This window comes from Corvus kubaryi, unplaced genomic scaffold, assembly GCF_017639235.1.
Source record: "Corvus kubaryi isolate FWS band 111438036 unplaced genomic scaffold, C.kubaryi_AGA036_p1.0 66, whole genome shotgun sequence".
Classification (NCBI taxonomy): domain Eukaryota; kingdom Metazoa; phylum Chordata; class Aves; order Passeriformes; family Corvidae; genus Corvus; species Corvus kubaryi.
Genome location: NW_024582054.1, coordinates 26,203,425 through 26,347,603, shown reverse-complemented (window position 1 = coordinate 26,347,603; position 144,179 = coordinate 26,203,425). Strand labels below are relative to the sequence as shown.

The following is a 144,179-nucleotide window of genomic DNA, read 5'->3' as shown; positions in this document are numbered from 1 at the left end:
CTTTTTTCCTGGCAGATCTTCTGGTGGCAGTTCTTCCCCAGGAGGACCTATCACTCTGCCAGCACTTGCCCTGGGGCTGCCTTTTGTCTCCTTTTGCTGACAGTTCTGAATTCTTGTTTTGCATCTCTTCCCTTCAAGCTTGAAACTGTCTTTTTCCCTTAGTGTAGCTATCGGCTTCACTCTTCTTTTTGTCTTGTGTGTTTCAAGCTCTGCATCGTTAGTTTTCCATTTTGCCTAATCTACAGCAGCTCTTTATTGCTACAGTAAAAACTAAAATCACATTGATATAAAAACAGAGATAACTCCAGTAGAACAAAACTTTGCCATGTTCCACTTTCAATCACTTGCATTTCCCAATTCCTCCTCTTTCTAATGCTGGAAGCTATGGTAAAATACAGCTACACTTACAGAAGACTGGAACTGACTCTGTCCTGTGGATTTTCCCTATTCTGTAACTGGTGTACCTTGATACCCACTGTCACAAATAATCATGATGCCTCCTCAAAGAGCTGAATTTATTACCTAGTCTTCGGGAGCACTTACAGTACTTTATGTGCATGACTTTTTGGTAGCCCTCTGTCCCCCTGGGAGCAGACAGTAGCTCAAAGAATAAGCCAGGCAGCCTGCTCTGGGCTCTCTCCTCTGCTGTCTCTTCCCTCAGGTGTCATGAGGGACACCTGTGGCTGTAGCAGAAGCAGGCTGTTTCCAGGTTTTTTTGAATCCTTTGACACTTCATAATTACAGGCCTAGATGTACCTAGGATATATGCCAGATTCTCACTTGTGAGAATATAGTAGGAAACACAGGACAGATGACAGTATTGTGCCCCTCCCTGCCTTCCCAAGCCTACTGGTAGAAACAGGGTAGCTGGGACAAACCAAGCAAAATCTCTGTGAAAAGATCAGGCCCGTAAGCTGTGGGTCAGATGCCTCGATATAATACATTAACTCACTCCACAGTTCTTGTCGCCTGTCTCATGTGAAGTGGCATATGAATTTTTTCTGTGTGAAATGCTCTGTAGATGAGATCTAGAGACCTCTGTCCTTTGCTGGTGCAGCACAAAGTGGTACAAAATGGTGCAAATGGTAAGAAAGCATGCAATGCTAGTTTGCTCCTTATTTGAACTTGAACTCTGGGCAGTAGATGTATATGCCTCTTTCATCATGCAGCATTTCACTCCTTGTTCCTGGTTTCTATTTTATTTATGTTTTATTTATGTCTATATCTTGTGTTTAATAGTTTAACCCTTTCTGGTTTTTTAATCCATTTAGTTTTACTTTGTCTTTGCAGTATTCTTGCATATGTGGATCAAATTAAACACCTATTAGCACTACCCTGTAATTTTTATTCCTCCTTTATTAATACTGTTTCTCTTCTGTGACTGGGTTAGTTGGTGCTTAACACCAGCAAGGCTGCCCAACTCATTTTCCTTGAAATGTGGACTCAGTTCCTGCCCTTTATGAATGTAATAGGCTAAAAAGAGGAAATAAAAGCACTTTGGAGAGTCTCACACAATATCTAGGTGTGTTCACTCCTTCAGCATAGTGAGCTATTGCAATATTTGACTGCCAGTTTCAGTGTGATTAATTAATTCACTGAGTGTAGACTGTGTTAATCAGCTGTTATGACTGACTCATACACACATTTCACTGTGAATTTTCTCTTTTGTACTTAGTGTGTTCATTTGCATGCCATGTTTCCTGCAAGGATAGTGCACCTCAGGTCTGCCCTATACCCCCTGAACAAGCCAAAAGGCCTCTTGGAGTAGATGTGCAAAGAGGAATAGGAACAGCCTATAAAGGTTATGTCAAGGTAACAGTCTTTTGTTCTTGGACAAGAGAAGAATACTTAATTTCACTTAGAGCTCTACAGCATGGAACCTCTAAGTATGTTTAAACACATCTCCTAAATAGTGCTAAAGCCTTAAGGCTTTGTGTGCCATCTATGTAACTTACTTAACCTTCGTTGCTTTAGATGTGGGAGAAACACTCGGTTTTACTGCAAGAGCTGCAGGTTAGTAGATTAGTAGCTACAATGTTGATAAGCAGCAGGGAAAAAAGCAAAAATGGTTTAAGAAATAATTTCTGTCATTGTTTGTGTAAGCATAATGTAAAAGGTAAACTGTCCTACCATTTTGGCATTGGTGGAATATCCAAGCCTAATATCTTTATACAAGTCTTAATACACTTTTACAGCTGTAACAAGGAATGGTTGAACTTAAAAGAGGAAAAATGATTTCTTGCTTACTTGATATTTTTCATCCTATTTTGAAGGACAAGTAGAATGTGTTCTAATTCCGTTGATCTAAGTATAAGCTTTTCTAAATGTCCTGCTTTCTGTGTCTCCTACATATGCTTACATGTATTAAGCAATCAATTATTTACCCACAGGTCCCAAAGCCTACAGGTGTTAAGAAAGGGTGGCAGAGGGCTTATGCAGTTGTCTGTGACTGTAAACTGTTCTTATATGATGTGCCTGAAGGAAAATCCACCCAGCCTGGAGTTGTGGCAAGTCAAGTGTTGGATCTCAGGTTTGTATTGTTATGACAGAGTAGAAATCCTCTCTACATTTTTTCTCAACAGGAGTATTTCTTTCTAGTACACAAGAAACTATAAGATTTTGAGAGCTCTGGTCTAAGAATATTTGTATATTCTGTACATAAACTGCAGCTAAGTTTAGGCTGATCAAGTTGGCTCAACAAGAAACTACTTTTGTGACTTTATAGTCAGTCACACTGCAATCACCAGTATTTACAGCATTAGCATGCTTCTTCCTGCAATTCCAAATGCATGTAAAAAGCAAGTGTATTTTGGTAGATTGCTTTTCCCATGCACTCTGACCCCAACATTGAGTCACAGATCATCCCATAGCCAGTAAGTTCAGGAATGATAGAAAAATTGAAGTAGTCTGCAGAAAAGCACCAACTCATTTACACTGCAAATGGCTCTGACCCTGCCTTCTCACAGGAGTTATTACTTCATGGGGAACCATCTGAACCAGTGAACACTGTCTGCCAAAGATCTGAGACTTAGGTTGATCAGAGTAACCAAGGAGGTTTTTGTATTTCAATTTATGGAAATACCAAGAAAGTGTAATACCTTTTAATGTTACAGCACCTTTGTACCTGTGTTGAATATAAAGTTTGCACCTTGATTTATATTTTTTCCAGACAGTAGTACCGTGGGGTTGCACCAGTACTGCTGTGCTGTTCTCACACTCACTGGGATCTGTCAGTGTCAGCTCTCTGACATGCTGGCAGCAGGAGCAGGAACATGGAAGTACTGCAAATAGCAGCATTCACATTAGTGCATTGCTTGAAGCAACTCAGCCAGATCCTAATAAACCAACTGTCCCATGCTTTATCTGCTTATTGTAGCTGCCTCTTTGAGGCTGTCATCTGAGGATTCTTAGATGTTTTTAATAGATGCTAACCACCACAGCTATGAATTCTAGCATGGACAAGTTTCAGACATTAGTGTCATCTTTGCACCAAAATTGGCAATTATGGTGATCAACTTGGTCAAATTCAGTTTAAAAAGGCTAGTGTAGACAAGCCCTCTGGGGTGGAGCACTCTGAAATGCAAAAGTTGTTCTGATGTCTGTTTATTTTACTGTAATAGAGAATAAAATCTAGCTGTTTTGAAAACACTTATTTGAAACCCACAAACTATAATTATGTTGCCAAGAGCTTTTTATGTGATTTTTCTTTTTTTCCAAAGGCCCCTCTCTTGCTACACATTGAGGTATGAATTATTAATTTCTAATGTGTCTGCTGGGCTGGAAGAGCAATATTCTTGCTTCTAATTGTAGAATAGGTGTGGTTGGGACACCAAAACTACAGAAAGCCACCCTGCTTAACTTCAGGTGGACTGACTTACACGTACCAGATGCTGTAGAGACATAAGTGAGGCTTGTGAGTTGTTTGGGTCAAGGATAGTTAGAGCATAACAAAGCAGCTGTGGCCTCTGTGCGGTGTTAGGAGATTGCAGCCTATTGAAACAGTGGTGATACCCATTAGATTTTGCTGAATAATCCTAGTGTGTGCTTGTATGTGATGCTCTTGTTTCTTTTCTCACTAGAGATGAAGATTTTTGTGTGAGCTCTGTCCTAGCATCGGATGTAATACATGCAACTCGTAAAGACATCCCTTGTATATTCAGGGTATGGCTACCAACTGACTCTTGTAGATAATATCAGTTAAATACCAGTGTTTTGTTTTGATAAATGGCATGTACTATCCATATCTAATGTTGATTAAGTTATGTAGAAGTGTAAGAATTTACAAGGGCTGCTGAGATACGTAGAAGAACAATATGGTGCTCCTCTTATAAGTGAACTGTAAAGAAAAAAGTTCTCCTTCTTTAGCTGCCGCTTCGTATATGAAGTTTGGCTTTTTTTTATTTTCTTGACTATAATTCAGTGTATTTTTTATATCTTTTTCCATTGCTATTACCAGATTCTGTTTTTTCTTGCCTAGCTTTGGGCTTTTGCATTAGGAACCAATGCTGTAACAGAATATTCTGAGACTGATCTAGTTTGCCATATATTGTCTTGTATACAAGAAATACATTTCAAACTTTAGTTTCCTTAATTTCATATTTAAGTATAGTAGGAAAAAATAAAATAAGAGAAAATAATTAGCTGAGTTATCCCCTTCAGTGTATGTTCTATTTGAATACTGTATTTTGTTTTTAACAACAGGAACTTAATTCTTATGTTTTATGTGAATCATATGAAATCTGGAATTCTAAAATGTAGAAAGAAATACATTAGTAGCCAGTATCTATATTCCCTTACATTTGAATACAGAGACTCACTGTTTTCAGCATCTATGATCTTCATCCATTTAGAATCAAGTCAGTCAAACATGGAAAACAAAGACCTGTCAGTCAATTGCAGTCCCTATCATTTGGTCCTTCAGGATTGTACTTGGCAATTGTCTTTGCTACTTGACTGCCTCTGTGTCTCTGCTTTTCTGCTTTTTTATAAAAATATTTTCTGCAGTGAATTTTCATACTTTGGTTTACTATTACCTTTACCTTAAGTTTCCTCTTGTTTCTGTTTTGGTTTTGGGGTTTTTTAATTCCCATCTGCCTGCTCTCTTCTTAAATTAGCAAACATAGAATACTGTAGGAAAGGACTTCTGAGGAGAGAAAATATGCTGTGCAGAATGATGGTTCATTCATTTAAGAACAAGGCATCCATACAGTTTAGCCTGCCTGACTTGCTGCTCTAGTTTCTGCCTGCAGGTTTTAACTGAAAGGGTATCTAAATAATAATAACCATTTTTGTCAAATATCCCTGTGTAAAAATACTTGTCTGGATAGACATGATCAAATATGTCCATGGTTTGATCAGATTATCCCCTGCTAAAGAGATGTGATGAATTAACTGGAAGCTTGATGGGCGAATATATCCATTTAGGTATGGGACCAGAGAAGCTGCTGCATTACACCTCTTTTCTCAGTTCTGTGTCCTCCTTCAAAAGCAGGAATTTGTAAAACTGGAAACCACTAATACCTGATGAGAGAGTCTCTTTTCTCAGTTTCATTTAGTTCTATATTTGCATCTTGCTGACACAGTCGCATAGAGTAGCTTGTACACAACAGTTAAAACTGTTAATTCACATCATCTGAGTAAAAATGTGGTCCTTCTTTTGTGTGTGTCATTGCACATAACACATGATGATACTCGTGGCCTGCAAAAGACAGATTTTCATTTTTTCTGGATCTTCCAGCAGCAGAAAACAATACCAGAATGCTGCCAAACACTGAAATGTTCCCACCTCTGACCCCCCATGAATTCAAGAAGAGTAAGAATTTCTCTCAGATTCAAACATTTCTCCTTGGTAACCAGTTTTTAAAGCTGGATGTTAGGCCATGCTGACATTCAGACACTGCAGTCTCAAGTGCTGCCATCGACACACATTTTTAATAATAGTGTAAGAGAGTTGTCTGTGTGCTAAGCTGAGTGCTTCCACAGCTTAGCAGTTCGAGTTAAGAAGCCTTGAGTTTCATAGCAAATAATGGATTTTTGTATGATGAATAATGCTATTTATATTATGACCAATTGCTCACTTTTTTTTCTTCATTTGACTATATGTAAGCTGCCACCTTCAGAAGACTGAGGAGTAATACATGGTGGTACTTCAAAGGGAAAACCATTGCTGGAATCTGTTTTGGTGTTGTTTTCTAAGTGTATTATCCATTATGCCTCCATCTGTCTTTAAAATATTAATGCTTTATTACAGTTTAGATAGGAGCAAAGCTTTACGCAGAGTAGTAAGAACTATGAGCAATTGCAACTACTCAGTTCTTTCCCTACCTCCCTTCACCTTCATCTTACTTCTGAACTTCTGTCTTTTACATCCTGTTCTTTCCAGTTTACTTTCAGATACATTTTATCTTCAAGATGAGAGTTACTCTTACTCACTCTGCCAGGAGGTGTGTGTGTGTGTTGCATTACCACAACATCCATCCTTATGATGAGTTTCTTATCAAGGCATGTAGGCCGAAGGTCTGATACTCCATGTTACTGCCTTCAGATTTGCGCTTTTATACCTCTTGTTGCTTTTTAATGTTTAACTGTTGTTATTCAGAGTCTGTGGTGAGAGATGACCCTGGCTGTTGGCCTGTTTGTCTGTGGCTGAAAGTGTAGTTCCCATGATCCCACAAACCCTTCAATCTCTTCATAGAGTACAAAAAACCAAATATTATGAATTACTGAGGCCATTCTTCAGGCAACAGAAGTTCCTGGATAGTTTTTCTCTTTAGAACACATGCTGCTTTGAGATCTGTGGGATGATTTAGCTGAAAATTAAGTGAAGCCACAGTGATTTTCTTTTAACATGGGGACATGGGAGAATGCAGTACTTCAGTTTCAAATATTGCTTTCCTCCAGAGCTTTGAATGCAGATATGATGTGGTCTTCCCCTGAACAAATATTTGGAAATTTAGGTAACAAAATCAAAATCTACAAGAACTGATGATAGCAGTGCCTTTGGGTTTAAATGCATCTGGTTTGCAAAGTATGTGTGTCACTTTCAGTAAGTTATGGGTGGGTGGGAGGGATCAGGACAAACTATGGTATGCCACTGAAATTCCGGTTCAGAGCAGGAAGGAGCCTTTTACTGCCATGTATTGATTATTGTAGCATTCCTTGCCCATATTTTAGGATTCAGAATATTAAAGCAAGACTAAATACTTGTAAACCAAACCACTGTGGCTTGTGCAGTGGTTGTTTTTTGGTTGTTTTTTTGAAGCACCATGGCTGTGTTGGCTGTGTTGTGCATACCCCTCAGGTATATCATTCCATTGTCATAAGAAAGTCTACTTTATTTTCACAGTTCTGTGTGATAAAAAAGGGCTTTTATTACTTTAACTAATTTCACTGTCTCTGTCTGTTTAAAGGTGACAGCTTCTCTCTTAGGTTTGCCTTCAAAGTCTTGTTCTCTACTGATCCTGACAGAAAATGAGAATGAAAAGAGAAAGTGGGTTGGAATCCTAGAAGGGTTGCAGTCTATCCTGCACAAAAACAGGCTGAGGAACCAGGTTGTGCATATTCCACAAGAAGCCTATGACAGCACACTGCCTCTTATTAAAACAAGTTTAGCTGCTGCTATTGTAGGTATGTTTGTTTTAACTTTTGTAAGTGTTAAGGTGTGAAGGTTGTTGGAACTTTTAGATGGGCTTCTATAATGACAGCACTGACGCCTTGAAATAAATTCCTCAGCTGAATTCCTTCATAGGAATTTAATAATGGACAAAAAGTGCTAATCTTGCATTGATATTCAGGTTTCTTCATCCACTTGGAGTAAATAATACTGCTGAGTTGTTCAGCAGGTTGTTCTAGCAATATGGTATATAGCATGCTTTTGACAGGCTGTGTGAGCTTAAGCAAAATTGATTTGCTGGTGAAAATCAGTTTATGCAGAAATTTTTTCAGCTGTTCAAAGCAAACAGCCTGTTTTAAAGATCAGACTAATTGTATCTGAATTAATGGCCTTTTTTTCCCCTCTTGGTTTAGATCGAGATAGAATAGCAATTGGTTCAGAAGAAGGGCTGTATGTGATAGAGGTGACCCGCGACGGTAAGTTAGGCCGTAATGCATGCAGCAATTACATACAGAATTATGAGCTCCATAACTTTTACTGCTGCTGTAATATAGGTTGCACATGTATAGTAAGTATTAAGCACTCAGTTAATTGATGAGAAAGAAAAGTGAATGTGAGATATAAGCACTAATTTGGTCATTATCGTTACATTCAGTTGACTGGCAGAAATTAAAGGGATGAGGTACTGGGCATATTCTGACACATTCTCACTTTAGCTGTATTCCCACAGCAGGTAGCAAAATGCTTCAGCACACAGAGCATGCACAGCACACACAGTTTGTAGACTTTCTTTTAAAGCCTCCATGTCTCGTTGTCTGTTCGTTCCAGAAATTTGGCAACCACTCTACATTCTCTTTCAAACTGATGATGTCCAAAGCAAGTGATTGGTTGCTCCTTCCCATTATCTAATTCCTTGACTCTGTGCTTCCTCCTATACCTGCTTTTTCCTTCCTGTTCTTAATGTACTTTGCCCTCTGCCTAGGGAAAATGGGATCAGTATAGTCTGTTATTCCTGCAGTCTTACTCTGTCCATTCCAGAAATTCACACAGAGCCTACTTCGGGCACCACAGGAAAGCATATGCTGTGTAGTCACTGGGCAGCACAGGCATATCCCTCTACTGTTGAGTTATTAGGCATCACAGGGAATAGGGGAAGCATTTTCCTCTTTATTTGGATATACTGAGGACAAACACAAATAACAATGGGAGATTTGCCTTGGTATGGTAGGGAAAGCATGGAGGCCAGAAGGACATGAGCATGGGGATCAGTCAGGGTCAATCCATACAAAATGCAGTTTTAAACATGGAAAAGCAGAGAACAAGTCTGGTTCACCAATGGACAATCTTCTTTCCACCATTCCTTTGCCCTTGTCTCCTGGGTCAGAGATTCCTGAGTGCTAGTCTTGTCAGTGATTTCCTTGATTCCTTCTTCTGTGTAATTTAGTTTGTGGCTATTTGAAAGTTGGATTTTACTCATGCTAAAGCTTGCATTTCAGTGTAAAATAAAGCAGTGAATATAGGCTTTTAAAGACTTAACTTTCAAAATTAAATAACATCAGGGATATGGTTTTGGGTCAAAAGAAAAATGTTATTGCTTCTTCTTGTTTAGAATAAGACATTGCCCAGTTCCAGGAGAAATTGCTTTATACATGGATACAGCAGATACTTGAAATTCTTTTTAGCAGTAATGAATGCCATTCCTTTGAGTTAACTTCCAGTCGTCACGATTCTTTGGTTAGTTAGATATAAGCATAACTTGAGGTGCAAATAATTCCAGGGATTCCAGTACCGTTTCTTGCATAAAAGAAAGTTGTAAATTTAATTTGAAAGGTCATTTCATAAAGGAACAATTATCTGCATCACCATGTCATATGTAAATGTGAAAATTAATTATCAATTCTGGTTTTAAGTTGACATGTTTAGCAGGAGTTTTCTATGGCCAGTTCTGTGTGTTAATAGCATTTTTATAAATCATAATCTGTTTTTCATTTTATGGCAGTTGTAATTTTTAGTGTTAATTAACTACCAGCTGTTTGTAGCAAAGGTCTTTGGTTAGAGTATTGCTTAATTCTTGACAAATAAGCTGGAGTTGGAGCTAGGAAGAAAACCATTTCTCTGTGGCAAAGCTGGTTATTTCATATAACATTTCTTAAGACATTTCATCTATTTATGCAAGTGGGGGGATACCACAACAGCACTTTGTGATTTAAACAGCTAAAGTCTTATTACCAAGTTTACAGAATTTGTTTACTTGGCTACATTACTCAACTGTTACTGAAAAAAGGCAGAGAATTTCAAATTACTAATTATCTTTTTTTTTTTTAACCTACGATTCACAAATATTTTTAATGCATTCAGCTAGCAGAAAAATTAAAGTTACAATTTCATTTAATTGCTTTATGCTTATTAACTTCCCTAGTTTAGAATTGCTCTTCTGTTTCTACCCCACAAAATACTCACTGCTTTCTTGAAAATTCTTGTGTAGACAAGATCACCAGAGAGCACACATTGCACCTAACCCCCTGCCCTTAGCTGCCTCTAGAGCCCTGCTTTAAAAAAAAATGCATCAAACAGCAAAACTCCCCATGGGTAGCCTGACTAGTCCTTGCTCTGAGAAGGGTTTTCCTGGTGCCTGTCCTAAACCTCTCTTCCTGCAGTCTAAGCCCATTCCTTCATATCCTTTCCCCATCACACACAGCATTTTTTTGCCTTTCCATATATGTGTTTTACACCCTCTTAACTGGACTGCTTTTGTGTCTGGCTGAGAGATCTGCCAGCAGTACAGCATTTTGTATCCTCACTTATCAGGATTAAATACTTCATATTTCTTGTCTTTATATTCTGCTAATTTGGTCTTCCTCCAAAATTCACTGAAGATGCTGATGTTTTCCTGAAGGTGGGACCCATTTCTGAAGATGCAGCATCTTGCACTGTACAGATAAAATTATATAAAAAAAATTTCTCCATTTATCCTGCATGTTAAGCAACACAAAAAACTTTGTTTTCCCACAAAGCGTTGTTGAGATATTTTTTATGAATAGAGAGGGTTACAGGAATGCTTTGTTTCACTGTTTGCTCTGAGAATTAATAACAGAGAATCAAACGTGTAATAAGTGCTCTTCCTCACCTGGTACACGTCTGTGTTTAGATTAATTTTCAGGCATGACTGTGTAGCACTGCCGTGTTTCCAGGCCTGGTGGCTCTCCTGTTTAACTCACAGCAGTTCTTGTTTCCTTTGCAGTGATAGTCCGAGCTGCTGACTGCAAGAAGGTGTACCAGATAGAGCTTGCTCCCAAAGAGAAAATCATCATCCTCATCTGTGGTCGGAACCATCACGTCCACCTTTACCCATGGGCCTCTCTGGATGGGTCAGAAGGGAACTTTGACATTAAGCTTGCAGAAACTAAAGGCTGCCAATTGATTACAACTGGAACACTAAAGAAGAGTTCTTCTACTTGTTTGTTTGTGGCTGTCAAACGACAGGTTTTTTGCTATGAAATTCACAGAACTAAACCTTTCCACAAAAAATTCAGTGAAATTCAGGCTCCAGGAATTGTACAGTGGATGACAGTGTTGAAGGACAAGCTCTGTGTTGGCTACCAGTCTGGGTTCTCTCTGTTGACCATCCAGGGAGATGGACAGTCTATAAACCTGGTAAATCCTAATGACCCCTCGCTTATCTTCCTCTCACAGCAGTCTTTTGATGCCCTTTGTGCTGTGGAGCTCAGTAATGAGGAATACCTGCTTTGCTTCAGCCATATGGGAGTTTACGTCGATTCGCAAGGTCGAAGGTCACGCATGCAGGAATTAATGTGGCCTGCAACTCCTGTTGCCTGTAGTATGTATATGTTTTTCTGTTGCCATATCCCTGTTGCTGCTTTACTTGTCTAAAAATACTCAGCATTGTATTCAATTTTGCTTCGGTTTGTCTTTGAATATCGAGTGTAAGTTTTGATGAGTTAACAGACACATGTTCTTCCTGGTGGTAGTTGCGGACTTGGAGATCCTGGATGCTGCAAGAAATGCTCTGTCTTATTACAGGACACAGAAGAATAAAGAGTGGAATGCAAAATAATTTCTACAGAGAGTAGTCCTGGATGCAGGACAGTGCAAGGACTAGCTGTCTGTGAAATTCTATAAAGATTTTTGATCACTTAGAGAATATAAATGTCCAGTTGCCTGTAGGGTGTCTTCTGTGTTCTGTACTCAAAGTACAGTAGAAAGTTGAAGAAGAAATGTAACTGCAAGTCTAAAGGTTCATAAAGATAATAAGAGAGAAAAATTTTGGCAGAAATGGTAGCATTTTTTCTCCTTTTGGTTTTAATTTTAGGGGGCAATATCCAAAAAGAGTATAAATGGAGGGTAGTATTTGAACCATTCTCCTTGTTTCAGGAGCATTGGTTATCAGCTTGGTAGAACAGAGGTACATGCAGAGCGTTTTTCAGTATTCAGTAGTCAAAGGCAGTTGGTGATAAATCTGGTATTCGAAGCTCAAATAGCAATTAAAATTTTTTGAATGATTGAAGGCAAGAAATAGCTTTTTGTTTAAGTAATACAGCAAGGAGTTAAGTGCATGTTGGTTTGATCAGGCCAGGCACTAATAGGAATTTGTTTAATTTTATTTGACTTGAACTGAAATTGTTTGCTTACTTTACTCTGACCTAGTTCTGTACATAAGTCTGAAGCAAAGTCCCAAGGAAACAATGTAGTGGCAAATTTACTTTAAAACACCATTAGGTAAAACTAATGTTTCCTTTTCCTTAATCAGCTTTACAGTTTTTTGCATTTCAGCAAACTAGACTTGCTAGTTAATGGTTTTGTCTGTTATTATTAGAAGTGTTCTTACTGTAAAGTATTTTATAACATTTTTGTATGTGCAATCCTGAGTGGTGCTGGCCTCGGGCTGTTTTTGTAGAAGAAGCAACATTTTCTGCTGCCAAAGGAAACTGAATTACTTCCCTTTTCATTAGACTTGTCCTCCCTCCTCAGTCCTAGTGTCTGTAACTAGTGATGGTGGCTTTTTTTAACTATCCCATCAGGAGGCTGTAAAATTACAGAATGGTTTGGGTTGGAAGGGATCTTAAGGATCACCTACTTCCAACTCTCCTGCCGTGGGCAGGGACACCTTCTACTAAACCAATTTTCTCGAAGCTCCATCCAACCTGACCTTGAACATTAGCATGGATGGAGCAGCTTCTTCCAGAGCTTCTGTGAACAACTTGTTCCAGTGCCTCACCACCCTCACAATAAAGAATTTCTTCCTAATACCTAGACTAAACCCAGTCTCAATTTAAAGCCATTTCTCCTTGTCCTATCACTCTGTGCCCTTGTAAAAACTCCCTCTCCAGCTCCCTTGTAGCCTCTTTAGGTACTGTGAGGTGCTGTAAGGTCTCCCCAGAGTCTTCTCCAGGCTGAGAACAACTCTCTCAGCCAGTCTTCGTAGGAGAGACCAAGAAAGTGGAAGTGATTCTGCTGTGCTAAAGTACCATGTTGTAGAGAGGTTTTGGGATAAAACAGAGAATTTGTGTCTGGGGCATTCAGTGCCCTTGCCCTGGGAGAAGGCAGGGTGAGCACTAGCACAGCTCTGTTAGCCCAGGTGGCCTGTTGGGGTTGGCCCTACACCAGCTTAGTTCTGGTGTCCTGTGCTGAGCCAGTGTGGGTGTGCTAGGGCTGCTTGGCTCCCGTGCAGCCTGGTGGAAAGCCTCGGAGCCAGCTGGTCTCGAGGCTGTAGCGTGGGCAGGCCCAGTGCAGGCACTGACACGGCTCTCGGGGAGCCACTTGAGATCTGGTCAAGCTCATCAGCTCTGACTGCCAAGCACCAGCCTTGGCTACAGATGGTGTTTCTGCCTGATGCTCAGTTCTCCCTCTTGATTTGAACATCCAAGCCAACTAAGACCACATGTAATAATGCTTGACCATAAATCGCTTTTGTGTTACATTTTTATGATAGCTGTCCAAGGCATTCTTAGAATGAATTTAAAAAATAGCACCACAACTGTACTTTAGTTCTTCTAAGAAGATTCTGTGATGTGTTTAGTGCCCTACTGGGTTATTTTCATTTTGTTTATTGAAGCATCTTCTCTCTATTAAATCCCTTAAGTTTCTAGTAACTGCTTTTTACATCAGGAGACAGTCTTTACATGAGCGGAAGCACATTGATACAAAGCTCTACAGATCTCTGCTTTTCGTTTGACCTAAAATAAACTTGTCTGCTGATGCCTTTTATGCTTTTAAAAAAAAAGTTGAAAAGAGAAAATGAGTTATAGGCTTTAAGCGTTGTGACATTTTTCTGTCAGCTTGATGAAAGCAACCCATACATGAATATCTAAAGCTAGAAAATTGTAAGCAAAAGAGGAAGGAAATTGAGAGCAGATCTGCATCATGAGGTCATGACCCAGCTCACAGATGGTGGCTCTCTCATCTCCTCTGCACACAGCAGATGTATAGTTGGTTTGCTGCTTCTGAAATGAAGTAATCCATAGCAAAGCTAGCTGCTCAGTTCCTACCACCTAGCAAATTTGTATGCATCTGAAAACTTCAGATGCCATTTTGCAATTTAATGAAATGGCAGTGTGAAGTTTTAAAAAACATTGAGAGGGTCAAAATTAAATCTTTCCATGATGCTGGTAGTTGTCATTAGCAAATCTATTCTCACCAAAAAAAAATCTGTTTTAAACTGGGGCTTTGAAAATGTTTTTTAAAATGTATCTTGCATGTAGTGGAAAACTTGTAACTACTGAAATCTGCTCAAATATTTGTCAGTTCTGGACTACTGAAATGACATTAGGGTTTTCTGTTTGTTTTCAATCAACACAGGTTGCAATTCTTCATATGTAACAGTGTATAGCGAGTATGGTGTTGATGTGTTTGATGTTAACACTATGGAATGGGTCCAGACTATTGGCCTGCGAAGGGTAAGTAATTTTCTTTGACTATTGAACTTAATTGGGTTACTGTCAAATGAGTTGTTTCTTCACAGTGTATGCTAGACTTGAGGTAATTCTCTGTCTCCTTCCTCAAAACAGATCAGACCATTAAACATGGATGGCACACTGAACCTCCTTAACTGTGAGCCTCCAAGGCTAATATATTTCAAGAACAAGTTTGCAGGTGAGTTCTGAGTAAGGGGGTAAGTCAGAAACTCATTCTGACTCAGTAATTTTCACCATGTTACCTTCGCACTAGATGAAATTGGCATTGGATGTGTCTGGGTCAGTGTGTACCTCTGTATGTGAAACTGCTTTGTGCTGTTACAGCAGGAGCTGGCCTCAGTGTACCAGAAACGTCTGACAACAGCAAGAAGCAAATGCTTCGAACCAGGAGCAAAAGAAGATTCGTATTTAAGGTTCCTGAGGAAGAGCGGTTACAACAAAGGCGGTAAGAATTTATTTGTGGTACATAACTGAATATACATGATGACATGCAGAGACTGGGAATGCTAATAGTAAAAATCACTCTGTTTTTTTTAGGGAGATGCTTAGAGACCCTGAGCTAAGGTCAAAGATGATTTCTAACCCAACGAATTTCAACCACGTGGCTCATATGGGACCAGGAGATGGAATGCAGGTCCTCATGGACCTCCCACTGGTAAAATACATTTATAAGGGAGGGATATATATGTGCATTTGTTCTTGCTCACAAAAGCTGAAGATGAGCTGGATGGGCTCAAGTATTACCTCTGTACCGAATTCTTCTTTAAATCCTTTTGAGAAAGGTGAACCTTCCTGCTGTGCAATGCTTCTAAATCCTGTGCAAGGAAATACTGTTAGCTGACTTACGAATGAGACACTGAAAGACAGTTATCACTGCCAGGAGCTTGTTAGTAGTTTTGTAAATAATCAGTCTCTCCTCCTTCCGTTTTCTTGTTTGTCTTCTTAAAATAACAGAATGAATTTCCTTTCCCCTCATCCTCTCAACATTCTGCTCTTGATATCACCTCCAACAGGCTTTGAGCACGTCTATCCCATGAGCCCTATCTCTGCTGAAATCTCTCTTCAGAGTGACCATTCCTCACTGCAAGGCTCCCCTCTGCTTTCTTCCTCTTCCTGTCCCTCCTCCGCTTCCCTAGCAAGGGTAGGAGTAGCTACAAACTGTTAGGAACTGGAATATGGTATGCTTGTGGCACTTCACCAATTTTAGAGCAATAACAAGGGGAAAAAAACTGATGCTGGAGGTAACTAAAATGCATGCTATTTGCAGTGCTTTACAGCATTAATTTTATTTTGTATTTAACCAATACAGCACTTTGTGAGCTATTGTAATGTTAAATCCACAAGAGGAAGATGTGAAGGTACACTTTTTATGTTCTGTATGTACCCTCCGTTTTCGAGCTGTTAGTCAGGCTTTCTCTTGTCTTTCTCAGATAGTCCAGATGTGGGTCAGGCATTTGTCATTTTAGCAGGAGGAGGAAGGAAAGCAGAGCTGCTAAGTACAGTCCCTGCCCCTTCATAGAGGGATTGCTGGCTGACAGGTTCCAGTGGCTGCTATGGGGCTTAGTTCTTTCTCTGTCTTTCTCAGGGTTTGTGTCTGTTACTGAAAATATGTGGATGTGGTCAAGTAAGTTCAGTTTTTCTACCAACACGGGGTTGTAATAGCTTCAAAAGCACAATAAAGTTTTCATGAGTAACAACTTCTCGTTGGATAGCTTTTGTTGCTGGCTAACAAGGTGTTTCATTTCAACTGCAGAGTGTCCTACCTCCTGCACAGGATGAAAAAACCTGTCCATCTTCAGCTAACCTGTCACGGCAGCAGCAGCAGCAGAGAAACAAAACCTACATCTCATGGCCCTCGTCAAGTAAGACTGGGAGCAAGCTGGTCACTTCTGAGCTGTAATCTGTGGTGTCAGCAAGAGGTGTAAAGTGCCTTTTGTCCTTTACTCTCTGCAGGTGGCAGTGATGTGGGAGCAGCCATGCCTTCCCGAAGTATGTCCGACCCTGACCAGGAGTTTGACAAAGAGGTAAAACAGCTTCTGTTAAATGGAGACTGAAGATATCCTGTTGACGTAGATTGTTCTCTTCTTCCAATAAATTACATTCCCAAGGAAATACTTCATAAAGACATTTATGGAGATGTTTTCTTTCCACAAGTGTTTTTCCCAGCCTGTAATTTATATTTGCAAGTTAGATATGCCAGCACAAAAGCAAAGCTGTGAAAAGATCTTCTTACGGTGATATTTTAAGAACTATTATGTCTTCAATTAAGCTTTATAGGCAACAGAAATTTGACTAATTGATGAAATGTCCTCAAAGCTCCTAAAAATGTTCTCTGGGATATTAGCATAGAATAGCAAAGTAATATGACTAGTTAAGTAATTTTCAGTGCTGCCTTAAGGAAGACTTTTTGTCATATAACTTGAGAAGGAATCATATCTATAATACATAGAACTGCTTTTAGCGAGAATAAGAGTATGTGCCAGTAGTCACCAAACTTAAAATGTCCTGGCTCTACAAAACTGGTGTTCCTGGATCTAAATAGAGAAGACAGAGGATTGTTGTTTCCATGATTTATCATATGTATTCTTCCCAAGCTTTGCTGAAGCACTGTCTGTGCAAGTAAAGTGTTAGGAATTATTCTTGGGAAGCAAGTGCCTGATAAAGATCTCTTTTAGTGCTTTTTGGTACCCAACTGTGGGCCCATATAATGCTCTGAGTTTTGAAGCATGTTTTCGTGAAGCCAGACTTTTGCAGGATGCCTTAGCACACGCCAAGTCCAGAGTTCTGATCACACCTGTGGTCTGACTTCTTTTGTCACCTTCAGTTAGCCATTAAAAGCACATGAAAGTGGGGATCTCTAAACACAGGTATTTTTGAAACAGTCTTGGTTTTCAAAGGTGGTTATGATGGACTATGTTAGTTATTCTGCACACCCTTCCCAAACTCCACTATATTCCATGCTGTAATGGTAACTGTTGTTTGTAGGCACAAGTAGTGATAGATTCTGAAGGGGTTTTTTACCATCTTTTCTCTTTTTGGTAGCTCTTAAAATTTCTTACGACTTCTTAAATTTAAAAAATAGTAGTTTGTAACTGGAAAGAGGCTCTAATAACACCTTTTGGCTTTATACTATTTCCCCCATGCCTTTTGGCTTTATGAACTGGATCATGTCAGGATAATCTTGCTATAGATTATCTTATTACTGTTCAAGCAATGCAAAATCTTTTGAACAGCATTCTTTAAGGATGCTACCTTTCAATCTATTTGCTAAGTATATATTTCCCTTTCTTGAAAATAACTTGCTGCAATGGTACCAGGTTTTTTTGTGCAGTATTTCATTAGCTGTGAATGTGTGCAGTGCTCAGAGTTGTAACACACCAAAATAGTGGGAAGCTTGCCAGCCATCCTGTTGAAGTGAGACCAGCCTGTGAAGGCAAATACCCAACAACTAATATAACACTGGGGAAATAACTGTGGATAGTCTTCATTAGATATTAACGTAGGAGGTACCCACTAAGCATATTCTGTTTCCAGATCTCCAGCCTGAATCTTGGCAGCCTTCACTCATTTGTCAGACACTTCACAGGCTTGTTGCTGTTTTGTAAACAGTTCATACACGTGTTTCTTTCCTCCTCACCAAACTGAAGATGATTTGACCATGGTTTTTAAATGTTTACATGGGCAGATAAACCTACTCCTGGGCTATAAAAATTGCCTAAAAATTGCAGGCTGGTAAATTCTGAACAACAGTGAACAGACAGATGCATTCCATCAGGAAAGCTTTGCAATGGCTAAAAGAGAGGAGCCAGAGATGTAGCAATTTCCACATACTTTACCATAATTCCTGTTGCATCAGAAGGTCACCTTTGGGACTGCACTAGAGACTGTTCATGGTAATGGAAGTAGTTGCTTGAATGTTCAACTGTGGAATTAATCTAATGCACACTGCTTCGTAGGTGTTGCTCACCCTCATTTTTAAGTGCATTTGAAAGCTTTTGAGTGTAAAGAATTCACTTCAAGTAAACATAATTTTTTTCATGTTTCTCGTTAACAGCCTGATTCAGACTCCACCAAACACTCTACTCCATCTAACAGCTCAAATCCAAGTGGTCCCCCAAGTCCCAACTCTCCTCATAGGAATCAGCTTACGCTAGATGGACTGGACCAGTCGACCTGTGACGCATAATGCCACCACTCTCACCGTTCCAGCTCCGGTCATCCACTACTCCATGGTGTTCAACAGCAGGGCAAAGCTGTCTCAGATGCTAGTGCCAAGACTGACACAGACTCTCTAGTGTTGTACAAGAATAATTATATATCCAGATTGTAGATACAAACTATGGAAATGAAGAAAATTCTTAACTAATAGCGATTGAGCTTTTTATGCAGAATTGTTCACTGCTCAGTTACAGTTGATTCCCTTCTGCACAGCTGTGACACAGTTTTATTGCATAGGAGCATTTAAGGCCACCAGTAAATAGTCTTATTCTTATGGTGAAAGAGAAATAGAGAGAGTTACTGATAATGTTGCTACAGTATCAGGAATATTATTTTTCTATAGAATGATGTAATGTCTGATTAGCAGGATATCCTTTTAGACAGAATTTGGACTTCTAAATAGGAAATGTGAGCAGGTCTAGTTACATCCTCAGATGAATACACTCTTCCCTTTTTCCCGTAACTGTTTTTTTCCTAAATCTTAAGGAGAATGGTAGGAAGCTGTAGGTTGTTTCCAACATCAATAGAATCACCAGGAAGTCAAAGACAAGTTGGTTATAGTTTTGTGGCCTTTTAATTCATTTAGCCATTACATATACAGCTGCATAACTGTCTTTCTATCTTTCTACCAACTTTTTAGTCTTGTACATAGGACTACTGCCAGTTACCTCTTTACCCATTCCCTGCTTTTTAGTCCTCATCAATCAGTCGTTAGTCAGGGCTTTAAAAATACTGGTAATTACGGCTGTGAAAAAAATTTTACTCCTAGTTCCTGCCTTTCTCCTCCTGAGAAGTTGTTTCTCCTGGGTTTTTGGTGTAAGGACACACTACGCTGTTCAGCTAGCAAGCCTTCTCGTGGACACATTGCCCTCGGAGTCTGCTTGACTACGGGACTGTATCGCACTAAAACATCAGTCTGTTCATTGGTTACCAAAGTGGAACGTGAAGGATGTGTAACTGGGGGTGCTGCTTTTCTCATTAATTGTATCCTCACCTGCATGAAGACCCCATGATTATTAATCAAGTATTGATCATGTAGAAAAATGCACAACACACTCCTGTATATTTTGCGATGGCCCACGTGCGGTGATGTTTTGCTTGTATATTTAATCTCATGCTTCCATGTATTATACATTTAGTACTCAAAGATTTGTGACCATGTTTCATTAAAAGCTTGTAATTAATTCAGTGGCTGGCATATCCAGTTTGTCATTGTCACACTAGTGTGCCTTCTGTGCCAATTTTATGACAGTTGGATGTCACTTATTTAAAATTCAGTTTAAATGGGCTAATGATATACCAATGGCTAATGTTCTTTTCTGAAACACTGTATAGGACGTGCACTTATCTTTAGTTTAAACTGAGTGTTCTAGTCAACATTTAATCCTGTTATGTTAAGTGTTCGACAGTACTTGCTCTTTTTCTCAGATTCTTGATAAAGGGGCTCAGTTAGAGCTGGACACTACTGCTTTGGGGGTTTTCTGGTTTTTACTTTTTTAATGTAAGTCTAAGTCTTTGTAATTATTGAATTGTGAGAACATTTTTGAACAATTTACATGTCAATAAAGCAGAAGAGGGAGGTTTTAAAGTTTACAGTCGTCTGTCTTGACATCTGAAAACAATCTACCACTGACACTTGCTTCAGTCACATGGTAAATTCACTTTGTTCACATGGACATTTTACATAAACTGAAGATATTTTGGAGCTCTGTAGCAAACCACTCCAAGAAAGGTGAATGAGTGTTCAGAAGCAATGGAAGTGCTTTTGGTGGAATACAGCGCTGAAATTTTGTGCCCTCAGTTTTAGAGTTGTCATTGCATTGATTTGCTGGCCCTATTAATTCCTTTTAAAATGATTTATATGACTCATTCCTTATGGCCAAAGCATAGTAAGGAGGCTGCAGGATCTATTTATGCATCATAAGTATCATAAAACAATAAATACATTTCACTTGTTGTCAAAGCAGTACTCCCAAAGAAAGGCTTAGGAACGTTTCAAAGATTGGTGTGTGAACGGTGCAGCCTTTCATATACGGGATTTTTTTAAAGATCTCCTCATGCTCTGGTATGTGAGCACCATAAAGCCCACTGTAGCTAGACAGTGCCAACATCTCCTCTAGGGTGTCCTAGGTAAGCATCCCTCATCCCTTATGGAGTGCCAAGTGTTCCTGAATTGTTTCTTGGTTTATCTTGCCTTTCACAGGAAAGGCCGAGGTGGGTGTTTTGGACCCCTGCTGTTCCTTGCCTGGCCCAACCTACCTGAGCAGGCTGGGCTGGGTTGGCTTGGGAAAGTGCACCCACACTCTGCCCTCGGGATGGGGTGATAGCTGACAGGAGGTTTGAGGGCTGTGTGCCGGAAGCCTTCTCACAAGTATTCATGCTAATCAGCCTTTGACTTTTAAAAAATATTTCTTCTGCTCTTGAGCTGATTTTTCTCTGCACACTGAGGACTTGGGATGACAACAAAGTCTTTAATTATGGGGGTATTAAATCATAGCACTCAGCAGTGCCAGGGCTTGGTTATAATTTAAGCAGGAGAACGTTTCTAGAAAAATAAATTAATTGCTCATATGAATACATTATTCTTTTTTTTCCCTGCCTACGTCTGGGCAAGCAGAATTCCTTCCCAAGTCCTCCACCACAGCCCTTTGCAGACCATTTTGGCCCTTATGGATTTTGATTCTGGTTACCTAAAGAGACCTCTTGAGCCCTCAGGAAAATTTTCATAAATGCAAAAATTCAGGATGTGAAATGATGCTCTGACAATGCACTTTCTTATCCCTGGAGGCTACCAGTCTAGGATCAAAAGTGAGGAATTGAGCTATGCAAGGAATGAGGGTAATTTGGTCTCTGCCCATTTCTCTGCTCATTCCATTTTCACAGAGGCATGACATCAGGTCCTGAAGCTGGAGTGGTGGGTGTACCACTCACTGGAACAACTGGTCACTTCTAGCACGTATCTTTGCCCCAAAAACTGAGTATTTTGGAATACATCATGGTGTCACTTGCCACCCAAGATGTAAACTCATCTGCCACCATCTCTCTCTACAGAACAGGTGTGCTGAGAATAAACAGCTTCCTAAATAGGTGCAATCTGCTGGAGAGGGGGTGCATTAAAAGCTCGCTTTATCTTTGCAGGAAGTGCTTAACATAGCTAAGGCACAAGGAGGGGACTTCAATGTGGAAATGCTGGAGGTGCAGGCACCCTTGTTCTGCACAGCGCCAGATTGGCATCCCTGGGAGAAAGCAGATGTGTAAAAACCTTGAAAGCTGGCACTGGTAGCCTAAAGCACTGAGAAGCAGGAAAGTGTTTGAGGGAAGAGATGACTGTGGGAGTTGAACTGCACCTTGAGGTGCAGTTAAGTGAAGTATTAGTCAAAGGAAGGTGGCATGTCATGACCAAAAACCTTGTCTTGCTGAGTTTAGCTTATTTTGAAAGAAAAAGGACACATGGTGTTCTTGCATGCCAGGCTACTGGAGCATCTTGTGTTCCAGTTTGCACCATCTGCTCTGGATGAAGCTGCTCTGGTAGGCAGAAGGGAGGAGGACAATCCAAAAAGCAGTGTTCACCTGCCCAGCCCTTGCCATCCACTGCTGTGGCAGCAGCTCTGACCGGCCTTCTCCTGCCTGTTTGCACGCCTGTAAATGTGGCTCCCCTCTCCCCTTCTCCTTAACATCCCTCCTTGGCAGCCTTGGGGCTCCTGGCAGCTCATGGAGCAAGAGCTGTGGCCACTACCACCCTCACCCAGTGGAGGGCAGCCCCTTCCTACAGAGTGAGAGCTGCTCTCGTGGCCTGGGCTCGCTGCTGGCAGGGCAGCGCGTGGGGCTGGAGGGGCTCTGCTTGAGGGGAGGGGGTACCATGGGCACAGTACCGTGTCAGGAAGGCAGGATGGGAGGCACAGTGCCAGCGCCATCTCACTGCTTGCAAAATGTCCTAAACGTTTTTGGGGACGGGGGTGATGACGAGACCAGGCATCAACTGCAGGCCTGGTGTGGGATGCCCAGGAAAGCCGAAAGTTGGCAAGAGCATGTCCCAGCGGTGCCTGATACTTGGGCCAGCGTTGCCGGCAGGGTTAGCTGAGGACAGGAGCAGAAGACAGCAGGACGTGCTCAGCCAGCGGGAGCTGCAGTGCTGTGCTCCAGCCAGAGGAGGAACATGGACTCAGGAATCAGCCCCTTCCCTGTCCTTGCAGCAAATATTTTCCCTGCTCCCCAATAAGCTGCAGCGCTTTTTTGTCATCTGACTGCACAGGTTCATGCAGGTTTATTGGTGCTTTCGCATAGTTAAAACCCTCAGATCTTTTTCAGCCTTGCCTCCTTTGCTGTTTCTTATGCAGCCCCTGCTCTGCGGTCCCGTGAGGACGAGCAGTGCAAAGCCCTGCATGCTGATGGACACAGCCAGAGCTCAGCTGCCACCCCGCAGTGCCTTGGCCAGCTCCTGCACTCCGGTGAGACCAGCCTCTGCCAAACGCCCTCCCACCGCTGCTACCTCCTGCTAAAAGAGATATAAAAAACTAAATTCATTGAGCCAAGTCTGTCTTTAGGCTTGGGGATATTTTGAGGACTCTGCCAGTCTGAATCTGGGTTTGCACAACTTCTGTGAGCAGCTGACTCATGCAAAGGGAAGGCACTGTGCTACGAGTTGTGTCCATTAATAGTGTGCAGGTTGCTTTTCCCATTGAGACCCTGGGAAGCAATGACTCCTGAGATCTTGCCATTAACACTAATGCATTTTGAATTAGTCTGTCGCAGTGGGGAACCCCTGACTCTCAGGACCAGAAGCAAAACAAAGCCTTCAGGTGCCCAGACGTGCTGCGCACAGCCTCGGTGACATGAACCACCCACCCAATGTGCTGCTTACCAAAGATGCCTGTGAATTAAATTCCTTGTTTAGGCAGGATCCCAGGAGACACCCATGTACCAACCCCCTTTGCGCTGCCCTGCCTGCACCGTGGGCTGTCTGCGTGCGTCGGTGTGCAGCAATCACGGATACAATCATGGATACCGCTGTTTTTCCAGCAGCTGTTGGTCCCCAGCATTGCAAACTGACTCTGGTGCTTCAATTTTTTTCTGCAGAGCTCCCCCCTCCCTGCGGCGCGTTCTGTACGAGCGAGCGGACGTGGCTCCTGAAGGAAAAGTACAGACTGTGCTCTGCCCGTGCACTGACAAAAATTGATCTCTGCTTTAATTAAAGCCTCTATTGTAAGTGACCTCGAGCTGCTAATGCATTTTAAAACTGAAGCTTTGCCAACAGCAAATCCATACACGCCAACACACAGGGGTGACCAGGTGGAGATTCCTGCCACAGAGTGGTCTGCCTCCCTCTGTGCTAGTGATGTGTCCCAGGATGGTGTCCCATTCCACAAGCACACACCTGCCCATGGCTCACCCTCAAACCCCTGTGTGTCCAGGCAGGACACTGAGCTGATGTCCACAGCTGCTTGCAGGGGAAGGACATCATCCTGACACCATATTGTGCAATGGTCCCTGTTGTAAATGATTTGTCTTTTCTCTCCCTTACTCCATGGCCATGGGATGCTCTTACCTCTCCCCTGCTGCACACATTGTGGGGATGCAGCCATCGAGACCCCTCCCAATCCTCACATCACAATCCACACTCCCAATGAGCAAGGTCCAAAAATAGCCAGGGAGGGAAGAAATTCACGCTGAGGTGAGGGACCAGGGGCTTCCTGGGGGACACCCTTGAGCCCCTTCCTTGTGTGGGCAGTGCTGGTGTGATGGGCTGCCTGGTGCAGCAGCCTCCAGCGTGCAGCACTGCATCAGCCCCAGAAAGATAACTCCTGTGTGTGTGTGTGTATTTGAGGGCTTGTGGGCTGGAGGAGACTCAGTCACCTGCAATGAACTGATGTGAAAGGGGAAAAGAACACAAAAAGGCCCTCACAGGCAGAAAGTAGGGATGTAGCTGGTGAAGCATGCGAGTGCTCTCACAGGCACCATGGTAACACCATGGCTGCTGAGCTGCACTGAGCCCTGTCCAGCCTCGTGGGGTCAGCAGGAGGGCTTGAGGTGGGGGCTCTCCCTTGGGCTCACGTCACAGGAGTGACTGTGTGTTGTGTGGCGAGTTTTTGAGTCCTGCCCCTGGGACACTGCTCCCCACAGTGATGCACTGGTTGTAGGACCACGGGATGGTGGGGATTGGGTATTCCCAACCTGCCCATGTCAGCTGCTGCAGGCTGATGGCTTCCTCTGCTTTTTGACCTGGCTGGTGACCATTTCACCCAGCAACAAGTGCCTGACAGATGCAGCAGAAACTCCTGCCCAGGCAAGTTGCTTTTCATCTCAGTACTGGCGGAGGAGCGTCCTCAGGAGAGGTATGCATGACAAAATCCCAAGGGTGTGTGTGTCCTGAGCACAGGACGACTTCTGGCTCTCCCCCTCTTGCAAATTCACCACAGCAACCAGGAGCTCAAAGAGGCCTTGCTCCCTGCCTGCCTCATGCTTTTGTCCTGCCTGTTTCCAGAGGTATCTCCAAGGGCAGGGCTGGTCCCACCACCACATGCTGCCTGTTACCTTTGTCAGGGCTCTGATGCACCTAATTATCAACTCCCAGGCATTTGAGAAGGGATTATGTCTTCCAGAGACTACAACAAAATATTATAAACTTAAAATAGCTGCTTCCTTATGGAATACGCCAACAGACCCTACTGAACACCCAGTAGAGTGTAAATTTGCATCCATTTGCATACATATCCATAATTTCAGCCTCACACATCAGCCCTGCTCCATAATGATGCACTGCATGACATTGTGGGCAGATGAGGGTCTTTGACACAGGCCAGGCATAACGAGGCCCCTGAGTGCCACTGTCCCAACCCTCATCAGAGATGGGCCAGTGTGATTGTCCCCAGCCCTCAGCTCCTGCCTGCATCCCTCCCCAGGGACCCTGGCATCAAACTGCTTTCCCCTTGTACCATGAGAAGACTTTCTCACCTCAAGGAGGAACAGAATAAATCCCCTAAAGGGTCCGAGAGGGTTTCTTACCTACCAGCCCAAGCACAGAAGGAAGGAACAAGCTCCAGAAGCTTCCCAGAGGAATTGTTTGCTCAGGACTGCACCTCACCAGCACCCAGTGGATGGGAGTGAGAGGAGGAATGGGAACCCTGAGCAGAGATCCCCAGCACTGAGCACACTGCTGGAAAGCAAAACAACCTTCCAGCTAATGGGTCCAGGACCTGAAGGCCCTGGGTCATATTCTGAAATGTGTCTGAGCACTTAATTTCTGTCATGCATCCAGGGATGCTTCCTTCAACCCGCTGTGTGCCCTGGGCACAGTGCTGGCTAAAGGGTGCTGAGCTAGACCCCAGCTTCTCTGGATACCACCTGAGACCCAAATCTCAATGTTAAACTATCTAAAAAGAACTGACACCTAAAAAAGACAGTTTAAAATCCAGAAGTAACACCAGGGAGGGCATGTCCATGTGACTGAGTACCAACAGTGAAGGTTTGCTACGGTTTCCTTCACTGCATGGACACTTTTATTCAGGTGGGATCTGCTTCTGGCTTAAATCCCACCAGGAGTGATGCAAGGGACTGTGAGGGGCTGTGAGGGCTGGAGAGGCGGTGGTTTCCCCAAGGGAGTGGTGTCTGGCCCCAGTATGAGCCCACACCATCAGGTCTCTGTCTCGCTTGCATCATACAGAGGGTTGAGGTAGAAGACCTGGAGATCTTTAGGTGTTTCCTCTCCAAGGTCAGCCCCTGGAGGCTCCTGCAACAGCAAAGAGAAAAAACAACTTATGGGGAAGAGAAGCAAAGCCCTTGGCACAACCCACCCAGTGCTGAGTCCCTGCAGCAGTTGAGAGGCTGGTGACTTGAGGGAGAACGGGAATGTCCCACAGACCCCTCCCAGCCTGGGGAAAGCAGGACTCCTGTCAGGGTAACCCCAACAGGCTCTCAAGAATGTCATGGCTGGAGCCCCAGCAGCTCCTGCCCACACCCCTGAGCATCCCGGTGTCCCTGGCAGGGCTGACTCACCACGTTGAACATGGGGTTGTTGAAGCCTTTGTCACTGGCTGGTGCGGGGGACACCGGCTCCTCCATTCTGTCCCAGGACCGGGACAGGCGCAGGGCAGGCAACCTGGGGAAGAGCTGGGCATCACCTTCCACATCCCTCCCATCCCTGCAGCTCCCCCAGCTGAAACCCTGCATCTTTAAGAGGCAGATGGGAAAATACAGGGGCAAAGTGTCAGGCTGTCATTGAAATGGGATGATTGTACCCTTTCCCAGGGAAAAGCTGCTGTATCCAGCAGAAATCATTAAGGCTGGAGATCTGGGACCTGCACTCTGGAGGGAGGAGTTTGCAGAGGCAGACAGCTCAAGCACAGGCTTCACTTTGGAGCAATCACTCCTTCCCTGTGGCCTAAAGTGAATTGCCACAGAGCTGACACCTGTTCCCACTGCAATCCCAACGAGCACTAATTACTTTTATCACGTTACCATTTTTTCACCTTAATCACCATCACTACTTGTACTATTCTCTTCATTACTTTTGTCCTAAGGTTCCCAGTCATGGAGCATCCTCCCCTGCACTGGCCATCTGGTGCAGGTGGGCTCAGCAGCAGGTCCACGCACATCACCTCAGGAGCTCTGAGGGAAGCTCTGCCAGGCCCCTTTCGGAGGAAATTAGGGGACCTGCAGCAGCAGTGGGTTGGCCAGGGACAGACCCTGGGCTCGTGTTCAGCTCTGTCTCCTGTAGCTACACCAAATTCCCTTCTGCTGCTGACAGAGCTGGTTTCAAAGGCCTGTCCAGCATCCAAAGAAGAGTCAGTGAAAGATAAATCATCAAGCAGCAATTATGGGTCTGGGAGTTTTATTTAGAAATTAGATGAAGGCATGGGTTTACTGCTAGGAAATACCATGTCAGCACGTGTCAAGCAGCAGGGCAACTGTCCCTGGCCAGGGCCACTACTGCACAGTGACAAAATCCCAGTGGAAGAAGTGGGAGGGAACAACCAACCTGACTCGTGAGCCTCTGACACGGCAGCCCCAGCACGGGGGAGCTCAGCACCCCCTGGCAGACACAGGCGCACTTTGCACATGCAAATTTAAGCAATTCCTGGCCCCTGATTATAAAATGTGTGAGGTCAACCCCACTTGCCCACAGCTGGGTGAGAAACAACTCGCAGTGCCTCAGCAGGCAGCCAGTAAATACTGCAAAACCCTCCATGTGAAGGTGGGTGCCCCAAGCACCTGCTGTGGGTACTGCTGAGGTGCCCTAGTCACTGCCAGGCCCCATCTCCAAGCTTTCCTTTAAAGAAAAAAGGTGATGGAGAAGGGGTATTTCTGACTAGCTCCCAGCTGTGGTGCAGCCAGGTGTACCCTCCAGCTCTCCCCTGGGACCTGCACTCCATGTTCCATGCTGTGTGAACAACTAATGCACCAGGAGCTGCACTTGCTTTTGGATGCTCTCTCTCCCTTTACTGGTTATAAAGCTGTGGGACAAGTGTTCTGCATTATTTTGATGCATTTCTTTTTAGCAGCTGGCAGTTTCAGCCCTCCACTCCCCAGCAGGGCTGCAAACTAATGGTGCCAAGGAACCCACGCCACCAGGCACCATGACTGGGCTGTGCAGAGCTCCAGCCGAGCTGCAGCAGCTCTGCTCCTACCAGAGCACACTGCACCCTGCCAAGAGGCAACTCCTCCTGGTCACAGAGGAGAATGAACCAGCAGTCCAAGAGTACAGAAGTGCCTTTCAGCCACCTTACCTCCAATAAACCATGAGGAGCAAGGACAAGTTTTAAACTGACAGAGGGCAGTTAGATATTGGGAAGAAATTCTTTACTGTGAGGGTGGTGAGGCACTGGCACAGGTTGCCCAGAGAAGTTGTGGATGCTCCATCCCTGGAAGTGTTCAAGACCAGGCTGGTTGGGGCTTTGAGCAACCTGGTCTAGTGGAAGGTGTTGCTGGCTATGGCAGGGGGTTGGAACTAGATGATCTTTGAGGTCCTTCCAACCCAAACCATGTTGTGGCTCTATGAACAGTAATGCTGGGGGTAGCAGGCTGCCAGGCTCTGTGGGAGCTCTGGGCAGCACGGTGTGCCAGGCTGGAAGGACAGCCTGGGCTGGCAGCTGCTCCCAAGCAGAGACAGCCTGAGTATTTGCTGCTGGCAGAAGCCCCATCCCTACCTCAGATTTCCCCTTCTGTAGAGAAAGAGGATCCCTCCAAGGAACAGGAGACTGAAGAGTAGCCCCATGACTGTCCCCGCTGTGATCCTGCTCACTGGGTGGCTCCCCACCTGCCCGCTGGCAGTGCTGCCAGTGGCCACTTCCATTTTGCCACTTGAAATGCCAAGAGCTTCACCTGGGAAGAAATATGGATGAGGATTGTACAGGGCAACACATCTCCACACCCATGGCAGAGGGAGCCTTCAGCTGGGTCTGGCCCTGCTTGCCTGGGGATCACCTTTCCCTGAGAATGGCGATGGCATACACAGGTGGATGGACTCAATGGGGACAAGCCCGTGTGGGTCTGGTATCCACAATGACCACCAGGTCCCCTGGCTGTGACCTGTGTGCCCATCAGCATCTGTCAGCTTCCACTGTCTGCCTCCACAAGCAGCATTCTGGCTGCAGAGCAGCTCTGCAGAGAGGGACCTGGGGGTCCTGGCAGGCACCAAGCCGGTCATGGTCAGACATGGCATGGGAAGAACACCAGTATCCCAGGCTGCATGAGAACTGCCAGCAGCTCAAGGGAGGTGACCCTTCCACTCTGCTCTGCTCTGCCCTGGTGAGCCACAGCTGGAGCACTGAGCCAGGCTCGTCAGCAGTGCCCAGTGACAGGGCAAGAAGCAACAAGCAGATACTGAATATGCTAAATTCCACTTAAATACCGATATTTATCTAAGTATTTATATTTTAAAAACTGGTTTACTGCAAAGATGATCAGTTGTGGAGACAGGCTGCTGAGAGACATTGTGGAATCTCCATCCTTAGAGACATTCAAACCCCACTGGACATGTGGGCTGGTGGCAGGGAATACGAAGCTCTGGCCAGTGGTGGGTCTGGGTGCACCTGCAGGGGACCTGCTGTGGAGAACAGGGGCGTTACCATGCTGTGCTATGTTCTCCATGATGTCTGCTGCCAGCTGCTCCGCAGCGGTGCCCGCCTGCACTCCTGCTCTGTCATCGATCAGCACGATTTGGATCAGAGGAGTGGAGCTTCGGGACAGGATGCCCAGGAAGGTCTGTGCTTTGTGCACCTTGGATATGGCCATCTGCACACCAGCGTACTTGGGCTTCCCAAAACACAAGGAGACACGTAAAGCCCATGAGAGGGTAGGCACAGATTAGTCACCTCTCCAGACAGCCACGATGGGGCAGCTGCAAGGCCCACCTGAATCTCCATGTGAGCCCCATCGCAGAGCTGCCATCCCTGTCCCTGCAGTGCCACTGCATTTCCCAAAGGAGAGGCTTGTACATCCCCTCTCTCCCTCTCTCCCAAGCTGTGACCAGTACCCAGCACACAGTGAGCCCCCACAGAGGAAAGCATGCTGAGAAAACAATTTCATGTATAACACCCATTAAAAGCTGTATTAAGACGTGTGGCTGTAAGGAGGGCAGGCAGACAGCTTTCAGCTCAGGATCAATAGAGCAATACTCCAGTATCAAACCTCCCAGCACAACACAGAGCACACCTCCTCCCCTGGCAGCCCCTGGCAAGGAGGAGGGATGTCACGTTGTCTCTGACAAGCAGCAGCATGAAGTGATGCTTTGTAGAGCATCTGAGAGCTGACCAGTGCCAGTCACTCACCCAGTCCTTGCCTACTGGGGAACGGCAAAGCAGCTCAGCATTGCCCAGAGGCCAGGGGATGCCCTGCTGCAGGTTTGCATGATCCCAGCTGCGTGCACTGAGCTCCCATGTTACCTAGACCTGACCTCCTGTGTTTTCTGGAGCAGGGTTTGCAGCAAGCCCCCCTGCATCCCTCCCCACTGCATGTCGGCAGCTGTTCCTGCCCTGAGCTGAGCGGGATGGTGGGGCTGTGGTGGGGAGCAAGGGACCCAGCACCCACAGCAAGCTGGCACATCCAAGAGGTCACACGGGGAGGGTGGGCCCTGCAAGGTGGTGGGGAGTGAGCTGCACCCCTGGCATCGCTGGGGCTGCATGCCAACCACAGACACTCCCACACGCATCATGTCACTGGCAGATGTGGCCAGTGGCTTGTGGTTTCATTAGCCCCTTCCGATCTGACAGGCTGATGTACCTGGCTCAGCAACTCTTGTACCAATCTGTCCTGGTACTTCTGCAGGTCAAAATCAGGAGTGAAATCCAGGTTAATGGTGGCCCCTGCAGCCGGAAAACAGACAGACATCAAACTGTCACCAAGTGTGGACAGAGAGCTGTCTCGGCAGCACAGCTCTGACTGCCATGAAAGGCGCTGAGGACTCTCCAGTACCCCTGTGCAACCTCTCCCTCCCTTGTTGGTCTTTTTGTCAGCTGGGTTTGATGAAAGGCATTTGGCTTCCAAGAGAAGCTTTGCCTGGAAAGCTTTCTCCCAGTTATCCCTCTGGGAAGCTCTACATGTTCCTGGTTTTGGGGCCACGAGGTTGTAGTTCAGCAGCGCTACCCTGGCTTTGGGGGGAAGGCTGAGAGGAGGGAACACCTCTGCTCCCCGTGCTGCTGCACTGCAGTCATGGAGACAAATATTTTCCTTGGAAAAAATACAAGTAAGAATTAGCTGAAAATTTAAATTGTCCTAACGACTGTGAGGGACTATGCTTCCAGGAGCATGTTGGAGAAACATGGTGCCATTTTATTGAATTTGGTATGATATACCAAATATCAGATACCAAGTATCCAGGTACAGATGTGCATGAAAAATTGCCCCAACAACCTTTCATGCAGATTAATGGAGCAGCACCCATTGCAGAGGGAACGCTGCCAATCTGCACGTTTTTATTTTAAGTGAAATGAAACAAGCTGGCTGTTGAGAAGCTGACATTACAGTGGAAAAGGCTGCATTTCCTCTGAGTGTTTTCTGTTGCATAAACTCAGCAGAGCCCTATTAGCTTGACGAGCTGTGACATCCTGACAGGATAAACCAGAGGCAGGGACAAAGGGCTGCGACTCAGAACAGGCTCCCAAAAACCAGGATGATGCTTCAGAGGGATGTGCTGGGAAGGTGGCACAATGGGATCTGCACACGGGACCCCTTGGGAGCAGTGATACAGCAAAACTTCAGCTTACAACCAGCAGCAAGCATCCCCTGCACCCAACTTTCCCCCACGGAGCCAGGGGAAGCAGAGTGGGGCAGCTGGCGTGGCAGGCAGGAGGAATAGGGCCATGTCCCCCACTCACCACAGACCCCACAGCAGTGGCCAAGGGGCTGCAAAGGGCTCTGGCACGCTGGCTCTGGGCACTGCCTCCCTGATGCCCTGAGCAGGGCTGCGCAGATGCAGGGGCCATCCTAAAGGAGAGCAGGGCAGCGTCAGTCCCTCACCCCGTAACCTGCACTGGAGCCCCCAAAATGGGAAAGGGAAGACTCACCAGGGTGTTCCCGCAGGCACAGCCGGACTTATCAGGACAGCCAGTGCCTGTCACCTGGAGAGTGCCATTGCCATGAAACTGCAGCGGGGCGGAGGGGCCCCCCAGGTACCCAGCCCAGGATGCTGGGGTGTTCAGCTCCTGTGTAAGGAAGAGCAGCAAAGCGGGTGAGTGTCCCAGGACAGGTCCCAGTGCTGTCCCCAGGCACCCAGCCGTGCTGCTGGGACACCTGATGTCACATCTGATGGACATCACTGAACAGCCTCGCTGCAAGCAGTGATGCAGCAGGAAAACCCTGCCAATACACCCATTCCAGCTTTTCCCCTGGACCAACAGAAAAACTCTCTCTAAAACCAAAAACAATGGCAGTGAGATGGCTGGGCCTTTTCTTCTTTTGCTTTCCATCTTTCTGCTGGCCCAGAGAATTCAAGGTACCAGCTTTTCACTACCGGGAGGAAGGGGGCTGGATCTGAGCTGTTTTCCTCCTATCTGGGAAGCATCTCCATGTGCTTGGCACTAGCAAAGGCTGAGCTGGACTGACCAGCCTCATCCTGCCAAGCCACCAGTGATTCCCTCACCCACTCTCTTCCACAGGAAGCATCTCCATGCTCTGGCACAACGGGCAGATTTCTCAGGCCCTGGGGTGAAAATAGTCATCACACAGCACAGAGTAGGCTGGCCTCAAAGGGATAAAGAAGCTCACGAGGTCAGTTCTTAGGAAACATGCTATGATCCTAAAAAGCACCTTCTTCCTTCCTTCACCTTCTCATCGCTCAGCAGCAGCCTGAGGGACAGCCAGCAGTGGTCCCTGGGGGGGATGACGAGCCGTGGGGTGGTCCCCAAGCATCAGCAGGATCAGCATCACTCTGAGCACCCAACAGCATCCACCTCTGCATCCCTGGGGCTACGTGTGCCTGGAGTGAATTCTGCTGGGGTGCTGCCTTGCTCAGACTCACCAGCACCCGCCTGGACACCGACTGAGTCTATTACTCAAAAAGCAGCTACCTAATGCCTGGCCCTGAAATGGCAGATCCCAGCCAGCACAGCAGTAGAAATAATAAATAACTTATGAAACGCCTGCTGCATCTCCCACTCCTGGAAGGAACCTGTGTTTACTGCTGCAGTGCCTGTGATCTTCTGCTCCCCCGACCAGGAGGGATGGGGCTCGTGGGGAGCCTGATTCCCAGGCTGAGGCACAGCAGGCTGCCAGCGCTTCTATAATTATCCCTCCGATCAATTAAAGAGCAGTGCTGAAGCAAAGCTGGGAGATGATCACTGGGCCACAGGCCATGTTAAGGTCGGGGGCAGGAGGGAGGTGTCCCCAGAGGGTCCCTGAGCAGCACAGCTGCAGACACGTGCCTGGGAAGGGAGAGGCCCCTGGGAGCCAGAGAAGATGCCATTTGCTGGTGGTTTGACCCGTGCACATTGGCCCTTTCTTTAAACATGAATAGCGAGACAGCCTGTGCTCCCACACTGCAGGGAGGGAGGCGATAACAAACTGGTCGATGCAAAAAGGCCATGGAGGCCACCCACAGCAACAGCAACAGCAGCAGCAGCAGCCCATGAAGCTGCAGCCCCACAGGTGTGCCACATCTCCCTGCACAGCGCTGCTCCTCCATCTCCAGCTGGTCCTTCCTCGCCTCACCTACTTTGGGGCTGTGGAGAGAAGGTGCCGAGCCAGTTTCTCATCCTCCCCACGTTACCTGGCCCATGACAGAGATGCTGCGGAGGTGAATCACTGGCTGCGATGAGTCGATGTTTACCCGGAAGGAGGTTTCGGGCTGGAAGACAACATCATCATAGCGGCACGGGACGCGCTCCTCATCCACAGAAAAGATGGGCCCACTTGGCTTGGGCTCCCCATTGGGAAGAACATCCTGCCACAGTGTGGGGTCGAACCACGTGTGGTGCTCGGCATCGGCAAACCTCACTGTTCCACCTGGAAAAGCGATAGGAAAGGCTTAGCATGACCCAAACCCAAACTCAAAGTCCCAGCAGATGCATCTGGGTTGGTAAAACCAGGCACTGTCTGGCCTGAAGTGAAGGATCTCACCCTGTGGTCAGGGAGCCAAGGGCTGGCCCTGGCATCACCCTCATGGGCAGCCACTGCAGGCATTTCCCAGAGCTTGGCAAAGTTTCCCAGCACTCAGAGCTGGGGTCTCAGCCCAAACCCCACATCTGCCTGCTGCTTCCAGGCCCAGATCCCACAGGACAGTTTTTTCCCCCTTTTTTAAAGCTCACCCTTCTTGCTAAGGAGGAAAACATCTGCCCGAATGCTGAGTAACAGCTAAACCTGATAGAAATGGGTATGATAATTCATGTCCCAGTTTCCCAGCAGCCTGGAAGGTCTGCAGAAACGTGACCAGCCCTATTCCCTGCAGCAGGTAACCCCAAAGTCAGTGCTCCATTTAACTATCAATTATTTAGCCATTAACCACTTCCCTGCTGGTTAGTCTCATCATGCAGCGCCCTGATTCCTCCTCCCCCTTCCCAGCAGCTGAACCTTTACCAATTCAGCCAGCGTGAGGGTGCTTAGTGACTGAATTATTCGCATGCATTTTGAAATCGTGCTTTAAAGAAGTCCATTTGTGGAAGTTGTCCCAGAAACGCTGCTGATTTCAGGGGAGCAGGGCGTGGTCAGCAGGAAAAGCCCAGTGCAAAGCACAGATGCCTGAGCTTCCCGGCGGGGGGGGGCTAACAGCCCCAAAGTAAAAAAATGATAGGAATGAAGGATTTCAGAGTGGCTCCAGACAGTCTTAAGCTACAATCCTTCCTCTGGGAAGACTGATTTGGACTTTTCCTCCCTTTTTTTCTCTTTTTCTTTTCCAGTCAGAGTGCAGGCACAGGCACTCTGCTTGGACTCTTCCTTCCCTGCAGAGGAACTAAAAAGTTACGTGCCACTGAAAGCATGGAGTAGCTCTTAAGCACCCAAAATACACCTCCCTAGAAAACAGCTTTCAGATAATAGCAGGCACCAATGACACAAACCTGCTGTCTCAGCCATGGGCTGGAGGCTGGGAGGGGAGGGGAGGATGCATGTGTGAGGAGGGGAGGATGCATGTGTGAGGCCAAAGGCCAGCTTGCTGCGATGGCCATGGCTTGGCTCACCAGTGTGTAACTCCTAACTGGTTTTCTTTAGAAACACCATGGCAGAGACAGTAAGGGCTTTGATGTGGCTAAATGCTTAATAGGCAGGGGAAAATACAAACAATATTTGCCTCTCTGCTACAACTTCAAAGGCTTCCCTACCGTAATTACTTTTTTAGAAGACAGGTGATCTAGCAGGAAAAAAAGATCTGATGTGAGAGAGGCCATCAAAGGAAAGGTAAGTACTGAAGAGGAGTGATTCACTTTGCTCTGAGCTGGGACCTTTGTAGAGGTGTTTGGGCTGAATTTGCATGATTCATCACGGGCTGATGGGGTGCCTGGTTTCGGCACAAAATACCTGAGTCACAGCCTGGATCCCAGCTGCCATCGAAAGCTGTGAATCCTGCACCAGCTGCCAGCACGAGTTCTCCGTTCAGGGGCAGGTACTAGACGAAGGGATGCAGAGTGTTACTGCGCGGTCCTGCTGCCAGCCACCCAGGCTTGTAACCAAGGAACACTGCTAATCATTAGGCTGCCTATTACCCTCACAGTCTCCAAGGCACTTCACAGTTATCAGGAGCTACCCTTGCCATGCCCCATGTAAATGGAAAAGTATCAGCTCCCGGTTTTACGGACGGGGAGGCTGCAAGGGGGAGGGGCAGTTTGATGTTATCTTCCATAACACAGAAGAGCATTCAGAAAAGCAAGAAAAGGAAAAAGCAAAATAAGCTCTTTTGACAGCTCTTCCTCCTCTTGCACACACTCCCAGCAGCTCAGTAATGGATTTATACATTGGAACACCATGAAAAACCCAACCTTACTCTTCAAGTGCCAGAGTGCAACCCCTCACTTAATGGGTTCCCACCTCCAGGGGCTGTGCTTGCCCCATAAAACGTAACTCAGGGACCCAAGCTATGCTTGGTGCAGTGTCAAGTAGGGAATCTGCACTCAGCACAAGCTAAGGGAAACACACAGTGGCATTTGGAGAAGCTTGCTATAGCCACACCCTCTTCTTGTTGGGTAGGACATCACCAGCAGGTAGTCACAGTCATGGTACTGACCTGGCTTCAGCCTGGCCATGGACAAACCTCAGCAGGCACAGCTCTGCCACGGGAACCTTTTCAGCAAGAAACTGTGGCCACCTGGGTCACGAGCCACCACTGCCAGCACTGGGACAGGCCCTGGTGAACGATCAACTCAGGCAAATCATTCACAGCACACAGGCTGTTCAGCCCAGCCCGTTTTATTTTACATTTAGAAATTGCAGAGGGAAAGTCATGGTTTCTCCCAATATTTTCAAGTCAGTGATGCTCAAGGCTCCCTTCTCTAATTCAGTCTATCCAGTGTTTTAGCACCACTCCCCAGACAGCAGCTGGGAGCCCTCCAGGACTGCATTATGCTGACTTACTGGGTCCTGTGCTCAGGCAGAAAACGTTAAATAGGATTTTACGGTTTCATCTACTTAATTGGTCTTTAAATATGTATGTAGGTTAGAGAAAGCAAGACTTATAACTGACTGCTGCAGGTGGCTGTGATAGCTCTCTGTCCTTGGCCAGTCTTGCCTGAGGATGCTCAGTCCCACTTGGGCCACCATGGGGTAGGCAGACCAGGCAAAAAGCTCATCACCCCTGAACTGTAGGCACCTGTTAAGAAGTTTAGTATCTTGGTGGTGCAGTGCTTTGAAGGCCATAGCCCAGGTGCTCCTCTTGGTTCAGGAACCATGAGAAGCCAGGATAGAGAGCAGAGGGTGGTTGCCACCAAGAAGAGTCCCACAGTGCTCCTCTGCACCATCTGCTTTGGACCCAGCAACGCCATACATTGGGCTGGACAAGAGGGGATGACACTAGGAATAGCTGAGGTTGGGGCAACATGTGCCCCAGGGGTGTGGTGTCTCCCCCCAGCCAGCAAGGAGCCTTTGCCTATGGACACTGCTCCATCAGACCATAGCCTGTGTCCTGCTGTCAGGTTCTCTGCATTTCTATTACTTTTGAGTAAAGGAAATTTGTTCAATACTGAAGCACTGAAAAAAGCTGAAAGGTCTGCCAGGATACAAATGGCATCATGTCCTTTAGCTGCAGATGTAAAAGCCATGTCTGTTTTGGCCTGCATTCAGCTGGGTGAGGGCAATGCTACCAGCTTCAGCCACAGAATGCTGTACTTCACTTCAAGTGGCCTGGCTTGTTTTCCTGTGAGCTCATGCGGGAGCAGGCAATGGGACATTCTGGAGCAGTCAGCTGTCACCCATACTCAGGCCAGTGCCAGAAGCACTGCCAGCCAAGTCTCTTCTCCCAGACTGCCTGGGCCATGGCAGTCTGAAGTCCCTGGGCACTGCCTCTTGCCCAGTTTTCAGGCTGGCCCCCTGCACCACGGCGGGGCCAGGCAGGAAGGGTGGCCAGCCGGCTGCTGGGCCCCATCTGAGCTGCCCAGCGTGGGGCTTTGGATGGGACGCAGCAGATCCTTCCACCAGCACAGGGTACCAGCTCTGGGCACTCAGACCCAAAGCTACAGGGATCTTTGGGTGGAAGAAAGAAAATCAGCCAGCAGCTGCTGCTGAGGGGGATGGTTACACAGCAGGATCATGACTGGTCTCCACTTGCTTTCCCAGGCTGCTGAAGTTGACGTTTGTGAGTGTTGTGGCTGGATCAAGACCACTGGGTTGGGAAGTCCCTGCTCTCATCCCTGCCTGCCTGCCAGCTCCCTCTCCTGTTGTTACCACTTTGACTACAGCCGTGGGTCAGAGCTTCCCAAACACCCTGTGGTAACCATGCAGGACACAAGAAGATTTTGTGTCCAAGGGGATTGTTCATTCAGATCTTCACAAACTAAGTAGGAGGGAAGGAAAACACACTGAGGATTCCCATGACAGGGCTGAGTTCAGTGTGGTAAGAGAGGAGATGAGGTATAACAGGATAGCTCGTTCAGTTAGGGATGCACATATGGATGCATGACTCTGATTCCAGGACGAGGTGGTGCATCGTGCATGTGCTTGGGAGGGCAAGCACGTCTGGATGGGCCAGCAGCACCAGTTCTGCTCAAGGGGAGAGCTGGGGGAAATGCCTCATGCCAAATCTGCCTCATGCCAAATCTGCCCCATGCCTGCAGTGCCTGTGCTCTGGAGACACTGGCCTCTGAGCTCTCTGGACAAGATGGAGCTTCTCCAGCCGCCGCAGGAGATCCCCTTCCACTCTTGAGGCCAAAACCCCAGGCTGGCTGGACTTCCCAAGCCCAGAGGAAGCTGCTCATGTGAGTGTCAGAGTGGCAGGGAAATGAGAGTGAGCACACACAGTGTCCCTTCACACCCTGGGACTGCCCAGACACTGCAAGCACTTGCCCTGGAATTAAGATGGCAACACAACACGATGGAAGACAGGGGATAGAGTCACCCCATCTTCACAAACATGAAGCTCAGGAAGAGCTCTGTACTTCTGCTTCATCACAGGAATTTCTGGGGCTGGCCCCTGCAGCTATGGCTCCTTGCCCACTGAGGCAACTGTGCTGCACATCCACCACCAGCCCTGCCTGAGCTTCTCACCACTGGGCAGCATTCCAGGAGTGTCTCCATTGTCCAGTGGATCTTTGTAAATAATTTGCCCTTTCTTTTTTCCTAACATAAGTTAGGCATCTCAGCTCACTGCAGAGGACAAATGGAGACTCTGGCTGGGCAGTGGTTTTCTACCTTTGGGAGTTTAGTGTAGAAATTGCATACAGGTTGGGCCACTTTCCAAGTACATTTTGAACTGAGCAATGACAGGTACCAATGGACCAGAGCCAAAAAGCTGGCAGTTTCATCTGCTTTCCCTTCCTCCTGCCAACCTGTACTCCAGGGCCATTAATACAGCAAGTGCTTAGAGTCCCATTAGTCATTTCCCATCCCTGATACTAGTAAATCACTTATCTCCTCTGTTATCATTATCAAGTGTAATGACAACTGAAACACAGTCATCATTCTTCTTATCAAAGTCAAAAAAAAAAGGATGAAAGACCCCATGTAGCCCTTGGCCCAGCCCCAGCACTGCACCACTGAGAAGGAATCCACTGCCCCAACAAATAAGTGGAAACAAAGCTAACCTCCAAAATGTAAAAGAAAGAAATAGCAAAGTCCTGAGAGATGGTTTTTCAATCAGATGGCCTTAATCACCCTCTGGCACATCCTGGCTCTGCTTGAGTCACAAGCATTGGGCTGAGATGACTGACAGGAGCACTGTGACTGGCATGTCACCATCATCAGCACAGGAAAAATGCAGCACTTGTGCTTTGAACCTCAGTGAACAACACTTGTGACTGCAGCCGGGTCTTTCCCCAGCCTTGCTTTTATTTGCAGCATCTATGCATTTAAATTCCTTGCCTGGATGAGATGGTGCCACCATCCCCCATCATTCAACACTAACACTGCCTGGGCACACTGGGCTCCACAGTGCTGCATCCACAGCTGCACCAGCAGGCAGGTCAGCAGCCATCGGCCCCCAGGTACATCCCCTTGCCCAGCACCCAGCCCAGGAGCAGCTCCGGGGCTGGTGCTGCTGGCCCTCCATTGAAAAAAACTGTGATAGGATGCGAGTGGGCTATTGCTCCAACACAGATTGCTGTAACCCACCACAGGCAATAATGCTCAAGGGAAATGATCTCCATATCACCTTTCTCAGTCCTGCTTTGTTGGGTCAGTGGCAGCCCATGGGCAGCAGCAGGCAGCCACGGCAGCAGGCGGGCGACCCCAGCCCATGCTGCCCACAGGTGCGAACAGCAGAGATTTCCCCAGTGCCTGCTGAGGCTGGGGGTCTCAGCGCAGCTGGTGGTGGAGCCTGGGTGGTATCCAGCTGTTGGGTGACACCCCAGAAAGGCACAGGGCCAGGTTCACCCACAGGTGAATCCCTCTGACAACTCCAGAGCATTGCCAGGGGCTTGCTTGCAGCAGCACTTCTTGGGTTCATTACTGGGGGTTCATTTATTCACTTTCTGGCCCAGATGAAGCTTCCACCTGCACCCTCAGGACAGTGTCCTTTGCCCTAGCCACACATGCCACCTCATACCCCCAGTTTGCTGCCAAAGCCAGCCTGCCCCCACCACAGCTCTCGATCTCACAGCAGCTGGTCCAGGTTCCCAGGAAGGCAGGAGGACCTCCTGCCACCCCAAGACCTCCGTGTGAGCCGAGGAGGGCCACCTGCTGCTGGAGCAGCACCTTGCTGCCGGAGCAGCACCTTGCTGCCCAAACATCTCCCTCCAGGCACGTGGTCCTATGAGGAATGGGGCTTTAGCTTCCCAAGGAAGGCAGGCAAGAAATGCAGCCTGTATCCCCATGAAGCCTATGCTCACGAAGGCTGGTGCAGCACACCCGGGGCACAGAAGCTGGGGCTGCTCTGCATGGGACCCACCAGCGACAGCGGGGGATGCCCACAGCCCTGATCTGATCCCAGCAATAGCTCGCCCCTCTGCTTCTGACCCACAGAAGGCAGGAGCACAGGCACAGGAGTGGTGTGCCAGGGGATATCATCATTTCAGTGTCATCTCCTGCAAGCTAACAAGGTGCTTGGCTGCTCCCCCTGCCCGCATCCCTGCCTCCCCTCCTGCCCAGAAGCAGCAGCCCAGCCGCGCGTTCATTAATGCCAGAGCCAGCTCCCCTGCTGTGTCTGCTTACCACATTTTAAGCTGTTTCAGTGTACGGGCTCCCCACAGCACCTGCCCAACCTGGTCTTGCCCCCACATCCCCTGGCATAGGAGTGACCTGACACATCAGGTTCCCAACACATCACAGTCCTGCCCATCCCTACAGAGAAGCCACAGCTCCTGGCCATCTCACACAGCCCCTGCCAAACCACGCCACAGGGTCCAGAGAAAGCCATGGGAGGATAAAAACAAACAACAGACACAAAAAGCCCATTAACTGGATTGCAGATCCCCAGCATACACTTCTAGTTGCAGTGCCAAACAGGTCCCAGTGTACAGAAATCAGGTGTCACAGGGACATGGGAAGCCCTTTGGGTAGCTGAAGACATTGAGCTATGGCTGCAGAAGACACAGAGAGGATTAAAGCCATTTGCCAAATCTATTTCAGATTAGCTAAGATCCTTTTCCTGAACTTTCCTCTACAGACAAGATCAGAGAAAGCTAGGAAGAGGCTCGAGGTGCAGGCAGGGGGGCCATGCCCGGCAGCGAAGGGATGGCAGACGATCCATGGAGCAGCTTCCCAACCAGACGGGCTCCAGCATCCGCTACAGCCCAGGATGCTGGCAAGCTGCTCTGCTCATTGCAGACTTTAGTAACTCCTCCTGCTGGAAACCAGCCTGAAATGAGGAAATAGACTCGGCGAGATGAGTGTAAATGGCTGTTTTACCACACTCCTTTCCTAGCACACACCTTCAGTGTGAATACTGACACAGAAAAGACTGCAGGATTCCGGATTGGAATTATGTGCTGGCACACACTCCCCTCAAATTTTTTACCTTCATCTCAGGTGAAGGAAAAATAATCCCTTTTCTGGTTGTCTCATTATCCCGCTGTCTGGGAAGCAGTGGGGGAGGGAGCACCGGTGCCTGGGACTAGCGCGAACTGTGGCAATTCATTAGAGCCGGTGCCCCTGGAGAGCAATTGGCATTTCAAGATCAATCTCTGCCAGGAACCGAGCGGGAGCATCCTGCAGCAAAGCCGAGTACATTCTGCTCTCGCAATTAGGCAGCTAAAAATATAAGGCTGGGGGAGGTGTCCCTGGTCAGACCCCAGTGCCCTGCACACTCCGAACCCTTGCCCAGCCTTGCAGCCCCTCATGGGGCAGGCAGAGAAGGGGTACGAACAGCTGCCACCCCACAGCAGAGCTCAGGGATGGGGCACAGCTGGAAAAGAGATGTCAGGGCTGCTGAGCAACCCCAGCCAGTGTCCTGACCCTGGGGTGGAGCAAGGCTGCTCTGCCCATGTGAATAAAACCCACTCCCGCCACCCCAAAAATAGAAGCAGCAGCATCCATCCCTGGCCTGCACGTCAGTGCTGGCCAGCTCAGGCACAAACTGCACAAGGGCTGGTGTTACTGGGGCAAACACCAGGCTCACTGCTGCAGCCATGCCCTGGCCTGGCTCCCTTTGGAAGCACAGCCATAGCCAGAGGGTCCAATCCCTCATAGGAATCTTTCTCCCCCACCAGGAGACAAGCAAAGCCAAAGTCTGCCTTACCCTGGAGCACCCATGCCAGGCATCATCACCTCCATTTCCATCCTTTCTGCACATTTAGTCTCAGGCACCTCCAAAAGCTGGCTAAATACTGATCTGCATCTTTAGGCAGCTAAATACCATAGAAAATCCAGCCTAATCACAACGGTTGTGCATCAAAGCCATTTATGCTTAAGCTGGATTTGGATTTAGTGTGTGACTGAATTAGGGATCCATTTGAAATTTCAAATAACTGCTGAGCTGGGCACTCAGTGGGTGAGCTCTGAGCAGGGAGGCAGGTTCTGTGCCCCAACAGCCTCCTCCCAAGAAGGCATTTCCCAGCACTTGGCTGGTGCCAGCGTAGTATTGATGGGAAGGGGAGCTGGAGAGCTGACCACACAGAAGTGAGCTTTCAGAAAAATGTCTAGGAGAGGAGCGATAGTGACACATGAGGACCACCCAACGCTCCACTCAGCTGGGGAGTTGGGATGGGAGATCTCATGCTGTCCCTCCACCACCAGCACCAAGCATCCTCCCCTACACTTGCCACAGCAGGCACTGTTCTCATGAAAGTCAATGAGAGCCCAATCCCTCCTCAGCTGTGAATTTCCTTCTAGGCTACTATAGCAAACAACATCTCCTTTTTTTTTTTTTTTGGCCAAAGGCTGTATAGCATCTCCATGGTGACTCTAAAGCTTAATGTATTCTTGCTGATTTAAGTGATTAATGCTCCAGTGCGCGTGGCTGGCAGCCGAACAGGTGCAGCCCAGCCTCTCTGCAAAATGCCTCATGACCAATTCATTTTCTAACCAGCTGGTTGCCAAATTTCATGCCATTTGCATGAGTGGCAGCCCAGCTCAGGTGGTGGGTTTCATTTCTTTTTCATCCTTAACCTTGGCAGTCCCTGTATCACCTGGTGACAGCAGAGCAAGGCAGTGAACAGGAGGGAAGTGCCTGAGCTGAAATTAAAAAGAAATATTAACCACCTCACTAAGAGACATGCTGGGACAGTTCACAGGGAATTGCCGGGGCAGCGATGCTCAGAAGGAAGGTGTGAGCTGCAGTGCAGGTTACAGGCAGGGGTGGCTGCTCACCTGCAGTGCAATTCAGTGCAAGAGCAGAATGGTGCCCTCAGCCCATGCCATGCTTCCTCCCCTCATGGATCCCCCCAGCAGTCCTCCCCACCTGCACAGCAGCGGGACTATAAAATTCACTGTAACCCTGAAGCCTGTGCAGCTGCCTGCCATCAGTGGGGGCCCAGAGAAACCCCAGGACAGCACAGGGGCCCCAGGGGCTCCTGCCAGCGCTCTGGACCCGTCGACTGGGACAAGCCATGGGTCACTCGGGCACCCTGACCCATCCCTGAGTCACGATGAGAGCCATCAACCCCAGCAGTGGGCAGGGCCGTGGATGCTGTTTTGTGTTGTGCAAAGGTTGTGTTGATCTCCCTCTCCTCAGGCTGCTCAGCTCTGCTCTCCAGCTTGGCTGCGGGAGGCTCAGCCGTAATGACTGACGCTGCTCTGCAATTATGCACTTTGCAGGCCTCTAATGAAAGTACTTTAGAAATATTATACATTCATCTGTAAGTAAAATAAAATCTGCTGGAGTGGTATTTTGCTCTTTTCTTCTCTGGGTAAATTCCACATCATTTATTACATTATATTTGTACATATTTCCCCAGTACATTCTTTCCTTCAAAAATTCATATTTAAAATGCCATATAAATAAAGTATCTTCTCCAAATATTTGTAGAGGGATTAAATGTGGCACATGGCGTTATTAAAGCATCAAAACTATTAGTGGCATAGACAGCCTGAACAAATTACACCACATAAATTTCAAGGGCTTCTTCAAATTTAGTGGCCAATAAAAGAGCAAAGCTGCCCTAAAACCGAGAGAGGAAACTTGTATGCAAGCTCATCAGGTCTAGAAGAGGAGGGTTTCCAAACAGGATCCAGCCCCTCTCTTCTTGTCCCAGCACTAGGAGAGGGCTCACTGGTGACCCATCCTCCACTGGCATGTTGGGGCATGCTTTTCCATTTAATTCCTCCCTGTTAAATTTTACCCTCCAAGCCATGGAGATTGAGATGCCATGTTTTCATGGCTGCCTGTCAGCCTGCTCTGGGGCAGAGTTCCTCATGTGGGGCAAAATCAGGTTGCTCAGAAACCCCTCTGAGTTGAGACCCCCCCAGTCTTATATCACTCAACACACACACTTCAGCAGGGTGTCATGCCCATCTTGCCACAGCCAGGCTGATAATGCCACAGAAAAATATAAAACCCAATGGCACTTGAAAGAAAATTTCTTAAGCAACATTTTGGGATTTGCCAGAACAGTTTGTTTTCATTTCAAGATATTTTGATGTCAGCTTCACTTAGCCTCTGCCCAGGGCTAGTGCCTGCTCTGTGTCAGCAATGCTGTGGGTTGGTGCTCCTCAGCCAACTACTGCCCAGTTTTCCATCACATGGAGGGAGTTTTATCCCTCCCTTGAGGAGGAAAAATCAATTTATTTCAAATGAAATTGGGTTTTGTTGTACTCTCTCTCATCTCCCCTAATTAAGAAAAGAAAAGAAAAAAAAAAAGCCCAGAGATGGCCTTTTTGGTTCCATGGTACAGAGAAACCCAGACTGCCATAGGACTCCCATCCCCTGCCCCAGATGAGGCATCCTTGGTCTGGCTGGACCATGGAAAAAAGTGTCGAAGTCCATGGAATGACTTTAAACTGACAGAGGACAGGTTTAGACTAGATATTAGCAAGAAATTCTTTACTGTGAGGGTGGTGAGGCACTGGCACAGGTTGCCCAGAGAAGCAGTGAATGCCCCATCCCTGGAAGTGTTCAGGGCCAGGCTGGATGGGACTTTGAGCAACCTGGTCTAGTGGAAGGTGCCTCCGTCCATGGCAGGGGGTTGGGACTGATGACCTTTAAGGTCCTTTCCAAGCCAAACCATGTTATGATTCTGTGGAGATGGGGACAGGGAAATGTGCCACCAGGCAGAGCCGCAGGGCTGGCCCTGCCCTCACCCACCCTCTGACAGCCCTGCACACCATGCACACCACGCCTTACCATGTCCGTCAGCGCGTGGGGAGACCTGACGAAGACTGAGACAACCTGTAAGAAAAGCAAGAATAGAGTGTGCTCTGCACTGTCAGGTAAAGGGGCTTTTCCAATGCCTGACAGCATTTTGCAAAAACAAAAATAAAAATAAATCAGAAGTGTCTATACCTTGTCCTTCTCAAAGTGAACCACGTCGCTGGCACAGGGGACTCTGTCTTTATCCCAGTTGGAGGCGGTTTCGAAATTGGTGTTGGGAATCCACTGCTTGTACACAGCAGCAGTGGCAGCTGGGAGGGAACAGAAGAACCAGTTTAACCCAGTCCATGGGAGGCACCAGGAGCCTGCTCTGGGATGTGCTTCAGGATGGCTTGGCCTTTTTATGCCAGATTTTTCACCCAAGAGCAGCTCCTGAGTTTTCCCAGCTGAGCAGTCACAGCCCTTCTCTACACAGGGGATTTTTTTTGGCTGGGTGATGGTTTTTACCCACCAAGACAGGAAGAGAAGCAAGGGACAAACACCTGGCAGGCAGAGAGAAGGCAGGAAAGTGTCCTGCAGGCAAAGGGCGAGAACAACATACACCTGGTAGTTAAGCAATCCTTGCAAGGGGTTTTGTTGTCACTCACTAATTCAACAAATAGAGATTCCTCAGCCTTTGGTTTCCAGAAGGTACAGAGTGGGCATGCAGAGCTGGGATACCACAAAGACAGGGCAAGAGAAGAAAAGGCATTTGCTATGGGACATGTAGCACAAAATACAGGCTAGTTTCATGTGTTTGGAGCTGGAGGGGGGGATTCAACGGTGTATTTCAGCCTGAGGCATAAACAGGTTGGGTTGGAGGGTTCTTCCCCTTGGGGTTTGCTGGGACAGTGGCAGTCCTGTCCTTGGGGCCCCACAGGGATGAACCTGATGGCCAGGGACAGGACAAGGGAGAGGGGGTTTTCACTCTGACCTCCGTGATTGCACAAGCACAGCAGAGCAGCCTCCCGACCTGTCATTGCCCAGGCTTGGCTGGGGGATGCACATTCAGCTGAAGATGAATGACTTTCCAGCAGCCTGAATTAAATGGCTTCAGGCAAGTAAGTATGAGACAGAGAAGAGAAAATGACCAAAAAACCCCCCGACTTTCGCCGTTATTATGGATCATCTCTTCTGTAAGAGAAAGACCCACAAAATTACAAAATATGTAGAAAATCCATGGTGGAAGGGACTGGGGCACTGGAGGGGGCGTGGAGAGGGAACGCCGGCCCAGCCTGGGGCAGGAGGGGGGTTCTGAATGACTCCAGCTGACAGAGGAAGGTGCACTACAGAATGCCTTGGCCCGGCTACTCCAGGTGATGGGGAGGGATGTAGCTGCAGAGGCTCTATCAGTACACAAGGATCGCCTTGGGGTGTAATTGGCGCTGTCTTACTCTGCCAGGGGCTCTGCTCAGACCACGGGCTGTAGTAGCCATCTCCACATGAACAGGAAACGATGTATTTTTAACCGGAATAAAAGTCCTGGAGCCCAGCTACAGAGCGCAGAGGGGCTCCCCTACCTCATGCCGGGCTGCGGGTGCCTGACTGAAGGAGTCCTCAGGCAGAACAAACACACCCGTGCCGTGTCCTCTTTAAAACCCTCCGAGAGGGAGAAAGACGCTGCCAGTGGTGAGAACGGGAGCCAGGTAGGTGCTCGCAGTGTTTTGGGCACAAACACCTTGCTAGCTCAGAGCAGAGAAGAGCTTAGGAAGGGAAAAAGCCCCCAGATAGTAATGGCAAGTTGTTCTGTCCTTGCTGCGGTTCCCTCGCGTCCCTCCCACCTCGGGCAGCTGGGGAATGGAGAGGTCAGAGCTCCAGCCAAAAGGCTCGGACAGCCCCATCACACAAAGCCTCACGTCCCGCAGGTCAAGCGAGCTCGCACCCGGGCACACCCTGGAGACGGCTCCGCATCCCACCCGGCCGGAGGTTACTCCTTTTGCCCCGTGCAGCAGCGCCGTGCATTCCTGCACCCTCCCCAGCCCTGGAAATACCAGTGTGCTATTTAATCGGCCCTGTCTCCCGGGAAGCGCAGTCCTTGAACATCAAAGCTACATGCATATTCAACAGGGAGCGTGTCCTGCAGCGCAGCGCTGCTGACTTCAAATGAGAGGCACAGCAGGCTCCGCACGGCTGTCCCAGCCTCAGCCCCCTGCTCCCCTGCTGCCTTCCCTCGTTTGCCTTACAGGTACGCTGTGAGTGACAGAGCCTGCAGTTCTGCTCCGAACCAGGGCTGCCAGGAGCATATCCGAAATGCGGAGGTCGCCCAGCGGTCACCCGTGCTCGCCACAGCGGCCGGGCCCTGGCGTACTCACCAAGGAGCTGCAAGATTCCCAGGAGGAAGAGCAGGCGCTTCATTTCGCAGCCGGCTGCCATCCCTCGGCTCCGCGCTCCCTGCCCAGCTGGACCTTGCACCTTCCCGGGGCACGTGATGGGCTCAGCCCGGAGGAGGCTGGGGGGAGCAGGGAGATAACCAGTGTGGGAGGCAGGTTTCCCCAGCACGAACCTCAGCCTTGGTCTGTTCCAGAAGCTGGTTCGCGCTCAGCCCCTTTCCCAATCTCCCTGTTTCCTTGACATCCATGGGGAGCCTGAGAGCCACTGAGGATGTAGTTGGGGAGGCAGGAGTGAGGGTCCCCCCAGCTTCGCTCACCAAACCTCGCCACCCCCACTCCCCCCACCCATCCAGGTCCAGCTGAAGGGTGTCAGGGTGAACACGCTGTGTGCACACCCCACGCCGCTCTCCCCTGCTGAACAGCGGCTACCTCATAATTACTAATGATGGCCTCCATGTATTTTCAATTAGCTCGCTTGGAAGGGAGCAGCTCCCAGCCACGACTCATAATTGTACTTTGGCCACCAGCTGATTTGATCATTACCCGGCAGTGCCAGCACAGCCCCACGCTGCTCCTGTGGAGGCTGCACGGGGCTGCTGGCAGCGGCACCAGTGCATGGGGATGCAGCAGGAGGGGGGACTGCACCATCCCCGTCGCCTGTCACAGCATGGAGCAGTGCTGCGTGCCGGTCCAGGCCCATGTCTTTACCAGAGGTGTGTTAGGAGGAGAAAAGGATGTGGGAGAGCAATGACATCCTGGCAAGGGGACAGCAGAAGGATTATGGCAGAGGCTCGTGCCATGGAGAGAGCTGTGGGGCTCAGTTGCCCTTCAGCTGACACTGATAGCAGCAGGGCAAGGGTAGAAGATTGGTGAATGCAGGGGTTTACTAGAGGCCAGGAAGAGACTGGAGAAGTTCTTGGAAGGGTCATCCAATGGGAGGGTCACAGATCACAAGAAGCTCTAACCTGACACCAGCAAGGATTTAGGAGTGCAGGAGTGGGAAGCAAACTATCCCTGTCCCACCATTTGTGCTTTCCCTGCTTCCTAGCTTCCAAGTTGGCAGACAGACTGGGGTGCCGGGAGAGAAAGCTCCTGAGCTGCAGCTCTAAGCCTGGGCATCAGCCAAAACACAGTCAGCACTTTCTGCCCAGGGAGCTCGATGCTGAGAGATGTCCTCGAGGTGAAAGGCTCCTGCACTCTAATTACCACTCACAAATCTCTCCCAGGGGACTCAGGGTGAATGCTGGCTGCAGTGAGATGTCCTGTCATTATTAGAGGGGGGAAAAATTATAAATCATGGATACTCAGCAGTCAGAGCTTGGAGAAAGGACTGCAGTGTGCAGAGGGCACACTTTCTTGTCTGTAGCCTCAGCATCCTGCAGCACAGCCAGAACGGGAGAAACCACTCACAGGACCTTGTGCAGAGAGCAGTGCCACAGCTCCTGAAACCCAGTGTGCCGGGATGTGCTCCACACCCTTAGTTTTACTTTTTGTACCCTGCAGCTGCTGCTTCTCAGCGCTGCTTGTCCCACCAAAGCTGATACTTGATTTTTAAATGAGCTGGGATTCATCTGGCAAGTAGGCAGAGGTCAAAAATCCCCTGTGAAACCCTGCTCAAGGATGGACAGTCCCTGCTCCAGCATTAGGGTGGGGCAGCATAGGATAGGGCAATGACAGAAGTTCTAGCAAAACTTATTACTGGGGCCAGGTGCTCACTGTGGCACTGCTGAATAACCTGGCCCTTGCTGCGGGTCTCTCCCCATGGCTGGAGCACACTCCTCTCCATCCCAGATTTTGTTGTTGCTACTGTCCCAAGATGCTGCTGTGCCTCAGGACCAGACAGGCACAACAGAAAGCTGCATAGGAGCAAGGTTTGAATCATGTGGTCACAGGGAGAGTGAAGCAAAGTGGAAAGGAAGGAGAAATCAGTCCCCAGAAATTAAAGCAGCAGCCCTAATGCACAGACAGCACATTTTACTCCTTGCTGCCCATCCGTCCTTCTGCTCCCCCATGCTGGCTGCCCACAATGCCCCTGAGGTGGGGTGAGCACATCACCGCCACAGAGGGGAAACAGCACTCAGTGGATGCTTGACCTTCCCAGCATTGAGTTATAAATGGGCATCAAAGCCAAAATCACTGTTCACCTTAGCCAGCCAGCAGAGCCACCTCCTAAAGCCCTTCAGGGATATCCAGCACCTCTCTGTTGTGCAACTGCATCTCTCCTCACCACTTAAAAGTTGTATCCTGCAACACAAGGGACTTCCCAGTATGAGTACTCAGCCCCAGCACTTTGGGAAAGGGAGCCCACGGCTGAGCACAAAGCAGTGATGGTGTGGGCACCAGGCCCCAAGGTGGATGACTGCCCCCCACATGCACACACTTCCTGCAGCCCTCCAAACAGCCAAGCAGCAATGGCACCATCTCTAGAAAGTCATTAAGGGCATGGAAGAATTATTCGGTGGTAACTGTGTTACACGCCATGGCCTCAAACAGAGAGAGGGGAGAAGGCAGAGATGTGCCAAAAACTGGCTGCAAACCCCCAGCGCTGAAATACCCCCTGTGGGGGCTGGGCTGTACCCAGGCAGACAATGTTTGCCAGTCTCCGTGGCACAGTGCAGCATTGCCGAAGGTTTGAACCTAAAGCTAAGCTTAAATAAATGAGGAGAAATGTCCTGGCAGGCGACAGCCCCTCTAGCTGTTACATCTCATGGCTGCCCTTAAAGCAAGCAGCCCCTGGCATCAACTAGAGAAAATCCGCACATGGGATTTCCTTTAATATAAAAGAAATACAGTCTTGGGTGCAACAACCCCATCTATACTGCCAGAACCAATCTCTGGTGGCAGAGGAGCTGTGTGTGCCACCAGGAGAGGCACAGTCTCATTTCAGGGCTGGTCAGGAGCTGAAGCTGAATATCCAGTCAATCTGTGGAGTTAAACCCTCTTTGGAGCTCCATGCCAATTCAGCAAGAGGAACTCACCCAGTGCTTACAGGCCTCCAGCAGCCACACAGTCACCTTACCCTCAGGGCAGCAAGGCAGGAGAAGTCACCAGAGGGGATCCCTTTTGATCTCAGAGCTACCTGGAAGCCACACTCCAACTCACTTCTAATCTTGTAGTGTGAAGCAGGGGAACAAAAGCTTCTTGTTAGGGGTGGCTGCAAGGAGCAGCTACGGAGTGAGATCTGTGCGGATGCAGGGATGTGAGCAACCAGGTTTGCTTCTCAGCTCCGAGCCCATGCCAAGCTGCACAATGGAATCAGCCCACTCCATCCAGCCCTGTGCATGGCTGGGATTTCTTTTTATCCTTGGAAAACGGAGTGTCTTTAACCAGCCACCACTACCTACCCCAGGGACACCTGCTAAAGGGGCCACAGCTGGGGACAGGCTCACGCCTCCCCTGTGTTCCTGCGGGCTGATGGCACAGAATACGCCAAGACAGATGCCATTTCTACCAGCCAGGTAGAAATACCTGGTAGAAATCCAAATAATCTCCTCTGCAAAGCTACTGTGTTGGCACAAAGCAGCCATTGAGTGTCCACAGCAGTGTCTGCAGACAGCTCCTGCCTCCACTCACACAGCCACGCTGCCGAAACACAGCTGCAACCAAACCAGCTGTGCCCAAACATTGCTTAACCCAAGGTGCAGCCTGCGGGGTGGAAGTCAGTCCCTGAGGTCTCTTCTGTGTTTGCTAGCCCAGCCAGTGGGAATTCAGTTCCTGGCTTGGGCCATTCCCCATTCTTGTGAGCCTACAGAACACAGCAGAGCATGCGCTGAGGTCCAGCGTTCACTGCCAAACACCAGCCTGAAGGAGCCGAAGAGATCTGAGTGGGCTCAGCCTCCCCAGGTGCCTCATTTGTCAAGGGGGGTAGGGGAGACACTCGGGTTTTCACCTGTTTTGGTTAAACAACAAGCCAGACACATTACTCAACAGGAACAGCCTCCAGGGCTCAAACCAGGCGTGCAGGAAGGAACCACACAACTGACTCACAAAATAACTGGCTTTGGGAAAGGCTGGGGGAAATCACCTCTTTCATCACTTCTTTTGATCACTGGATATTTCCCTATTCCTCAAACAATTCCAGGACTTGGTCACATCAAAGCAAACAAAAAGCAGGATACACAGGACTAAGCATTTTCAAAACCTCTGACTTCTTATCAGACAGCAAGCAAACCCAAGGCTTGAAACTCTGGAAAACTTCCCAAAAACTTAAGAAAAAGCCCCGCAGTTCTTCCAAGAGATGGCCCTAGCAGCAGGTCCAGGCTCTGGCAGTGTTCACATCAGCCAGCACCCTCTGTAGCCCAGGAGCTCCTCACCCTGTTCTCCCCAGCTATTTGGTGCTCCCAGAGCTGGCACTCTGCTCCTGTCATCCTAAGTACTGGATGGCCCACTGGGGGAAAGCACCCCACGAAGCTGACAGTCACCCTCTGGGACCTGGCATGAAGGAGAAACCTTTATAATAAAGCCTCACTGGAGCCAGGAAGGGCATCATGTGTCATTTCTATTATAATTCTGTGCTGGGGGAGGAGGAGCAGGGAGGCAAGGAGAGAATTAGTGAATTAGAATTTGCCTTCATGTTTAAAGGAATTTGTTTCCTCTCTGTCTATCCTGCTGCTCTGTAATGACAGGAGTGTCACATCTGAGCAGCACTAAGCTCCCCAGTTTGGGAGGAGGAGTCTCCAAGAAGACTCTGCTGGAAGGTAACCCACTTCATTAAGGAAGCTCACCACCCCTTCACACTCCACAGCAGATAGGAAGAGCTTCAGGCAATGCAGCCTCAAGTGCCAACGCTGGGAGTGCAAGTGGAAAGTGATGAGCAGAACAGCGCAGGCTGGAGCATCCAGTTACATCCAGTGACTGCTTCCAGCAGCAAAGGTAACAACCACCTCAGCACATTCTGCAAGAGATGAGGATGGCACTTCTTAGCCACCCTCCCCTCACACCATGGCCACCTGCCTGCATTTGCCATTTCTCTGGCATCCCCATTTTATCAGAAGGCACTCAGCTGCCTGTTCCAAACACTGGTATGGGCTGGCCAGGTCGTTCTCACATTCCAGTGCCAGCAACGCCGCCGCGGCTTTTGCCCAGACACTGCAGTCTCGTGTCTGAGCACAGGCAGGGCAGTCCTGCATTGCTAAACCCCGTACTACCCCTGCAGTGATGGGAAAGAAGGGAAATTGCAATTTCAGTAAGAAAGGGGTGAGAGACCATAGGGAAGAAACAACAGCGTGGTGCTCAGTAGAAGTGGCATGCTTCATACAACACCCCAGGGGATCAGGGTTTTCAGCCCTAGGGTGAATCTGAAACGTGGTGGAAATATTATTGTTCCACTTGTTCCAGAACTGTTGTTGTTACAGACTGCATCATGTTCCGTGACTTCAAGCACACACCTGACACGCAGTTCTGAGTTGAGAAGAGTCTCTAATGACACCAGAGAAGAAACAGTAACAAACTTACCTCTTTAGACATTTAAGCTCTGTTACAACTCTCCCGTACCTCTCTGGGAAAGCAGTGTACCACAAATGCATGAAAAGCCATTTCATTTATTTCTACTCTGTGTTTGCATGAGGGCTCTCAACTCTGATGTTAGGATGAACACCATCACCTGGTTTATTCCAGCACAGTTAGCACATGGAAAATAGGACTCTGACAGAAGTTATGGCAAGTTACCTGTGCAATAACACAGTAAAGCTTTATCCGGTGCCTGAGCACAAAACACTGAACAGCCAACATGCAGTGGGCTCACAGAGGAGAAAAGATGGACCCTGGCCATCTGCAAGTCAACAGCGGTCATTCAAATTCAACACACCAGTTTTTTTTAAAAAATATTATTTCCTACTTATTTATTTTTCCTTTAATAACACAGTTTAGCATTTCAGAGTTCAGCATTCTACACTCTTACACACTGTCCTTGTTTATTAGCATTTAAACACAAAAAGACATAGCAAGACCTCCAAACACAAATAAATACAAAAACACAATATACAGTAAACTGAAATACAACATATAATAATGCTATTGGGAAATTAAGACATGTTGCTAATTCCTTTTTTTATTATTATTTTAACAACATGGTTATTGCTGAGCAATAAATTATACATTTTAAAATTGTTTTTCCCCCTAAAAGAAAAGGACGAGAACCACTGGTTACCAGATCACTTGCACTGTATCCTTACAGCTATTGATAATTAAGACAGGCAGAATATACACAATCAAATGAGGCTGGCCTTCTTTGGTCTTTGTTTTTGATCATAAAACTGAACACAAGTGTACCGTTCACTGAAGAGTATGAGATTAAAGAAATGGATACACAAGTTCCAAACACATTAATTTGTACATTATTCTCAATCACTGATGTCTTTTCCATAGATAGTTCTCACAGAATTTCTTGGAAACAAATGTCAGCTTTAGTTTTCCCAATTATTATGTTGTTCCATGCATCTTAAAGGTTATCCTACTTGTCTAAGAGAAATGGACCTACATTTAGCCCATCATCTCCTAATGGGGTATTTTTCACAGCTCCCTAGTCACACCACTAATTCATTGGAGTTTTATACCTTGTAGAAAAAATCCTGAACTTCCCCATTTTTTTTCTATAAAACCTAAAAAAAAAAGAAGTATTAACCAAACAACAGCTATAAGAAAAACAAAATAGGTGGATTACACAATGCATCAGCAACGATGGAAGCTTGTACCTTCCCATTCCACAAGTACAGATTACACAACTCTCTGCCAGTGATGCAGGTCATAGTTGGAAGATGTGTCCTTTCAGGTGCGAGCTATATTCAAATACAAAGCTCGGAACACTATGCAAGAAAATGACCTTTACGAATGATAATGCTGGTTTATCTCAGTAACCCTTAGACAGAGTCAAATTTTATCACTACGCATCGCACTGCCAGCAATGGAGCGTGTGAACACCGGCATTGCTAAGAAGTTAAAAAGTCCTTGCAGAACTGGCAACCAAATTAAAAGCTTAGTTCCAAAGGACCAAGAACACGAACACCACATAGAGACAACAAACCCTTCCCTAAACGGGTAGGTTAGTAAGCCACAGAGTTGGGATCCAGATTTGAATTCCGCATCAAGTCTGGGATGTTTGAATCCAGGGTTTTGGTTCAGGTGCTTCTCTGTGAAATTCAGAACTTATTTGAACCCTAAGGAACTAATCCTAACTTGGAGGGAAAATATGAAAAAACACAGCCTAGTATCTACACTGACATCATGAAATGGAAGACAGAAGCTGCAGTCTTGACTATATATTAGAAGAGAAACAGGAATAGTCAGATCCCTTAAGCGTTGTATAACTCTACTCTTCTAAATCTTAAGAGGATGTCCCTGAATCAGCAGTCCAAAGTTTTCCACAACCTTCTATCTGGTGCTTTCTGCAAAGGCCTGGATTAAGAGGCAAGAAAGAAGAATTAAGCCCTCAGATTTTGGTTTACAGAAAAAGGGAGAAAGCCCCACGAGAAAGAAATGGTCAGTCACACTGACTGGTAGAACAAAGAGGAACCCACTTCACTGTACAAGGGTATTCTCCCTCCTCAGTTAAGAGGAGCATCAAACGAGACTGGTTTTGTTGGATGATTCTGAACAAACAGAGCAGGACACACATTTGCTGCTGTTACTCACACTGACATGCTGTGCTTCACTCCACAGGTCTGGGCCACCATGCGTGTACAACCCCAAATCATGACAGCTTGTATGTTTAATTCTAGCCCTTACTGTCCTGATGTGGGTCTTCAGGGTATGTCAACTTATTTTCCAGTTCCTTTAAGGGACAAATGTATTAAAAGAGTAAAACCTTGTGATTGAGAAGTAACACTAGGGAACTGGAACCTCTCATTCAGTCCCAGCTCCAGGAGATTCCTTTTGTGACTCTGGGCAAATCACATCTCATCCTTGATTTCCTTTTCCCAAGAACGACAAATAGCACTTGCTATACACTGTACACAGTATTAAAAACTATTCTCAGATTAAACTGCTGAACCAATCCTTTTTGTTGCAGTAGCTCTGACTTCAAGGTCAACCAGAATATCAAGGTATTGACTGAACAGGACAGGAATTCCAGGGAAGAGGTCCAGATGCTTTTAATCATCTCTTGTTCCCAAATTAAAGGAAATAATTTGCAATTAAGAAGTTGCCCATCACTATAGTTGTTTAATATACAGGAATTATTGAAGCATGAGGAAGAACGTGTGTCCTAAATTACAATTCAAACTCTTCAGAAAAGCTAAACGAAGTGTTTGCTACATACAGGTCTTCAAACCTGAAAGATATGAAACCAAAAATTGCCCTTAGCAGCAGCAAGTTGTATTTGCACCAACTGATCAAGTGTAACTTGGAGGAAAGGGTTTTGTTTCATCACTTCTACATAAAGAAAAGACTTTGCATATTTATGTGCATGCATGTCTGTGTGTTTATGTATGTACCTACACACATACAAGTAATTTACAGAGCAAAATCTATGAGATTAGGTATGCAACCCAAGAATTTCCCCCCTCACCTATTTGTATATTTGCATAGTTAAATCATATCAAAGGCATCAGTACTGCAGTCACGTTTTTCACTCTTCTGCAGTGCAGGCAACTTTTCTTGTCACTCCCTACATGCTTCTCTATCTTGGACCAAACAGCACCAGTGTTTTAAAAACTAAACAAAGTATCAGCAGATACCCTGCACTGTTGGTGAAATGCCTATCCCAGGTGATGAAATACAGATACAAATAGGTGGTAGCTTTTAAATTCCATCTCAGCAAGCCATAATCGTGGCAAGCGGAGGAAACAGAAGCAATACAATCACAACCTAACATTCATGGGTTCAACACTTAAATCCCAGCTAACACAAATCTCTATTACCTTTGCATTTGAGAAAGTCACCAGGGACAGAAACAGGCACATATCTTCATCTTTCCTTTTCCAAGTAGAAAACACCACGAGAAACGGAAATAAACTGCATTTCTTTTTTTCTTTTTCCGTATTTTTAAAAAAGCTAGCGTGTTTTTTCCATCAAAAGTTTGCCACCCACCATTCCCTTTTCCTATTGCACATTCTCTTTGTGAAGAACAACATTTACAGTACAAGGCTGAAATCAACATTGCATATTGTAAATCAGCAGTTGAAGGTGTACCGTGTAGACAGTAAGTGAAACAAGACCCCAATTAATTAGCTCAGAGAATAAATGCAGACATGGTCATGCATCATAATCGCAGGGTGGTCTTTAAACACCCAAACAGCTTCATCCTGTTTAGGATTCAAGACTTTCTAGGTAACAGGTGCACTCACTCTGTGCTGTAGAGTGTACACAAAGGGCAACATCCAGATTGTCACACACTGGAATCTCCCTAGAGGAAGCTGGAAACGGAAGAGGTTTGTACATAACTTGGAGTGTCACCATGAAGAAAGAATACCAGCAAGAGACTTCAGCTGTGTGCTGCTAAGAATTACTAAGCAGAGGACAATATGGTTCTGTTGAACAAACTCTGTTCAAAGTAATGCAAATACTCTGGGACCCCCTTGCAATAATGGCACCCCCCAGGCATTTGCCGGGATTCAAGAGTATACCTGAGGGCAGGGTGTTGTCCCATGAATCACTTTAAACAGACAGTCCCTAGAAAACTTTGGATATCTCAGTCAGGAACAAAGAGAAAAAGGATAAAGGGCATTTCAGCGATGAGAGAAACAGTTAAATAACTTAAAAGTGTTGAGTAAAGCACCAGGTATCTTTTCCTTTCAACTCAGAGAATATACAGTGGCCTTGTTTTCACAAAATGCTACATACTCCTTGCTGGAAAGCAGAGGAAACCGATTTCTATGTACACAGTAAGAACTCTACAGAGATGGCCCGTGAGTTCTGCGGAGAAAGGGGTGTTACAGTCAAGGCTTCAGGTATTCCACAGCAGGCGGTGTCTACATTTGTGTAGCAAGATCCTGGATTTCACAGTACGCAGGGTTGGCAAACTGGAAATTCTCTGGCAGCTTCATGTAGTTTTAAAAAATAAGTGCAGTAGGCCTCCGTTTTATTAACTGTGATAAAAAGCACATATGCAAAAATATTTTTATATCGATAGCACATTACTGCATTATAAAAGCTGCCCAAGTGAAGCTGAAGATTCTGGCAGCTGGTGCTTTTGGCACTTGGGAGATGTGGAAAGCAGCATAGAGATCTGTGAAATACAACAGTGACTGATGTTTCTGCTACAGTGATCGGCATTTAGACAGTTAGCAGTGTTCATATTTAAACTTCTCTGTGAAGTTTCTGAGTCAATATCCCACCAAGACGAGATATTCAGAGATCTCTTAAAGCTACTAGTTTAGGCTGTGTGCAGACTCAGGAAGACTTCCCTATTGGTTTACACATTTGCATGTTTCAAAGTCCTCTTTCAATCACCAAGGCTGGAAATGCTTTTTTTCCTCCTCTTTTAAAGAGCTTGGATTTAGAAGCGCAATTCTGTCACAGAAGTTGGAAACTGTAGTCACAAATCTGCAGAATATGCTGGGCCCTGCTTATACTAGAAATCTCCTCCAAGTCCCAGATTGAAACAGGATATAAACTGTTTTGAGATGGCCAAACGGTTTCATTTAATTTTACAAGACATGCATTAGCAATGGGAGGAGAGTCCTTTGGACATTTCCACTTGGGAATCCTGTTTTCAGTAAAATTCTGTGATGCACAAACACAAAAGCTCAGCTGCCTACATTCACAATTATTAAAATGACAAGTTGAGCGAACCTTCGCCCTAAAGCGTAAGTGATGGGTTTACTTATGCAGCCTGCATAAAACTGCAAGTGCCATACAATTATATCTAGAGATATAGATGCAGGTATATCTATAGATATTTTCTCTTGTGCAGAACATCCTCCTTCCGTGCTAGAAATTGAATGCTAGCACATGCCTCCATATTTGAGCTTGCACCTGTTGACAGCCACGTACCATAGAGGGAGTACAGTACCCGGACAATGGAAGGCAGGAAAAGGAAGACAAGTTGCTGCTGGCGGTCGGGACGGTCAGCAGCAGGCAGTATTCTAGCAGGTGCCTGGAAAACCCATGAAGACCACTTAGCATGCATTGTATAACCATAAATACTTCTTGCAGGCACTGTGTGTGAAGGCACAGCCAAAAAAGACAACGGCAAAGACAAGCTGAAATACAAAGGCATGAATTCAACTGCACCTTAGACAAAAATTTTGACTATGCCTCAAAAAAGCAGAAAACTGATACAGCCTGACATTAAAGGCTGAGATGCAATAGTTTTTTCAAGCCCACGAAGGCTGAAAACACAGTGGTGCAAGTCTGCTCTGCTTAAGCAGGACTTTAGAGAGCACCACAGTCAGGCTGTGTCTCTGGACTTGCTTGTCACAGGCTATTAAATAGAAGCAGATGAAAACAGCAGGTTGCAATCAGCATGTTTCAGGGCTAGCAAATGCTTTCCACTACAGTTCACGCTGTTACAAGAAAGAAGCCCATGCATTCCCCATTAGGATGTTTGTCTGCTATGAGAAGCTGCCACGAGCATCCATATTCACAGCCCCAGAGTTCTCAGATGGATTTGTTTCAAGTGATGCCACCTTACAGCCACAGGCATTAGAGGAAAAATGTCATCTGCCTTCACAGTGGCCATGGAGACTGTCTAGTTCAAGCTCCACAGGAGCACTGAGCATAACGTTTTGGCACCTCAGTAGGATGGATTCCACCATGGCAAAGTCATAGAAGCTGCAAGAAGCCAAAGGAATGGGCTTTGGCTTCTGTTTTGTACATTGCAAGGTACCTAAGGGCTCTGAAGACAAGGCTAAACATTATGCCTGAAGTCCAATTAAACTACCATTTCAGATATCAGAATTAATCTGAATAAAAGCTATGGTTTATAAGCAGCACAGCACATCTAAGGCACATGTATGCATGCAAGCCACCATCACTGTATTAAGACATTGCTGGTTTGTCTTGAAGCAATGGCTGCTAGTACAGAACAAACATAGAGGCTTTTTTCAGCACTAAACCTCCTCCCCAATACTGAAAATACTATATACTGCTGACAGCATAATGTGCAACATATATAGCTTGATTGGAAAGCATGGGGCAGAACTTTAAAAAATGTACAGGATTCCGTTTAGAACTCCAAAGTTCAACAAATGCCCTATTTTAGGGTGAAAACAATTATAAATCTGATAATGATGCACAGCATCCATGAGTGATTTTTCCTTAATTTTGAAATAGTGTCATTAACTACGACATATATTGTAGGTTTACATTTCTAAAGAGAAATAACAGAATTGAATAGTTTTTTTTTCCTATCACAAGTGATAACCAGTGTTTGGTATCTTCTATTTTTTCTTCCAAGAAATATCAGTCTATCAACAGTTTTAAAATAAAATGTTTTCTGTAACAATAGAACTTTAAATAAAAATATGATTTTGATTCAGATACTTTTGAGAAGACATGGATACTTTTCCAAGATCTTCTGACAAAGTAATTATTAAAACAGAGACCAGATGAGGCCTTAAAAAGACAATATACTATATTTCAGACAAGATTGCACCTCAGTTTTTCAAAGAATATCATAATTGCAACATGACTTCATCTTCTTCTAACATGCTGACAATTTCCAGCTAGCCCACGTGTGAAGGGTTTTTTTTGTATTCTAGCTTAAAAGAAATAAAAGTCAGTAATTGATTCAGCACATACTGTATGTCTTTTCACCTCCAATTGACTAGATCATTAATAAGTTAAAAAAAATCCTCTCTGACCATAATCACTACCCCAGCGAGGGATAAGTGATTCTTCAGAGCTCAAGTGTTGCTAGTTCTATTAAAAAATATACCATGGTATGATTTCTTAATGTGTTGCTACTTTCGCAATTGGACCCTATGCAGTTATGCCTTCAAACTCTTCCATCTGTTCCACAAGGTGGTTCTGTGAGCTTTAGGACCTCTGATTGAAGACAAACTGATATAAAACCCCCAAACGGAGTTGCCTTCTGTTTAATCCGCCTCCCCCAGTGTATGTCAGGGGTCTGGTAGATCCGATGTATCCACTATGACTTTAATAAAAATAGTATCATCTTTAATATACGTTCCATTCTCTAGAACAGTTTGAGCCACAAAGACTGGGCAGCCAGATGCAATGTTCATTTCTCCAGTTGGCTTCTTGAAACTGCTGCTGTTTGGATCTGGCTTGAAAGCATCTCCCAAGTGGCGTCGAGACGGTCCCTGATCCATGAGCATGAGAGTCACTTTCTGTTTGAAGGGCCAAGGAAGCAAAGCATCGTATTCTCCACGCATTATGACAAAAAACAGAGACAAGTGCGTCCCCTTTCCCATGCCATCTCCGTTCAGGTAAACTCTAGCACACATCTTGTAGCCAAAGTATCCAGTATAAAAGGGTTGGCTGTACAAGGACAGAGTCTTCCCCATGACTGCTTCTTGCTTCCGACGTTTATAATCTCGGATTTTCCAAATTAACACTCCGTTGTAACTCGCAGTTTCTAGAACCTGGAAGCGGAGGTCCATGTCAGCCAGCCGAATGTCGTGAACGCTCAGCATCTGATCGTGCCTGCTCAGCTGGGTCTCCAGCAGGCCTGTCAGGAAACAGAAAGGATGGGGGTGAGAAATGTGCTGTTTACTAAAGACTACTTAAAAAAAAAAAAAAAAAAAAATAATAATAATAAAAAAAAAATCAATCGCCAGTGCTGCTGTTGTGTATGAAAACACTTTCCTCCTTGAGAACCAAAGTGCAATTGGCCACTGATGAAGCAGTGTCTACAGGCTCTAATTTGCTGGCTGGTATCTAGGTTAGCTGGGATTTTTACAAACATGGGTGTTAACTGTACATGCAGTAAAAGTCAAATATTCAAATCACCTAACAGATTTTTCCTGGTCACTAAACAATGTAACTACAGAGGCTTCCATTTTTTGAAAGGAGACTTGGCAGCATTATGTGCAGGTTGCTATTTAGCAGGGAAGACCTTGGAAGCAGTCATACAACGTATGTAATCCCTCTGAAATTCAGAGGCACCACTGATGACTCAAAACATTCTTTTTAGACACTACTTGTCTCAGAAGCACAGTGCTGTTACAGTGTCTAAAGTTCATTGTAAAAGAACAGAAACTGAAGCTTAGATCTGTATTATATGGTCATTTATTTATTTTGGAGGGAGGGCTGTGTTTTCTGTGTCCCCTTTCCCTTTCATGTTACTATTTGGTTTTGCACACTGGCAAAATTGGCGAACATACAATACTGAGAAGCAGATGAATTCATAAGGCAGGTTTATCTTATATAGATCTATTTCAATGTTAAATTCTTTGTCACAATCATTTGAACACTTGCATACGATCTACACTATGTTGCTGAATTCCAGTCTATTCAAAAGCACAATAACCTTATTCTTAAGCAGATCTCAGTTTTCTTAGGATCCAATACCCCTGTGTAACAGAATCAGGATGGGTGGTTTCAGGTGGATAACCATACTGATCTACTCACAGGGGAGAAGAGTAGTGAAAGATGTCAATACACCAAGACTATATTTAAAGAAGCTGCTGAAAGCTATTAGCTATCAAAGATCAATTGAGAAACTGCTTATAATGAACTAACAATGCAGTCAAGACAAGAGTCAATAAAATAAAATAGAAGACAAAAATCAAGCCTAAGAAACAGCATGGAAGCAACGCCACACCATCAACAAACGAAATACACAATCTCCTATTCAAAAATCAGAAGAATCAGCATTATTGATGTTTCCATATAGAAGCCCCAATGGGAATGCCACTCAAGGGACACTGTTTTCCTCTCAACAGCATCTCAGCCCATTGTGCTTACACTCACTTGTATTCCGAGCTCCTTGTCCTGCAGTTTTATCAACACTTTCCAGCTCAGTCACTCTGTTCTGGAGGGATTCCACGCTGCTCTTCATGCTGTCAGCCTCCTCCCAGTTCTGTCGGAAGGGACGGATTTCTTTGTCCAGTTCTTTGAGTTTCTCTGCTTGACTGTCTATCACTCGCTTTATAAAATAATAGCATATGAGTTAACATAACACAAAGACATTAATTTATGCAAATTAAACAAAGATTATACGTTGGTAATAAGACTGAATTCCAATATAAACAAGTTTTGCTCATGTCATGTATTTTAATAACACAAACCTTGAAAATTTAAAGGATTAGCCCAGGTATTTATGAAACACAAAATATTTAATGCTGCATAGGTAGAACACCATCAGAATTAGCAACAGACTTATTTTTAAAAAGGAACTTGTTAGTGTGCTCTTGTCTAAAGTAGTTTGATTTTTGGGTTTTTTTAAACCTTTCAATGTAGGAACATTTTTCTGAATGTCTCTATATTGGTATTACAGGCTGATACTTCCTGGGTTTCATGTGAGAGTACTTAAGCAACGAAGTATGGGCACAGCTTACTGTGGTGTGGATTAAGGGGCTGCCCATGTGCACAAGTTTATATTGGTTTACAGCAAAATAACTTATCCCTCCAGGAAAACATCATTACTCTTGCACACACAGAACATGAGTACGCACACATGCAAGCTCCCAGCTCATATAAATCAGTCATCAAACCCTAAGTTATTATGTGCCCATAACTATATCAGAAGCCCTCAAGAACGTAAGCAGAACTACCACCTCTGTCCCCTTAAGTACCTTTAAAACTCCTACTCTCACTTCCTAAACTGAATAACCCATGCATTTTGAAGGTACTTGCTGTTGAGTCTTTTTAAGAAAACAAAGGAAAAAACAGCCCAGGTGGTTTTGGAAAGGCATGAAATATAACACTCAAGAAAGAAATACACAGAAAGGCCAGTATTCTCTGAAAGAGGGACATTAAAAGCACTTGAGAACAGTAAAAATATAAAGAATGTATTTCCCAGTCTACTTCAAATCTGATGCAAGAAATACACAGCACTTCACATTATCAGGCTAATTTGGACTAGCAGGAATTTTAGCCAGAACCCCATAATCAGTTGTGAAGTTCAAATGATAACAAAAATATCTGAGATAAGAAACTACTTTTGCTACCACCTACAGTTAAATTCCAAATCCAACTTTATAGTTTATCATCATATAGAGCCAACATATGTAAAAATTATTTTTCATTTCTTCACAAAAATAAAGTGGCGGTTGAGTACAAAACAAGAAAATAAATTTATTTTGCATTTACCTTCTGGTTAGCCATGTGGATTCAGTGTTCCCCACTGATGGGGAAAACCCTTCTACCTCATGCAACCTCCATTTCCCCTTTTAGCCATTTGCTTTTAATCAGGTGGTTTCAGTTATACTGAAAGTCTGTAACCATTAACTGAAGGCTGTCAATTTGATGAGCCAGCTAGCAAAATCAGGTTCTAGGAATCTTTATTTTTTGTCTCAAAACCACTGAGCAATCTAACATATTTCAGGATTAACTATTTATTTCTATATTAATGTTTTAAAACAAGTTATGTATCTCTCACTTCCAGAATAAGGGCTTTGTGAAAGAAGTCACGAATTTCCTGAATCATAAATACAAGGGGGATGGGCCCAGTAAATGTATGAAGCAGCTTGCCTGGACTTACTAAACATCACCTACCAACAGTCACACCCTCCCACTTGGACTGATGGTAATCAGACAATAAAGCCGGGAAGGGCTGTCAGCCATATATAAAAGTAAACACACCACACAGTGGCCTGGATGCATGTTGTGAGAGCAGAACCAAAAGATTAGGCCAGTAGTTCACAGCTAACATGCAAAAATAAACTCAAAATATGCCCACGTCTGATATTTTTCCTTTACTCATACCAAACATGAACTCTCCAAGGCAAGAATAGTAACATGGCTGGGGGTCTGCCCAGTGCCTCACAGCTTGCATCTCTTTGGACTAACACAGCATCAAATAAAATAAATGATCACATTTTTACATGAACTGGGGAAGTGCTAAACATGCAGAAGAATTGTAAGCTATTATTTTGGGAGAAGTTTACCCAAAGTTGTTATCAGGGACCAACTTCTCTCCATCAACCTGTGCAACATTCTACCTTTGTACATGCAAAACCAATTCTGGTTTAGCTGCTTCTGCTTCACACCGGCAAATGTATAGCATTTTTACCTCCTGTACCTTGACATGAGAATTCAAGGGATACAAAATAATCAGAAATAAGAGTTCTATTTAATTTTTAAAAAGCAGTGGGATCTCTATCTTTTTACCCTACAGGGAGTCAACCTCCTCCTGCTGGGAGGTCCTGATGTACTAAATCTGAATTTAATGCAGCAGTGGAGATTTTCAGTCTAATTATTCCATTAGAAAGCACACAGATGTGTCACACTGTACTCATAAATTTTCAAGTAGATATAAATTTTCTACATGCACTTTTTATTCTAGTAACTGACCTCTCCAGCTCATTAATCTCGAGTTATGTGCTTGGCAAACCATTGTGGGCTCCTTTTGATGTTGGTTTTCATATAGGGCTTTGTTTGACATTTCTAACAACTTCCAGAATTTTAGCACTATACTTGCTAAAAGAATTTCAGAAAATGTCATGAGGAATTGAAGAGTTGTAATGGACCTTTCCATTGCAACTGATAGGGCAAAACTGGAAAGCTAAAAAAACCAGACTAGATAAGGTACTACTTGACTTGGAAAAGAAATCATGTGTCCTTCTCCTCTGAAGGAAGGTATTACTCATCAAATCACTTTATGTTCATGAGGCTACTGTTTCTTTTGTCCCTCAGCACCTCACGTCCCCACTTCGATTACAGCAGGCTTACTCATAAGCTTCCATTTCCATATGAAAGGCTGGATACTGCATGCGAAAGTTTCTCTCCACGTGACAGCAGCCAAAAAAAGTATCACACACCCTTAGTAAAAACACTTTCCCCGGAGACCAGTATATAGAAAACTCATCTGAAAACAAAGCATCTCTAGGCTGAGGTTCCTGCCAGTGCCCAGACTCCCTTCATGCATTTACACTGGTTGCGTCAGACACCTCACAGTGCAGATGATGCTCAATGATGCTGCTGCTGCTCCCCAGACAAAAAAGGTCACCTGACAGCCAACACTGGAACTGTACTAGACATCAGTAGCATTAGTAGGTCTTGGGGGACTAAGCAAATACCCCTTGCCCAGACCTGAACTGGTTAGTGCAGTATCTGTAGCTCCCATGTAACCATGCCTGCTCAACACAACCCAGGAAAAGAATGGCTCACAAAACGTAACTAATTTGCTCCACTCCTGGTGGGCAACAGAACAGGCTAATCATGTTGTCCAGGAAAAAACAAATTGAGGTGTGTTTCCAGGATACCCTTAACAATCAGACTGAACCAGGAAATTCCACTGAGTGGAAGGAATCAGGTTGAAATAGCTTTGAAATACAGTTTGGCTTAAAATAACCAAATTGAAATAGCTGGCGAGAGGAAGTAAAGAGCAGGAGAGGGAAAAAAAAAAGGAAAAAAAAGAGAAAAAAAACCAGAGCAAAACATTTTCTCCAGTACTTATTACCACCACAAAGCCACCTGTTGGAATCTGCTGCTTTGTAGTGGTTTGAGGTTTTTTTTTCCTAAACCAACTATGCGAAAATTGATTTTGCTAACACTTACAGCTCAAGGAAATCAAAGATATGGCCATTTGTCATTTAAGACAATAATGAAAAACTCTGCTCTATGTTTTTTCCATTTCCACTCTCATTGCTGGCCATAGAGCCAGCATGTGTAGAAACTCCAGGCTTACAAATTAACTTACCTCCTGGTAGATTCAATCAGCGATACCAGTACATAGAAGGATTAGCTCCCCAGTGTCAGAACACAATACTGCAAGCAGGCAGCCATATCCCAGACTATCATCAGACAAGCAACAATGACTAAGGCAGGCTAAGCTGGTCACTACATGGGCAGGTCATGGAATTACTGCTATAAGGAAAAAAGTTGCAGCTGCCAAACTTGAAGGTTTCCTTATAAACCATCATCAAGGATCTCCAGGCTCTGAGCTCCTGAATGTGCCACCCTCTGAATTTTAGCCACACTCTGGTTTGGATACTTTTATCTTTCTTGAGTATCAACATTTGCAGTTTATATATGAAGTGAACAGAAAGTGAAAAAGATAATTTTATTTACGTTCCGTTAAGGTGGATGCTACAACAGGTATCTGATATTCTAGCAGCAGACATACTACATTAATGTGTAAATGATACCTCCACAATTGCTTCCTAAATATCTCCTGAGGTTTCCCTAATTGTAGTTAGTAACATGCAAGCTAATACAAATTCCCAGCACCCACGTTCCAAATCAGCTCTGAATACAGAGCAAGGAATTTCAGCCTGGGCTAACCACCATGCCAGAGCATCCAGAGGATTTCTAGTTTGATGCTGCCTTGTGGCCAGATCATTCGAAATAGAGAACATGAAACTCAGACCTATGAGCAAAGGAATAACTAGATACATTTTCCTCAGAAGGACAAGAGAAATGTGGATTTTTAAAAAGTATTCAAATGCATTATGCTATGTTTGAATTAAATCCACACCAGACTGATCTCACTCAGGATTCGTACTTTTTTTTAAATACCAGCAAGTAGAAAAGAAATATACATAATAGTTGAAAATTTTAAGGTGCTAATCTTACCCTTCAGTGTGACAGTACTGCCTTAAGTATTTTTTTAAGTAAAAAAAATTATGATTATTCTCCATATAAGATATCTATTTTGTTTTCAATCTTTTCCCTTTTTAAACAGTTTTTTGTTTGTTTTAATATAGGCTAGGCAATTGCCGCGTTTTAGTAAAGTATCTTACCCCCTTAAACACAACAAACCAGAAAAAAAAAAAAATCAGCAGGGCTCTCTAATAATGTAAAATCTCTCCCCCCCTTTTCAATTAGACCACCTCACTTCACAAGTGTAAAGGCACAGAACAGAAGCTACTACCATTTCTGCTTTAATGGGGAGATTCTAAATTTCTTACCTGTAAATGAAGTATTTTAGATTCATTATTCCGCAGCATTTCCTTCTGTCTTTCAATTTCTATTTCAAAGCTACAAATCTGATTATGTAAAGTTTGTATACTCTTGTTCTTTTCCAAACTTTCATTCTGGAGCAAGGCCACCTGGAAAAAATTCTACAATTACTCCTGCCAAAGTTTATCAAAATACCTATAACTTTGTTAGTTTTAAACTATCTTAAACACATGAAAGGGATAAGATCCTAATAAAATCTCTCTCCATGTCTTGCAAATAAATAAATAAAAAAACCCCAACCTTCTGACAACTACTTTAGCACTTCCAATGTATGGCATTGGTACAACTTTGGCTTAAGAAAGTGCAGTGGGACACAAAACCAGCAAAGAACTTGTGCCTAAATGTAACATTTTCTTTATTCACTTGTTGTTTAATGACTTGATTTCCTGGTTTCCACCAACTGACTTGGGAGTTGCTTGGAGTTTGGAACAAACAACCTAATTCACTCTAGATTGGTGTTAAGAACTTGAGCCCTGCACAGAAGGGACACCAGAGACAAGCAGAGCTGGTTGGATCAGGGAACACTAATCTTCTTCACCTACTCCATTACAGATCTATCCTGATCTATAGCAAATTTAAGGAAAAACATCTGCATGGGATTGACTTGACTTAAAAGAATGTGATGGTGATGAAAACTCTTGAAAATGAGTGAATACAGAAGGAATCCATGCATTTGAAGGACAATCCAATGGTGCCTACTGGTAGAAAAGACCAAAGAGCTACAGGCTGTGAATTATATTATCTCTCCGTGCTGACATTTTATGAATTTATTCATTTAGTGACTCATTCTGTTTTTAAAACATGAGCCTTGTTAAAAGAATATCATATTATATATCTCCTTTGGGATGAAAGTAATACAGTAAATATTTTCTGTCACACTTCTTAGTGCTTGTTCATTAATGCGGTTTGGAGAAGGGGGCTGCTTGGTGGTGGTGCATTGCTTTTTTGACAAATCTAGTTATCCCCCCAGGCAAGATTATTCAGCAGCAAAAATGCAGAAAACACACACTTGGCACAAAATGATGTTTGGACTTGCCCTGACTATTCCACAGATAGATCTTTATACAGATATGAAGCAGCACCATTTCAGGCCCAGAAGAATCTTGGTAAAGGTTTCACATCAAGACCAATTACTTAGATGTTTCATGTTGTCAAAAAACCCCTACTCCCTGGCCTCTGTTACAGGTGCTAGTTTGAGGTTAAGCCATCTTCACCTCTGATGTGGCTGCCACTGCAGAATTCCATCCCCCTAACTCCCCTCTAATCAGACACCATCACCAAATCCCTTATGTGTCACTGCATTCCTAGCAGAATCTAGCCTGTTTGAAAAGGTAATTAATCTCAAACCTCTGAACCAGCCTAAACTAGACAAAGGACTGTCAAAGTCCACAGGCATTCAGCAAATTCATTAGACAGGGGCCCAAAAACACAGAGATGCCATAATATATGTGTGGGTATCTACTTTTCAGTATAGTACAGTACATGTGCATATACACACATAGGTTGGTTCTGCACTTTATACATAGAAATACTGGCAAAAGAAGCTCAACAGAAATGAGACAAAGCTAAGTTTGTCAGAGCAGAGAGAGAAGCAATACTGAGGCTGAAGGAATGCATGCCTAGGTACTAGAAAAAATTTTCAAGAACAAGCTTACATTTAAACCAGTACCTCTGCCTCCCAGATATTTAAGATCTGCTGGGTAGACACTTCATTTTTTTGCATCCTCCATTTCCTTAATGAATCAGAGTTCTTTAGTTAATTGTGATCTTTACATTCCCCTTTTCTCACTGTCTCCTCCCCAGGCCTCCCAATCACAAGGCAGTTACGCTCTGGGTCACTAAGCATTACATTTCCATTTTTGTACAAGTTATAAAATGTGGGCCTGTCTTGTACCAAGATTTTCCACACAGTTTTACAGAATACAAGAAAAGTAAAATCATGTCCTGCAGTCCCTAATCATACAGAACTGTCATTGCTAAGTCAGCAATTGTAGTTTTTGTGATTTGTGAATTAAAAAAAAAAAATTTAACACTAAATAGTTTTCCAACTATAGTTTCAGCATGTCTTCAGAACTTCAGTTTTAATAAGGGTAAAGGAAACACAGCATCTAATTACAAACTGCATCAGCTTCCTTTACTTCACTGGCATATTTGAAATATTCCTATGAAAAAGCATGCTCTTATTCAGCAATTTTGCAAATTAAGCTGTTGCTTACTAAAGAAGAATGGAAAAAACCTTATGCCACAAGAAACTATTCAAACAGGTCCCATATTTAAGTCTTGTATTAAAAAAGAAAAAACAATTTATACCCGTTTTCATTAAGAACGTGATGCAGCCACAAAACTACATTCAACTGATTATTTCCAACATTACAGAACTGTGGGAGTTCAGTCTGCAATTCTATCCCATCACAGAGTGCAAAAAGCACTGAATTTTAATTCGCCCCACAAAGTTTTGGTTCAAGATTTTACATCTGACCTCTTACTACTCTGTGCCACCAGCACCATTCAATACCAAACTCCTAACTTAGCTCTGCAGCTCTGAAGACTTTCAGTTTGCCTACTCCACATGCACTGTTAAAGAATGTGGTGACTGGGAGAAGGCAACTTCTCCTTTCCCCTCCAGACGTATCACAGAGAGAACCCCAAATGAAATCTTGACCCTACACAAACTGAGAAGACTTCCCCTGACTTCAGCAGGGCTAAGATTTCTGAGATACCCATCAGCCAAGTTGACCTTGCACTGCTGTTCTACAGCACATTCATTAATTTTTTCCTCAAAGAAGAGCACAGCAATAAAGTTACAAATCATTTTGTTACCCTTCCCTAGAATAAAGTCACTGACATATGACATGCGGTTAGCTATTCTGGTAACTTGGCACAGACTTGGGATTTCCAGTGATTCAACTCTTTATTATGAATAGGAAGAAGCCTACAAAGCAGGAAGTAAAAAGAAAAAAAAATGGACATACAATGATAAGCAGTTATGTCCTAAATGAAAGTTGAAACAAAAGTTGAACATAAAACAGTAGTAAAGTATAGAGTCTCTAAGGTCTGTAGGAGACAAACATAGAACCGCTGGGCATTTTTTAAATGACAGAGCACCTCTCAGGACACTGACAAAAGGCAGAACATGATCTGTTCTGGAAGTCACAGGGAACGTGCGTTTTTTCCCTACGATGTAAAATAAATTGTGTAGTTTTAATCAGACTAATGAAAAATGAACTAAGGATATGAATCTGTATCTTTCAAAACTGAAAAATGTAAAGTTCCTACACTGACGAAGTTTCACATGCAAAAGCAAACTGAAGTGATGTTATGGATTGTCAAACTAAGACCTACCTACACATGTAGAAAAATTCTATCTAAAAAAAGCCTGTATTAGACCTCTCCCAGGTTCAATGGCTTCCTTAAGGAAGTCCTTAAGGGGCTTCAAATTCAAAACCAAGTAGGTCAGGAACAAACATGCTGGGGGCAAAAAACGTATTACACTGTTCCAGTTACTGTCTGCTTTAAAACTACACCTCCTGCAGCTGCAGGACCTTGCTGGAGACCCAGGCACACGAGATCTCTGCAGGCCAAGAAGGGACCATGCTTTCTAGACAGAGTTGGCTAAACTCTACCTTGTGGTCTGCTTTGAGATGACAGAAGTCCTATCCCTACGTGCCACTGGGCTTACACTGGAATTGCTACTTATAAACTCATTTGAGTAAAGTCTGAAGGGGCTCCTGATTCTTCTGCCTGCATTCGTAAAATAGTCTGGTAATTCTGGGATCTTCTTTCCCCTAAAAATACAGAAACATTATTTTGATGTCTATGTAAGACTTTTTCAAAAAAATTTAAGAAAACAGTCATTTGTTCTGAAGTTTTGTATTTTTAAATCAAAGCCTTGAATTTTATTTTCAGAACAGGTGGTTAAGTCATTCAAATTTATTCACAAGATCATAGCTGGTACAACTCCCAGCATCTCCCAAATCCCAAACAATTAAAAACCTGGAGTCCCAAGGAAGCACTGCAACATGAACTTCATTCTGGTCTAGCACTAAAGCAGACATCATCATACCCATGAGTTACAGTATCTTTAATTTAATTAACCTGTGCAGGTCTTTAAGTTTGGAGAGCAAGAGCAAAAATAAATGAAATATATAACCAGTTTATTACACATTTCTAAAGTTCTGTCAGGAAAAACGATGAGGTAGCAAAGATACAGCTCATAGTGCTGCCATGGCTTTCTACACTCTCTGTTCTGTAAGAAGGCAGCTCAGAAAGGAAATACAATCCTGGACTGTTTATCTAGGTGAAAAAAGTGTTTTAATTAAGTTATCAATGAGGAAAATTGTCCGTGGAGTTGCGAAGCCAAGTTTCTCACAGCATTTTATTCTGTAACAAAGGTACAAAGATATGCTAAATGGCTTGATAGCTTTTGAAGTCTACTAGGGCTTTAGCTGTAATGTTGAACAGCTGTGAAACAGGAAAAAAGCGCTTCTTCCAGTACTTTTAGATGATTTAAAGAAGTCAATGAAAATTAGAAGTGAGTAGAAGATATACCTTATTTTCTAGAGCATTGCTCCACTCTTTCAATAAGTTAACATGCTGCACTGCTGAGCTGGCTTCATGTGCTTTAATTTGTTGGTTTGTTCCCTGTGACAACAAAGAATTTATACATTTTAGCCAATTCCACTTCTTTTAAACCTACAAAGAAAGAGTATATAAAGACATCGAACCAACACTACATATTTTGGTTCACGGGTGCATGTTGCAGAACTGTAGAGAGAAGGGAAATCTACTTGGGAATTTACAAAAATCAGAAATACATTTAATATAGCAAGTGTTTTATACAACTGCCATGTATCTCCATCCAGTGTGCTTGATAACTCAGAAACAATAAAGACGAACAAGATTTACAAAATGAATTGTATTTTAGAGCCTTTTGTGTAGCTTTGAACTAAACAAAGCACAATAAAACCTTTGAGTCATGTAAAATCTAGAACTTCCAATTCCACTAACTGTAATTTAAAACTTCTGTTCTATTTCATGAACAGCTTCATAAGCACTGTATTTTTCTTCAGCTGAATATTAAAGACAAATATTTAAAGATAAATTTATGATCACTGGAAACTGCCAGCTTTATAAACTACACAGTTATTACAATGCTTATTTTGTCACCTTTAAGATGTTACCATGATTGTTCTGTGATATGCTGCCTCTGCACAACCTATAAGTGCTGTTACAAGTAACCACTATATAAAGAGTTTACAGAACACACATAGATTATATACAGAGTACATAAGATGCAGACCACGTTACTTACTTGATTTGTATCGTGTTGCATTGCACCTACTGCAGTAAGTGCTTTGCAATGCAGAGAATATTAGCTTTGATGGTAGATATGCTGCAAAGCAACTGAAAGGGTTTCAATGATCCTCAAGGTATGTACTCTATATAAAATACTAAAAATATATATGTGGATATATGTACATATATGCACACATATACATACATAAAATGAATGGCAATACGTACGACATAACAGTGGGCAGGGTTACAGCATTGATCAGTTCTAGCACTAAGAGCATTACTGTTAACACTTAAAAAGATGAATGCTCATTATTTAAGAACCTGGAAATACCTGCAGGACATCATCTATTGAGAAGTGTTGCTCCTTACAGTCCTTGTCTCTTTAAATAGCCATGGGCTAACAAATGAATCATTCTATCAGATAAACGCCATTTTTTCCTGTCAGCGGTTTCTGAAATGTCCTGACTAGTATTTTCATTATATAAGCATCCAAATTCCCCAGGATATATGGTAGGGGAAGCAGAATATTGAAAGAGACTGGAATAATACTACTAAAACGAAACTTTGAGGTTTGACTTTTTTTATTTTTTTAAATATTGCAGGGATTGCCAGGATTAAAATTGAAAACTTTATTTTTTAATATAAATTTCATGCTTTGATTATACACCTGTGTGCACACGGACATATAAATGCACATAGAAATACACGTTTTAAGTGTGCTAACCTATGTTTAGCCTCAATTAGAAATATTAAGACACACAAATGAGAGAAAATATAAACATACTTAGTTCAGGAAAATGCTTTCATAGAAATAACTGAAGTTACTCATCTATCTTCTTCAGAACCAAAGAGACTTTCCTCTTATCCTAAGTTAACAAGTTCTTCAAATGTGTCATATTCCTATTTCAACAAGATGTATCTAATAACTGAACTCCCCAACCACTGCAGGAATGTGTGGGCTTTCCATGTTTTATTTTTAAAATGCAAAATCAACCATCTCCTGTATAAATCACTTGGTGCAACTGGATGATTTTCTTAACCAAAACTACAGAAGTCCAGAACTTTCATGTCAAAGAATTAGGTTCTATTTGCAGACTTTCAGCAATTGGGAAGTATAATTGTTATATACTGACCTGAAAAGTGCAGCCATAACGCTTAAAACTACAGGTACTTGGGGCATTAATACATTCTGACAAATGTGCATTCAACTGCAATAGGAAAAAAATGTGAGTTTTGGCAAAAAGACTTTTGCATGATAATGCTCAAAACATAAAGGGCAGAGATTATCAGGTTTGTATTGTGTGCCATTTGCAGAACATACAACACACATGTGTATATTTTCTCCAGTCTGATCTCAAGTGCAAATTCTGTATATACACATATGTAAACCACACGCACATGCCAATACAGTATACAGTGTGATACATTTAATATACAGTGAAACTTCTACCAAAGACTATTTCAATAGGCAACCCAATTAAAAAAACCCAAAACAAACAGAAAGAACATACTCTACAATTATTTGATTTCATTTGACTTCAGTGAATGACTAGTCTTTTTGCAAAAAGTGATTTTTTTTTTTACTGGTGCTCTGAGCAAGTCTTAAGATCAGTTTCACTGTAGCAAAGTACATTTTTTTCTAATCCTAATTTCATGAAGAACCAACTTTTCAAAACAAAACATGCAGTTCTCCGTGCCTAAATTTAACATTACACAAAAAAGACTAAACAAGTACTGCATGAAACAGACAAAAGTTTTAGAATAGGTACAGTTAAGTAACTTTAAAAAAAATGCAGTACACGGGATTAAAACTGATTAGCAAAATGCCTGCATTTTTCACAGATTGAGATTTAGTCCAATATCTTGGATTACTACGAGCACAGACCATTTTTCATTTAAAAATAAACCAATTCACAGAAGCATATACATATATATGGACAGCAGCAGCACAGATGGCAGCAGCTGGATGCAAACTGCCTGAAAGTTGGAGCAGAGAGACATTTTTGGAAAGAACAGCGCAACAAACACTCTTTTCGAAAACAGGGTCTGCAGTTTGTATTTCCCACAAAGCAGACAGGAGCTAGAGCCTGGCTCCTCAGCTGGCATCACTCTTTTGGGTTTCAGAATTTCATTTGAAATTCCCACACCCTAAGCCCCACATGACTCAGCTCATCCACCTCCCTGGAAAGAAGTGGTGAATCAACACTGCTTTGAATGTGTAGCTCTGGAACAGACAAGAGTGTCTTTAAAATCACATACACTGAGATGCCATCAGTCAGTCATCTCTGATTCACAACTACTGTGTTCTAAACACTACCTGTAGAAATCCACAGTATCATTTCAAAAGACATGTAGTTGAGAAAAAAGTAAGAACAAGTAAGAAAGGGACATGTGATCTAACAGGTTTTACAAGAATGCCATGTTTTTCAACTCCTAGAAACCAGAAGTCTGCCAAAGAGTTATGAATTAAACATGAAAATTGCTTTTTGTTCTACAGTAAGATATCCACTTGTACAGTACAGAATTTTCTCAAACTGTTAGGCAGGCATTTTCCCATTTTCTGCATTAGACTTATTGTCCCTAACCATGCAACCAAGTAATATATACATTTTCACAGTATTAGAAAAAAAATTAAGCAACATACAGCAACAGATGATGCAGGGCAAAGGGCTGTTTAAAGTTCTGTTTCTACCCATGGTTTCAAACCCAATTCTGACTGCGTGTGTAACAATCCAGGCTTTAATGGTTCAGTTCTTACAAGCACTCAGACACACCTCTTCTAAAAGTAACTGCTGAAGTCAGGGTGTAAGAATAAGAAAAAGTGCTCCAGAACCAGGATCGAATCTCTGAAGTAAGCACTGGCAGGGTTGGCCAGAATACATATTTTCTCTTAACAGCTCAAGTTCTCTTAATAAATACAGTATCTATCATATATTTTGTATTTCATTATCTTGGAGGAAAAGACTGCATTGAACTTTGGCAGGAGCCTTATGTGCCTTGTGCACTCTGCCATGATTAATAATTTATAAGTGCAACTGAAAAATGGTACAAATCCAACTTGGGACATAAGTAGCAGAGGAAAGAGAAAAGCTCATCCTCAGATCAGAAACTTCACTTTCCTTAAAAGTGGCTTACTGAGTGATGAAGACTTCAGTAAGATCTTCTCTATCCTTGGTAAGTAAGTTCTCCTTTTAGGGAAAAATTAGGTACCTCGATTTTGACAGATGCTACTTTTATCTTTTCACGTACAAGAACATGGATCTCTTCAAAGCCAGGCTTTAATTTTTTTTCATCTACATATTACTGGAAGCTTCTATACATTAAGAGAAATTTTTATGCATTCGTTCATCTGCTGTTGGAGTGTTGTACTCAACCTTTATCTTACATAATTTCTCTAAGTATCAGTTACTATTTTTTCCCCCAAATTTAACAGATTTAATCGTAATTTAAGTTTTTCCATGAAATTACACGTCTATATGATTTTTGTAGGCTTTACTAACTCTTGTCAATGTGCACTGAATTTTAATTGTGTATTTTTATTTCAATATAAGCTAACTACCCCAAGATGCTGTTCTGTGGTGCTGAAATGAGGGAAGGGCAGGGGGAGAGCTAGTAAAAATGAAAGCAGGAAGGACATGCGCTAATCTTGGACAAGCCAAGTGTAATAATGACTCAAAATTAAGAAACTGTTTCTTTTAAAATAGTTTTTCAAGAAATCATTAAAAATATTTGAGTGTTATCACACTTAACTGCGTGGTAGAAAAAGCTTTTCCTTAGATCTCACATTTTAACAAGGAAATGGCTTCTGGCAAAATTCTTGCGAGATCTTACTAAAGACATTATTTAATTTTTCAGCACAACACTGGGTATTGACTTCTTACCTCGCTCCTCATGAGTGTTTTAACACTACATTTATGAGGACATGAAACCATGACACATGGGCAGTCTGTATCTTCATGTTTCTACAGAGGAAAAAAAGCAAACAAACCACAAATTAGATCTTACTCTTTAATTAAGAGAGGACTTACCTGCAAAGAAAAGCATCCTACAATAACTAAAAATCACACAAGATTTTTTCAATGTTATTCCCAATCGTGCAGTTACAGAACTGCAATTGCTCAAACATGAGTTTATACTTTTGATGGAGGTGTTGATATTCTGAGGAAGGGTTTCCTTGTGTTTTCCCATGCAAAGCAAATCTATTTGCTCAGCATTTTATTGGTTTTACTTCAAACAATGAAACAGTAGTAAAAGTCAAAAAAAGTCAAGTTTCCTTCCCCAACAGTTACTCACAAAACTGGGCATCTTTAAGAGCAAGCAGAACCAGTGCAGACATCCTTTCTAGTAAGGTATATAGTGCTTGGAAAAGTTCTTCAGAAATGTACACTGCCCACTCCCAGAGATTCTCTTTCCTATGTACAGATATTCCCTTCCAGTTCTTTTCTAGTTTTGATGCCCAGCTATCTGATACTAAGTCTCACTGTTACACATCAGGATGCTGGGCAGGGATTTTAACCTGAACGCAGACGACAGGTATCTCAGCATAGCTGTCAAACCCTATCACCCCAGTGAGGGAAGGAAGTCAGGCCCAAGATAACTGAATTTACATTTCCTCTCAGTTTTCTCAACAAAATGAAAAATGTGTTTCTCGTCAAGTGACATGTCCCATTCAACCTGAAACACACTGCTTCATTTCTGGTACTTAAGCAAAGCAAAGGAAACAAAGCTCTGGATCTGTAAGCCTGTTAGAAAAGGAAGAACAAACAGCATGTCCTTTTTGCTCAGTAACCAGGTTTTTGAAACAAAACCAAGACATAAAGGAGATCTGATCTCCTAGATGTGAAAGGCCTTGGTCAGAATTCTGGCGTAAATTAGCCACTACTTGAAATTTTATCTCCTCCTTTTGAAGCAGGTGCTGTCCTGACCCATCCACCCTGGCATGCTCCCCATTCACACTTGCTCACTTGGCGTGGCACACAGAGACAGTCCCAGTGACAGGAACCAGGGAACCCCAGCTGCTCTTCACCAGAGAGCTGGGACAGCTCCTGAGCTACCTTCAGTCTGTGCCCACCAGGGTACCCAGCCAGGAGCCATGCCAACCACTCTCCTCAGAGCAGCCTGTAAGGGTGACAGTGATGCTCTTCTGATAAGCAGAGTCCCAAAGCACCACTCCTGCCCATAGTGAAGAGCTGGACCTGGACCCCTCATCATGAACACACCTGGAATCGTCTTGAAGGGAGACATACACAACCACGTGGTTTTAGGAGCCTAATGGCCCACACACTTCCTTATTTATCAACTACAAACTCAGAAAAGTATTCCCTTCTAATATTCATTCCCTAATTTTAATTCCCTCTGTTCTCTAACCTACCCAAACCATTGGAAAAAGGCTGTGATACTGAGTCTTGGTTCATGATAAAAAGGCATCACGCAACTTCTCAGCATTCTTTCCTCCTCACTCCACATCCCAGTGTCCACCCACTGAAGCCAAGGCAAGCCTTTCCAATGACTTCAGGATATACCAGAGTAATCCCAGTTCAATAGCAGAACTCTCTTCCTCCCAATCAAAATTCACCCAGTTGAGCACATAAAGCCAAACGCCAAATCCAGTACAAACCACAGGTGATACCACATGTAGGGCTCCCAGCACAGATGAGGGCAAGGCAGGATGTTAACATGGCTTCCAGAAAATCCAGTGCCCCATTAGGAACAAGTCTGGCTCCATGCAGCGACAGGGAGCAAGGGACAGTGTCTGGGGTCTTCCCAGTGGCTGTCCCAGTCAGCTCAGCTGTATTTCAGACCACTGGGCAGAGCCCAGACTGCCCTGGCAGGGTCTGGTTTGTGGCCAGGGTTCCAGGGAGGGGCCCAGGCACCAAGAAGTGCTGTCCTTCCAGATCCGTGTCATGCTACTGCTGCCTAAGCATCAATTTCACAGGACAAGCACTCCCATGTGGCTTTGTGGATTATACACCAAAAAATACAGTAATCCAGAAGCATTTCAGACTACCAGTTTCCATTTTAACAATGTACCATCTTCATCCATCAGGAGGTACAGGAGGGAAGAGGTAGGTTTGTGACAAAAAGAAACCCTGAATTTTTAGATGGTTTGAACAAAAGACATTAAGAGGCTAAGTCACTGGGTGAGCATGCAGGCAAGACAAATGCAATCTAAAAAAATGTTCAACTAACGTTGTTAACTTGTTGGAGTCTGCCTCCAACAACGGGGATTTCCTACCCCACGGGCCACGGGATTCTATGAAGATGTGAACCACATGTTCTCCAGTAAAATTTTTTGTTTCCATTTGCATACCTTTTTTCTCAGTCTGCTCCCTCTATCTCCATTTTCAGTTCAAGTCACTGAGGCCAGCTTCAGTCATTATTTCATTAGAGAAAATTCTAGGCTACAGAACTTAAGAGATGAACTCAAGTTCATCTCTAAAAACCCAGTTTTGTCAACGGGGTGGCAAAACTCAAATGAGAAGTCAAAAGAAACCTTATAGTACCTAAAGGGGCCTAGGGAAAGCCGGAGAGGGACTTTTTGCAAGGGCATGTAGAGACAGGACAAGGGGAAAGGGCTTTAAGCTGAAAGAGGGCAGGTTTAAGTGAGATATTAGGAAGTTCTAGACTGTGAGGATGGTGAGGCACTAGAACAGATTTTCCAGAGAAATTGTGAATGCTTTATCCCTGGAAGCATCCAAGGCCATGCTGGATGTGGCTTTGAACAACCTGGTTGAGTAGAAGGTGTCCCTGCCCACAGCAGGAGGGGTGGAATGAGATGATCTTTAAGGTCCCTCCCAAACCAAATGAAATTCTGTGGTTCTAAGATTCAAATGTTTCATTAAGCTTCTGATTCTTATTACTAAGGTGTAGTGAGGTAACATTTTAATCAGGCCACAACAAATAAGCCCATCTGCATTTCTATAACCACTGAACTTTTAAAAATCTAGGCAAAAAACCCCAAAAATATCAGCCAATCCAGTTTGCAGAACATATTTAATGCTCACTGATTCTGTCTGTTAAGACACCACACATTTTCTGGTATCACTTTTTGCCTCATGCCAATCCCCAGCCTAATGATAATTCTGGGAGAACAGCATCCATAATCTACCCAAATACACTTTCACCTCTGTATCAGAATGTACAAGAATAAATACAGGGCGGAAATTTTTTCTGTGTATTTTCATGTCTCATCGTTCTAGGTAAGGCACAATTATTCAACTACCAGCCCCTGCTAGTGTGCACTCAAATAACTGAGAGCCAAATCTAAACCAGAACTTGGTGAGGTTCTCCCTATGCCTTTTTGTAACAACGTCTCCAAGCAAAGAACACTTCTCATCGTTGTCAGACCTCACCTAACAAACAACACACAAGAACACAAATGAAAATGAAATTCTCATCACTCTTACTATACCAAGAAGGTGTGAGATCCAAGACCATCGAACTACGGAAACTATGTAGACAGAGTTTAAAAAAAAAGGAGATAAAATTATAGCAAGACAGATTCAGCATAATACCTTTCAATGTGAAATAACCCAAACACAGTCAAGTTACAATTCTATGTGTAAAGTAAACCTCTGCTCCATAATTCTAACCCTCAATATGCTGCCTATCAGACAAGCTACTCTGATGCCAAGAACAGCAGTAACTCATCTTAGGCCTGTCATGTACCATTGCTGGTTATAGCAAGACAATTGGTTTTACATTCTTCCCCTCCTCTCAAAACAGATCACACAGTATCCAAGAAGAATCACATAGAAGATGTTAAAAAAAAAAAAAAAAAAAAAAAAAAGCTTTTGCTTTTTCCTGCAAAACATCTGAATGTTATTATGGTAGTTGCATTTATTACCTAAATTGTAAAAATCTAAAAAGCATAGCAAAATTAACTTCAGTATCAATACTATGCAGTGGATCTGAACTTTTTTAAATGCAGTATCTGAACATCAGAATAAAGAAAATATTGCCTATTAAATACAAATTTTTTCACAGGAAAAAGATGTGTTTTGAAGGTCAGCCTATTTTGTTTTCTGAATTATTAATTCTGGCTGAGAGGCCAAAGCTCTTTCAGCAGCTATGGAAAAGGACAGGAAGAGTTATTTTTCCACATTAATATAGGGAATCTTGATGTATATACACAAGAAAATACTGCACCTGCAACATAATCATTGGGACTTGGCTTTTACAGTATTTACAGGTTGCCTCCCGGTATTTACAGGTCTTCTCTACATGGTCTGGTAAATCCTTTCTCAGTATTTTTTCTTTGCAATCAGCACGAGGACATGGGAGTTCTTCAAACTGACAATCAGTTTTCAAATGCATCTGAAAGATGAAAGAAAAAAAAAGGTCAATCCAATTAAGTTGCGTACATATCCTCCATCCTTTGAAGACATCCAACATTAAATAAGTTCAGAATCAAAGTAAGCGAAGTTATTTTGTGAACTGCATCACACAGGAGCAAACACTAACAAATCTACTCAGGAATACATTTCTGACTGTACAGTCCCTTGACCTGGACAGCTGATTTCACTGTATTACAGATGTACATGAGCTACAATAAAAGCATTCTAACACAGCACAAAATTCCACACAGGCTATTTAAACAAACAGTAAGCATTCTTTTTCAAGGTATATTATTCCACATAAACATAGATGTTGCTCTGAGTGCAAACTGCTGTGCAGCCATACCATACAACTGTAAATTACTGAATTACTGCTATCTCATGCCTTCACCAAAACAGCTACAGGTCATTTTGCACAACTCTGGAGAAGCCAAAGGTTTAATTTCACACATAAACACCACTTACATGAGAGGATTAAGATAAATAAAAATAAAACCACACCAAAATAGAAATCAAATTTCTCACATTTGACAAGTACACATTAAGATTCTTCACTACTTTATTTCTCCCTCCAGTTCTCATTAGGTTCATCCATTTACATTTCCAAGCTTTAGAGCCAATCACATGATTTTTACAATTCCTTACAGTTTATCAAAAAGCTGAGTTTCAAAACAATTTAAATCTATCGTAACATTTATAAATCAAATAACCACCAGTGTGAACAAGTTAAAAAATTGACTGGGATTTTAATTTGTAAGAATTTTTTCCTCATTCTTCAACTCAAAAGAAAGCTTATGACTGTTAGATTAACTTACCAGTAATTGACCCAAAGACAGCTGTTCCTTACAGCCCTTGTTTTCATTTCTGCAGTATATTTGAAGGGCAAGTAGTTCTCTCCTGCAACAATTATCTTTAAATACCTGAAACATCAAAAATCGCTTTGTTTTAGAAACTGAAAGCCACTCAAGGATATGGAAGTTCAAATAAAGTAGAAGCCATGCAATTCAGCTACAGCAGTGTCATTCAATTCTAGCGTTATGTGCCAGAAATAAAATCCTGCTATTTGATTTTCCTGGAATGTGTGCAACACTGAGGTTCCTCCACTGTGAAGCAGCTCAATGAAAGAGAGTATTTGGACAGATATTCTACTACTGTTTCAGTTTTACTATAAATACAGTAAAGGGAAAGGTGCAAGAAAGGACCAAATTTGCTGCTATTTGCTTGCCAACATTAGGCCTGCACAAGAGAGAACTCTCTACATTGTTTGGGGAGCTGCTGTATTAGGCACAATACCGTAAGACAAAAGAGACTCAGAACACAGTGGTTCAGAGGGGAAGCATTTCATGGATGGTGGACCCAAAATTACGAGATTGGTTGGCTGGAATACCTACTTGCACTTCAGGGGTAACACATAATTACAGATATTTTCTAAGGTTTTGGACCAAAGGAGGTTTTTTATTTCACAGATAAGCAGGCTTTATTTCTCCATATTAATGTTTATAAGCACTTTCAGCATTTTTTGTCCACAGTAAAACTGGAAGAAGTTACAAATAGAGAGCTTGGGGTTTGAGCTTTACACCTTTTATGTGAGATACCCACAGAGACAACACAACTGAACTCTCAAGAAGCCAAATTGGGAAGGGCAGGAACTAAAGAGAGGTAAGAACTGAAGACCATTACTGCTATTTTAAAGTCCAAAACCAAAGAGATAAAAACTTCTAATTATTTTTCAACTGCTTTAATGGCCATTAAGAAACCAAGCACAACCTATGACTGCTTCTCTGATAAACAGACTCCTGTGATACTGTGTACACTGCAGCACTCCAGTAATTACAGAATGGTTCTGCATGCTAACACTTAACCAAGAATTATGATCTACCTGCCCACAGTGACTATGAACCTATCCCCAGTATCAGTGAAGAAGGAAACACTGCAATCATTTTCATCTGATCCCATCTGACACAGGTCACTGATTTCTATTTACTTTTCAGAAGCATATGGGAAGTTTAATGAATCAACAAGTCTCATTTAAATAATCAATTGCCTATGCTGCAGTATCTTTTCCAAAGTAATTCACAGGGTTAGTATGCAAAGTTTTGCTGACTGAAGCTAAGGTAAGAAGACAACTTTTAAAGTTTTTCAAAGACTATCTAAAAGCATTTCTGTGACTTTGGACTTCAGCATTCTGTGGGAAGAGAGGTTTCCAGTTTCATGAAAACCGGTGATTTGCACAGTTAGCCTAACAGGTATTTAGCATATACTGGCCTTCTCGTCCTCCTGTTCTAGAGATACTTGAAGTTTATGCATGTACAAATGTGCATATTTATGTATATTGAGAGCCAGAAAGTCAGAGTTAAAAGAACAAATAAATTAGGCATCATGATTATTGGTCTGAGCTCCTGGAGAGTCCATCTGTGTCAAAACTGAATTACGCTGAGCACTGTTCAGAGAACTGTTCTGGGTTCAAACAAGGAGAGATTAATGTACCCATCAACATTTTCTTGAAAATGGTTATGAACACAAGCATTCATTTGGGCAAGAAAGATACTAGCACAAATAATTTACTAAACACTTAAGTAATAATGAAAAACCACATAAACCATGTACTAAGCCAAGAAGTTTTTCTACCCTCAACCTTTCAAAGGCAGCAAAACATTTTGATGTGAAAAACACTGAAAAGTGTATCACTGAAAAATGAAACTTATTCATACAAAAAAGAATCTATTACCGTTACTGTAACTCCCCACTGTCCTAACTCCAGTGTGGTTCACTGAACACCACACTGTAAAAGAGATGAGTCAAACAGAAGCCCCTGGTCCAGAGCCAAATCAGGAACAGTGTTCGTCTAAGACCTGTGGCATCCCTGAATCTACAGCAGATAGAGTATTTCTTATCATCCTCTTGGTTGATGGGAGGACAATTGCAATGTGTTGCTGCAGCTCCCAACTATGAATATGAGCTGTGACACCTGTCTGGACTTTTTGGGATGAAGCTGACATGTTTTCTACCATGAGGTTAACAGGAAAAAATAGCCACCTACCTCTATAAAATACATGGTTTAGGGTTTATGACAAACCTACCTTTTTAAGTGGCTTATCAGGTTTATAAAATAATTATCACATAACAGTAACACAATTTATGTACTCCACACAATTCAATACTCTTGAATAAGAAAAAATTTTAAACAATACCTTATCTTTTACTATGCTTTCTTGACACGCTGTACATTTTGGACTAGAAGAACTGAAGAGAAAGAAAACAGAAAAACTATTTTAGCTCATCTGAATTTTTGCAGTACAAAAATTTCCATTTATGAGGCACTTAGTTTTGATTATTCAATATATTCTAAAACCATTAGAAGTGGACATAGTTCATTATAAGGAGAAAATACAAGGTTATTTCATTAAATTTGAATGTTTGAGTTATCTGGCATTCCCAAAGATATAGGACCACCACAATGTCTCCAGACAACTGCTCAGGGGTTTTCAAATTGGCAAAATTCATCCCCTATACTTCAGTCTGCACCTGATCCACAATTGTTGTCACTTCTCAATCTGTGCAAACAGGCAAAATATTGTCTCTTCAATTATCCAGTCCTTTTTCAAACAAAACCTAATGAAAATTTACTTTCTCTGATAGTCAATTATTCATCCTTTTAGGGTGAGAAAGTATTTATGTCCATGTCCTTCAAGCCTATTCTGGTTTTAGCAAATGCTACAGATGCTTGCTGCCTCCTTTATCTGAACTACTGCCTTGTAGCTGTCTTGGTAAACTAATTACCAAACTTGTGACCTCTTGGACAACAGGAAGGATCAGGAGCAATGCAGACTGTGAAAAGAAACCAGAGTGCAGAAAACCTGAGTTTCTACAGCAGTTTCTGGCTCTGGCCTGCCCAGTGCTGTAGGGTAAACCCCTCAGAATCACAGAATGGATTGGGTTGGAAGAGAACAAAGATCATCTGGTTCCACTCCCCTGCCATGGAGAGGAACACCTTCCACCAGACCAGGCTGCTTCGTTCCTTTTTAGCTCCTTTTCCCCATGTAAAATGGGGACAGTCAGAATGATCTCCTTTGTAAAGCACCAAGACTAAAAGCACCAGGTAAAAGCTGCATGAATTCTTCCATAAAGCAACTCAGTGACAGGCTACCTAAGCTGTGGCTTCTAGTAGCAGTGCAAATCAGTGTAAAAGGCTAAAAAAGTTCAATTTCAATTATATTATATAATCTGTATGGTTATTTCAAATCATCTCACTGGTTTCTGCTCCTTGAACCAACCATTCCGTGCCTCATCATATTTCTGAGCATCTTAACTACCTTGAAGCTTCAAGATCTGTAATGCTTTTCATAACTCAGGAAAAAAAAAAGGAACCTAAACTACATGAGGGCATATAGTGTTTAATACAATGTCATGCTTTCCTTGCTCTTACTGAATTCACTCAAGCATCCAACTTGCTTTTTCAAACTACTCTTGCATACTGAGCAGACATCTTTACTGCTTTATCTCCAATAACTCCCCAATTCCTTGTCCTCAAACAACCCTGGAACAGAAGTTGCTAGCATATAATCACTGTGTTTGTGTATGCAGCAGGGTATCAACACTGAATGAAAAAATTCTGTGCCAAATACAGGACCAACATAAACCGATTTTGCTTTCAATTTTATGGCATGCTTTTTATTTAAAAAAAAAAAAAAAGTAGATGTAAATTCGATTTTAATAAAACATTTGTTTGCAACAAGCACTTAAATATAGTGAAATAACTCAATGGCCTTAAGCATGTGTCCTTTTCAGTAACAGACTGGTTGGAAAGTCAGGAAGATAAAATTACACATATTCTAGCTGCACTGTAATAAGCACATGTGCATGTCTCACAGCAGGGAAGGAAAATTGCCCAGACTCTAGCAATGTCAGAATTGTTACTGCTTAGATTGTCAGGGATCTGCTCTGTCCACCTGTGCACATCCAAGCATGGCGGGTGTTTGGTTTTTCACAGTCACTGTTAGTAACCATGTAAGCGTCTTCCAAAAATACGTACTGAGAAAGAAATAACTGCATTTCTTAAATAAAAAACACACCTCACTTGACACTGTGTATCAAAAGAAAAGTTGGTGGGTTTTTTTGTTGTTGTTTTAAATTTGAAATGCTGTGGGCACAAAACCTGCAGGAACGCATGAGTGAACTATGGACCCTTGTGTTTGCCCAGTACAGACACTACTCTTTATCAGGAGACAGAGTATTGTAATAACCTTCATATTCTTTTGCCATGCTGCACGTAGTCTTGACTTACACATCTAAGTATTAGATATCAGACTACAATATTTCCAAGTGAGATATAAATCAGTATCTAGAGTCAGAGAGGTCACAAAAAGTAAACAGGAGATCACCAAGACATCCAAAGTCAAACTCTCTCTCTGAGAGCAGTCCAGTATACAACATTCATAGAGCCGAGTATCTTCTGTATTTCTGCTTTTCCAGTAGTAAATCAAAGTATTCACTGCTTATGTACCCCAGGAGATTAAGGTTTGCTGAAAGGTCTCCAAACATTATACCAAGTTTTGAAATCACACCACTGAATACAACTAGTAGCAATACACCAAAGTTGAGAGGCAAAGAAATGTACTTCTACTGATGCACAGGTACTTCTTAAAATCTACGTGCTCCCTAAATGATTGCCCTTTTACTCTTATCTAGACTGCGAAAGATTGCACCTCTCAGCATTCATTTTACATCTATATCATTCACTCACCTTCTTCACACTCTGGCCCAAATATCTCAGTAATAGAAACACCAGCCTTTCTGACCCTCCTGCAACCCACAGAACATACAAGACCCATAACAAACAGCTGGAAGGGCTACAGGGAAACTGCTCCACAAGCAGTTACATTTATCCAAGGGTTCTGCCACCCATCTGTAAGACTGGGTCTGCAGCCAGGTTAGGTATCACCCCTCTAAGGAACATGTGCAAGCTTGCTTCCTCAGACAGACACAATCTACTGTGTGTATTTGACACCAAACTACCCAAGTTAGAAGTCTTGTGAAACAGCTACTCCATTTGGCCTCCACAGGGAACGAAATTCTTACCTTATACATTGCTACACCTTAACAACTGTTCCAACCCTGCTGATGGAAAGCTCAGTTGTCTTACCCTGACCCAGAGTAGAGCACAAATATTTGCACCACCACATGGATAACAAATACTCAAGCAAGCAACAGTGGAAGGCTCAACAAATTCCTAAAGCTACAACAGTGTTCACACTAATATCAACAGTTCACAACATTTAAAGGTATCAACATGCTCTACCAGAACAAACAACATACCTCAGCAAGGCATTCATGCAGGTTTCACAGAATCTGTGTCCACATTCAGTCTGTTTAGGATTGCATAAGATGAGGTGACATTTTTCACATTTGTACTTATCTTCCACAGCATTCACAAATTTCTCTTTGTAGCCTCCTTGCTCTGGAACATAGATTGATGCTGATGGACTGCGGTCAGGATTGGCCCTTTGTTGTACCATTTCTACAGATAAAGGGGGTTCTGACTTCTTACTGGTGTCCATGCTCTAAGATAGTTTCTGTGAATCAAAAGTGAGAAAAACTGAGAAATTAGGCCCTCTTTCAGCATTTGAATAAAACAAATACAGCATCTGAGGGACTACATAAAATCAGAAAGCATCAAGAACAGATGTGTGTCCACACATCATGTGAACATAATACATATATTACTGTCTAAGTATTTTAAGCATATCAAATCTGTAAAATATTCTACATATTCAAAGGCTCCAACCATTAGAGGAAGCACCAAGAGGTGTGCTGAAGAAGGTGCACTGGTACAGTACTACATGTGACTCTGCTGAAATGCTACTGCAAAAGCACACAACCACCCGTGTCCTACACAGGGTATCCAGAGCCTACCCAGCTCCCCTGCCAACTTTTCCTGTCTATTCCATGCAATAGCAAAGCGTAAGACACACTGCTTTAAGTCAGCTTTACAACACCACAAAAGGGTTTTACTTGTTAGATACTTTCCAACTTTTTCATTGCACATCTTCACCTGAAGACAACAGCTGAGCAAAGTCTGACAGCAGAGAAGGGCTTATGTAATGTGGCCATTTGATTAATTTACCAGGACTAAGCACACCTGACAGGTAGCTGAGAAAATAATTAATCCAGCTGAAGAGTAAATTACAGTACCTATTATCTTGGACAATGCATCTTCTAAGTCATGCAAAGCATTAGCAGAGCAACAGAGGAATAATATCTCAGGCTACATTTTAAAATGTGTTTTCAATCATTTCCTAGCTAATCCTGTAGTCAAACAAGCATAAGTGCTCTTAAAAAGCCTCGGCATAAAGAGGAGAAAGCAGAGCTGAAGGATACAACACCTATTTACCTATGGGAAATGCCTGGCTATCTAAAAGAGAAAGGCAAACTTCAATTCTCCCTCCATGTTAACTGATATTTTAGATATAAACCTATTCTATCACTCTGCAGTTGCCTCAACTGATATAGTTATAATTCAATTTTTAAGAAGCAGAATGAAGAAATGAGGCCCAGTTCACATCGTTATAAAAGTATGTCCATAAATGCCACAAAGGGAGTCAAATGCCTCATATTCCAAATACACAAACCCTCTTGTACACAGTTTTTGTGATATCTTATCTTCCCTCGCTAAGCCCAAAACGATGCACTTGTAATGAAACATATTTTCCTGTAGGTAATTACTGCATCTGTACTTTTGGTACAGAGTTCTCCATGCACACTAAACAGGTACAGAATTTTCCTTGATTTCTGATGCCGTTATTTACAGAAACAAAAGACAAAATCACTGTGACTCCATGCTGAGACCATTTCATGTTTTTACAACACCAGCTGAGCAAGGGTAAAGGTGTTGAGTGAAGAATCTTCACTTCATTGCCCCCTTGTCCAGGGGAAAGCCTCTCTGTATCTCCATCAAACACAGAGAGAGCCCAAGGAAACCATCCCCGTAAGTTGGCATGCAGACCCAGCGATTGTGCCTTATTCCAAACCAATAAAACAACACACACTCCCCAAAAAAGAAAAAAAACCAACAGGTTCTATGAACTGAAAAGCTACAATAAATTTTGATCCACAATTTGAATTAATGTTAGTCTATTCCTTGTCTGCTCTTCAAAGACTGCAGAGACTTACGTCTTGATAGAACAGCACATGAAAGAACCGAAAAGTCAGTGTTGAACTGAAAGTAACTCATACTTCTCATTAATGAGGAAATTCAGATTATTTCAGACCTGAGCTAGAGTTTCACCAGCAAGCGTAAAAACCCAGCAGGTAATAATGACACTGAAGAGGCAACTCGAGATTGTAACCAGCACACAAGAAATGAGATTGATGCTGAGAACATGACCCACAAGGAGGTTCAGGGAAGTGCCATGAATGAGAAAGGAAAGAAGCTTACAAAAGTAGTCCAGATTTAGAGAATGCCCAAGTCATGACTGCTGCTGCTGAACATCAGGGGCTGGACATGGGTAAATGCAGCCATGAGCTTAGGACCTGACACTTTTCTGTGGTTGTAAGAGAAAAGATTAGCAAGAGATGGAAAAAAGTGCAACTCCTGAAGTATCCAGGCTGCTGAAACTCAGCTACCTATGGACTTTCTTCTTGAGTGCAACTGGAAAATCTTCATTTGGTACTTGTAGTTTAGGAATCTGTAAAGGTTTCAGTTCCTTGATTTACAGATACTAATACCTCTTTTCCCTCTGCAGCTGTGTATTTTTTTAAATCACATTTTTAAATCACAATCTGTCAATTCTTGAAGTCAAAAGCCAACTTCAAGCATGTTGATTTGTAGGAACAACACAGGCAACATTACTTTCCTTAAAATGACAGAAAAATCAAGGCATGATCTGCTTCTGACCCACAAAAGAAATACAGAAAAAGAGGCACTAGAAGAGATGCTGACAGAATTGGCAAGTTGAGAGAGCACAAAGTTCCCAAACCTGCAAGTCACAGGCCACAACTACTGAATGTCTGCTTCTCCATTAAGCTTCTTCCAAACAAAAAGCAGCTAAAGATTGTTAGAGATGTAAAGTCTTCCAAAAGCATGATTTCTTCAAGGAAATTGAATAATTAGTCAAAAGGAGGCAGGCAGGGGTGACAGGAGAATATTTAAGGTTTGACACAGACAGCACCGAATGCCAAATGAACAGCAGGTGAGAGTTTCACAGAGATATGAAACTGCTTAGAGCTGGACTGTCAGCTGTCAAGAGAGATTTCACACCAAAATAAACTGCACAGGGCTCCACAGGACTCCGCTTTTGAAATTGACATCTTGGATATCTTGTCACAGAAAACAAGCAGAAAGCACACTGACAAATAAAACATACTATGTGATATACCTAACAGTCAGATTTGTATGCCTTGGGTTTTGTATTTATTTTATGAAGAAGTATGTCAGACCAGAAAAGCTAAACAAGCTCAGCCCCAGAGTAGCCAGATTGGTGAGGAATTCTCTTCCACAGTACTCAATGCCAGCATTTTCTTGCGCAGCAAAACTAGGAAGCCATTCATGAAGTATAGTCATAAAATACAACAGAGCACTGATCTTACAAGACCACCACAACCTTATTACAATGAACAAGCTGTATTTACCAAGGGGATGGGGAGAAGTGATGTCTATCTAGCTGCACAGAGCTTTGCCCTAATGCATATGAGTTACGTGCTCCTACACTGGCATGTGGGATCAGTGGTGAACACAAGTGCAGATAATACAAACATTTCAGCTGCCTCCCTTTTGCAAACAGCGTTCTGTTACGGTTTTCATACCACTACAGGGTGTCATCTGCAATGGCTTCTCTTCCTTTTCAGGAACCTTTAATGGCAGGACTCAGATTATTCCCCCATAATCATGTTTCAAACTGCCAACAAGAAGCAACCTTGAAGTGATATGTCAGTAAGATACTCTGCACTTACGGCAGTGAACATACTTCGAGAGAGCAGGGAGAGGAGCCTGGCTAAGACATTCAGGATGGGCTAGTTCTGGTGGGGGCCTCTGATTCCTAAAGGCATGGCAAGCTACCATCCAGCCAAAGACTCTGGTTCTTGTTCAGCAAGCTAAATCTTAATGCCTAATTAATCACTAGCTAGTTCGTACGCTCCAGTTTCTTATCTGTGGGAAAAGATCATCACAATAAATGAATTTGACTTTTAGATGTCTTTTTAAACCGTTAAACCTTGAACAATCACTTTTCAGGACAGATAAGCACATAAAAAAAGAGGCACAGTCACCACGGTTGGTTCTGTCCACTTGCTCGCTTTCTTTCAGCCACCTCTCCTGCAGCCAGCATATGCTAATACTTCAGTGGACATTGCTCTGGCCATCAGATGGGTGACACTGTGACACTGCTTGCTCCAGTCTGGTCACTACTCTTCGATACAGGTGGTCTTCAAGCAACTGAGGCTGGACCTCAGTTGACACTTCAGGCTGTATATACTGCAGTAAAGGTCAGAACAAGTTTTTGGTGCTTAACTCATACTAACATTAATACAGAGGGCTAGAAACTGGAAGCAAAAGTGAGTTTACCCACAAAGTTGTTCCGAGAATTAGGAAGCACGGGAATTCCCAAACAAAAGGCATTTTGCTCTTTCCTTATTTAAGCAAGGATGTTGTTCTCACTGCACAATAAGCAAACATCCTAAAAATGTGCACTTGTTTTCTGTGTTACCACATACCTTTTATTATTTGTTCTTTGGGAATAAATCCAGTTTGTGACATAAAAATACAATAAAGCTTCTATAAAAATTCAAGGTAAATTTGCAGCCTAAAGAAAACAGAAAAAATTAACTCTTATGTAAATCCAAAACACTCCTAAAAATTTGACTGCACTAGGTACCATGGGATTGGGAACAGAAAGCTCTGCATGAAGACAGTTTCAGTATATTGACAATATGAAGCAAATAAGCTTTTGCCAAAATTCTAAAATTCAAAAAGAGCAAAAGGCTAATAGAAATAAGTGTTTTCATTACAGTACCTTAGAGGAGAATAATGCATGACACAGTTTAATTTGGTTCTTACTAATGGACAGCAAAGCTTTTTGATCAAATTACAATCTGCAGTGAGAACAGAAGTTCCTCAAACAGAACAGCACTGCATGCACAATATCTAAATTAAGCTCTGGAAGAGAAACCTAAAGTGGGACAGAGAGCTTAAGATCAGAGCAGAAAAGTGACCTTTCCTCTTCAAAAAAATTTTGTATCTGAAACGTGCAAAACCACACAAACTTCAGCATCTCATCCTAACTAGGTCATTTTTTGGGTAGCCTGGGGTGTGTTTTTTCAGTCTAGCTTTTAATGAGATAAGGGCTTGTGATTGCGCTTGTCTCTCCTCTCAGCCTCCCAAAACCACATTGGAACCAACTGGACAGAGTTTTCATGAAAATGAACATCTATGTGGGGAACAGAAAGAGAAACTTGAAGCAGTGTCCCAGTGAGCAAGAGGCTATAAAAGTGCACCACCTCTGCATGGTCCATCAGTCAGTCAGTGCATGGACAGATCCAAACCAGCCAAGAACACCTGCTCCCTCTTGTCCACCAACCTTCATGGCCTTAGTCTCCTCCTCCATACCATAAACGCAGGGGTGGGCTGGAGATTTAGGCGTTTTTGTTGTTTGTTTACTTTTTCTTTTTTGTTTGGGCTTTTTTTTGAGGAGGAAGAAGTAGGGGTTAAAAAAGGGATGTTGAAAACAGATTAGTAGGAAAGCAGATTTCATCAGTTTCAGTGCTCTTCACAGAATTTTCTTCCATATTTCCCAGGATATCCTCAGAGAGACAGATAACCAGGTACCAGGAGAGGTATTTCCAGATCTTCAGTCCTTCCAGCTCACTTGCCTTCTATCATCAAGAATTATTGCTTCAAGTTAGCACATAGAAATCTTTATCTTAAAATTAAATTATTAAAACAATCTGAACTTTTCCTCTGTCTTATATTTCAGTATTTTATAGCTTCTAATAAATTCCTAGCACATACTGAAAAGAACGTCCATCTTTCTTTCACCATTTTTAGACAAGTATTCTGAGTTGGTTCTGCTTCTGAGTGCTATCATGATATGCAACATATACTGTCACACCCTGATGTCTTGTTAAAACAGTAATGAAAGCTGAAAGCAGTATATTGGTGATAACATATTATCAGTTTACTCAGGGCACACGTCAAAAAATACTAAAATAAAGCTGAGCAGGGAGGCTGCCATGGGAATCTCAATTCTGGAGCACTCATGTGTGAAGGTGCCCTACTGCAGAGTATCACTCTCACAACATCCACCACACCTCAGCCTGGCCTTCTGGCAAAGCCCCACTGCTGAGTCTGGGCAGGGGCACTGAACAACAGATAAATAAAATGCAAATGGCTTGAATCACTCCACAAAAAGACTCAGGCCATGACTGAGGCAGCACTGAGTGACAGGTTTGAAAGCAGACAACCATCCATCAAATTTGGTTTGTGTGTGGTCAGAGGTCTTGGTAGTTTCACTCCTCTTGTTTGTACAGGGGAGCTACTGATTTATTTATTTTTACCTCAATGCATTTTTCATGCTTGAAGTGCTATTTACTATTTCTCCAGAGCATATATATATGACCAACTAACCAGAGGTTTAGGTATTTCCAGGACATGCTCTGAGAGAATATTCTGAGGAGGGTAGAGAAGGGTTGCCAGTCACCAACACTGATATAACTTTACAGAGTGAAAAATATCAGACTACTCCTCACCTTCCTTTGTATATACTCAAATACTAAGCCTAATTCCTGTACAGAAATGAAAGCAACATTAATATTTAAAACTTCCTTTTCTTTGTGCTATAATAAATAGGCTATTTTAACTACTTTAAACTTTGCCCTGTGATTTCATAAGCATGGACCTTCCTTGCATAAAATAATGCAAACCAGCTGTGAAGAAGACCTGGCAATCACACATATTATAGAACAGATGAAGATCAACAGGAAAAACCAGTGCTTGGATATAAGAAAGTAGGACAAACATTTGAAAACACACAGAAGAAACACACTGAGTGCCTGCCATTTGCAAGCCCTCCACAGCCACTCATCAATGCAGTATCCCAGCTGCTGAGCTTGGAAGGCACCTCTGAAGGTCATCCAGCCCAACCTCCTGTTCAGAGGAGACCATCTTCGAGGTGAGGTCAGGTTGTTCACCACTGAGTTTTCAAAACTACCTGGGTGAAGAAGCTGCAACCTCTCCCCGCACTCAACACCACTCTGTGAGGAGTTTTTACTGTAGCAATTATGATGCAATATTCTTAGCTAGCAAAAAAACTTGTTCTGATACATGAACTGCTATGATCTCAAGCAATTAAGTCATATTTCACCACAATCTCCACAGGCTCTAGCCTGTAGAAACTACTGAACAAATAGCAAAACTATTTTTGGTTTGGAAGGTACAGGCTATTCCTTCTTTTCCTATCTGACCTAGAAAATCAGAAGTATAATCAAAAGATGCTATCATGATATTCTTGCAAAAGAACAACCATGCGTGTCACTTGAATCACAAACATTGTGTATTTCCCATGTTCTTTGCAAGATGGCTGAACAGCTGAAAATGAAAGGTAAGTTACATTTTACATTGTTTCATTCTTTTAACTTATCACTTTCCTTGGCTCTATTTCTTTCAAAAATGAGTCTGCACATCCATGCAAAGTGTCTCAGAGGATTAAACAAAACGGCATCCCAATACGAGGGATCTCAATTTAGCAAGTCTGCCGGACTGTGCTGTCGTGAAAAGTGTTCTAACATATACTCCCTCCTGCTCAGTGTAACAAACTTCTAGATTCTAAATAAAGGACAGATTTGGAAAGTAATTGCATCAGCATTAAGAAGTTAGAATAGTAATATTTATAAATAATAACATAGTATTAACATAGTTCAGAATGCCCAAGAAGCCAGGGACTGACACTTTTAGTAACTATCCAATAATAGGCTGAGTACAATTAACATTTAGCCAAACACATATTTCACCAGATGAGAGAAAAAAAAAAAACCCACATCTTTTAAAGGGAGTAAATTTTATCCGTAAAAAAAAGACAGCAGAGAAAATAAGTCAGTGCAATTAAGGAAAGCTGATTTTTATGTGACACTACGTTCAACTATTACTTTTTTGAAACTTTACAGAATTCCTTTGAATCATGACATATGGGTTGGCAAAACAGCTTTAAGATTCAGCCTGAGGCAGCAGTAAAAATAAAATGTTTGTATTTTGACTTAACACTTGCTAGCTACAGCTCTCAGTAATTACTTCCTAATCTGACTGGGCTACCAAAATACAGTATAAAGTCATCTGAAGTGCAAGAAATCAAAAGCATCTTTTAGAAATCAAAAGACCTCTTAAGCTTTGAAAGCCTGTGTCACAAGACAACACATAAGAGAAATGCTGTCCAAGCTAGCCATGAGTATTCTGCATTTCGAATTCCAATTCAGGTTCCTGTACATTTTCTCTTTTCTCTCATGCACCCCTAGACAAAGCTATTGCATTTCACCTATGAAGTTAACCCCCAGCTGTGATCTGTATTTCTAGACAAGGCTTTTAGTAGAAGCAGATAAAGAACAGGAAAGATCAAAAGATGATCAGATGATCACAGAACAAAGTATACTTTAATCTCTTCCTCTGCTGTTTAGGGGAAATCCATGATTGAGGTACATATGACAGCCCTATGTGGAGGAAGTGGATGAACATTACGAAATTTTTATTTTTTTTAACTTCTGGCTCTGTTTATAAAGGAAAAGCTCTATCTACCACAGAAGAAATATACTCAGACAAAATATTCCCGGAAATGCCATTAAAATAATAATATTTGAAACTAAAGGTAGTTTCCTCTTTCGAAATGGTTTTATATGTGCTTTGAAGAGAGAACTAGGAAAAAAACCAGCCTACATTTGCATTTCAAATACTCTGTTTTGACTGGGCAACAGTACATTTGAACCAGCCATGACAAATCCTAACAAGGATCAACAAGGTTAAGGCAGATGGCATATCCCAGTCCTTCTGACCCAAGCACATAGTCCTAGAAAATGATGTCTCATCCTCTGGTGACCTAGTCTAGAGTCCCTTTTCCTCCCAAGGTGTGCCTTCAAGAAAAATCTGCTGCATGATTTATCAGGAACAACTTGCTTATAAATTATAGCGACTTAAAGTCGCTGCATCTTCGAAATCACCAAGTAGGAATCAAAAAATTATTGCAGTATTTTTGTCAACTTTTTTTTTTGTTTCTTAAACCACGACCTATCAATCAATGCTACTCTTTTCCTTTTTGTTAGTCAAAGAAATCCTCAGCTTCAAATCTAACAAAATTTCAAGTCTATCAGAAAAGCAGAAGGTATTCTTCAAATCAGAGTCTACCTACCTACACTGCTGTCTGCCAAGTACATGAAGAGTATTTCTGCATTGCCAATTCCTGACAGTGCATCTGTGCTGTCTCTTAATGAATCCAGCCTTGAAATCTCAGCAGAGGTAAAAAAATATGACAGGTAGTACCTCATATTATACAATTAGAAGAAAGTATGTGAAGGCAAAGGTGTCAGAGACCAGCAAAAAAAAAAAAAAAAAAAAAAAACTCAAAGCACTTCAAGAAGCTTATTATGAATAATTACTGCAAAACTGCCTTGTCAAGAATACCCACAAAATGCTACTTAATTAATTTTAAAATGCAGCTCATCTTTCACAAAAATAATCCTCCCAGGAAATTCTGAACACAGCAGAGTTTAGAGGAATCTGATAAATGAAGCAGAATGCAACTCCAAGTATGGCTCAGCACTTTTTAAACTCAACACTGAAATGAAGTGCTGTGAAACTAGAAAAGCACAGTATCTCACTTCCACATGAAATTCTTTCCACTCTAACTAAATTAAGTTTTCTAAAATGAGATACAAAACTCTAAAAAAAAAAAAAAAAAAAAATCTATCTGTCCTGTCTTTGATGGAAATTAACTCACTCTCATAAAACATTTCCTGCTCTTCCATTTTAACCCATTGAACACAGCATACTATGAACACAGGTAAGAAAGAAATACTTTACACTACCCTAAATACTAATCAAACTCTAGATGTGACATCATCAGAATATTTTATTTAACACTAAACTGCATGGAAGACATTTTTTCATGCACAGAATTCAACCTCTCATTAATCCTAAGTGAAATTTTCCACCCTTTCACATAATGTCTTCAGCTTTGTCTGAATCCATTGCTTCTTATTCAGGAAGGAAAAGGAAAAATGAGAGTAACAGTAACCCTCTTTTCATTTGCCTATATTTTATTATTTATCAGAATGTGAGTGAAAGAAAAACATTGTCCACTTATTTAATGAAGCAATAGCAGGTTTAACTTCAGTGATCTCAATGCCTACACTGTACACTTCACTGTTTACATTGTATTATCTATGACCAACATCTTGGGAGTTCAGGAAAAATGTGGGTGGTTTTGTTAAAATTTTTCTATTAGGTGAAAAAAAAACCAAACCACATTTGTAAATAGAATCTGGAAGAAAAAAAAAACCAAAAAAAAATTAAAAACCCTCTAAACCACTTGTGTTAGAATTTCTAGGTACACTAAAATACATTCCAGTTTCTACATCTCTAGTAAAAAAAGTATTACTGAAGTTGAGTTCTCAGGAGAATGTCACAGACCCTTTATCCAGACTTGTCACAGTATTAATAATCACAACTTCACATTCACTGCTATCTAAAGCATTTCTTACTTTTATTAAGGTGTTCCTGGAAGAAGTTGTTTTCCCAAGCTGAAGATTTAGATCCACAAAACACGCTTCCCAGCAATGTAAGAAAGGCAGGAGCATGTTGCTTCTTCTTGCAGTAAACACAGACTTTAGGAATGTGCTACTGAAAGCCAAGTCCATGTAAGACAAAAATGCCTGCTGGTGTATGACAGTATTCATTATTCTAACTGTAAAGTCTCATTAAAAGACCCTTTCACCTGGAACCTGCACGCAATTTCCTAGTTTCTGCCCCAGTTTCTATCTCTTCTTTGTGATTACTTTGCCAGGTAACAAACTATTTTATTATTTTGTCTTGCCAGCCTTAAGTGTTTTATTTGCTGTCTGCAGGTTTACACCAACTGCAGTTCTGGAGGGTTCAGATCAATAGATATCATTGACCTCTTGAGAACAAGCCACCTCTACAGCCCTGGGTCAGACTGGATACTACTAAGGACCAAAAAAACCCAGGTCCCTTTGAAGGTTTCTCTTGTACTGGATTAAGAGAATTAACAAAAGTAGATGAGGATGTTACCTTTCTATAACATACTTAATGTGGAGGTTGTAAGAGTAATTTATAAAATTTTTTACCAAATTTCACATCACTACCCAGAACCAAGCATTCATCACTGTTACCCAGCCAAAAAAACTTAACACAAGCAATAACAACCTTCCAAAGAAACTTCTGATAAAATTGTACGGTGCTGTTGCTGCTTCAGAAACACATTAAAACTGGTGCATTTCACACCATCCACAAGGCCTTAAAGAGATGTGTCTTCAGATTTGGAATATAAAGTTGACAGTTTTAGTTGAAAATTCTTCTTGCATGCTTATCGCCTGAGGGCTTCTCTAGTTAATATTAATGAAATCATGTTCACCTCTACCAAAAAAATACTTAATAAAGCATTTCTGTTTAATGTATTAATGGCAAACAAACATTTAAACATGCATTCTTATTTTTGAAAATTCAAACCTGAAAGCCTCCAGGTGTTACACTAGAAACTAAATGAGAATACCCAGAGATTCCTTGGAGAATTTATGCTCATAAAGACTTATCTGCTTGCGTTATAAAGATTCACACAGGCACAGTCTAGATATGCAGAATGCAAAGAATAATTTACAACTGGAGCAAATGCCAGACTTAGAAGTATACACTCACTGATAGAGCAAGGGGCTTAAATCCTAAGGTTAGAGCTTATAGGATGTTGCTCTACTAATGACACTTCAGAGGAAAGTGCTGATTCCCCACTTTTTGCAAATAACTTGTATCTAGGCAATGAAGCTTCCACTATTACAGCAGTGGTTTGGATATTTTTCCCCACCAATTCACAGAATTGCTACATGATTTTAGCACTTTGTTTCTCCCTAAACTGTAAAATAAGCAGAACATTGCTTACCTTTTATAGCATCCCTGGCCTGAAGTATTCTACATTAGTAGGAAGTATTATTTTTAGACTCTTCTAGCAAAATTTGTCACCACTCTAAACCCTCCTAGAAGCCTGGATAAAAAGAAATCACTTGCCCACACTTCTTAAGTGTCATAAGAGACTCTTTTTTTTCCCGTGATACTTTCCAACTAAACTTTACACTAATGTTTTTCTATCTTAGGAAGCAATTTCAGGATCTGAAAAGACTAGGTGTAACATTAAAGACAAATCTACATCTCTGTATATAAGGAGAACTACCACCTTAACATTATAAATGCTTCTATGAAGAATCCTTTCTGCAGCCTGCTTCACATTGTTTTGGAAGTTCTTTTATGACTGCCTTTAGAAGATCCCAATGGAGTGTCAAATTTAATTCAATTCAGAACATATATAAAAGCACTTCCTACAATACAGCATAAAGTCACAAAATACAATAAAAATATTGTAATGTGGATCCATCAAGCCAGGCACAAAACAGCTCCTGGGATTCTTTTCCATCATTATACAGCATCTACAATACACTAGTGGGTAGGCAAGAGGAAAAAAAAAGGGGGCAAAAAAGGTAACTCCAAAGCATCTGCTAAGCATGATTCCTGCTTCCTCTATGTATCTGCTAAATTTACAAGCAATTATTTTGAGGCCAAGAGCAGCAAATTCTTAGTGTTATCTCAGAATAGTGAGTTCTACGGGTTACAAAAGTGCCATGGTGTCAAAAAGTGGGTTTTCTTTGTTTTGGGGCTTTTAAAAATAATTTTCCAATTTTCAAGACACTTATTCAGGAGAAAAAAAGAAATCATTAAACTAGGTATATGTTTATACCTGCATACTCACAACTGCATTTTTATCTATATAGTTTTAGTACTTTGCTAATTTATCCTCCTGGGTATTGACTGCACCAGAGTTGTACTTATTTGCTGACAGCTGCGCTGGTGATAGCTGTGATTAGTTACAGTGAAGGCTATTCCATTTTGGAACAAGGATAGGTTTGTTATCAATCCAAACAGCCTCTGAGTCTCAGTGAAAAAAGGGACTTCATCAGTGCACTTACACAAGAGAGAGAGCCGACAACAGCTGTAATTAAGGCAAATCCACAGTATCTTAAGTTCAGCTGAGAGAGGACAATCCTAACTTTTTCTCACTTCCCACAAAAAAATTTTATCTCTTTAGTGATATGTCATCACCCAGTTTTTTAAAACCATCCCCAGACAATTTTTTTTAAAAAGTGGCCTAAGCTGAATGTAATAGGCACATAAGAGATCATCTCTATTAGTACAAACTTTTTGTACTCATATACTATCCTTAATATAGCCCCCTTTTTTCTCTCATCTGCTCAGTTTTGACCAGTAATTTCAATCAAGCCCTCCACTACCACAATCAAGTTTTACTTTGATGCACAACGCAAAAATCAACAACACAGATGCCAGGAGTATATATTGTAAAAATCTATCTTTCATGATACCAGTGGTGCAATGCTGAATTGCTGGAAGGACTGCACATGAAAATGCAGACCAAGGTCATCAAAATAAATGCTCATTCTCACAAAAGGTTGTTTTACATTTTTGACGTAAGGAGGAAATATTATGTGCATGACTGGAACTAAAACCAAAGGAGAACAGATTTCCAAGCACCTACTTCAAGGCAGTAATAAGACTGCTCAGGTAAAACGTTCTCTTCTACCCAAATATTAGGAGAAGACAATAAAAAAGAAAAAAAAATCACAATATCCTTAATAAATGTAGCAGCAATTTGTCTCCTAACCAGCAGCTAGCAAGCTTATGAAGTTTGGATCGAGTACAGCCCAGTTCAGCCATGCACTCAAACACAAGGCAAAAGAAACCTTTGAGAGAAAGTATATCAAACTGTAATTCCAAATAAATCTCCTTCAGAGTTTATCCAATGCTATCAATTTTCATGCTTGACAAATGTGAGAATTTTCCCAGCAGCCAAAAAAATCCTTACCTTAAAAAGAAAAGTAAGAATTTTACCATGTCAGAGCCACAGAAAGCAGTGGCAGTGCCACCAAAGAACATGCCATATATGTGAATACAGTTTCAGGCAACAAACAAGTCAAGTTACAAGCATAAGAAGTTTAAAGATGAATGTCCAAACTCACAGTAACACGATTCCATGAAATGTATGTATTTTATTAGGATCTAACCTTTAGAAAAGGTTCACCTTAAGAACAGGTGACAGGACCCTTTCCCATCTAAATACCACTTCAATATCAGAGCTGCTGCCTGAATGGCATAAAGGTTTAAACCCTTTACAGTTCTTGCCCAACCTTTGTTCTTACTCACTGCTTTTCCTAACCTCTTCACTAATTACTTGCTAACAGGTAAACTCTGCATCAGTCTGGAAATTTTATGTTCCTTCCCACATAACAATTCTCTTTCACAGACAACTGAAGAGACTATAATATTAAAAAGGGAATTGTTAGCTTAAAAAAAAGCTCTTGATTTCCAAAGTCCATGCAACAGCTTTCTTGATCAAATCTGTATACTTCTCTTCTCCCCACACTAACACCCTGCCCTCCCCCAAATTTGGAAGACTCTCTGATTGCTTACATTTCCTTTGTTTTATTTGAAACTCATTTGATCCGCAGCTTGAGAAGAAAGAAGAATAGGCTTTCTCAATGCTCTGATAGGGTTCTCCTTACTCTTGCCAATAAAGCGAGCTTTGCTACAGTTTGTCTGGTTTCTTTCTTTGCCCTGAAGAAAGAAAAAGTTTGAGTTACATCACCTTAATTCAAAAACCCTGTAACAGGCTTCTCAGAATCTATCAAGTTACTTCCTTAGTTTCATTAGACTATCAAACTAATTCTTAATGATGACTTTAAAAAATAACCTAAACATATGATAAATAATGAACACTACACAAAACATATCAACATGAATTTTAAGACATTGTTTTCTTCTCCTCCACTATTGCTCACAAAGGACTCTCGACAAAATAGCATTCAAGGAGGACAAGCATAGTTAAAATCACAGCTAACGTATTTTGCTTTCACGCACACAAAAAACTTCTCCACCCAAATATATTGTGTGTCATTACAGACTGTACAAAATCTTCAAAGCAGCACCATTTTCCTGGAAAGTCTGATAAATTCCATTTGAAAACATCAGCCCAGTTCTGGGGAAGTAATTAAGAAACACTCTGCAGAGTGTTTCTTAAAAAAAACCATCCTGTCATGATATTGCAAGAGGTCATTAGAAGCAAGCAACTTCATTTGGGGAAGTTTGTTTGATACTGGAATTTTTACAAGCACAGAGAAAAATAAGAAAATGGTCCAAAAGCATAATTAATACAAATCTTCATCAATCTCTATGTGCATTCCTAACTGTGACAGTGAAGTTCAGATGCAACAAATACTACCACAATGCCCAGGCCACCAGTACACGAAGTCTGAAGCCTTCACAGCCTCTCTCATCTTTACACGTCACGGCCAACTTTTTGTGAGCACACAGCAGTAACCTCACCTGGCCATGTACAACACAGAGCCAAAGCACATTACAGGAATTTCAGCTGCTCAACTCTTGCCAGTGAACTTTGCACCCACCTACCCCAGAGTCCAACAGTGCCCGTGAGCTGTGACCAAGCCGGGCGGCTATTCCATGGTGCCAGGGCAGCGACGTTCCCGGGTGGCACTGAGCAGACCGGCACCGAGGGCCCAGCTTGGCAGCGTGCTCCCAGCTGTCATCCTGCACACAGTGCTGCGGACATGGATCAGCCTCAGCAGTTACACACAGCTGGCTACAGAAGGGCACACAGTCACAGAAATGCTTACCTGACTCTAAACGCGCTGGGCTTTCACTCCCATTGCCACAGCTCAAGTGTGGGACTTTGTAACATGAGACCAAGATAACATTTAGCCAGTCAGGAGGAATGCCACAAATTTCCATAGCTATAAAACAGGGGTTTTTGTGGCTGATTTTTTTTGATCTTAGTCACGTGCTACAATTCACCTTTGGTCCTCAGGAAGTGGAAAGGAAAGGCTACTGCTACCAACAAAGTAGCAGCAATGCTACTTTGGACCATAATCATAATAAGTAATATGCTAATGAGTGGTTGCAGATTCTGACAAAATACACACAGGCCAAGGATAGCCCAATCTGGCTCATTCTAGAAACACAGTACCTGGAAAAGTAGCCCAGCACTGAGATTTATAGAAAACTCCAGGAATACATGCTTACTCATACAAAAAGGAAATCTGCAACTGTACACTTTCCCCACCAAAACAGTATATTAATTACAAGTCAGCCCATGATACTAGAGATATGCTGAAAGTAGTACAAATTTCTGTACTAAACATTTACATATTAACACAGCAAAAAACTGAAGTTCTAAAACTCTTAGCACCCATCCTGAGCTCAGACACCGATTGTATCAATGACCCTGGGCCACTGTTCCTTCGTATACTTAGGTATAAATCCGAATTTAGTGCAGGGAGTTTTGCACTTTCAGCCTCTCCCTCCCCTCCCAAGACACAAAGAATTACGGCGCCTCCGAAGTTTCATTCTTACTGAACAAGTGCACTCCACAGCTGAACAGCAGCACTATGACAGTGCTATGCCCTTAAAAATCTGGCATGAAAAAAAAAATCCAAAAATATTGGTAAGACATAGAAAGGATTGGGGATTCAGCTCTTAAGATTAACATAAAAAGAGGAACATTCTCAGAACGCTGTTCTTGAAAATAATTCCGTATCATATTGCAAAACCAAAGTGAAAACTGACTACAAAAAAACATCTTTTAATACTAATGAAGTACACAACTGTTTCTCAACTTGAATATACTAGGTAATTCAGGGAAATTATTACAAAGAATTTCAATGAATTACAAGCAATAAAAAAGGCAATCAAAACTTTTACTTTCCAACAAGCACAGTTATTGTTGCATGCTACAACATACAGAAATTACTTCCATTATCATTTATATGTTAGGCAACAAAAAGTACCTTACCTTATTCTCCACACTCTGAGCACACAGGATTAAAAACAAAGTATTGGGCAGAAACTGCAGGTGTTTTGTACCAAGAAAAAAACCCAAACCACTGCATCAATAAGCTTAGTGGCTGTCCAGCATGCCATGCACACTCTAGGGACATTTAATGAAAACTTATCCACATCCCTTTTTTTTTTTGCAAGCTTCCAGACTTCCGAATTGGAAACCCAAAGGCAGCCGTTCATTACCTCCTTCAAAATGCAGATCTCAGCAACACCACACTGCAAGAGAAGCCACCACAGCTTAATTTTCCCTCCTAGTAATTCCCTCCCTGCCAACTACTGCACTGCAGTCTTTCTGAGGGCTGTGCAAAATGCAATCAGGGGAGGGCTGAAAGAGCCCGGCAAAGAAACACAGCTGCAAGAAAGTTCCTTCGAATCATCTCATGTCCCCCTAGTTGGGGGCTGAAAGGGATAAACTGCAGAGTTTGGTGGGATCTCTTAGGATTCTCTCTGCTGCTCCTCCTCTCATGTTCCTGCCTACCTTTTACTTCATTTTTCACAGGATAATCTGGGGAGAGTAATTTGTAGCAAAACTATAGGGAATGAGGGGAAAATAATAAACAGTTTTGTTACAATAAAGCTACCTTTTATTCTCATAACCATAATATTTTAAGAGATTAAAACCAAAAAGTCTTCTAACGTTTAGGATGTTTTGGTGTTTTCTCGGTTCAGGGAAGGGGAGATACTGGTGGATTTTTTTTGCTTTTGTTGCTTAAATTGGGGAGTTTAGTCAATTAACTACTTAGCACTTGGATGCATTCCCTATACAACTAAAACTGCCATGATTACACAACAGCAGCATTTCTGAGACAAGTGCCCAGCAGGGGCATTTGTAATTATTCCCCAAGTGTTCCACAACAGCAGCAAAAGAATACATCCAAATATTAAAGAAGCTTTCACAGAAGGGGTGGGGCTGGAAGGGACATCTGGAGACCATCCAGCCCAGCCCCTCTGTCCAGGCAGGGTCAAGCACAGCCACCCATCGGGTTTTGAGTATTTGCAGAGAGTGACTCTACCACCACTCCTGGGCAGCCTGTTGCAGTGTTTGAGCACACCCCCAGTCAAAACCTTTTCTTGTATTCAGACGGAATTTTATCTTTTTTTCTCTTAAATTATGCCCACTGCCTCTCTGGACACTAGAAGTCTGATTTATAATTTGAGTTACCTCCATTCCCCTCCACTCTCCACAGCTGCATTTAAGAGCAAAGGAAGCGACCATGAGCCCTCAGTGTCAATCAGCCAGTTGTTGGCTCATTTGAAACAATAGGCTCATCACTGCTTTCCACCCCTCCTTCCCTCTGCATCCTGCAGAGCCAGGCTCAAGGCCAGATCTTTTAGCTCATCACAGCTGCCTACCATCAGCAATCTATTATTCCTGGAGATCCAGGTCTTCCTTGGGGGAGCATCCTGCCCAGTCTCCTCTGGTTCAGCCTCACTGGAACATTAGGCAGGGCTGATCTCATGCTGGCAATGACATGGAAAGCTCAGAAACCTCCACAGCCCTTCAGCACACGCCCCCAGCTTCTGCAGCCCCCAGGAGAGGGGCAGCAGCCAGCAATCAGAGCATGTTATATGGGGATAAGCAGAAAGGAAATGGGAGAGTTAAGACGTAGATGCGTCCTTTGGGGGTTTGGCTCAAAGCAGTGCAAAGGCTGGCTTGTTTTAGGGGCATGTTTCAAAGTTTTCCTCTCCTTTAAAAGGCCAATATAATGGGCAACAAAGGTACAGACTCAGGTACAATGAACACAACTACTACCCACCCCCCCACCAACAGATGGGAGGAAGATTAATTTCTCAAAGCTGTGCACAAGTCCTTTGCTTACTCCTTGCAGGGGCTCCTGAATTCCCATGCACTAAAACAGTGATTTTACTATTTTTCTTCTAACATGGCTTAGTTAACTTTGCAGTTTCTGTAGTGGACAATATATACCCAGTTTAGGCTCCCAAACAAAGTTTTAGTTAGTTTTATTTTAAACTTTTATCTCTTGAAAATAATTTACCACTAAAGGTCATCTTCAGCTTCAAATCCCTTCCTTGGTTTGCAGACCACATGACATACAACATTTTAAAAACATGATCACAAATTTGAAAAGGGGAGAGAGAGGCCTGTTGGCTTTGAAACAGAAAAAAAGATCAGAAAAGCTATCAAAGACTTTCTGCGTGTCTTAGAGCACTTCTGTATATTTCTATTCTCCTTTGTTGGGGAACAGATCCCCTTTCTCTAATCTTACCTGGACACCTACCAAGTTCCCATCTCTTCATATGTATTACCTTGTATAATAGGACTCCAGCCTTAAGCTGGGAACTGTCAAAAATGCAAAAATAACTAGAAATAAGGAACAATAAAACAATTACAGCTTGGCAAAGTTGTGGAGAAGAAGGACCAAAAATATCCCTTTCCCCTAAAAACCTAATATACATAGTAAAATAAGGTCTTTAATTATTTTTTTTGTTTCTGCAGTTAGTCTAAGACTAGCACCTTAACACTTCTTAACCTTAACACCCTCAGGACAGTGAAAATTACTTCAGGACAGCCATGTGTAGCCTAGTTGCTTTCTGGCAGGCATTTACTCACCAGCACAGAGGCACACAGCATTTCTTAGGAAAACACCACCAAACACCTAGCACCAACTTAGAAGACGTGGCCAAGGAAAAAAAAACATCTTACAGAAAGATAGCAAGTCTGCTTCATAAATTATTCATGGTCCTGTGTGGGAGGGTAAAAGAGAAAGAGAAAAGGCCAAGAGAGTGTCCAATTATTCCGGCACACTACTTCCTTTTCCTGCACCCTTCAGATGTTGCTTCTAGATCACAACCTAAAAAGGACTTGTTATACTGTTATGTGAACCTACAAAAATAACTTATTGTGACAAGAACATGAACTTCCGTATATAAACAGCATCATTAATTCACATAAATTATTACCGACATGAAGTTCTTGGTCACAGTGCTTAACATACGGTCTAGTAATAGTGTAGCAAAAAAGCTTAATTTTTATCCCTTTCCACAGAGAATTCTGAAAGAGCCTCTCTACCTTCCAGCTTTATAAAGCTGTACCTGTTCGGAGGAAAAAGCCACAGAATAGTCCCAGAGCATCACCTGCTGCTCCTCTCCAAAGACACAACCCCCATCACTCACCTGAAGGACTGATGAATTTCCTATGTTCATGTCAAGAAGTTGAAAGGAGCACGTTTCACTTCTTTTATCCGTTCCTAATTTAAAGCTTAAACTGAAGGCAAACAGGACTAACTTTTTTTTAAGGAGCATAATTTCTTTTTAAACTCCAGAAAAAGTAGAGTGAAACAAGGAAGGAAAGCACAACCCCAAACACATTTAAGGTACTGTTCTAAAGGATTAAGGACACTTCCTCCTCTTGCAACTAAGGTTAAATGCAGTTTTCCAAATTAGGCTGTGGCTGACTGAGGAAGCTGGTTACCACCTATGAGTTCTAATCATATTTTTAATCTATTTGAAATCAAACATCTGAGGGAAATATTTTTTTGTGAAATAGAGATAATAATTTGCTTACCTTCCTTGCAAATACAACTGATGAAACAAAAAACCAAGCCTCCATATACTATCATGCAACTTAAGTCCATCAGGCAGAATGCAGAACTTGCCAGATAGTCCATTCTGATTGTGTGCAAGACACACGAGATAGAACAATGCTACAAGAGGGTTTTTATTCATAGAAATGAGAATGAAACTTGTTTTAACTTTTGAGGTATCACCCTCATTCATAACTAAACCGAGCCCAGGCACTGAAGATGATTTGTTAAATTAATACCATCAACTTAAAGATGTGAAAACACAAAGGAGAGCAAGGTACTTCACAGTGTCATGCAATGATACTAATACTAAAAAAAAAAAAAAAAAAAAAAAAAAAAAGGCCAAAAATGTCCACCAAGAAAAAAACCCCAACTCACACAACTGTCATGAGGTTTTTCAACGTACACATTAAAAGTATACACAGCAGAAGGATTGTTCCTACGTACCTGTTTACATGAAAAAAATTCACAACACAAACCCCAGTGACACACAAGACTGCAGTCTGTGCTTCCAACAGATTAATATATTGTTTCCCACTGCTGAGAGCTGGTCTTGATTCAGTTAAAGCCTAAGCACTTAGGCTTTCCTGCCGGGAAACAAACAAGTCAAGTCGGTTTCAAGCATCTCCTATTAATATACAGAAACAGTTCTCACAAGACTGAAGGCAGAAAAGAGAAATAGTAGGTAAAGGCTGCACCAAACCCTTACAAACTACAGCAAATCAAAAAGCTGCACTGAGACTTACTAGTTCACTAGAAAACTCATTGCAAAAGTCTGTGTACTTCATGGAAGAAGTCACCACCACCATCACTTAGTGAGTCAAGCATATCTACAAGAATGTTTTACATAATGGGAAAATTTTTATTGGCCAGAGATTCACAGTGTTCTTAAATTTCCAGAAACTGCAGATGTAAAGATACTTCTGTTAACCCAAACCAAAACCAAGAAAAGAAACTATCTGAGACGCACGCTCCATTTCACAACACGGCTCTAATTTTACTGGCTACTGTTCTTCAACCTACTCAGCACAGGAAAGACTTACACTCTGGTATTAAAGGATGGAAATGTGAACACTGGAAACAGAGGTAGCTTTTAGACTACCACCAAATGGTATTAAAACATAAAATTTTGGTTAGCACATTGTTGCCATTTCTGAGCTGTGACACTAAGAACTGAAGTAGTTAAAGGAAGCAGTTTTATTCTTGTAGAGAATTAGTGAGACAGTCAGAATGTATTTACAAGAAAGCATGATCCCATCTTAGTTCTTCCATTTCCACTTTACTTTTAAAAGCTAGTAAGAGAGCCAAGAATCATTAGTCAGTAATGAACTGAACAGTATTCCTTCCTCCTTTTAACAAGGAAAATATTCTGCAATACAACTACAATATAAAATCCAGTTTACTCCAACACAGTAAAGTAGCTTGAATGAAGGAATCTTTCCTCAGTTTTCAGAGGACTGATAACAGTTTAAGGATTGTATTTAAAAACCAAAGAGTAAGTTTAAAACATTGCACAGGTTATATTATTCCTCTTAATCTGCTAAAAATTACCAATTTAAAAATGCAGATGATATTTTAGTTGCTGCTTTTAAAATATTTGTAATGATACTTAAGAGCAAGCCTTTTCATCACACAACTTTCTGAAAGTTGGAAATTCAATAAATATTTTCAATTAGTGTCATGGATCACAAGTGCACAAGTATCAGGATTAGAGTACTAAAAGACACTTTAAATTATGAAGCTGATCTTAAACTAAAGCCTACTATGTGAAGTGTCAAAAGCACAGAGACCACATTTGTTTTAGTACTGAAGTAGTATAATTCTATTACCATGATAGTACAATACAACTTTTCTAGAAGGCCACAATGCATTCAGGGGGACATGCATGATCAGAAGCTTAAATTCAGACAGTTAAGTTCATATTCAGCCAACCCTTAGTGCTGGTGCCCCATAACACAATATATGAACAACTGTTTCTGTAGTCCTTATTAACTGCTTTTGGTGATGCAACTCCTTTCTAAAGCATTCTGTCCTACTGAAACATTCTCATTTCCCACGAATGCCATCGACATCCCATCTCACTTTTCTTCTCATAGACAATTTACTTTACCTATGTATTTGCCAGCAAAAGCCACGTTGATGGTAACAGAAGAATGAATGAGAAAGGTCTTCTGACTCAAGTAACTATATGCTTCTTTTAAACTGAAACCTAGTGATGGGGGCTGCCTCCACTGCACAACAGAAGCAACCTGTAATTATGGAAAAAGAGAAAAAAGCACATGCAGAATAGAAAACAAAAAGCATGTTTCTTTCTGTCACTTGCCAATGCACTCATTCCTCTGCAGGCCTAAATTCTATGCCTGGAACATACAGACCAAGACCAGCAATGCAGCTGCAGTACTCAAGTAAAAAGCAAAATTTTTATGTCGTAATTACCAATGCAATCTCTTGGGTCCTCAGCACAGTTCCCAAGGTGTCCATCAATTCACGTGGAAAACAAACAGCACCACAGCTCTGTTTCCTTGGGACAGCTGAACACTGCTTCTCACCTTCAGCTAGACTCTTCTGGTCAGTCTTGACAGCGCTGTACTTACACAGACTTCACCCATGTTTATCCACATATGGATATAAGCCTTCACCCTCCATGAACTGGCAGGCTTCACTCCCCATTTGCCTTACCAAAAAACTACAACAGAAAAATACTGGCTTTGTGGTCTGCCTTAGGTCTTCCACTCAAATCTCAAGAGCAAGCACAGCTCTTCCTACAATGTTAAACATCTGGAAATCATGCTGGAGCAAGCTTAATCTGCTACTTTGCAAGATGGCCCTACAGAGCTCAGAACCCTTGGAGCTACTCTCGTAAGCTAAGGTCACACCATAAAACCCATTGCCTCGATTCAGATAGGAACATAACAGCAGAGAAGCTTCAGTAATTCTTTTCTAATGCTGTATCTCCACATGGTACAGGGAAGAATCTCAGTACAGTAATCTAAAACACAAAACTCACATTGCAAATTAGGAAAAAACCTCCAAACAAAACAAAACAATCACACAAGAAATAAAATACTAATAAAAAACCTAGACCAGAGATAAAGGATGAATTAGAAAAAGAAATCCTTGCAGCAGCGAACAGCCATGTTCCAGCCTATAGTCCAGCCCCTGATCTAGGCCTCTGGTGAATGAGAAAAAGGAGAAGATGAAAGCAGGCAGAACACCACTCCACACATGAAAGACTCCTATTACTGTAATGGAGACTTGTGTCTTTCTACAGTGCTCTGCCTGCAAAGTCCCCTGTATCAAATATTGGCTTCCCAGACTTCACACCTCCAGTCCAACTATCCACGAGTCTGAGTACACATTGGAGACAACCCTGAAGCCTTCTGTGTTTAGACAGCCACCAGAAACAACTACATATGGGCAAACTGCAGGCAGTGGTTACTGATTTAAAATGTGTAACTCTCCAACATCTATTTCCCCCATGCATTCCTCCCTCACTCGGTATCGGCAGTAGATCAGTTTTACCAGTTAACGTAATGCTGAAAATTCATCAGCCTGATTTCAATTCTCATACTGCCTGCTTTTCTGAAGTTCGTTAGTTTGGATCTTCTAACTATTTCTGCCACAGTCATAGCAAAGCTGTAATACTGTCAAAGAGGACTGACTGACCACACTGGGTATCTGCAGAAAGAATGACCCCAGTCACCACTTATTCCAGTTAGTGAAAACAGATTAATACCCTCCATGAGCTTAGGACAATAAAAGCTGAACTCTTCTTCTTCTTCTCTATTAATTTACAGCTGTTATGCATTAGCCTCTTTACTCTTGCAGTGAGTACCTGGACAGGTAGGGTAGCAGCAGGAAATAGCACCTCAGAAGTCACTTGTATGTAAACATTAAAGCTTTCTTAAAAACATTTCTATTTACAGGAAAATGAGTAGAGACCAGAAGAACAGAAAGACTTCAGTTTAAGGAATGTGTCATATGGGTTCAGGGAGCTGTAATAGGGAACAAGGCCATACATAAACATTATTAAAACACTCACTAAATGCTCTTGTTTCTATTTCACTTAGTGTATGTAATACTTGGCAATAGGCTCTGATGCTTGAGCCCTGGTAACTGACTACTATACTAAGATATTGGTACATCTTTATTTGGTCTTCACACCTCTTCCTTGGAATTTACTATGCTTGCAGCAACAAAAAAAACCCCAAAAAACGAAAAAAAAAAAAACCAAAAAACAAAAAAACCAAAAACGAAAAAAAAAAACCACCAAAAAAACAAAAACCCAAAAAAACCCAAAAAAAAACCCAACAACAACAACAACAAAAAAAAAAAAAAAGCCAACCAAACCCAAACCTAAAATCATGACTTGGCTTTGACAGTTCACTTGACATTGTCATACAACATAAAACTCGTGTTCAGTGGTGACAAACGCTATGTTTAAAGGTACAAAGTGAGTTCCAGTACTCTGCAGTTCTGTGCCCACTCTAAGTGGTGGAGATACATGATTTCATTTTGGTGTCAGTAACAGCACCAAGCCTGACACATTGCATTTAGTCTTAACATCAGGCTCTACCATTTCATTTAATAACTTGAGACAGGCATCCATATGTATTATCAAGAGCTTTCAGTATATCAGTAAATTCTTGCACAGGTGTGTGGGACATGTATTCCTTTCTCAAAAGGTACCTGTGCAAAGAAAACCCTTCATTTATGCAAAATCTCATGTTTGATCTTTTATTTACTACTTTTTTTTTAAAGAAACAGAAATACGTTTCACCATCCCACTCATTTTTGGTGGGGGTACTACAGCCCTGCTCTTATCACTCCCTAGGCCTCCCCTCATTACCTTCTTCACCTAAAAATAAACAAGGCACATCCTCAATACACTATAATATGTTATCACTTCTTCCCTGACTGTCCTGACTACAACCTCTCTGATCAACATGGTACCAGCATGGGATAATGCTGCTGGATGTCATTTTGCCTGAAGGATCAACAGTTATTCCTCAGTCTGGAATCCAAGCATAGCAAAATGCAGTGACAAATGCTCTTAATTGCCAAATCTTAGCCTGTAAACACAGTTAGTCTCCTAACCAGTTGAAAGTCAAGGTAGGAGGGAAGAGGTAAGGCTAAGTTTTGTTAATATTTAAGTATGTACCAAGAGAGTGCAGAATACTATTAGCCTTCTCTCTGTGCACTATCCTGGACAATGCCAGGTTCAAGGCTTCCTATTCAGGGTGACCAAGCACAACTTTCTTCCTTCCTGATTCATTTCCACCTTCGGCTTTGGCCTCACTCACCAAGCCAATCACGTAACTGAGGAATGACAAGTTCTCATTTGATTTGAAGTTCTATGGCTGGATGACATCATAGCTGCTATCTTTTAACTGCCCCTTTAAGGGTTATTATTAGCAAGCTCTAAGTTATTATTAGCAAACTGATAAAAACACTAATGGCCAAGTTCTCTCACACAACAGCTTGTCCATTTTACCAGTTATCACACTGAGTTATTCCAAAATAGATTATTAAGACCAAGAAGAACCATCCCCCTGCCTATTACTTGAACCTGCTGTATTTTGAGGAACTAACAGCATCTGACGATCACACAAATCCTGGCCAAGGTTACAGTAAGCCAACAAAGAATTTTGCAAACTTCTCAATTTCTCTTTTTGAAAACAGAAAATTGCCCGTGACATCCACTGGCTCTCACAACACTTCAACAGCTGGTAAACTCAGGTCAACTCCGTTAAGCTAGGTTTCCAGCTGCTAGATCTGAAATGATTTAAACTTCCCAATTCTAAGAAGTGGATTTTTGCCAAGCTACATCTTCTTCAAAAGAAAGAAAAAGAGATTAGTCCTCAGCTTCTTATGAAAAAGTGCACCTCTTGCATTTCTTTCTCAGTGCTAATTAATGCCCCTAAACTTTTTTTGCTAGCTGGTTATAGCTACCTTGATTCTGTAAATCACACTAAAAATACTTCTACCTGTAATGAAAATAGAACCCATTGTGACTAGCTCTATTGCTCTTGGCCAACACCATTTCTAAAAATGAGGGCTTGGGTTTTTTTCTACTTACAGCCCTGTGGTGTGGGAGAATTCAAAGAGCTCAGCAACCTCATTCTGTCTTTGAAGCAATCCCACCAGCAAGGAGTACTTAACAAATTCACTTTTAATTTAGTTCATATCTCAGCTCTAACTACTGCAGAGAGAGTCAAGGGTCTAATCACAGGTGTTTAGTACTCCAGATGCCAAGTCACGTGTAGAACCGACAGATAAAGAGATTAGCCATATGGAAGATCACATACTTTCCAAGCATCAACTTCACACCACAGGGGAGGACCTACAGCATTTAAGATGGTACTCAGTGCTTCTGTGTGTAGCACCATCTTTGTTCCCTGAGGTTTTTCTGAAGTCACTAATCAGTCAGGCTTTAGGCAAAGATGCCGTCATGATGTGCTTGTCAACACGGCTCTTTAAAATTAAATGCTAGTAGACAGCGTAAAAGAGATCACAGGAACTCAAAAGATTCACAAGAGGGTTTCTGCTGTAATGGTCAGTCTAATTAATTTCTGGATTTTAAAATCAAGTATTTCTTGAGACTGCATTTCTTTAATGCTACAGTACCTCTATCTACACAGAAGCAGGGTACGAACATAACAGAGTCAATACTTGAACAGATGAGAGCTACAACAGAGGCAGGTGCTAAAATCTAAATCACCCACACAAAAAGCATATGATTGACTCCTTCCATACCTTCCCATGGCGACAGTCTGTGTTTTTAGTATTCTATCTAATCACTTCAAACTGAAAAAAACCACATACCTTAGCAAGTATTCCTGCCTTTGGAAAGTTTTTTTAATAAAGAGAAGACCTTAAAAAGAAAAATACAGACATGGAAATAGTTCTAGGCAGAAGCCTGCTTCCACTAGGTATATAAATATTTCAATCCCAGCAGCACCACCTAATGGAGAGCTCACCATTTTTCCCCCTTCTTTAACATGACAAATATTTGAGTCTGGAGGTGTTAACAACTGGTACTTTAGCACATGGCCTAATTAATACTCTATAAAATCTGATTAGCTACAAGAGAAGCGAAACCCTTTCTTCATAGACAAGCAGGGTCCTTTTTTCTGCACACAACCACATTACATTCACATAGAAATTTATTAAGTACAACAAGACATTTGTTTAACCAGGAGATAAGATTTTAGGAAGATTTTAGTTAGAAATTTATTAAAAACCTCAAACAACAATAACTGTGCAGCAGTGCCAGCTACCTTAGGCATGTTTCAACCTGCCCTCAGAAAGCAAAACAGAGATGTCACTACCTCTAAAGTGTACAGAACACTGAAAAACCCCAATCTAAGATGAAGTCATGCATTCCCAGACATCATCATGTTGCAATTCTGCTAAAAAACACCCTATGGGAGATGGGCAGCCATTTATTGCAAGCATCAATAAAGTGTGTAGCATGATGCCTGTTGCAAACTTCCACCATTTATCTCTTGCCAACATACACGACAGAACTTATGTATAAATGGATCCATAAGAAGTAGGCTTTTTCCTCATTGCCTTTTGTTCTCTGCGTTCATTATATAAATCACAACATTTTAAGTAAGGCTTCAACTACTTTGAACTTTTCCAATTAACTCAGCATATGGACACTCTTGTTCTGGAATAACTGCCTTTTTATGTACAGCTCAGAGACTTTTAAAGTCTGTCTGCCCTACCTCATCTCAAAACAGTCACCTAATATACTGAGAGTTCATATTAAAAAAAAAACAACAAAACCAAAACCAAAAAGCACCACCAAAATCTTAGTAATGAATTCTGCAAAATTACAGCATCATACTTTGGCTATATGTACTAAAAGCTTTATTTACACAAACAGGAAAATTCCAAGCTTCTTCCTCATTTATTTTGAAAGAGTCTCCTCTGTAAAAATATATAGAATGCAGTGGGTAGATATTTATTTGCTTGTCCTAAATCTGTCTTTAAAAAGCAAATAGAAGTACACACAAAACCAACCAAACAAAAAAACCCCAACACAACAACAACAACAAAGCCCAAACACCAACCAAACCACACCAACTGCCAAAAGAGTAAATCCCCCAAAATTCCCTCAAAATCTTACTGGCTAAAATACTGAAATTTGCATGTCTAAATAATCCTTTTCAAAACCAAAGTGCAGTTCTCAAGAATTTGCAAAAAGGAAAGAGGAATAGGGGAAATGTATGGTGCCAGCTAGTGAAAAATATCTGATGAAATTCAATACACAAATTACAATAAACCTGTTTTATCTTCATAGAGATTGCAAGAGAATTCTTCTGTTCATGCTCAAAACCACACAGCTACAAAAACCACCTGCCAAACAGGATAAGCAACACAACAGCAATATCTACTAGCTGAACTACAGCATGAGATTCATTGACATTTCCATCACATATTGACACCATGGGTGAGTAGTGAGATGTATTTGCTAATCTGAACTATAGCATGCTCAGGTTCTGTAGATAGAAACATGATTCAACTCCTGACAGAGAACAGGATATTACTGACTTCAAGTAATACTGCATGTCATTAATTTCAAATGAAGTTAGCACAAATGCTTTATCCCCCCTACCCGAAACACTGAATTTTAGAATGCAATGAAAATACTACTGCATCAAAGGGTTCCAACACTGCTGGAGATAGCACACATGCAACTCAGTAGTATTCATTGTTTTAGGTCTCCAACCTCCTCCTACTCGAACTGCCAGCTAAATGGTAGCATTTTGAGAGCATGGCATTTTACAACCACAAGCACTTTACCTTCACCTATTGAATACAGAACTGGTATCCTAATCAAGTTCAACCACAACCGACATAATGATAAAAACATTCCCAAGCACAACATCTTCTCAAGGATGTTGTGCTAAACAGAAAAGAGGACAGTGCAAAGGATGGAATAAGAGCAAGTGTAGAATCATAGACATATGTACTTCAAACAAGAGTAGGGCACACTGCACTGCATCTTTGGTGACCTGGAAGACAAGAGCATTTTAATTCACCTGGAGTAGGAGGTGGGGCAGAGAGGGAATCAGAGAAGCAGGTAGCTACAGAGAGGTCAAAGAAAAGTGGATTTTGCAGATAAAAATTACTTGCCAGAAGCATGAAAATAAGTACAATCCTGGAAACAGGTTATTTCAAGACAAAAAAAGAGTGATATAAAAGGAAGTAAAGGGGAGAAGGCAGTTATTTCACTCAACTGCAAGGACGAAACCACCCTGGAATAAAAGTCGTCCCTTAGCAACTCTAAAATGACAAGAAATCCGGCTGAAAGCAGGTCAAAATAAGTCACTTCTAAGAATCAGAAGAACCAGCTGGAGAAATTAAGAGCATTTATACTGTTCAGACAAACAAGATGGAAGAGAAGCACAGCACAGACAAGAGCAATCCATTAGTAACTAAACAGCGTAAAATGCAGAAAGAGGAGTCACTTAGGATGGTTTACAGGAGATTAAACAAGAACAAGTTAAATGAAAATTATGAAGTTTTACTTCCTATGCAAAAATCAAGACTTACATCTGCGAATCATTAATTTACAAGCCTCAACACTCAAAGCAACCTACTCTCACAAGGCTCCTCTCTGTGTAAAGACACAGAGAGGGCACAGTCAATCTAGTACAGCACACAAGATCTTCATTATAAAAACCTCTAATAATTGTTCTAATTATCTCCCTCTCACATGTACAGAGATGAGCTTACAAAACAAAATCCATTCACAATTTGGTTTATGAGCTGAGCTTTGCTACTACAAAGTTATTTCAGGCACAATTATCATGTAAGCTGGCTCCATAAAATAAGTAAAAAAATGTTACTTTTCTAGAACATCCAAAGGAGAAAGCCAGGAACAAGTACAAGCAGCAGAACAGCTACCACTGAAAAAATTCTGTCCTGTACATTCAGCTTGACAGAGGCACTGCATGTTTGCTGTGGGCATCAATGGAAGAGTGAAGCAAGTGCTGTTTCCTGTCCCACAATGCTGACAGTGCAGGATGGCACAGCTCTGCAGAGGAGGCAGGACTGAATGCCTCCACACAGCACTTGTAATTCACTCACTTTATCAACAGATGACGCTTACTGCCCTGCTGGGTCTCAGCACCTCATCATTTTTATGTCCTCAGATCATAGGAAAGTACCGCTACTCCCATGTCATTACAGACCAGGAAAATGGTCTGTATATGGAGCAAGAAGCCAGACACAAAATAAGCCACTAGATGCACCAAAGTTATTTTTGGAACTCCCAGTCAGCTACCACCTAACCTGAGCAACACCCAAGTACCTCTTTTCTTTCCCAGCATATATTCCATGCTTAAGAAAACATCCTGACAAGGCTGATAACCTCAGGAAGAACATCAAGTTCAAATGCACCAGAAGACAATAAACAAAACTAAGCATCAGCAGACTAAGTCTTCACTAAACCTGGTAATCCTAAAAAAAAGTCCTAACCACTTGACTGAGACATCATGCTTGCTCTTGCTCTGCTTCTTAGGCACACTGAATTTTGATTTTTCCTGGCATGGCAAAAAGTTTCAAGAGAAGGAAGTGACACTACTCTTAACTGGCCTGTGGCTTGATGATGAGAATACTCCCCAGGGAAGCAGGAAACTTGGACTGGAATCCCCCTTCTGCCCCTGGGACTCGGACATGATGTCACATCACTCAGCACTGCAACATCAAAGCCCCTTGTTGGTTTGGCCCTAATTTAAAGGCTTACAGCACACACATCTACAGGAATGAGAAAAAACCAAAAGCCAGCCTCCAGCTCTCCTAGATTTTACACTGGCATCTGCAGTGGACCATCTTCTCTCTTGTGACAGATGTCAAAACTTGCAGGAACAAAGTGGCAGCCAGGAAGGCACTTCTTATCTTACACTAGCATCTGCAACACACTTTTCAAGACAGATCAAATCCAAATTACTTGTTTTCCTAGACACCCAAGAGAGCTGTAAAGACTCATGGCATTTTGAGCTCGTCTTCAGTGCGCCTATCCTGCTTTATCTACAAAAACATGTTTTTCATATTAATGCAGAAACCAAAACATCGGACAAAAGTCCACTATTACTCCAAATGTTAAATTTTTCTAATTATGAGCTACCATACAGTCATCACTAAAACATGTAAAATGGAAGATTCATTACTTCTTTCACAAGCATTTTTGACTGAAGCACTTGGTATTTGTGTGAAAAGATACATTCAGAGCATTTAAATTATACTACAGAATTAATAGCAACTTTTATCATTGCAAATAATCTACAAAATGTTTCCTCTATACATCAGAGAAAACTATTTTACAAATCAACATTTTATGAAACCATATAAAATAATACCAGAACTATGAAATACTCCAACTTATGGCATTCCTGTTACGCCCACTGAGGTTCTAATGCCTGCAACTGGCAAGAATTCAAATCTTGATGTCCGAGTACACAACACCCCAAGTTCCACTACAAGCAGTGAGCCAGGCATGGAATCCATCACACGCATCCAGTATTGAACTTCTGCATACACAAATATGTTGAGACTTTGCTTCCCATGCTGCCCTGACTAGATGAACAGCAGAACTTGAAATTCTACTAAAATCACATTTTATACATGCAGAATAAAGCAGTGGGAAAGAACAACAGCATGGAAATCAAAGGCTTAACATTTTTTGGGGGGTGGAGAGGATTAGTGACCTACAGTTGTTGTATATAATTTTAGAGACACTAGCCCTGTTAACCTACTTACAAAGCCAACACTCAGTAGCAATTGAAGTCACAGTGGCAACCATATTTTGCACCAGAAGAGAAGATCTACATGAAGAAAACAAACACTCCCTCAAAGATTTTGTAAATATCTCTCCCTCTCACACACACACACAGAATTCTCAATACCAAATCACCTTTTGCCTCATTTTCTCTTTAAATTCTAAGATGTTTCCACTGGACACTTTCCTTACTTCCCTTAGGTATCCTAAGAGCTTTTTTGCATTTATTTCCTTTTCTCCTCTTTCCCATTACAAAAAGAGAGAGAGAACACATCTTCACACATTGTGGGCACTTAATCACAGTTCATTGTAAGTTGACTCCCTTTCCCTCCCAATTCTCTAGTCCTTTCTTCTTCTGCCATAAGAAAAAAGACATCGAAAAAAATGAAATGTTTGTGATTTGTCAAAATTAAATATACTGCCTTTAAACTATCAATTTATGAGGGCATGGGCCTCCAGTAGGCAGAGCTGGGAAGCCAGTTATATCCTCTCTGTCAGCCCTTCACTATTGTAGTTTCTACAGCACCACTTCATCACTCAGGTTAAAAAGTGTAACATAAAACCTAATGCAACTACAGCACTCCTTCTTGTGCTACAATCACACCTTTATTCTGCTGCACAAAACCACACAACTCTCCTTCCCTTGGCTTCTTTTCCCCGTATCTCATTTTGAAATCTCCAATTTCTCCTACTACTTCTGGTGTTCCTGAGCCAGACACTAAAATCTCAAGGATGTTTCAAATACAAGCATCCTATTCAGAAAGTATCCATAGCTTAAAAAAAACCAACCAAACAAAAACAAACTTAAGCCTTGGCGATTCTTTAAAGGAACTGTGCACAAGTGTACGGATACACGAAACCAGTGTGTAATGAGAGGTCTTCACACATCGTAAGACGTAGCACCTTTAACTAAGAAACACTATCATAATAAAAAAAAACCTAATGAAATCCAGTTACTACATCATCTAAGGCATGAGAGATTAGAATGTTTTATTCTTACAATATCTATTCATACCAGACCAGTTTAGGGTACTGGAGCAGATTTAAGTCATTCCTATTTTTAAACTGCCTTTTCACCTGAAGAACTGTGATCGGCTGCTTATCAATGTATTTATATTCCAGTGGTTTAACAATACAAATCAAGATTTTTGTCTTTTTCTACTTTCAGCATTGCCATATCTACTATAGAACAGCTGGACTTCAGTACCAAGAAAACCATTCCTCTTCCCTCCTAAAGTGTTCATTATGGACAAGGAACAACATAAAGATCTAAAATACAACACGGTCCCAAGATCATTTAAAAGACAAACTGTATTAACACAGACTAGTAAGACTTCATAAATAATCTTTGGTCACTGATGCTAACTACTGCCATCTTACTGAGTTTTCCAAGGTACAAACAGTAAATAAGCTTACACGATACTCAAGTTCTCTGAATCCATGCAAGAATGGCTTCCCAAAATTGGTATCATCAAATTTAATGACAGAAGGACTTCAGGAAAGCCTGAAGACTGAGTCATTTAGCACCCCCTTTTGATTAGAATTAATTTGCTTTGATACTGAGTGCACTTTATTATTGTATATTCTAGGTCCAGCTATTATTAGAAGCACCTCACCAAGTCATATTTCAGTAAAACACCTACCATTCTCGTGCTGGAACAACACAACTTTTATAACCCCCTAGTGCCGCCTGCTTGCAGTGCCCAAGCTCATGATACATCAATGTTTCCGTTACCAAGCTCTATGAGGAGGGGTTTCCCAGTGCAGCCATAAAAAAACTGATTCTGTCCAAACGTTCAAGCATTTCTCATCTTAAATGAATAGCCCTCTCCCTAACCACCATAAATAGCATTTAGATCTTAACCCATATGTGGTATGAGCCAATGGCTCATTTAAAAGGACAACATGCAGTATACACTATGGTGTCTCCAGTCCTGAACAACCAGCAGTGTAGCCTTTTAAACCAGGCTTCTAGGCAAGTCAATAGCCATTTTAAATACATCTTTTTACTAACTACTTCAAATTGTACTATTTCATTTGTCTAAGCTAGACACTGCTAGCACACCTTTACATCATGCATCAAACTCCCTTTCAGTCTATGAATGCAAATTCAGATTAGGGCTCAGTAATGCTATATGCATCCTATGGGACAAATCTGCAAGGAAAATCACACCATTCTATTCAAGAAATAGAAAACACATAAATTACAATATACAATATATAAGGCTCAGATCTCAACAAGCTAGAGAAGTCACAGACGCAAAGAAACAGCGTATTTCAAATTGTATCATTGGAACTTCCCACATTTTACTACTACAGAAACAGAAAAAGATGAAAGATGCCCTAATGCGTGGTAAAGATCCACGCAGAGGAACACATACAGTCTGTCATGTCACACACAAGCTCTGAGCGGCAGAACATGGTATTATGCCTCTTAACATTGATACAATTTCTCCCGTTTTTCCGCAGGTAATTCAGATCTTAGGCACTCAAAGACACAAATAAATCAAGACATAAATGCCTTACCTTCCTATTTTACAAGCCACTGCAGTTCTCAGATTATGAGTCAGTCATAGGTTAATCTGCAGAGGAATGACTCAGTATAAACTTTTAAACATTCATTATTTTTCCTAACCTAAAACACGGCGATTCATTCAACGCGCTAAAACGCGGCGTCGCGAATCAGCGCATGAAATGAATGGCGTGAAAACAAAACACTTTTCTTTCCGCTCACGGCAGGCAGACGGGGATAGCGCAGCGCCGGTCCAGCCAGACGGACTTTGTGAAAATACAACTCCTTCCGCGCCGCTGAGGGGCAGCTCCGGCGCCGGCGGGTCCGGGCGCAGCCCCATGGCCGGGGAGCGGCGGGGGCTCCGCCGCAGCGGCAGCCGGGGGGACGGGCAGCCGGGACCGCGCTCCGCGCCAGGCGCGGCGCTGCCGGCAATGCCCCTTTAAAGGCCGTCGGCCCGCCCCCAGCACTGCATATGGAGGGAGCCAGGAGCGAGCGAGCCTTCTGCATTCAAACGACACATCAAACGCCGCAAGCGCCACCGCGGCTCCCGGCTCCGCTCCGGCCTCGCCTCCCTCCCCTCCCCTCCCCGCACAGGCACACACACCGCGAGGAGCGGGGCAGAGAGCGAGAGGAGCAGGGGAGGGAAGGGAGAGACAGGAATAAGTAAGTGAAAAGGGGCACCTGCAAAGCCCTGGAGTGCGAGTGCGTCCGGGCAGGAGAGTCCGCGCCGCCCCGCCGCAGGCTGATCTATCCCCGGGCACCGGCGGCCGCCGAGGTCCCGGCACGGGTTGCGGGTGCAGCGCGCTCGGCCCCTGCCTGGCAGCAGATGCCTCGGTCAGCGCCGTGCCCCCGCCAGAGCACCCCCGGCTCCCACCGCCCGCCCGGCCCCGTCCCCCTGCCCGGAGCGCCCGACAGCGGGAGGCGAGCGCGGCCGCTGCCGGAGCCCCGCGCGGGAGCCGCCGCCACGGCGGCAGCAAAGCTCCCGCCCTCCCTCCTCCTTCTCCGCCGCCCAGCCGAGCCGAGCCCAGCCGAGCCCCACGGCCGCCCTACCTGCGAGCGTGTGCGGAAAGCGGGGCGGCGGGCGGCAGCTGGAGCCGGGCGAAGGCGACCGCCAGCCCGGCGGAAAGTCCCGACCGCTGTGCGCCGTCTCCCCCCGCCCCGCACTTCCTCTCCCGCCCGCTCGGGCTGGAAATCCCCGGCGAAGCCCGCTGCTCTCCCGGCTCCTCCCAATCACCGAGGGCGGGCCCGGCACAGCCGCTCAGCGCGCAGGCGGCAGCCGGGGGCCGGGCTTGCCCTGGCCGCTGGCCCCGGCTGCACCTGATGCCTCCGTCACCCTCCTCCCGCGGGCACGACTCGGGCAAAGGGGCCCCGCGCCCCGCGAAGGAGGCGTGGGTTGTGCTGCGGCGGACGGCGCGTCCCGCTCCGGGCGCGGGGTGGTGCCGGCGGAGCCGTGGGGGCTCGGCCGGAGGGCGGGCGCTGCTGCTGGGCACTGGGGGAAGGAAGGGCATGGGGGATGGCGCCGGGACGCGGGGCTCCGGGAGAGTGGGATTGGCGCGGCGGAGAGCCGCTCGCTTCCCCTGCCTGTCCCGAGGGAGGTGCAGCAGCCCCGCTCAAAGAGGCGCCACGAACACAATAGCGTTTATTAAACAAAGAAAATGCCACTGGGAATAACGGGAGGGAGGGAAAACAGCGGTTGGGAGGGGGAGAAGAGTCTGGAAGAGATGAGGAAAGAGCAGCGAGCCAGAGCCGCTCGCCCCCCGGGAGAGGCCGGTCGGGGTGCCCCGGCAGCCGCCGGCCGTGGGTGCCAGCCCCGAGTCCCGGCGGCGGGCGGGAGGGGGGGGGTGTGCCCTGCCCGGCGCCCCGGGGGTGCGAGAGGCACCCGCGTCCCCTCCGCAGGCGACCGGAGAAAGGGGGCGGCGCTGGCAGCCCATAGAACCTGTCGCTCCCGGCAGCCAGGTGAAATAAATGCCTGTGTCGTGCTCCGCTTGCATCGCGCCGTGTCCTACCGGGGGCATTTGCCCAGCCTGTACCGGCGGTCTCGCTCTTACACGGGGCATCGTTGGGTGTCGTGGCTTGTCGTGTCCCCGCCGCCTCACCGGGCTGCGGGGAGAGAAGGAGGGAGGGGGAGAGGCGGCTCTGGCGCAGAAGGGGAGCGGGGGCTCAGCCGGTGCCGGGAATGCCCAGCCGGAGCTGGGGTTGGGGGGCTTAGCCGGAGCCTGGGTCCAGGGTGGGCTGGAGGAATTGCTCCACAGAGGCCTTCGGAGCCCCGGGTGCAGCGATGGGGCTGGCAGCCGGGAGAGCCGCAGCTCTAAGGAATGTGCGGAGCTGAACACGGAGAAATGTGTGGTGTTTGGCTAATTTCAGTGGGATGAGGTCACCGTCCTTTTTGGACGTTGTTTATCGAGGGATCACTAGGGAGGAACAGTTGGATGCGTGATCCTGAACGGACAAACTCTGCGTCATAGTTGCCGCTTGCAGCATCTCCACGCGTCCCGAAATCCATCCTGAGCCTCCTCGGTCTTCATCCCCCGGCTCTCTCTAACGCCCACGCCAAGCTGCCCTGCAAAACCTAAACATCTCTAGCTCCGGCAGTGTCCTCACCAGCTTCTAAATCACGAAGCTTGGCCGCACTAATTCCCTCCTGTGTGCTGTTTTTCTCCTCATCCCACTTCTCTGCTTTCTCTCTTCCCCATCTCTCTTGCCTTTGCTGCTGTCCCCAGTCAAAGGCTGGCTTAGCTGTCAAGACAACTGCGGCTTTTGAAACGATGCCGTGAACCTGCCATCAGAAAGTCTCAGACAGATGCCTTACATGTTCTCATCACTTGTTCAAGATTGCTTAGCTCTGGACCAGCAGAAAGGACTGTGCACCAAGCCTGGATTTCTCCAGCAGCAGGGCTGCAAATAAGTTTCTATCAGAGACAAACCTGCAATTTCCTCCTTTGCCACTCTTTTTGCTGTTGTATAGGTGTCCTCTTGTTTTGCCCTAAAAAAAAAAGGAAAAATGGAGAAAACCTAATAGAATTCCAGTACCTGTAGCTCTAGCAGCTGTACTAATGTATTCTTCCCTAAAAAGAGAAAACAAATTCTTATACCATTTAAAGATGTCAGAAGCCTTTCCACCTTAAAAAAATGTCTGTAGCCAAAGGGATAAAGTGATCATTTAATGAAATACCTACCATTTCAATTGCTTTGGTGGGTTTTTTTTCTTTTTCAATATTGCGACTACAAAATTTTAGAGATTTCTAATACAATTATTACAGCAAGATATGTCACCAATATTTCACCTTTAATTAGTTTGGAATTTTGTGTTATAAGCAATGTTTTCTCTGGGGTTTAAAGTGCTGTCTCAAGGCTGCTGCAACATGCTGAACACTTCTGCTTGGCAGTAGTATTTAGAATATAGTCGTTGGAGGGGTAGCTACTTAAAACAGCAGAAATAATAGTAAAGACCATGGAGTAGCTCTATATTTTAGTAAAATGGCTTGAAGAAATAAAATAATAGTGCATTACATTGGAAAATCACCTGAGAGGAAAGAATAAAAAAAAAAAATCTACTGAGAGAAGAGTGGTAATCCCTTACAAACTTGGACAGGGATACTTATCTCCAAAAACTATTTGGAAGACATAGAAGAGCAAATGGCATGTGATTATGGGAAGCTAATTTCTCAGCTGCAGGCTGGACGGTACCACTGGGAACTGGTAGGGCTTAAATGTTCTGGAGTGTCATAGAAACTCGATTTCTCAAGCAAACAGTCTATGTGAGAGGATGCTATTTTAGGCCTAGTATTAATAAGCAGCAAGGACCTTGTAGTAGGCCATAGTGTTGAAACCAATCATGAACTGAGTGATCACAAACTAATCCAGCTGAAGTTGAACTGCAAGAGAGACAAATGCAGATACTTGACAAAGGCTTGGGATTGCAGAACAGCAAACTTAGAGAAATGGGGAAAATTCCTGAGGCTGACATGATGGATGAACCCAAAGATGATTTTCACTTACAGATATTGGAAGAAGCAGCAAATAACAATTGCCAAAGCAAGTATTTGTTCAAGGTTAAAAAGGTTGGAAGCAATACCCTGTGCCTCAAACAGTATCGTGAAAGAAGGAAGGTGGTGATGCTGGTAGCCTTAAGTCTAGTGCTCTGACCTTACTATGGGGGTGAGTTCCTCCATGAGAAAATGACTGTGAGCAGCCAGCAGAATGGCTATGGAAAAGGCTCACTTGAGTCTATGATGCACAAAGCATGGTATTTTTAGTAGAGAGAGGGAAGTATTAATATGGCTTTACACAGTACAGCTAAGGAACCTTGTTTGGAAAATTGCGTCCAGTTCTGGTGACTTACAGCCAGAAAAGATTGACTCAGGTTGCTACAGGTGCAGAAGATGAATACTGGAGTGGCAAGGGAGCAGAGTATCTGTATTCTTGGATGGGAGCTGCAAGCAACCAAGCTTAGCTTCCTTAACTAGCCAAATTAAGCCAAAATAGCATGATTCACACAGTAAATATCAAGGAAAGAGAACTATTTAAATTAAAGAATTATGCTACCACAGTGATGCATGGTCATAAATGGGTCATGAGTATACTTAGGCTGAAAAGCTTTCTAACAATTCCAAGAGCAAACAAACAGTACTCCAGGCACAAAAATCTACATTATTTTAAACCAGGGCATGATTCTTTCTTGTGTCCAAAGGGGATTTCAAGAAGACTGAGCTGCTGACCTTTGACACTGTACTGTAATCATTCCTAAGTTTCAGGCCTGTTTCTGGTCCTCTGCCCCATCTACATTTGGCTTGTGAGGTTTTTTTTCAACTGCCTCTGAGGCACTGGAAATTAGTCAGAGACAGGATGTAGAAAGGGCTGGTGACATTAAGTCATCAGGTGGTTTGTGGTGCATGTTGCTCAGAGGCATACTGTGATTGCCAGATTTGTGCCACCACAAAACCTTTTCCCTCAGGTGAGCCTGGCAAAGGACTGTTTTGTGCTCCCCCTTGCCACCTTTTCAGAATCTTCTGGGAGATTTAATTGGTGAGTATCTTGTTGCATGGGTACTGGTTATAATCTTCTATGATATTGTGCTTGAGAGGTTTAGCCTTTTACTGCAGCTCTTAAGTTTATTACCTCTTACCAAAAAGGGTTCGGTGACCCTTGATGAGTGGGGATGCAGAAAAGTTATTGCTCTGAGATCTCCTAAACAAAATGGCCTTTGTGTGTTTGTAGAGGGGGATCATTCCCAGTCCTATCTTCCCAGAAGCGGCATCAACAGGTTATTTTTAATGCTGGAAGTAAACCTGAGAGAGGGAGAGATAAAGAGGGCAGCAAACCATTGTTTCTTGTGTGAATTTGCTTATTGCAATTAACAGTCATTCAGCTGAACATTTGTAATTGGGAATGGTACAGTACATCCTTATTAACCCAGCTGTTTCAGCTGCAATTTGGCACTGCTTCTGTATGGAATGCTAACTCTAAATGTCGTGGTTCGTGTGCCTCACATGGCTTCTCCACAGTTTCTGCAGAAGGTGGTTATGGTTTTTTTTTCTAATCAATACCTATTGTGGATCTGAGCAACACTTAGCAGGAGCCAGTTTCCACATTTCTGGCACTGAGGCAGTTACTTCACTTGCAGCTTCCTCATCCTATGTTACAGGTTGAAGATGCTTATTAACAGAATAATAAAATCATTAAATTTATATTTTTTTTTATTGCTGAAGCACTGCCCAAGAGGACCTGTATTGTGGGAATACACATTCATTTATTGCATCCTATACATGAGGTAGGGGTTCCTCAGAGTTTATTTCAGCTGGTACTAGGCAATAATGTCTAATGTGATAGCCCATTTGTTTAGGGGAAAAATTCCCCTGCCCAAGCTATGATTCTCTACCTTAATTTCCTAAAAAGTGATGGTTTTACAAATGACAAGCATTTGAGGTGAAACATTCCCCAATTCTTCCAGAAGTAAGTTATATATGCCTTTATGCATTTGCTGTGTAACACTTTTCCTTTCTTTCAAGTTAATTTTAATTCCCAACTCAACTTATAGAGCTACTTCACAATTGACAAGAAATATTAGTATGGCATAACACAACTGCGTCTCAGTAATCTTAGGGCCTTCTTCCTGTCTTGTTGAGACTATTAAAAATATATTGAGGTCCTCAGGCTCCCCTGTTATCAAGACTGCCATTGTGCCCGTGCCAAATTGACTTTGGAGTCAAATGAAATTTTTGAGTGCGTGTCAGTGGATTCCCAAAGAGGCCTGTAAAGTGGTTCACGTGAACTCTAAGCTGTGCCTGGAAAAAGAGACAAGATACAGCTCCACAGCAGGGAATTACTAGAGCACAGCAATGCCTCAGCTATATATCTGCCTCTCAGTATGGCTGCAAAATCAGAGCTGTGATGGGAGGAGTGCAAACTCAGCAAGATCAGCTCTCCACCATATGGAGATTTCCCTGTGACAGCTGAATCTGAATATAACCGATAAAAGCATCTTAAAGGCTGCTTTGTGCCTTTAGAGCAGCACAAAGAAGCTTTATCAGGAAGAAGGATTTGGTCCAAAAGATTTCTCCAGACATAAAGTGTCAGTTATTATGCTAGTTTGTAACTAGCAACTGAAAGGATTCTGTTGAAACCTGGCAAAGTAAAAGGCTGACATGAATATAACAGATGTATTGATTTATTCAGATGCCCTCATTTTCTGGATGAAATACCCTTAGGATATCCTGATATTCTCAGGATCTTTACTCCAACAAGAATCTCAGAATCTAATCACACAAGAGAAAAACCCTTACCTGATATTATCAGGTGGGTATACTTTCAATGCTGAGAGTCTGTCATTATTGTAGAAATTGTTACAGCCTCTTCTTCAGTAATCAATAATAGCTCTTTCTTCAGAGTGATGTAACTACTTTTACTTTCACCTTTTCTGCATGTAGTCATGGGAACACCAAACAACCTGTGAGAACCAGGCTTAGAAATAATTAGAGCATTACAGATGGTTGGGAGCTGGTCACTGTCTCATAATTTTCCTGGCTTCCAGCTTAGCTGTGTGCCTTACCCCCAGTGCCATCAGAGCATCAGAACAGGTGTGAGAGGCTTTTTCATGTCCCCTTTAATTGACAAGGCTCTAGGTAGTTCTAGAGGGATATTTCAGAGTATTCTAGAAGGTTGTTTGAGCCTCTGGATGTTCGTTTGTTGTAAGTAAACTGTCCATAAAAGGTGCATTTACAAACCCTGAAGTATTCTGTCCTGCATTTACATTCAGTGTGACCCGGGCAGACCAACTAAACTTCAATACTGAAGAGATCACCATGGGATGGAACCTCTGTGTTTGCTGCCCTGGCAGATTCTTGAAGAGAAACCAGTCAGGAGCAGTCACCATAGAAAGAACAGTTGTTCTAGAAGCCTAGAGGCTCTAGGCTCTTCTCTCATCACAATGGTTTCCTTTGTCCCATCCAGCCCTCTAGTGGATCCACACTTGCAGGATCCAAGACGTGCACACCTGTATGACAGCACAGTCCTTCTACCCTCAAGCTTATAGTCCCTTGTTGATCTGCCTCTTGTGACTCCACAGTTTTTCCCACTGTTCTTAGAAATTTTCTCACTTTGTATGGAAAAATGGTAATTCAGATTTACAGTTTCCCTGGTACCATTCATTCTGTCTCATGACAGTATGCATAAAACGAGGTAACTCTAGAGAACCAATAATTATCCAGCTGTTTGTCTGAAGATACCTCTGAGCTGGAGATTCTATTTATCCACCCGGGTCTTCAGAGTTAGGAGACATCAGCATATTCACTAGCTGATATTTAGAATTATTTCATGTTCACCTATTATTTTTTATCACAGTGGCTGGGGAGGTTTCTGACCTGTGCATATAAACAAAATGACTAAAATACCAGGTGGGATTGGGAAGAGAGTGGCTGTCTTGGGATGAAAACAACTGGCTGTGTTAGCAACCCCCACATACTGCATTGTTAAAACCCAAGAGCAGGTATCTAGTTTAAATGTATCTTCGGGGAAGCATGATTATATTCAAATATTTTCCTTGCTGAGTTTCAGCATTCCCTGTATCAAATATGCTCAGTTTTCAAGTAAAAAGAGTAAAATCCAAATGCTCTCAGGACAATTTCAGCCTAGCCCCTATGAATCAAGCTTCCCTTCTTGTCCCTTCTTACTGGTTATGATGAATGCTCCGCGAGCCACATTACACCCTAATCAGCATTTGCATAATCTTTACTATCTCTGTGATTGCAGTATGAGGGGGTTATATATAAGCTAGGCAGTAATTAACGAGAGCTAGAAAGAACCCAGTTCCAATGATTAGCATGAGGCAGCAATGATTCAAGAGCTGTGAGTCTTCCATGCACAGCATTAGGAAGAGAGCTACCATGCTAGGAGAACTACTTTGAGTTTCTTAATCAGGAGGGACTATTCATATTTTTGGTGCAGAGCCCCACAAAAGCCCAAGCAGCAAAAGGAAGCCAGACAGACCTGTTGGGCATTGTGTCTTCAATTACTGGATATAATCTTCAACAATTCCACTGTAGAGGCTGCTGTTTTGGTGTTGGGGGGTAACAGACAAGTTCTGTTGGCACCAACCCACACAAGAGCCACGTCCACCAGAGAAGAAGCCCCTACTGCTCTTCCAGATGCTGAAAGACCTGCTGTGGAAGTGGTGAAATTCTAGCTAGGATTCTGCAAAGGTCTGAGCTAGAAGTATTAGAAAAATTCCTTTGGAGCCTTAAGATGATTGGAAAGGAGTGTGCCTGACAAACTGGCTTGTAGATTTTCCATAGTAAATGCGTGAGCTGCTTCTCTCAGCAGTGGTCATCTGCTGGAGCCATGGGATGGTGTCTCAGTCACAGACATCTCCCTGCCGAAAAATGGGCAGAGGGTAGTAACACTTTGCTGTAGTTGCCCTTGAAACTCAGAAAGGTTGCTCAGGCTGCAACTCCATAAGAACCCTTGGAGCAGCAGAAGATTTAAGGAGAGGTCATCTTACAGGACACACTTAGTAATCTGCTGCCAGTGTAGGAAACAAGGATTCTTTGCAAATCAAAATGAATTTTGGATTTATTTGTTCATAAGAACAGATAATAATAGAACAGAACCTGTTGTCAAACTGCAGGCAAGCCCAGACACTCTTGTAATTTTAGCAGATGGAGCCAAAGGAGCCCCAGAATATTCTAAGGACAATCCTCTCACTTTAATAATAGCAAATGTCATCAGTGGATTTGAGGACAAGGAGCCGCTGTGTTCAGCCTCAAATGGAATAGCTGAACTCTCAGGATTCCTAGGGAGCTGAGACAATGGGACTTCACCATTCACTAGGTCACACCACAGCAGTTCCCAGGTCCTTCACTTTTTCATCCTTCCTAGTTTGTATCCCAGAGAGATGAGAGCCATTTTTTTGATCCTGTACCACTATCCTGAGTTCAGTCCTCAGTGTCTGCTCCAGCTTCTAAGAAAAGTGCTTTCACATCCTGAATTGAATGCTCCTCTGTTGCAGACAGATGCAAGTTAAAATGCAAAAAATCTGTCATCTTTGCACTGAATTAAAAGCCACAAAAAGCCAATTCTTCTTTGGCCTCAATCTTACCTGAGGAATGCTAATTTGCCTTTGTGCAATTGCGGCAGAATGAGACCAACATAATCCAGACCAGAAAGAGGCCTCAAACTCCTGGGCTGTTTAAGATACTACACAGTCATAAAACCAAAACCCAGTATCCCTCCCTCCTCCAGTTTCCCCAAGGTATCAGGAAACATTCTGGTCTTAGATCCAAAGTGGAAAGCTGTGGTATTTGCACTCACTTTCTTGGAGTTACTCCCAATCCATACAGTCTGGTAACAGACTGTCGACTCAGCTGAGAACAGAACTTTTTCATTAGTTGGGCCTCCCATTTCAGTGGCTGTGGAGAGAGAAGGTGGCAATCTGCATCTTTCCCTGCAGAAAGAAAGTTATTTCCAATGATATTGCTGATGAAATATAGCTTTGCATCTTTTATAGACATCAAGAAGTTCTTTATTTATAAGAAGGGCATTTCTAAACCTCAAACACACTTGAGGAACTACAAATTGCCAATTCTCACAATCTTTATCATAAGTTTTGTGATATTTGAGGCTTTTTCCTCAAAGTACCAGCTCTTGGTATGATGTGATTATGTAAAAAACTCTCATTTTTCTTTCATTTAAACAAAAAGGCAGTAATTTTCCTGCTCTCATGGTTGTAGATAGAGGCTTAAAAATATAAATTGAGCACATTGCAAAGGCTGAAGAATCAGAAAGCAAAGCAAAATAAATTGAACATATATTCACTCTTAAACATTATAACTAGAAGTCCCTTTCATAATATTCTTTTTTAAATATCTGACTCACTATTTTTAAATGATTCAGTTTGGCAACACCATATAGATTCATTATGCTCTTGGATAAAATTCTTTGTCATGCTAAAGGCTAAACTGAGCCAAGAGTAATTTCACTATAAACAATTACATGTATTGTCTATTCTTGGCTTTTTAAAAACATCATCTACTCTTTACAAAAACTCTGTAACACAATGAAGACTAAAGCGTTCATCTAGGTGAGCTCCAGTATATGACAAATATAAAAATTGAAAGGCACAATGGAAATAGAAGCTAATAAAACTTGAAATAGGTGAGATTTATTTCTTTAAAGTCTAACTTTTCTCATACCCACCGGACCACAGTCTGTTTTGGGTTACACTAGGGTAAACCTGGAATAAACCCAGTGAAATAATGTGACTTTATTTGTCACAACTTATATATTTTGCACTGAATTGATATCAGTTCTGCTAAGTGTATTTGTCATTCCATTTCTACTTCCACCACTTATATCAAAATCTACTAACAACAATGTGACTGGGGGACTGAGGAAGTTCTAATATTAAGCCTGTGTGTGCAGCTTCTGTTTGTCTGATATCCCTTCTGCCCTGCTTCTGAATGTGTATTCTGAAGCCCTTAAAGATGCAATCATGTTTTTTCCACAGGATCTGCTACCTCTGAGTAAGAGATCATTCTGTTGAGGTTTAGATATGAAGCATGCAGCAAGAGGGACTCCTGCCTTCCAGATCTGTATTTCACTCTATCCTTTAAGAGGAACTTGGTGCTACAGAAACCAAGCCCTATAGAAAGCAGGTGAAAAGTGGGTATTTGCACACTCAGCTAGTAAGGAATCCAGGATTGCAAAGAGTTTAACATGCTGTGCTACAAACACCTTCAATGAGAAGGGAAAAGCATGCAGCCTGCAAAAGAAACACTATCCAGGAGTCATACTTGCAGTCCTCTAATTCATAATCAGAAGGTGTTGTCCATTATGCTACCAGAATGCTGTTGGCAAGGTCTTTGCTTGGACAGATGCACCTATAATCAAAGTTGAAAGATGGATAATGAAATTTATCTGTAAAACCCCACCTAATTTCTCCCAAAAATAACAGAGCAAAACGAAACCCTTGCCAAGCTGATATGAAGATCAATTGAGTGTTTGTGAAGCCCTCAAGAGCAGCAGTGATGAGTACTAAAGAGAAAATTTTAGGACTTGAGCTAGCACATCACTGACAAAAAGAGGAATAGAGGTCTTACATGGTTACTCTCAAATCCTCCAAAGCCAAGAGCACTTATCCCTCAAACCCTCTTTTAAATTCCTGTTTACTGCCTAAGAGAATCATCCAGCTGGGATTCAAAGGGCAGAAAAGAAGAATGTACCAGAGAAAAACAAATATATAGCACCCTTACTTAGGAGGAAACAGATGGCTTTTAAAACAAGCCTGGATAACACAAAATAAATAGGTAGGGTACCACACATTAAATACTGCAGATAAAACAAAATTACTGAGGGGTCCTCTGTCCATCTTGTGTATCAAAGAAATTCAAGTCCTTTGGAAAGAATAGTATCCCACTAAGAACTGCATCATAACACAGTCTTTATTCTGACATTTTTCTGAGTCATCTGAATTTCTGAATCACCTGAACTTTAACCTCATTGTCACCTGTACATGTGGATTTCTATTTTGGGTTGAGGGCAAGGAGACGGACGACTGATTTTTTTTTTATTGTGTCATCCAGAGTCATTCATATTCTCATGCTCAGATAGAGGAGACACTTTACATCCATTCCACAGACTTCTACTGCTTGACCTAACGGAGCAGCTTCTCACAGTGCTGCAATGCTCGGTGCTCTGGAGGAAGAGCTCCTCTGCTGCCACCACAGCATCACTGCTGTTTAACCACAGTAGAACAGTGGGGCTTAGCAGCCTGCATGCCTTTCCATGCACTGATGGGGGGGTGTTGCACATCTTGATGGGCATTCCCCAAAAAGAGACCCTACTTCGTGTCATGCTGCTCATTTTTCCTATTGTTTTAACTTCACTCTCCATTTCTCAGGAATCCCATCCTCATCCCAGTCTCTTTCTCATTATACCAACTCTGGATTTTCCATCCAAGTACTGTTCTCCTTCTACACTGTCAATGCCTTTGCACCAAAGAACAGCCATCTTTTAATCATGTTCATTCCTGTTTTTCTCCCTTGAGGTTGTACAATTTCCCTTTCCCTTTATATCTCTGTCACCTCTAAGCCTGTGCCCCATACCAGCTATCATTTTGACATCTTTGCCAAAATAAACACCCATTTTAACACCATAGGTGTTAAAATAAACACCAAAATTAACACCATGGGTTACTTGAGACAGCCATGCTGCAATCTGTTGGTGCATGAACACTACAAATAACACGAAGTAAAAAACCATGCAAGAGTAAGGGACAGTACGTTTGTCTGTTGATGTGGGTTCACAGTTTCGTTGTCCATCATGCAGTGCACTTCAGTTGCACATTTTAAAATAGTCGTAGGAGGGCCCAGGAAGCCTGAAAGCTGTCTAGAACTGCAGGGTTCAAGAGTCAAGAATTTTAACATCCTGTGATCTGCTTAAGAGACCAAAGGAAGGGGCCAAATTGGGCTTGACACGCTTTTTCCTGCAACACTAGGTTTGATTTTACAACCCAAAGGGAATGAGAATATTCTGGTGAGGATGTTTATTGAATGGGAAGTAAATCTAGACTCAGTCCATTCCCTACCCTTAAAAATTAGGCAAAAATCACAAAATCCCCAGACTTCTCATGGCATAGTCAAAGGCCTTTTCTCATTGAAGAAGGTCAAGGAAAACAGGTTTGAAAATCTAAAATTTACTTAATTTCTAAAGAAAGAAAGAAAAAAAGACAACACCAGATGATTTTACCATGAAGCATTAAAAGACACAGGTGCAAGTAAAAGGGTCAGAGTAAATGCAGCATAACCTGAAGCCTTCAAAGGGATAGCAATAACACACTTAATAACCAGTGTCCAATTTTTGTGCCCTTGGAGTATTCCAGTAATAACTGGAATGAGACTGATTTTTGTCTCTAATCTTATACATCTCTTTTCCCACAGTTCAGAGAAACCCTGCTGTCTGGAATAAAGTTCTGAGGAGACAAATACAGAGCAAGACTAGGCATGACTAGCCAAATTAATTCCAGAGATGGCCTGGGATGCTGAGACTCAGAGATAAGTGCTGTAATATCTGGAACAATTATTCTCCCCCTCTGTTGTCCCTCAAGAATCTCTAATTATTTCATGCAACAGATAAAAGCTTCGAAAGGTCTTCAGGATCTTCTCTTGTAGCATAGTTCCAGCTCTGCCTCAATGCTCTGCTGATCGACAGGAGGTGAATGGATCTCTTTGTCAAGTGTGCTAACCCCTGCCTCTTGTGTCATCTCCAGCAGCTGACACAGAAACAGCACAAACAACAACAACCTAACACAATAAAGCAAAGTTTTAGGCATCAAGCTCCAGTTTGAATTCTGAAAGGAGACAGGCACTGCCTGGTGGCATGCAGTCAGATGTCTCTCCCATGGGAAGGGATGGATTTAAAGCCTCGGTCAGATGGCCTCTTGCAAATGGAACTGTGGCAGTGTAAGGAATGTCCTTGTCCTTTAGCTACAACTCCTGGCCTGAAAACTGTTGCTTTCCCTTAACAGGGCTGGCAGAGGTGCTTGTGACATAACTTGCGTGCCTCGGTGGTGAACTGGTCCAACATTGCCCTGGGGCAGGTGAGGAGTGCTCCAGGTGAACTGCTGTGGTGGGACAACGGTAACCTTGGGCAGGGACATGACCAACTCAAACAGCTGGAGGGATGATCATGTCTTAAATTGCCACAGTTTCTTCTAAAGTGGCAATGTATACCACACCACCAGCCAAGGATGTCTCCTCCTTTCAGTGCCTCCTATTTTCGGTAACTGGCATGTCAGTATAGTGGGTTTTGGGATCTTCTTCTGATGTTACCTTGCCACCTCCATGCACTGGAGGGGCAAGGGGTCTGACACAGATCCACAGATCCTACTGTGGTGGTTGTGTTCTGATTATCCCATCAGTAGGGCAATCCACCTTTCACAGCAAGAAAATGCACTAACAACTCAAAGGCACTAGTAAAAGACAGGAAGGAGGCCACAAGGAATTTTTTCCCATATCAATCTCACCACAAAGTTGGTTAAGTTTAGCCAAGAGTCACTTGTATCAAAAGAGAATATTCTTTAGCTAAAATTAATTGTAACCCTTATATGATGATCCAAATAATAACGAGAAATGAATCTTTAACAGAATAAAACCAATAGCAGCAGACAGGCTTGGAGATGTCAGATGGTGCCTGCCCATTCTTTAGGGTTCCCAGATATGCACAAAGGCAGCAGGCTGCTTTTTAAACCTTGAATGTTTTCACTATCAACTGACTTTGATTTTGCCCTGTCTTCTGCCTCCCTCCCTCATCATCACTATGGTGACTACTGTATCACAGCCTTTGAAACTCTCTCTCTCTCTCTCCCTTATTCATCCTTTTTCTTTTAGCATCCCTTTTCCTTTTGACCCAATCCTGCCCTTTAAACGATAGGATCAGATCTGGACTGAGACTGAAGTCATCCCAGCTGTCCAGCCTGTCGCTGCTGCATGCTTGTCTCATTGCTCATCAATCATCTCCTGAACTACCTCGGTTTGCCAAGCAACATTTTAAGGCGAACTGAAATAAGCAACAGTTCACCTTGAAACACACACTCCCAGCTGTGACAGCCAAAGAACTGACTGACAAGCAGCTGTACAACAAAGGGGAGGGGAGGAGAACAAATGTCCTAATGTAAACTTTCCCTTCTCTTAAAACAGTCTTCTCCATAATACAGGTAATGAATGCTCATCCATCTTCCTTTTATTGATTTAATCTTATGTCAAACCTACATTTTCACATATTCTGGAAGAGATCCTGTTTCCCTCCACGTGTCACCCCCCATCACGTAGCACAGCGACTGATAGGAGCAGGGTTCAGGGATGATAACGAGCTGTGTTGTTTCTGATGCAAGACACAGCCCCAGAGGCTCAGAAGTGCTAACTCAACTTCAGCTTGGCAAATGAAGTCTGAGGCTTCAGACAGAGCATCTCAGCCCTGTGTGTCCCCCTTAATGTATTGGAAGAGAGAGAAAATACTAAAAGCATCAGATATGTGAAGGACCAAGTACAAATGTTATTTTAACATGACTTGCTCCCTTTCACATTTTATACCGATTTCCTATAGAAATAAAGCTTATGAGATCAGCTGGGCAATGCACATCTCTCACCCTTCAATCTTCTTTCCCCCATTAGCCAATTTCAAGAGCACTTAATGGAAAGTAAAGTCCTTCAGGCTTAATTAAATTCTTACAGAATTTATAAAAACAGTAGCCAGGAAGCAGAGACCATGATTTGGACTTTTCAAAGTTGGCCTCTGATAATTTTGCTCCTGTCACCCGATTTCTAGAATATCAATTTACTTTAAAAGACTTGGGCATGGGGGGAAGGGAGTGGGGTGGCAGGGGTGAATTATGTGTGGAATGCTGTAAGGGCAAAGCAAAGGGGAACACAGGGCCACAGTAAGTACAGCAGTGCATCAACTAATGCCATCCACAACAGCCACTGTGGTGCTGTTGTGGTGAAGGCAACAGACAAAATCCTCACAGCCACCCTCACGCAGCATGCCATGGACAGGCAGTGAGGGGAGTAAGGCAAGATAATGCAATGCCAAAAACAGTGTGAAGAAACCAGGAAGCCTCATGTAGCTGTGTGACTGTGGCCACACCAGTGGGACCAACAAGCTTCTCCTGAGCAGCCCACCTTATGGTCCAGGCAAGGACTAACCAAATCCTGGCCTAAAGGCCTGAAGTCTGACTTGATATGAGCCATAAAAGGGTACTGTACATTAGGGATATGTCATCCAGGAAATGTCTAAATATAGCTTTACATGAAATGAACATGGGGTGCTGACAATTACTGCCACGAATGTGCAACCTTAGGATAAGGATGAAAAATGAATCAATTAAAAATGTATAATAAGAAATAGCAGCCACCGAGGAAGTGCACTGCACAGTGCAAAGGGCTGATTGAGTACCAGGGAGCAGCTGTGGCTCAGTTCTTCCACCTTTAGCTGCTGTGTCATGTAAGCCCTGGTACTGGTGTTAAACTACTGTCCCCCCTATGAAGCGCTGGGGTGAGCCCTGTGCTGTCTAGAGCTGGGTGAAAGAGCTGTGCAATGGCAGGCAGCAGGAAAAGGACATTCCCTAGCTGGATTGTGGTCAGTGGATAAATGGTCAACAGCGGAGATGGGCTGTGGATGGGTCCTGTCTCTGGAGCAGAGCAAGTTCTGGAGAGTCTGTTGTGATTAATGGGGATGTGAGAGACCTTGAGAGATCACCGGTTGTGGAGGGGTGCAGGGAAGTATCTCCCTGTTTCCCTGGAGCTCCCCATATACTGGGAGTTGTTACTGCTTGACCACAGCCCTGGTGTTATTTATGCTGACAGCAGCAGCTGACATGGCCCTGCAAAGAGAATGATCGAGTCAGGTTAAAAATGAGGAGGAAATGACAAGATGATTTCAAGAGAAACCTGGAGCAGCAGAAAAACGCAGAGGCTGTAAAGTGCAGAGAAAATGGAAAGGAGGATGAAAGGCTGAAGGCAGCAGAGCAGCCATGGGGAGGTCGGGGAGGCAGAGTGGCTGAAGAACATGGAAGTTGCAGGGCACGACATGCTTTATGCAGAGATAACAGTAGATTTGAGTATAATTAACTTAAAAGTCAATACTGCCCTTTACATGATAGGAACATAGATCTGCAGAGAAACAAGCTTCATTATTTTTCCTGCCTACAGGATGACCTACTCTCAGGGAAAGTCACTCTCTGGCTTGCTCTTGTAAGGTACTGGAGGTGTCAACAACTGTCCATTTTGGCAAGAAGGGAAAAGGTTATTTTAGATGGACCACAGAAGATGTTGTTCTCTTTTGTTCCTCCAAAGCTAAAAAAAAAGACAAGAGCTCACAAAGGGAGAGCAAGAGGGAAGAGCTGCAGAGACAGAACAGACAGCGGCTGTTGTGGTGCCGACTCTTCCTCTCCATCTCATTGTGAAAGAAAGGGCACAGCTCACACTCTTACCATTTCCTCTGAGATGATTTGTACCAGCATTGGGCTGGTCAGGGCAGTGCTAAGCCTTCCTGAGCACCCTTGCAGTGCTCTAACAAAAATGCAATCTTGGCTGCCTGATCCACACTCTGAAACAGGGACACAAGCAGACAGAGAAGAGAGGAGGAAACAGGGAGAGGGAAGAAAGAGAATAAGAAACTGAAGCCCAGCAATGAAGCTATTGGCTAGACCCTTTCCTTCAATTTCCCTAACTACATAACTTTCCTGAGATGAAGTAGATTACACCCATTTTAGTAACTCAGTTGTTTCTGGGATTTGAGAAATGACTGGGCAGGGCAGACCTGGATTTAACAACTCCCCCAGAAATCTGTTTACTTCACCTAGTGCCCACTGCAGGCCCAATATGGGCAAAAACACCACTCACTCATTATTTAGCCTTTATTAATGACCTTTTAGTTTGCTATATGAATCTACAGAATCCTGAGTCTCTGACAACAGGCCTTTTGTGCTAATGAATTATGTGTTTTTTTAATAATTTCATTACTTTTATTTAAAAAAAAAATCTTGTGGGAGGGACTGAGTTCAGCCCTAGGTAACCCCAAATACCTTATATGTTGATTTTCACGTTTTCACCTCTCTCTCTTCAACCACAGTTTGTTCTGCTGTAATTTAATGTAATGGACTCTTACAACTGCTGCAGTTAGAAGCACCCAAGAAAGCCCCCACTGCCCATGGCTGGAGCCTGCATTTGGGGCATTTTGTTCATGGTGTTTTTGCAGGATAGGCTGAGGGTCACAGCTGCTAACTCCTCTCTCCCTGCATTTCAGTGGTATCAGTCCCACCTCAGCCATCCCAGCACAAACACTTACTCTAAGAGTACAAATGCAAGGAAAATTAAGTTGTTAAAATATTGACCCTGCAGTATGGAGTGAAACAGAGAGAGTCTCCTGAGAAATCCTCCTCTGCTGCATTTTATTAAACAAAAATAACTTGCAGAGGCCAGAGAGCTGACTATTTGCCCAGGCCCCAGTGAAGAGATTTGATTTTTATTCTACTCTTGCCTCTTTCCTGGGAAGGAAGGAGGATTAAAACACCTCCCCAGGTGGACAGAGGTGTCTGAATAGGGTCCAGTGTCCAGGTGGGGCAGCTGACAACCGAGTATGGTGCTGGGGCTGGTGAGGGAGAAGGGTCAGGAGCAAAGAAAACCAGACAGGCTTTCTGCACCACTCAGTGACACACCCTCATGAAGTCACCCGAAGGACTGACTTCCTCCAGGACATTTTACACATCTTAACTTTATGCCAACAGAACTGAAGCAGAGCTAACCAGACATTTGCCCCCAACCCCTGTTAATTTTCATGAGTCAGTTTGGTCTTCGCTTTTGCTTTGGGACCATCGCTTTTCATGATAACCTGATCATTGCTCCAAGACATGCCTCAGAGCTGAAGAACTGTTAAAGCTGAGGAACAGAAGTAGGCAAAGACCACACCAGCCCAAGAATTAAACCAGTAGTCCCTGAAAAAACTAAATCATTACTTTATACAATTTTAATGCATTTTTTTCAAAGTGTAGAGTCCAAGAATTAAATCAAACTTATCCAGAGACTAAAGTGTATTGGCGTCTCTAGATTCTCACCAAGCCCTCAGAGATGACACGTGTGATACTGGGGTTCAATGGCAAACACAGAAAGACACCAGCCCTTTTTAGTCCATTTCTTGCTCTTCCGTGGAAATACCCACTTTAAGTCTCTTTGCTTCTTACCCCTCAGGCAGCCTCATCTGCAGCTTAACTTTGGAAGGTTACTTTGGGGAACTTATTTAATATTGTGCTGTATTTGGGATCTTCAGGATTTTGCAATGAGGGTTGGCCCATTCTTTTATTAAATAAGGGGTCATCAGTAAGTTTTCAAACTACCCAAGCATCAACACAACCTGAAGTGGCCCTTCCTCACACATCAGCGGCCAAACTGCAGCCCAAAGCTGCAGTTGCCAAGGTGGAAAGCATGGCAGCTACTTACTTCTTGGTCATCACCTAAAATAGATTACAAGGCCCAGGCATTATTTTTGCCACTACCATTCAAAATGGATGACTGCTTTTGGGTCATTAAAAGCCCTTCCTTTTCTCTATCTAAATTACTTATTTTTTAGGTTATTACCAAATCTTTTTAGCCCTCACATGCAAGGATTGCAAGAGGAATTTTTATTTAGGTGACAGATAGATAATAGATAGATGAAATATCCCTGGGAGAGCTGGGAAGCCCATGCTTCTACAAACATTGGCACATGGTTTTCCATGGGCCAGCACTGCCTGACTTTGTGAGCAGTGTCTGGGGAAGCTGAGACGCTGCAAAGGAGCTGCCTTCCCCCTGGACATGTAGTGGTTCCAAGAAAAGGATGTTCTGTTCTCCGCCACCTCTATAAACAACACTGATTCTGTCATCTCCAGGTTTGTTTTGCTACATCTGATATTTTTAAATTGTTTGTTAAACATGGTGCTGATTTAATTGGGTGTTTGCAATAGCATGAGATGTGTGCCGCTAGCCTGAGCCAGGAGCCAGAAGGCTTCCCCCATCCCACGGACATTGCCAGGCCTCCATGGCTCACAGAAAACCCCTTTCCAATCACCCAGTACTAAACCTCCTTAGTGTGATTTCACCAACTGGGGTGAAACTGCTGTGAGAAGTTGTCTCAGAGTCTGAAATCGTGCACAAAATCACCTCTCTTTAATTTCACTGTAATTATCAAAAATTTTCCTCACAATATAGAAGGAGTTCATGTAAGAGTCTTCTCACTGTGTTTACCAGAATCATGATGCTGCAGTACTGGAAGCTATCACAAGGAAAGCTCATTAAATTTCATTGCAGAAGTGACCAAATATAAGCATATAATTTCATAGAGCATAATAATTTCAAGGAAAGATCCTAAAAGATCCCATTTCAGGAAAATGAAAATGCAGGCTTTTCCATCTGGAAACTGAAGGGAAAACTGTGCTTATGTAGTTACAATGCTAAAACAAACACTAGAAAAATACAGAAATCATCTTTGTAATAGTTAAATAAAGTCATTGCTAATTAAGTGACTGCTTAAATAAAAACAGTGTTAAAAATACAATATTAAGACATAAATACACAAAAGGGGAACTCTAAATTAAGTCAACTCTTTGCTTAATGCAATTCTTATAAAAATTACACTTTTCCAGAAAGATGCCTAATTCCCAGCATTTCATTTTTCTGTGTACCAGGCTAGAGTAAAATGAATAAATGATTGTTTACACAGTTTAATTAATGCTCCATATGTAACATCCACAGATAAATGTGTGGGACTCATGGTATCCAGCAATGTGAACAAGTTGCCAAGTCTCCATTTCACTACAGCTCCTTCATGGTCCAAAGTCACTTCTGCAGGGGAATTGGTGATGTTTAAGTCCCCCTACCCTATTCTTTCCCCAAAACCAAAAGCAAGTAACATGCCATGAAGCCTGTGTCACCTTTCTCTTCACTGCTGCCCTTCCACACGGAGTAGATGGGGGCTGCCTTACCCCAGGCATGGCAGGGCTTGTGTCTGAGCCCATCACCAACCCACAGCAAAGGGACAGAAGTGACAAGGAATGCACATGCCAGGTGACACAGAAAACAAAACAGGAGGCCTGTGGGAGAAGCGTGTGATAGAGAAAAGGATGGAGGAGGTAAAAGTTGAGGAAAGGAAAGCGAAACTAAGAAAAGTACTTACTCCTCTTGAGAAGGAGGCACTGGCCCCTGGAAGACTCCGTATTAGACAAAGCTTTCCTTCTGTTTCCAAATTCCTCATGCAGAAACATGGACAAGAAAAATATTCCTCCTGCTCTTGACAGAACAAATTGGGATGTGCCCTGTAAGAAAAGCTACTGAAGCAAAGTCAGCACTGGCACAAGAACAAATGGGTCTCAGCTGGCCATGAATGTGTTTAAGGTGGCAGCAAGAAGTGTGGCTCTGGGGAGGGAAAGAACAGGAGTTTAATTAAGTATGGAAAGGAGTTTGATGCATTCATTAAAGGGATCATAGAGTGCGATCACCTCCGAAGACAGGCAACTTGTTTCTACGGTACCCAAGACCCCCACCTCTGTTCCGAAATCCCACTGTACTTTCTTTGCCTCACTTCTACCAACCTCTCTTACTTTCATGGACCCACACTTTCAGCACCACATTTCAAGAATAAAGGACCAAAG

At 42.9% G+C, this 144,179-nt stretch overlaps 3 protein-coding genes across 32 annotated transcripts in view; 1 reads left to right on the top strand and 2 right to left on the bottom strand.

Moving 5' to 3' along the window:
• The window catches only part of CDC42BPB (CDC42 binding protein kinase beta), a 92,842-nt gene extending 72,489 nt beyond the window's left edge, over positions 1 to 20,353 (top strand). For 6 of the 19 annotated variants that reach the window (XM_042048161.1, XM_042048168.1, XM_042048173.1 and 3 more), the window contains 15 exons: positions 1,676 to 1,812; positions 2,391 to 2,530; positions 3,720 to 3,743; positions 4,080 to 4,161; positions 7,410 to 7,626; positions 8,026 to 8,088; positions 10,854 to 11,450; positions 14,429 to 14,526; positions 14,638 to 14,722; positions 14,869 to 14,989; positions 15,082 to 15,199; positions 16,130 to 16,168; positions 16,298 to 16,406; positions 16,498 to 16,568; positions 18,599 to 20,353. In XM_042048161.1, coding sequence (XP_041904095.1) covers positions 1,676 to 1,812; positions 2,391 to 2,530; positions 3,720 to 3,743; positions 4,080 to 4,161; positions 7,410 to 7,626; positions 8,026 to 8,088; positions 10,854 to 11,450; positions 14,429 to 14,526; positions 14,638 to 14,722; positions 14,869 to 14,989; positions 15,082 to 15,199; positions 16,130 to 16,168; positions 16,298 to 16,406; positions 16,498 to 16,568; positions 18,599 to 18,730 — 2,033 coding nt within the window. In that variant the 3' untranslated portion in view covers positions 18,731 to 20,353. The remainder of the gene's footprint in view (positions 1 to 1,675; positions 1,813 to 2,390; positions 2,531 to 3,719; positions 3,744 to 4,079; positions 4,162 to 7,409; positions 7,627 to 8,025; positions 8,089 to 10,853; positions 11,451 to 14,428; positions 14,527 to 14,637; positions 14,723 to 14,868; positions 14,990 to 15,081; positions 15,200 to 16,129; positions 16,169 to 16,297; positions 16,407 to 16,497; positions 16,569 to 18,598) is intronic. The other 13 variants (XM_042048164.1, XM_042048171.1, XM_042048166.1 and 10 more) reach the window with 6 other exon arrangements.
• A 5,843-nt stretch (positions 20,354 to 26,196) lies between these two features.
• On the bottom strand, positions 26,197 to 48,041 carry AMN (amnion associated transmembrane protein). The gene is made up of 12 exons (XM_042048181.1): positions 47,863 to 48,041; positions 45,704 to 45,822; positions 45,545 to 45,589; positions 35,704 to 35,791; positions 33,962 to 34,197; positions 32,262 to 32,399; positions 32,073 to 32,181; positions 30,979 to 31,061; positions 29,826 to 30,012; positions 28,905 to 29,079; positions 26,755 to 26,857; positions 26,197 to 26,488 (listed from the first exon to the last, which is right to left on the bottom strand). The coding sequence occupies exons 1-12, from the start codon at positions 47,921 to 47,923 to the stop codon at positions 26,393 to 26,395; spliced, it is 1,440 nt and encodes a 479-aa protein (XP_041904115.1). The 5' UTR covers positions 47,924 to 48,041; the 3' UTR covers positions 26,197 to 26,392.
• A 5,648-nt stretch (positions 48,042 to 53,689) lies between these two features.
• TRAF3 (TNF receptor associated factor 3) lies at positions 53,690 to 123,727 on the bottom strand. Of its 12 annotated transcripts, none has more exons than XM_042047089.1 (16): positions 123,560 to 123,726; positions 123,191 to 123,325; positions 122,524 to 122,579; positions 110,314 to 110,452; positions 103,209 to 108,790; positions 102,217 to 102,360; positions 87,798 to 88,054; positions 84,674 to 84,725; positions 82,298 to 82,402; positions 81,295 to 81,462; positions 77,028 to 77,108; positions 74,280 to 74,354; positions 72,397 to 72,489; positions 67,797 to 67,937; positions 62,695 to 62,869; positions 53,690 to 61,450 (listed from the first exon to the last, which is right to left on the bottom strand). In XM_042047089.1, exons 7-16 carry the CDS (start codon positions 88,037 to 88,039, stop codon positions 60,879 to 60,881), a joined length of 1,704 nt encoding a protein of 567 aa, XP_041903023.1. In that variant the 5' UTR covers positions 88,040 to 88,054; positions 102,217 to 102,360; positions 103,209 to 108,790; positions 110,314 to 110,452; positions 122,524 to 122,579; positions 123,191 to 123,325; positions 123,560 to 123,726; the 3' UTR covers positions 53,690 to 60,878. The 12 variants fall into 12 exon arrangements, with proteins under 12 accessions (XP_041903023.1, XP_041903020.1, XP_041903030.1 ...); XM_042047086.1 differs by having other exon boundaries at positions 103,213 to 108,790; XM_042047096.1 differs by lacking the exon at positions 72,397 to 72,489 and having other exon boundaries at positions 103,213 to 108,790; positions 123,560 to 123,727.
• Positions 123,728 to 144,179: the final 20,452 nt, after the last annotated feature.

Excerpts from the sequence above, each read along its gene's own strand:
- AMN (XM_042048181.1), bottom strand. The coding sequence starts at position 47,923 with ATGGCAGCCGGCTGCGAAATGAAGCGCCTGCTCTTCCTCCTGGGAATC. Across the intron at positions 45,590-45,703 it reads TTCACTTTGAGAAGGACAAG|GTTGTCTCAGTCTTCGTCAG; the intron begins GTATAGACACTT and ends CTTTTCTTACAG. Across the intron at positions 26,858-28,904 it reads TACAGAAGGGGAAATCTGAG|GTTGCCTGCCCTGCGCCTGT; the intron begins GTAGGGATGGGG and ends GCTCTTCCCCAG.
- TRAF3 (XM_042047089.1), bottom strand. The coding sequence starts at position 88,039 with ATGGACACCAGTAAGAAGTCAGAACCCCCTTTATCTGTAGAAATGGTA. Across the intron at positions 84,726-87,797 it reads TGCATGAATGCCTTGCTGAG|TTCTTCTAGTCCAAAATGTA; the intron begins GTATGTTGTTTG and ends CTTTCTCTTCAG. Across the intron at positions 74,355-77,027 it reads AAACACTCATGAGGAGCGAG|TTGAATGCACATTTGTCAGA; the intron begins GTAAGAAGTCAA and ends TTCCTATTGCAG.